Source organism: Eubalaena glacialis, chromosome 16 (assembly GCF_028564815.1).
Source record: "Eubalaena glacialis isolate mEubGla1 chromosome 16, mEubGla1.1.hap2.+ XY, whole genome shotgun sequence".
Taxonomy (NCBI): Eukaryota; Metazoa; Chordata; class Mammalia; order Artiodactyla; family Balaenidae; genus Eubalaena; species Eubalaena glacialis.
In genome coordinates, this window is record NC_083731.1 from 90,026,870 (window position 1) to 90,171,048 (window position 144,179).

The 144,179-nt window shown below is 39.1% G+C and overlaps 2 protein-coding genes and 1 pseudogene across 2 annotated transcripts; 2 read left to right on the top strand and 1 right to left on the bottom strand.

The window, feature by feature from the left end:
- Positions 1 to 24,651: 24,651 nt before the first annotated feature.
- On the top strand, positions 24,652 to 63,813 carry LOC133076402 (zinc finger MYM-type protein 5-like). The gene is made up of 9 exons (XM_061170937.1): positions 24,652 to 24,861; positions 24,958 to 25,217; positions 25,843 to 25,911; positions 32,350 to 32,530; positions 32,769 to 32,862; positions 49,446 to 49,731; positions 50,428 to 50,590; positions 51,896 to 52,108; positions 62,478 to 63,813. Exons 1-9 carry the CDS (start codon positions 24,652 to 24,654, stop codon positions 63,234 to 63,236), a joined length of 2,235 nt encoding a protein of 744 aa, XP_061026920.1. The 3' UTR covers positions 63,237 to 63,813.
- Positions 63,814 to 76,070: 12,257 nt separating this feature from the next.
- PSPC1 (paraspeckle component 1) lies at positions 76,071 to 135,677 on the top strand. Its single transcript, XM_061171121.1, has 9 exons — positions 76,071 to 76,584; positions 82,854 to 83,155; positions 90,283 to 90,378; positions 93,410 to 93,606; positions 102,271 to 102,355; positions 109,556 to 109,661; positions 129,245 to 129,302; positions 132,681 to 132,850; positions 135,011 to 135,677. The coding sequence occupies exons 1-9, from the start codon at positions 76,225 to 76,227 to the stop codon at positions 135,194 to 135,196; spliced, it is 1,560 nt and encodes a 519-aa protein (XP_061027104.1). The 5' UTR covers positions 76,071 to 76,224; the 3' UTR covers positions 135,197 to 135,677.
- Positions 125,160 to 126,554, bottom strand: LOC133076657 (single-stranded DNA-binding protein, mitochondrial-like; annotated as a pseudogene).
- Positions 135,678 to 144,179: the final 8,502 nt, after the last annotated feature.

A 144,179-nucleotide genomic window follows, 5' to 3' on the forward strand; every position in this document is an offset into this window, starting at 1 on the left:
TTTTTTGGGTTTTTGTAATAGATCTTTATTGGAGTATAATTGCTTCACAATACCGTGTTAATTTCTGTTGCACAACAAAGCGAATCAGCCATATGCATACACATGTCCCCATATCCCCTCCCTCTTGAGCCTCCCTCCCATCCTCCCTACCCCACCCCTCTAGGTCATCGCAAAGCACCAAGCCAATCTCCCTGTGCTATGCTGCTGCTTCCCACCAGCCAACTATTTTACATTCAGTAGTGTGTATATGTCGATGCTACTCTCACTTCGCCCCAGCTTCGCCCTCCCACCCCATGTCATCAAGTCCATTCTCTATGTCTACCTCTTTATTCCTGCCCTGCAACTAGGTTCATCAGTTCCTTTTTTTTTTTTTTAGATTCCATATATATGCATTAGCATACAGTATTTGTTTTTCTCTTTCTGACTTACTTCACTCTGTATGACAGACTCTAGGTCCATCCACCTCACTACAAATAACTCAATTTCATTCCTTTTTATGGCTGAGTAATATTCCATTGTGTATATGTGCCACATCTTCTTCATCTATTCATCTGTTGATAGACATCTAGGTTGCTTCCATGTCCTGGCTATTGTAAATAGTGCTGCAATGAACACTGTGGTGCATGTCTCATTTTGAATTATGGTTTTCTCAGGGTATATACCCAGCAGTGGGATTGCTGGGTCATATGGTAGTTCTATTTTTAGTTTTTTTAAGGAACCTCCATACTGTTTCCCATAGTGATTGTATCAGTTTACATTCCTACCAACAGTGCAGGAGGGTTCCCTTTTCACCACACCCTTTCCAGCATTTATTGTTTCTAGCTTTTTTGATAATGGCCATTCCGATCGGCGTGAGGTGATACCTCATTGTAGTTCTGATTTGCATTTCTCTAATAATTAGTGATGTGGAGCATCTTTCCATGTGCCTCTTGGCCATCTGTATGTCTTCCTTGGTGAAATGTCTGTTTAGGTCTTCTGCCCATTTTTTAACTGGATTGTTTGTTTTTTTGATAGTGAGCTCCATGAGCTGTTTGTATATTTTGGAGTTTAATCCTTTGTCTGTTGTTTCATTTGCAAATATTTTCTCCCATTCTGAGGGTTGTCTTTTTGTCTTGTTTATGGTTTCCTTTGCTGTGCAAAAGCTTTTAAGTTTAATTAAGTCCCATTTGTTTAGTTTTGTTTCTATTTCTGTTACTCTAGGAGGTGGGTCAAAAAAGATCTTGCTGTGGTTTATGTCAAAGAGTGTTTTTCCTATGTTTTCATCTAAGAGTTTTATAGTGTCTGGTCTTACATTTAGGTCTTTAATCCATTTGGAGTTTATTTTTGTGTATGGTGTTAGGGAGTGTTCTAATTTCATTCTTTTACATGTAGCTGTCCAGTTTTCCCAGCACCACTTATTGAAGAGGCTGTCTTTTCTCCATTGTATATTCTTGCCTCCTTTATCAAAGATAAGGTGCCCATATGTGCGTGGGTTTATCTCTGGGCATTCTATCCTGTACCATTTATCTATATTTCTGTTTTTGTGCCAGTACCATGCTGTCTTGATTACTGTAGCTTTGTGGTATAGTTTGAAGTCAGGGAGCCTGATTCCTCCAGCTCTGTTTTTCTTTCTCAAGATTGCTTTAGCTATTCAGGGTCTTTTGTGTTTCCATATGAATTGTAAGATTTTTTTGTTCTAATTCTGTGAAGAATGCCATTGGTAGTTTGTTAGGGATTGCTTTGAATCTGTAGATTGCTTTGGGTAGTATAGTCATTTTCACAATATTGATTCTTCCAATCCAAGAGCATGGTATATCTCTCCATCTGTTTATGTCATCTTTGATTTCTTTCATCAGTGTTTTATAGTTTTCTGAGTACAAGTCTTTTGCCTCCTCAGGGAGGTTTATTCCTAGGTATTTTATTCTTTTTGTTGCAATGGTAAATGGGAGTGTTTCCTTAATTTCTCTTTCTGATTTTTTGTTGTTGGTGTATAGGAATGCCAGAGATTTCTGTGCATTAATTTTGTATCCTGCAACCTTACCAAATTCATTGATTAATTCTAGTAGTTTTCTGGTGGCATCTCTAGGATTTTCTATGTATAGTATCATGTCATCTGCAAAAAGTGACAGTTTTACTTCTTCTTTTCCAATTTGTATTCCTTTTATTTCTTTTTCTTCTGATTGCTGTGGCTGGGACTTCCAAAACTATGTTGAATAAGAGTGGCGAGAGTGGACATCCTTGTCTTGGTCCTGATCCTAGTGGAAATGCTTTCAGTTTTTCACCACTGAGTATGATGCTCGCTGTGGGTTTGTCATAATATGGACTTTATTATGTTGAGGTAGGTTCCCTCTATGGCCATTTTCTGGAGAGTTTTTATCATAAATGGGTGTTGAATTTTGTCAAAAGCTTTTTCTGCATCTTTTGAGATGATCATATGTTTTTTATTCCTTAATTTGTTAATGTGGTGTATCACATTGATTGCTTTGCGTATATTGAAGAATCCTTGCCTCCCGGGGATAAACCCCACTTAATCATGGTGTATGATTCTTTTAATGTGCTGTTGGATTCTTTTTGCTAGTATTTTGCTCAGGATTTTTGCGTCTATGTTCATCAGTGATATTGGTCTATAATTTTCTTTTTTTGTGATATCTTTTTCTGGTTTTGGTATCAGGGTGGTGGTGGCTTTGTAGAATGAATCTGGGAGTGTTCCTTCCTCCCTCTGCAATTTTTTGGAAGAGTTTGAGAAGGATCAGTGTTAGCTCTTCCCTAAATGTTTGATAGAATTCTCCCATGAAGCCATCTGGTCCTGGACTTTTGTTTGTTGGAAGATTTTTAATTACGGTTTCAATTTCATTAGTTGTGATAGGTCTGTTTATATTTTATAATTCTTCCTGGTTCAGTCTTGGAAAATTGTACCTTTCCAAGAATTTTTCCATTTCTTCGTGATTGTCCATTTTATTGGCATATAGTTGTTTGTAGTAGTCTCCTATAATCCTTTGTTTTTCTGCAGTATCAGTTGTGATTTCTCCTTTTTCATTTCTAATTTTATTGATTTGTGTCCTCTCCCTTTTTTTCTTGATGAGTCTCACTAAGGGTTTATCAATTTTGTTTATCTTCTCAAAGAAACAGCTTTTAGTTTTATTGATCTTTGCTATTGTTTTCTTCATTTCTATTTCATTTATTTCTGCTCTGATCTTTATGATTTCTTTCCTTCTACTGACTTTGGGTTTTATTTGTTCTTCTTTCTCTAGTTGTTTTAAGTGTAGGGTTAGATTGTTTATTTGAGATTTTTCTTGTTTCTTGAGGTGAGATTGAATTGCTATAAACTTCCCTCTTAGAACTGCTTTTGCTGTGTCCCATAGGTTTTGGGTCTTCCTGTTTTCATTGTCATTTGTTTCTATGTATTTTTTTATTTCTTCTTTGATTTCTTCAGTGATCTCTTGGTTATTTAGTAGCGCACTATTTAGCCTCCATATATTTGTGTTTTTTGCAGTTTTTTGCCTGTAATTGATTTCCAATCTCATAGCATTGTGGTCAGAGAAGATGCTTGATACAATTTCAATTTTCTTAAATTTTCTGAGGTTTGATTTCTGACCCAAGATGTGATCTATCCTGGAGAATGTTCCATGTGCACTTGAGAAGAAAGTATATTCTGCCACTTTTGGGTGGAATGTTCTATAAATATCTATTAGATCTATCTGGTCTATTGTATCATTTAAAGCTTGTGTTTCCTTATTTATTTTCTGTTTGGATGATATGTCCATTGGTGTAAGTGGCATGTTAAAGTCCCCTACTCTTATTGTATTACTGTCGATTTCTCCTTTCATGGTTGTTAGCATTTGCCTCATGTTTTAGGGTGCTCCTATGTTAGGTGCATAAACATTTATAATTGTTATATCGTCTTCTTGGATTGATCCTTTGATCATTATGTAGTGTCCCTCCTTATCTCTTGTAACAGTCTTTATTTTAAAGTCTATTTTATCTGATATGAGTATTGCTACTGAAGCTTTCTTCTGATTTCCATTTGCGTGGAATATCTTTTTCCATCCCTTCACCTTCAGTCTGTATGTGTCCCTAGGTCTGAAGTGGGTCTCTTGTAGACAGCATATAGATGGGTCTTGTTTCTGTATCAATTCAGCCAGTCTGTGTCTTTTGGTTGGAGCATTTAATCCATTCACGTTTAAGGTAATTATCGATATGTATGTTCCTATTACCATTTTCTTAATTGTTTTGGGTTTGTTTTTGTAGGTTCTTTTCTTCTCTTGTGTTTCCTGCTTAGAGAAGTTTCTTTAGCATTTGTTGTAAAGCTGGTTTGGTGGTGCTGAATTCTCTTAGCTCTTGTTTGTCTGAAAAGCTTTTGACTTCTCCATCGAACCTGAATGAGATCCTTGCTGGGTAGAGCAATCTTGGTTGTAGATTTTTCTCTTTCATCACTTTAGGTATATCCTGCCACTCCCTTCTGGCCTGCAGAGTTTCCACTGAGAAATCAGCTGCTAACCTTATGGAGATTACTTTGTATGCTATTTTTTGTTTTTCCCTTGCTGCTTTTAATATTTTTTCTTTGAACTTTATTTTTGTTAGTTTGATTAATATGTGTCTTGGTGTGTTGTTCCTAGGGTTTATCCTGTATGGGACTCTCTTTGCTTCCTGGACTTGGGTGACTATTTCCTTTCTCATGTTAGGGAAGTTTTCAGCTATAATCTCTTCAAATATTTTCTCAGACCATTTCTTTTTCTCTTCTTCTTCTGGGACCCCTATAATTCGAATGTTGGTGCATTTAGTATTGTCCCAGAGGTCTCTGAGATTGTCCTCTATTCTTTTCATTCTTTTTTTCTTTATTCTGCTCCTCGGCAGTTATTTCCACCATTCTGTCTTCCAGCTCACTTATTCATTCTTCTGCCTCAGTTATTCTGATATTGATTCCTTCTAGAGTATTTTTATTTATTTATTTATTTAATTTATTTATTTTTGGCTGCATTTGGTCTTCGTTGCTGTGCACGGGCTTCCTCTAGTTGCAGCGAGTGGGAGTTACTCTTCATTGTGGTGCACGGGCTTCTCATTGAAGTGGCTTCTCTTGTTGCAGAGCATGGACTCTAGGCACAGGGGCTTCAGTATTTGTGGCACACGGGCTCAGTAGTTGTGGCTCGCGGGCTCTAGAGTGCAGGCTCAGTAGTTGTGGTGCATGGGCTTAGTTGCTCCACGGCATGTGGGATCTTCCCAGACCAGGGCTTGAACCATGTCCCCTGCATTGGCAGGCGGATTCTTAACCACTGCGCCACCAGGGAAGCCCTAGAGTAATTTTAATTTCATTTATTGTGTTGTTCATCTCTGTTTGTTTGTTCTTTAGTTCTTCTAGATCTTTGTTAAACATTTCTTGTATTTTCTCAGTCTGTGCTTCCATTCTATTTCCGAGATTCTGAATCGTCTTTTCTATCATTACTCTGAATTCTTTTTCAGGTAGATTGCCTATTTCCTCTTCATTTATTTGGTCTTGTAAGTTTTTATCTTGCTCTTTCATCTGTGACATATTTTTTTGCCGTCTCTTTTTTTTTTTAATGAGTGGGATTGTGTTCCTGTTTTACTGTTTGTTTGGCCTGAGGCTTCCGACACTGGAGTTTGTAGGCTATTGGGTAGAGCTGGGTCTTGGTGCTGAGATGAGGAACTCTGTGAAACCTCACTCTGATGAATATTCCCTGGGGTCTGAGGTTCTCTGTTAGTCCAGTGGTTTGGACTTGGAGCTCCCACCACAGGAGCTTCCCCCCAACCTCGGGCTCGCGAATCAAGATCCCGCAAGCCACGTGGGGTGGCAAAAAAAAAAAAAAAAAGGAGAGAAAAATAACAAAGTAAAAAAACTAAATTAGACTAGGAAACTAACAGATATGTTAGAAAGAATGTAAAAATAAAAATATAGATGAATCGACAACCGGAAGGTACATCAGTACCACAATAGTAAAAAAGAGGAGGAGGGAAAGGAAAAAAAGAAAAAAAAATGGTGGGGGGGAAGGCCTTGGCTGTGGAGGGCGGGGCCTAAGGAAGGGCGAGGTTTGGGCAGTGGACAGGGCCAATGCTCAGGACCCACAGGGCTGGAAAAGGCCCTGGGAGCTATGGGGGCTGGGGCTTAGGCTCAAGGAACAGAAGGGGCCCAGGCGTGCCCCCCACCCTGGTCTCAGAGGGCAGGGACCTCACCTGGGAGCCCAGCAGGCTTCCTGGGCTCAAGTGCTTAGAGCAGATGCCCTCCTCTCCTCTCCTGCTCCTCCGGTCTGGGGTCTGGGAGGGTCCCTCCTGCCTGCCTCTCCTGATCTCCCTGGCCTCAGGGGCGCTGACCTTGTCTGGCTTCCACTTCTCCTCCACCCTCGGTCCCCCTACGTCCTACCAGTTCACTTGGGGGTTCCTCCCATATCCTTGGGGGTCAGAGTCCCCCACCAGCGGCTGGCAGACACCCTAGTTGTGGGGAGACCTAACTCCGCGTCTTCCCACACTGCCATCTTGACTCCACCCCCTAAGTATTTAATTTTGGAGGGTGCTAATGTAAGTGGTATTTTGTTTTTAATTTAAAATTCCACCTGTTCACTGCTGACATATAGAATAGCAAATGACCTTGTATCCTGCAACTTTGCTACAATGGCTTTTTTTTTCTTTCTTTTTTTTGGCCACATGGCATGTGGGATCTTAGTTCCCTGACCAAGGATCAAACCCGTGCCCCCTGCAGTGGAAGCTCAGAGTCTTAACCACTGGACCACCAGGGAATTCCCCAAAATATTTCTTTCTAATCCGTTGAAATGATTGTATGGTTTTTCTTCTTAAATTGATTCAATTTATTGACTGTGTTAGGCACTTTTCTAGGAGCTCGGGATACACTAATCCACAAAATATAAAAATTCCCACCTCCTTGGCCCCTTGAAGGGCAAGGAGGGGACCCTTCCTGTTTCTTCCCAGCTGAGGGACCATGGCCAGACCCTGGCAGGCTACATGGCTCCTGCTGGCCATTCTGGTGACCTGGTACCTCATTTATGGAGCAAGAAAGAAAACGTTTATGAGTGTCCAGTAGTGTCTGCAACAGAAAATAATGTGACAATCACAGTGTCTTTTGTGACCAACGAGGAGAACAGGGAAATGCCAAGTAGCTTCCATGTGGTTCATGTCCTTTTGCTCCAGAAGCAGCAGGTTTCTGATCACACGGAGTCCCCCCATTTGCACCGAGATGTGGGGACCACCTCTCAAAAGCTGGAGATACTAACTGTCTTTCAGGAAGGAGAGCTTTACAGCAAATCTAGTGCTACTTTTCAGTGTTTTTTACTTTGGTTTGGAAAGTACAAAATTCTGAACAAACATTGCAACAGTGACAGCTAGCACTCCTGGAGCACTCCAGTGGTTACTGTGTTTGAGGGTGTCCTGTAATGAGCAGTAATTCCCAGTAGAGTTTATAAATGTTTGTTGACACATACAGAAATAAAAATGCCTGCCGTCCTACTTTGTAGAGACACAAAGTAGAATAGAGGTGACCCGGGCTGGGGTGGAGGAAACGGTCTGTCATCGCTCAGTAGGGACAGAGTTTCTGTTTGGAATGAAGAAAAAGTTGGGGAGGTGGATTGTGATGATGGTCACACAAGAATATGGAGGTACCTAGTACCCGTGAACTGTGCAGTTAAAAATGATTAAAATAGGGGACTTCCCTGGCAGTCCAGTGGTTAGGACTTGGCGCTTTCACTGCTGAAGGCCTGGGTTCCATCCCTGGTCGGGGAACTAAGATCCCGCAAGCCACGTGGCACAGCCAAAAGAGAAACAAACAAACAGAAACATGGATCCCCTTGGTAAAAAAAAAGAAAAATGAAAGAAAACAACAATGAGATACCACTATACACCTGTGAGAACGGCCAAAATCCAGAACACTGATGACCCCAAATGCCACCAAACGCTGGTGAGGATGTGGAGCTACAGGAACCCTCACCCGTGGCCTGTCAGGGTGCCAACGGCACACCTGCTGTGGAAGACAGCCTGGCAGTTGTCTTAGTCTTTTCCTGCTGCTGCAACAGAATAAAGTAGACTTATAAACAACACAAATTTTTTTTCTCCCGGTTCTTGAGGCTGAAAGATCCAAGATCAAGGCACCAGCAGATATGATGTTTGGGGGCGGCCAAAGCCAGAGGTCTTCTCACTGTGTCCTCACAGGGCAGATGGGGTCTCTTCTGTGGGGACAGTGATCCCCTTCACGAGGGCCCCATCCTCATGACCTAATCACCTTCCAAAGCCCCACCTTCTAACACCCTCACTTTGGGGTTTACAGCTTCAACGTATTCAGTTTCTGACTGCAGTTTCTACAGAGCTAACTACACTTTTATCATAGGACCCAACAAATGCTCTCCTTGGCATTTACCCAAATGAGTTGAGAACTTATGTCCACACAGAAACCTGCACAAAAACATTTATAGCAGCTTTATTCATAGTTGCTAAAGCTGAAAACGTGACCTTCAGTAGGTGAGTGGACAAACTGTGGTACATCCATACTGTGGAATGTTCTCAGTGCTGAAAAGAAATGAGCTTTGAAACCATGAAAAGACATGGAGAAAACCTAAGTGCATATTGCTAAGTGAGAGAAGCTGATCTGAAAAACCACACGCAGTGTGATTCCAACCATGTGACCTTCTGGAAAAGACAAAACTATGGAGACAGTGAAAAGATCAGTGGCTGCCAGGTGGAGCACAGAGGACTTCTAGGGCAGTGAAACTCTTCTGCTTTACTCTAATGGTGGATACGTGTCATTATACAGGCAACAAAACCCACAGAACGTGCAACACCAGGAATGACCCCAAGTGTACACTGTAGACTCTGGGGATGAGGATGTGTCAGTGTAGGTTTACTGGTTGTAACAAATGTCCCACTTTGTTTCACGGTGTCCATAGTGCAGAAGGCTTGTGGGCTCAGGGAGCACACGGGAAATGTCTGTATTTTCTGCTCACTTGTGCTGTGAACCTAAAACTGCTCTGAGAAATAAAGTTTATCAACAAACACACACACGGTGGTTCCTCAAAAGCTAAACATAGAATTACCCTGTGGCCCAGTCATTGACCTCCCAGGTATGTATCCAGAAGAATTGAAAACAGGGATTTAAAGAGATAGTTGAACACTAAGTTACAATATTATTCACAGAAGGCAGAAACAACCCTAAGATCCATGAGTAGTCGATGGATAAACAAAATGTGGTCCATCCACACGATGGAATATTTTTCAGCCACAAAAGGGAAGGCAGTTCTGTACATGTTACAACACGAACCTTGAAAATGTGCTCAGTGAAACAAGCCAGACACAAAAGGACAAGTATTTCACGAGTCCAGTCACATGGACCACCTAGAATAGTCACATTCGTCGAGACAGAAAGGAAAATCGTGGTTACCAGGGTCGGGGGAAGAACAAAACTGAGAGTTATTGCTAAGTCGGTGTTGGGTTTCTCTTTGGGATGATGAAGAATTTGGAAATGGATGGTGGTGATGACTGCACAACATTGTGGATGTAATTAATACCACTGCACTGTACACTTCACATGATGAAAGTGGCAAATCTGAAGTTAAATATATTTTACCACAAATTTTTTAAAAGGGCAAAAACACCACCTATTTCTCAAATTAGGGAAGATAAAATTCCCACACAAATAATACTGAGCATCTGTCAAAATTTTACTTGAATCATTAATGTGGATTTATATGAACAGTGATAAAAGGGATGCTGTCATATGACTGCTAGATTATATGTAAAATCAGCGTTAATCTGGTATAGCAAAATAAAACCAGAACCTTCGGGGTTATAGTCTTTACTAGTCAGGAAAAATTTATCACATTGTATTATCCAGCTCAGGCTGCTGAAACCGAAGACCACTGTCTGGGTGGCTAACACAACAGAAATTTGTTCATAGTTTTGGAAGCTGGAAGCCAAAGACCAGGATGCCATCAGGATGGGTGCATGGTGAAGTCTGTCCTCCTGGCTTGCAGTGGCTGCCTTCTCACCGTGTCCACACCAGGCCTCCTTGCTCTCCTGCCCCTTCCTGCTCTTGTGAGGCCACCAGGTCTACCGGACCGAGGCCCCGCCCAGTGACCTCACCTCACCTTCATTCCCTCCTTAGAGGCCCCACCTCCAAACACAGTCACACGGGGGGTCAGGGCTTCAACAGAACTTGGTGGGGGACACAATTCAGTCCATGGCACACATCTTACTAGTTTGTTACAAGTTAACCTTTTTTTTTGGCGCGGGGGGGTGTGGGGAACGCGCCACGTGGCTTGCGGGATCTCAGTTCCCTGACCAGGGATTGAACCCAGGCCTTCGGCAGTAAAAGCCCGGAGTCCTAATCCCTGGACCACCAGGGAATTCCCAGGTTATTTTTTTTTTTTTTGGCTGCTTTGGGTCTTCATTGCTGCACATGGGCTTTCTCTAGTTGTGGCGAGCAGGGGCTGCTCTTCCTTATGGTGCGCGGGCTTCTCATTGCGGTGGCTTCTCTTGTTGTGGAGCACGGGCTCTAGGCGCGCGGGCTTCAGTAGTTGTGGCACGTGGCCCCTCATTTGTAAACAGCAAGTTGTTATATTTCCAGAAGTAGAAGACACTCAGGCTAGCTCGTTAGAAAGTGCTAGAGCCAGATATTAAGTTATGTAATCACCTTTTTTTGTTTCCAAATTTTGGAAGATTTTCCTAAACAAATAGATTATGGACATCTCTCCAGGTTAATTGATAAAGCTCTAATTCATTTTGATAGCTGAACGACTAATCCACAGTGCAAATGTTCTACAAATAATCTATTCCCCAATTATGGACTGACAGGGTTTTTTTCCAACTTTTCAGCACTGCAAGTGATGTGCTTTTATATCTTTGTGTATATATTTCTTGATATTGAAGCTCCAATTCCTATAAGATAGGCCCCAAGCAGGAATATCTAAATCAGGGGAAATAGATATTCTCATTTAAATGCTATGGCCACATCTCTTCATGAAGTTTGACAGTTTTAGGTGTAGTCCTGTGCATATTTCTAACCTCGTTAGGTCAAAACAACCCTAACAAGGGACTTTCCTGGCGGTCCAGTGGTTAAGACTCTGCGCTTCCACTGCCGGGGGCACAGGTTTAATCCCTTGTCGGGGGAACTAAGATCCCATGCCAAATGGCGTGACCTAAAACAAACAAAACCCTAACAAGATTAAAAATACTGATATCCTGTTGACAGCTGTTGACATCCCATGAGAAGATGACAAGTATATTTCATGCTATGAACTTAATGACAAAGACTGCTCGAGCTCCGAAAATATAACCATATCTCTTTTGGTTTAGAGAAAATTTTTAGAGAAAATGTTAGTATTTTTCTGTTTTTTTTTTTTTTTTTTTAAAAAAAAGCTCGGGGCTTCCCTGGTGGCGCAGCGGTTGAGAATCTGCCTGCCAATGCAGGGGACACGGGTTCGAGCCCTGGTCTGGGAAGATCCCACATGCCGCGGAGCAACTAGGCCCGTGAGCCACAACTACTGAGCCTGCGCGTCTGGAGCCTGTGCTCCGCAACAAGATAGGCCGCGACAGTGAGAGGCCCGCGCACCGCGATGAAGAGTGGCCCCCCGCTCGCCGCAACTAGAGAAAGCCCTCGCACAGAAACGAAGACCCAACACAGCCAAAAATAAATATAAATAAATAAAAATTTAAAAAAAAAAAAAAAAAAAAAAAAGCTCACACAGAACAACTAGGATGAAAAAAACAAAAATCCTCAGATGATATCTACAACAAAATTAGATGGTACAGCAATCCCAAGATATCCAAAACATGAGCATACAGCAACAAACCACCTAATGCTGCAAGAGGTAAATGGTATCAGCATCTGTGCCAGAGGAAGCAAAGAGAAGAAACAGCACCAGAGAAAAGTAAAATCCCCAAATGACCAATCGGTATTCCCAGGAAGGCCTGTGAGCCAACTTGAGAGCAGAATCTGAAACACCAGCGTTTTGTACAACGTGTTGTCAGTAAGAGACAAAGGTGCTGAAAGAGACTGCCACCCCAAACTCTCAAAACTAACCAGCCTAGTCTCTCTTCCTAGGAGTGTTAAAGATTTAAGCAGCTCAGGAGCTAAGGAGGAAAATGAAAAAGAGAGTCCAGATAAAACAGGGTGGATTGAGAGGCAGTCCTTTTATTTAGTCTCAGGTCAGCGGCCTTTTATTTTTTAACTTTTCATAAAGGCAACAGAAGATGGAGCCATAGAGCTGTAAAGTCAGGAAAACAAATTACACCTCCCATCTTAAAGTTTGGGAAATTACTATAATGTAAAAATAAATAACTGAAACAGATCCATGCTGAATCTTATATAAGATTAATATTTTTTAAAAACAGAGAGTAAGAAACCAGATAAGTTCCCTAAAGAAAATAAAAGGAAGACATGCTTACAAAGCAGATGGAAACAATGGCCTAGTGTTTCAAAACTAGTTAAAAGACATTAAAAATTATAAAGAATTGAAAAAACAATGTAAATAAGAACCAGAGAAAATCAGGGATGGAGTAACATAATTCAGAAAAGAATCACTTCAGGACCTTCTCTCGTGGCACGGTGGTTAAGAATCCACCTGCCAATGCAGGGGACACAGGTTCGAGCCCTGGTCCAGGAAGATCCCACATGCCATGGAGCAACTAAGCCCATGCGCCACAACTACTGAGCCTGTGCTCTAGAGCCTGGGAGCCACAACTACTGAGCCCATGTGCCACAACTACTGAAGCTCGCGTGCCTAGAGCCCGTGCTCCACAACAAGAGAAGCCACCGCAATAAGAAGCCCGCGCACCGCAATGAAGAGTAGCCCCCACGCACCGCAACTAGAGAAAGCCCGCGTGCAGCAATGAAGACCCAACGCAGCCAAAATAAATAAATAAACTTTAAATAAATTTATTAAAAAATATATATAGGGCTTCCCTGGTGGCACAGTGGTTAAGAATCCGCCTGCCAATGCAGGGCACACGGGTTCGAGCCCTGCTCCGGGAAGATCCCACATGCCGTGGAGCAACTAAGCCCGTGCGCCATAACTACTGAGCCTGTGCTCTAGCGCCCGTGAGCCACAGCTACTGAAGCCCGCGCGCCGAGAGCCCGTGCTCTGCAACAAGAGAAGCCACTGCAATGAGAAGCCCGTGCACCGCCTCGAAGAATAGCCCCCGCTCGCTGCAACTAGAGAAAAGCCCACGTGCAGCAACAAAGACTCAACTCAGCCAAAAATAAATAAATAAATTTATTAAAAAAAAAAATATATATATATATATATAATTCAAGAAAATTTTGTACCAAAATTTAAAACTTGAAAGGACAACACTCTGCATCTGGGAAAACTGACCCTGAATGACATACATGGAAACATATTTTTTAAATTGTTAGACTTTTTAAAAAAGAAATGAAAAAGAAAATATTCTTTGGGGTCCAAAGTACAAGTAATGAAAGAAAACTGATTGTCACCAGAGATTCTTTTTTTTTTAATTTATTTATTTGTTTTTTTTGGCTGCGTTGGGTCTTCGTTGCTGTGCACAGGCTTTCTCTAGTTGTGGTGAGCGGGGGCTACTCTTCGTTGCGGTGCGCGGGCTTCTCATTGCGGTGGCTTCACTTGTTGCGGAGCACGGGCTCTAGGCACGCGAGCTTCAGTAGTTGTGGCACGTGGGCTCAGTAGTTGTGGCTCGCAGGCTCTAGAGCTCAGGCTCAGTAGTTGTGGCTCGCAGGCTCTAGAGCTCAGGCTCAGTAGTTGTGGTACACGGGCTTAGTTGCTCCGCAGCATGTGGGATCTTCCTGGACCAGGGCTCGAACCCGTGTCCCCTGCATTGGCAGGCGGATTCTTAACCACTGCGCACCAGGGAAACCCCAAACACATTTTTGAAAACTGCTATCAGTAATTATGTTGGTGTTAGTGTTGTTATTGTTATTCTAAGTCTGTTTTATGCATATTATGGGCTACAGCATAAGAGGAGTTTCTAATTATATCACTCCTAATGTCCTTGAGAACGAATATTTTCAGTGTGAAAAAAGAAGGCACAGATCTACAATAGAATAGGTTAAGTGAACACCTTTAGTCCTAAATTTGAATTGACAGTATTGGTATGAACTCAAGAAGTGTTTCCTCTTTGCAGGAGAGGGAGTATAGATGGAGACAGATTTCCCGGCTTCGTCTATTGAAGCGCAAGGACTGGATGACTGATTCCAGGGCTTGAGTGGGAAATGTACACCGTGAGCCTGGAGCATCTCTTCACCCGAGGTAGTGAGGACCCTAGTCATGTTATGTTTAAAGTACTTGAAAGCTAAACTGAAGAGGCTCCCACTTGACAAAGATAAGGCAATCTGAGCAGTAAATAAAATAATTTCCATAGACTGAAACACATCAGATATGTTTAAAACCATGAGCTCTTTATGATATTTCTTGTAAAAAAATTGGTCACCTTTGATAGATATGAGGGCCTATTGGTTGTTGAATTGTAAGAGTTCGTCATATATTCTGGATACTAGACCTTATTAGATATATGATTTGCAAATATTTTCTTGCATTCTGTAGGTTGTCTTTTTACTTTCTTGACAATTGCCTTTGATACACAAGTTTTTTTAATTTTGATGAGGTTTAAGTTATTTAATCTTTCATTGCTCAGGTTTTGGTCATGAAGATCTACCAAGGTCATGAAGATTTACCCTGTTTTCTTCTGAAAGTTGTATAGTTTTAGCTCTTTTATTTAGGTCATTAATCCATTTTGAGTTAATGTGTTTTTCGAGTTAATTTTTGTATATAAACCACTTGTAAAAATGTACACATTTCATTGTTTTCCATATAGATATCCAGTAGTCCAAGAATCACTTGTTGAAGAGACTATTCTTTTCCCAAATTGCCAGAGAAATTAGCAAGAAAAAGTAAAAAACAAGGCATGGATGTACCTTGAGGACATTATGCTAGGTGAAGTAAGCCAGTTACAAAAAGTCAAATACTGTATAATTCCACTTATATGTCAAAAATCATAGAGACAGAAAGTAAATGGTGGTTACCAGGAGCTGGGGGAGGGGAGAACAGACAGATGGTGTTTAACAGGGGGGCAGAGTTTCAGTTTTACAAGGTGAAATACGGGGCTGGATGGTGGTGATGGTTTCATAACAATATGAATGTACTTAATACCGTTGACCTGTACACTTAAAAATGGTAAATTATGGGAATTCCCTGGCTGTCAAGTGGTTAGGACTCCACACTTTCACTGCTGAGGGCGAAGCCAAAAAAATAAAAAGGTGAATTTTGTGTCATGTGTATTTTCACAATAAAAACAATTTTTAAGAAAGTTTTTATGTGTCTATATAAGAGATCCAAAAGGAAAAATTAGGGATAAGTAGGGTGAGGCAATATTTTTTAAAATAGTTGAGAATTTTCCAGTATTAAAGAAAGGTATGAATTTCCAGAATGAAAAAGCATACTTAGTTCTGCACAAGATAATTAAAAGAAGTCCTTGGGCTTCCCTGATGGTGCAGTGGTTGAGAGTCTGCCTGCCAATGCAGGGGACACGGGTTCAAGCCCTGGTCTGGGAAGATCCCACATGCCACGGAGCAACTAGGCCCGTGAGCCACAATTGCTGAGCCTGCGCATCTGGAGCCTGTGCTCCGCAACAAGAGAGGCCGCGATAGTGAGAGGCCCGCGCACTGCGATGCAGAGTGGCCCCCGCTCGCCGCAACTAGAGAAAGCCCTCTCACAGAAACGAAGGCCCAACACAGCCATAAATAAATAAATAAATAAAAAATAAATAAAATTAAAAAAAAAAAAATCTGTCCTTCAATTTAAAAAAAAAAAAAAAAAAGAAGTCCTCACAGCAAAAATCATAGTAAAGTGACAGAATATCTAAGACACAAAAAAATTTCCAAAAGAGAAATTAAAGTGTTTATACACAAAAGTCAAATTATAAACTTCTCATTAGGTACAATACATATCTGAATATGATGCAATAGTATTTTTAATGGGCTGAGGAAAAACAATGGTCGACTTAGACCTCTATATCTACTTAAACGACGCTTCAAGAGTGAGAGCAAACACACACTTCCCATGACAGAGGCTGTGCGGTTTCCCCCTCATTGCCCCTCACTGAAAGAAGGAATACATGCGATATTTCAACAAGCAGGAATTTTAAACAAGAACCGAAAAATGGCATTCAGGAAGCATGGTAGAGAAAGAACATGTGCATAGAAAAAAAAAAAAAAAAGGAGAAGAAAAAAGAAAGCATATGTGTATATATGCTGGAAAATATAAATAATCATGCACTGCATTAATTAAAAGTGTGATAAGAATCATGTCTAATTGGAAGAGAGTTAAATTAAGGCAACCCCTGTGGCAAGAGGTGTAGGCCATGGCCTGGCGGTCAGCCTCCGTGGCTGAGGAGGCCACCAGGCAGCGGTGACAGCGGGCGGGCCAGGATGATGTCACCCGGGTGAGGACTGATGGCCTCTCAGCTCCAAATTCACCCTTTTGCCTCCCGGGTGAAATGGATTTGGGTCCTTCGGTGTTTTTTCTCCTCCAGCCGGCACGACGCCGAGGCGGCCGACAGGGGGCGCGGGAGAGCGCACTGCAGGAAGGAAAGGACTCGCACCGGCCGGATGTTTGACCTCCAGACCCCGCCCTGCCCGCGAGGCCGCCTGCAGCCCGGGGCCTCCCCGGGTCCATCCCCACGGGCTCCAGCTTCTGCGGGGCCGAGGCTGCAGGGGACGGAGGCAGCAGCTTCCCAGGCGCCAACCCCAAAGGAGTAGTGACCCGCTGAACCCAAGTGAATCCCAGCGAGCTCCAGGGAGGAGACCTCAGTCAGTTACCTGGACACAGCATCAGGAATTCTAGTTAAGTGCCAGTGAGTAGATTTCCAGAAAGGTCTGCTGGTGCCGCCCTAACGAGCATTCTCCGACACTCTGAGAGTTATGGTCACACCACACCCTACAGACCCTGCGGGTGAGGGGTCTTCCTGGGGGCTCCGCTTAGCCTTGAAGGTGGCAGCCGCTCCTCACGCTGTCACTCTGGTCTCGTCCCTCCTCGCCAGCCAGTTCCTGTCACCCAGCCTCCTGTTCTAGGAGTGAGTCACACCTCGAGGGCAGGAGCTCTGCAGACCCGTCCTCGCTTCCGGCGCTTCCCAGACCCCCTCAGATGTGGTGGCTCCTGACGGACTTACAGGAAGTTATTATAGTCACGGTGTGTTACAGAGAAAGCATACAGGTGAAATCCACCCAGGGCGAAGTGCGGGGGTCCAAAGGCAGATCTCTGGTTGTTCTCCCCATGTGGGAACATGGGGGGCATTGCCTCCCCGCCCGCGGGTGTGATGTGTGCACACAGTATAGCCAACCAGGCAGCTCACCACACTCCTGGTGTCCACGTTTTTATTAGCCATCAATCACACTCTGCCCCTGTAGGCAGAATTAACTTCTAGTCTCCAGCCCTTTCTGGTGGCTGGGCTGATCCTCTGTCTCCACTTCCTCCTGAGCTTGGAACGGATGTGGCACAGCCAAAGCCCCCATCCTAAATCACACTCTCAGACTGTCTGGTGGCCAAAGCTCCAGGCAGACAAAGACTCCCCTTATTTCGTAGACCAAGAGGTCACGTCCCAAGAGCTGAGGGTAAAGGCCAGACCTCCGTTCACTACACACCTGTTACAGTTTATAAATTTTTATAATACTTTATTAGTTGGAATATTTATAGAGAGAATCTTTGTATTAGTAATTTCCTAATTCTGAGATACAGTTTCCACAGCAAAAAAAAAGTCAATTATTTCTCTTTAGTTACCAGTTTTCAAGATGATGAATTATTTTACAATTATCCTTCAAAGGGATTATTTTATTAGGATGAGCACGTGATTAACTCAGGGATTGATACATACATGATGGTTTTAATCCTCTGTAGTTATCATTTATTGATGGTCATAATGTGTCACCCTGGTCATTTCAGCTTTGCTTCTAAGCCCTTTCGCTATGATCTGAGTCATCCTTCATGTTTCCTTGCTCTCTGTTATGACAAGATGTTCCAGGATCATCTGATACATTTCCTGCCCCACACCTGATGCAGTCATTTCTCCAGGGAGCCTGGGGTTTTTAGTGGAAAACGATTTTAGTGTGACTCGAGCCTCACCAGCGGCACATGGCAGAGGTGATGGATATTACCCTCTTAATTAGGCTGCATTATATAAGGACCCCACTTAGCAGACTGCAGAGATATTCTCTTTGCTGGCTCAGTGAAATGAGCGCTTATTTGGGTGGAACCTACATGCCCAGGACTCGTGGGCCACCTGCAGGATTTCCAGCCAGCTTCTAGCTGACAGCCAGCAAAAAGCTGGGGCCCTCAGTCAGACAGTCTTCGGAAAATGAATGCTGTAAATGCCTGAATGACCTTGGAAGTGGGGTCTTCCCCAGTCACGCCTACAGGTGAGAATGCAGCCCCCCCGCCCCCCAATCCCTTAACTGCAGCCTCGTGAGACCCCGAAGCAGAGGACTCAGCTAAGTCCTACCTGGGTTTCCAACCCAAAGACACGGGGGAATAATCATTGCATTTTTTTAAATTAAAAAATATATAATTTCATAGTTTTGGATAACAGAAGTCCAAAATCAGTTTAACCAGGCCAAAAGCGAGGTGTTGGCAGGGCTGCATTCCCTCTACAGGTTCTAGCCCAAATCCATTCCTTACCATTTCCAGCTTCCGGCGGCCACCGCGCACCTTAACTTGGAGCCACAGCATTCCAACGTTTACCTCCATGGTCACGTTGCTTTCTTCTCTCTGTGTGTCAGATCTTACAAGGATCCCTCTTATAAGGATATATGTGACTGCATTTAGGGCCCACACTGATTCTCCCATAATCTGCCTAATTCAAGACCCTTAATTCAATTACATTTGCAAACCTTTGCCATATAAAGAAACATTTACAGATTGCAGGGTTTAGAAACTGATATCTTTGGGAGACATTATTCAGTCTACTACAGTTAGTGAGACCCATTTAAAGTTGGCTCATGTGTACTTTTTAAAAGCTTTTTATTCAAGTTTTTTTTTTTAATTACACAGTATTCAGGTTGTCTGTCTCTCCATGTGTGAGTTTTGGCAGGTTGTGTCTTTCAAGGAATTGGTCTATTTCAAGTAGGCTATGCCCAAATTTAATTGGTTTCTGCTCTAATTCTTATTTCTTGTTTTCTGCTTACTTTTTATTTAATCTGCTTTTCTTTTTCTAGTTTCCTTAGATGGAAACTTAGTTGACTAATTTTAGATCTTTCTTCTTTTCCAGCATATGCATTCAGTGCTATAAATTTCACTCTAAGTACTACGTTCACTGTATCCCACAAATTTTGGTAAGTTGTATTTCCATTTTCATTTAGTTCAAAATACTTTAGTTTCTTTTGGGATTTCTTCTTTGACTCGTGTTATCTAAAAGTGTGTTGTTTAGTCCCCGTTTGTTTTGGGATTTTCCAGTTATCTTTCTGTTATTTAATTCTAGGTTAATTACACTGTGGTCTAAGATCAGACACTGTAGAATTTCTATCCATCCTTTTAAATTTAAGGTGTGTTCAATGACCCAGAAAGTGATCTACCCATATGAGCTTGAGAAGAATGTACACTTTAAGGGCTGTAAGTCTTCTTGGAAAATCGACTCTTTTATTAATTAATGCCCTTCTTTACCCCGTCTTTTTTTTTTCCCCCCCCCAATATTTATTTATTTGGCTGCGCCTGGTCTTAGTTGCGGCCCTCGGGATCTTAGTTGTGGCATGTGGGATCTAGTCCCCTGACCAGGGATTGAACCCGGGCCCCCACTGGGAGCAGTGGGGGTCTTTTTTTTTTTTTTAACATCTTTATTGGAGTATAATTGCTTTACAATGGTGTGTTAGTTTCTGCTTTATAACAAAGTGAATCAGCTATACACACACATATATCCTCATATCTCCTCCCTCTTGCATCTCCCTCCCACCCTCCCTATCCCACCGCTCTAGGTGGTCACAAAGCACCGAGCTGATCTCCCTGTGCTTTGCGGCTTCTTCCCACTAGCTATCTATTTTACATTTGGTAGTATATATAAGTCCATGCCACTCTCTTGCTTCGTCCTAGCTTACCCTTCCCACTCCCCTTGTCCTCAAGTCTGTTCTCTACGTCTGGGAGCACGGAGTCTTAACCACTGGACCACCAGGGAAGTCCCTACCCCTGTCTTTTGGCTTTTGGTATGCCTTACATGTCTGGATTGCCAGACATAATATGCTGGGTGAAAGGAACTGCTGTGATTAGGCCCTTCGTAACGAGGTGGGGAGAGAGGGGAAGCCATCCAAAGCCCTATGACTGGGTCTTGGTCTTAGGGAGCCTGTGAACTTCACAAGCGTTTCTCTGTTGTTTTATTTCTTCACCATTTCCCGGGAGAGGATGGCCAGGGTGGGGGTGAGTTGGATATTTGCCTTCTCTCAGGTGAGAGGCCAGAGGGGGCTGAAGCTGGGTGTTTCCCTTCCCCCAGGTCAGGTTAGGCTCTGGTTACATAGTTTCTCCTGAGGGCAGGTTGTTAAAAAGAACGGTGTGCTCTGGCTTCAAAACGGTTCCCTTTCCCTGCCCACTGCAGGAAGCAAGAAGGAATTTTTCCTGATATTTACTGTAAGAACCTGGTCAAGCTCCTGGATGTAAAACTCACAGAACTGTGCCCGCCCCTCCTCCCCGACTGGGTCCTCTTCAGCTTTTTAACTCTCAAAATTATCCACACTGAGGGACTTCCCTGGTGGTCCAGTGGTTAAGAAGCCGCCTTCCAACACAGGGGACACAGGTTCTTTCGGGGAACTAAGATCCCACATTCCGCCGGGCAACTAAGCCCGCGCGCCACAACTAGAGAGTCCATGCAGCCAAAAATTAAAATAAATATTTAAAAAAAATTATCCACACTGAGCCTCCAGCCACTCTTCAGGTTTTCCGACCATAGCACTGGTTCGCATGGGCAGTTCCACTCCCGGTCTTGCTCTGGTCTGTTCCTCCACTCCTGAGGGATGTGGTTTGCCTTGTGTCCTCAACTCACTTATGGATCCTGGAAGAGTTGTCGATTTTTCAGTCTATTTAGCTTTTCATTTGTTTTTAGGACAAAGTGGCAACTTCCAAGTGCCTTAGATGTGGAATCAGAAATTGAACCCTGACATTCTTCCTTGTAGTTTTGATTTACAGTGCTCTAGTGATTAGTGATATTGAGCATCCTATCATGTGCTATTGGCAACTTGTATATCTTCTTTGGAGAAATGTCTATTTATGTCCTTTGCCCGTTTATAATTGGGTTGTTTTTTGCTACTGAGTTTCAGGAGTTCTTTATATATTCTGGATATTAATCCCTCACAGATACATGATTTGCAAATATTTTCTCTCTTTCTGTGGGTTGCCTTTTTACTCTGTTGATAGTGTCTTGTGATGCCCCCCCAAATTTAATTTTCATGAAGTCCAGTTTGCTTTATCTTTTGTTACCTGTGTCTTTGGTGTCATATCCAAAAAATGATTGCCAAATCAATATTGTGAAGCTTTTACACAATGTTTTTTTCTAAGAGTTTTAGCTCTTACATTTAGGTCTTTGATCCATTTTGAGCTAATTTTCTATGTGTTGTTGGGTAAGGGTCTAGCTTCATTTTTCTGCATGTGAATATCTGGTTTTCCCAGCACCGTTTATTGTAAACACTCTTCTTTTGTCATTGAATGGTCTTGGCACCCTTGTCAAGAATCATTGACAATGTATGCCTGAGTTTATTTCTGGATTCTGGATTCTGTTGCATTGTTCTATATGTCTAACTTTGTGCCAGTGTCACACTGTTTTTTGTTTTTTTAATTGAAGTATGTTGATTTACAATGTTTTGTTAGTTACTCTGTACAGCAAGGTGATTCAGTTATACATATATATATATGTTTTTTTAAAATATTCTTTTCCATTATGGTTTATCACAGGATATTGAATATAGTTCTCTGTGCTATACAGTAGGACCTTGTTGTTTATCCATTCTATATATAAAAGCTTACATCTGTTAACACCAACCTCCCACTCTATCCCTCCCTCAACCCCCTCCCCCTTGGCAACCACCAGTCTGTTCTCTATGTCTGTGATTCTATTTCTGTTTCATAGATAGGTTCATTTGTGTCATTTCTAAAAAATTTTTTATTTATTTTTGGCTGCGTTGGGTCTTAGTTGCGGCACGTGGGATCTTCGTTGAGGCATGCAAGATCTTTCATTGCTGCGTGCGGGCTTTCTCTAGTTGCGGAGAGCGGGGGTTACTCTTCATTGCGGTGAACGGGCTTCTCATTGCGGTGGTTTCTCTTGCTGCAGAGCACGGGCTCTAGGCAAGCAGGCCTCAGTAGTTGTGGCTCTTGGGCTCTAGAGCACAGGCTCAGTAGTTGTGGAGCACGGGCTTAGTTGCTCCGCGGCATGTGGGATCTTCCCGGACCAGGGCTTGAACCCGTGTCCCCTGCATTGGCAGGTGGGTTCTTAACCACTGCACCATGAGGGAAGTCTGATTACTGAACTTTTATAGTAAGTTTTGAAGTCAGGAAGTGTCAGTCATCCAGCTTTCTTCTTTTCCAAGATTGTCTTGACACTTTGGAGTCCCTTGAGACTCCATATGAATTTCAGAATGGATTTTTCTATTTCTGTAAAAATGTCACTGAGATTTTGATAAGGATTGCATTAAATCTACAGATTGCTTTGGGTAATACTGACATCTTAACAATATTAAGTCTTCCAATCCGTGACCATAGGATGTCTACTTATTTATGTCTTTTTAAATTTACTTCAGCAATGTTTTGTAGTTTTTATTGTATAAGTCTTTCATCTACTTGGTTATGTTAGTTAGGTATTTTATTCTTTTTGATGCTACTGTAAACGGAATTATTTTTTTGTTGTTTTTGTTTTGGCTGCACCGTGCTGCTTGCGGAATCTTAGTTCCCTGACCCAGGATTGAACTCGGGCGACCGCAGTGAAAGCGTCAAGTCCTAACCACTGGACCACCAGGGAACTCCCTGGAATTGTTTTCTTAATATCCTTTTCAGGTTGTTCACTGTTAGTGTACAGAAATGCAACTGATTTTTGGGTTTTGAGTTCATATTCTGTTACTCTGCTGAATTCATTTATTAGTTTTTAAAAATTATTTATTTAATTTATTTTTGGCTGCATTGGGTCTTACTTGCGGCACATGGGATCTTCGTTGAGGCATGCGGGATCTTTTGTTGCCACATGCAGGCTCTTCATTGCGGGGCGCAGGCTTCTCTCTAGTTGTGGCCTGCAGGCTCCAAGGTACATGGGCTCTGTAGTTTGTGGCACACAGGCTCTCTAGTTGAGGCGCGCCAGCTCAGTAGTTGTGGCATGCAGGCTTAGTTGCCCCTCGGCATGTGGGATCTTAGTTCCCTGACCAGGGATGGAACCCACGATCCGTGCATTGTAAGGTGGGTCCTTTACCAATGGACCACCAGGCAAGTCCCCATTTGTTAGTTCTAAAAGCTTTCTTGTGGAGTCTTTAGGGTTTTGTGTATGTAAGATTATATGATCTGCAAAGAGAGATCATTTTACTTCTTCCTTTTCAATTTGGATATCTTTCCTTTCTTTTTCTTACCTAATTGCTCTGGTTAGAACTTCCAGTACTATGTTTAATAGTAGTGGTGAAAGTGGCATGCTTGCCTTGTTCCCGTTCCTAGAGGAAAAGCTTTCAGTCTTTTACCATCGAGAATGTTAGCTGAGGCTTTTCATACATGACTTTTATTCTGTGGTGGTAGTTTCCTTCTCTTCCTAGTTAGTTGAGTGGTTTTATCATGAAGGGTGTTTCTGCATTTTCTGAATCAAGATGGTCTTGTGGTACAGTAAGTACCACAGGACTTAGGTTACACGGGACTCTCATCAATCCATTAACAGTGCTTTTGTCTTCGTTGATCTGTGTCTGTCACTCAGTAAACCTGCGCCTTTACCATTCTCCAGAAGAAATAATCAAAGGGGCCTCAATCTGTTTTTAAAAAAGAAGGAAAATCACGTTAGCCGTATTTCCAGATATCATGGTCATACGGTGTTTCACCAACTTCTATTAAAACCAACAGCGTCGGCTGCAGTCCCACCAACGGCCGCCAGGGCGGCCTCCCCGCTCGCCTCCTACGCGAGCCGGGAGCGGCATCCGGGCTGGGTCCGGTCGCGCCGGCCGGGGCCAGGTGCGGAGCCGGCAGAGGGCGCCGTCCCCGCGGCCGGGCGGCGGGGCCCAGCCCGGGCTTCCCGGGACGAGTCGGAGTTGCCCCCAGTTCCCCCCGCGGCCCCGACAAGATGGAGGACGTCGTCTCCTCCCGCAGCCATGACGGGAGCGAGGGACGCCTCCCCACCGGGCTGAAGCGAGGGACAGCGCTTCCAGCCATCGGAGCGCGCGGGCCCCCCCGCCGCCGGCCTCTCAGCCCCCGGTTCCCGCCCCAGTCGCCGTAGCCCCTGCCCGCTCGGCCCTCACGGGGCTCCCAGACACTGGACAGGGAGGGCGTGGGGGACATCAAGGCCGCGGCGATCCTCGGGCGGCGTCGCTCGCAGCCGCTGCGGGGGCAGGCGGCCCGGCTCAGGCCCTCTGGCCGACCGTGGCCAAGCCGAGGGGGGTGCGGCGGGCACGCGAGTCTGCGACCCGACTCTCACGGGTCGGGCCGGGGTGGGGCCGGGGAAGGAGGAGGTGGGGGTGGAATAGAGGTGCGGGGGTGTGGCCTGCGCCTGATGGACAGGGCGTCGGACCACCCCCTCGAGGGGGGTACTGGAGGCAGGTGGGCGCAGCCAATGGGCGGGCCCGAGCCGCCCGGCCCGCCCTCCCCTGCCCCCAGTGAGGGCGTGGGGGGCGGGGCCTGCCGGGCCGCGCCGCGACGCCGCGGCCGCAGCGTCCGCCTCTTCACCCGCGCTGAAGCCGGGACTGGACGGAGCGGAGTTGCGGTTGTTGCCCAAGGGGGGGAGGGCTGGGGGCGGGGAGGTTCGTTCCGCGGAGCCGCAGCCAGAACCGGGTGAGGCTTGTCCCCGCCGAGTCTCCAGCCCAGGACCGCCGACAGTGGGGGTGGCCGGGAGCGGCGCAGCCTCCGGAGGCGGAGGCGGAGGCGGAGGCTCCGGGAGGCGGAGATGGGTGAGGGCGGCCCCCGGAGCCTCCAACTGACGCGGGACAGGCGCCCCGCGGCGCGGCCGCCGTTCTGCTACCGCGTCGGGGCCTCGGGCTGCCGGCGGTTCCGCCGATGTCCCAGGCGCCTTGGCGGGCGGCCCGCGGGCTGCGGGAGTGCGGGCGCGGCCGCGAGGGCCGGGTGAGGCGGCCGCCGGCGGCGGGGGTCGCTCGGGGCCGCCCGGGGCGGGGGCCGGCGGCAGGGGGGAGGGGCGTCTCCGTGGGCGCTCGGGGCCGCGGTCGCACCGTCCCGGCGGCGGCGACGGCGCGAGGTACCCAAGTTTGGCGGTGAGGGCGCGGGCCGCCCGCGCCGGTCCCCTCCTCTGCCGCCGGGGCCGCGGCGCGCCGCGTCTTCTCGTCACAGTTTATCTGGGCGAGTTTCTAATGGCGGACGCGGAGCGGGCAGGTCTCGGGCTTCGGGCCAGTGCGGGGGTTTCCGCCCCGCGGCGACGCGAGCTGCCCGCGAGTGGGTCCCGGCGCGACGGGGACGGCGGAGGGTGGGCAGAATCGGGGGATAGGATTCCCCGCTGGCGTCCAGGCTGCGCTCGCCCTCCGCCTCCCTCCTGTTGTTCGTAGGGACCGTGTAGTCTCGTGTGGTCGTGCCGGGGCCTTGCTGTCTGTACCTGGCGTCTCAGCGGCATTGCGGTGGGGGAGGGGGGAGAGCGCGGAAACGCCTTGACCTCTTGTCCCTTTGCTCCGTCTCGCTGGTGGTTACGAGCTATGTCTAGCTTGGCTAGCACTAAATCATTTGTCGTTCTTCATTCTAGGACCAGGAATCGCCTTCAGGCCAGTCTGGTGGACGTTTGTCCGAAGCTGAGGAGGACCGCGTCGCCACTGTGAGTAGTTGTCCCCGCGTTTCTGTCGAGTACCGTGAGCGCCGCGCCAGGGTGCGCCTCTGTGGCGCTTGCCTTTCTCTTACCTTGCAGGCGAAGAGCGGGTTTCTGGGGCGGGCCGTGTCGCCAGAGCCAGGCCAGGATGATCCCTGGGAACGCGCTGGGAGCGGGCGCTGACATTTTACACCGCTTGTGTTCTCCAGGGTTCTAAAACAAGAGTTAAAGGTAGCTCCGTTTTCAATCTTTCTGGTTAGCTTTTTTTTTTTTTTCGGCTTATGGATAGAAATAATTTTTTTCTTCATCGTTGGATTAAGAAAAATTACTGAATGTACTGTTGTCAGGTCGATGGAGGCGATACTTCTGTGTGCGTTTGTCGTCTCTTTGAGGAAGATTTGTGTTTACGCACCCTGACAGCCCTCTAGCCAGGGTCACGTCAGGAGATAGTCTCTCAAAAAAAAAAAAGAGGAGATAATCTGGTTCTCACCCTAGCCGTGATTCTGAGACTGACCACGGAATTGGTAGTGACAGCCTCCATTATGAAGTTAATGTGTTGTTTCCTTGTTACTAAGAGGTAACCTATGTGCTGTTCACTTTGGTACAATAAAATGCCCAGTGCTCTGTCAGCTGTTCAGTTAATGGCTTTAACACCAATCCTTGCCTGAATCAATAATTTTATAAAGAGTCTGAAAATGATGATTTTTTTTTTTTTTTCCTAAATCTGATTCTCCATGTATTATCTGGGATTCTGTATAGTCTTAGGTCCTGCCTATTTTGTCCTTTCGGATCAGTTTTCCACTGGTCATCAGAAAGAAACCTGTGATTAGTGCATCTCTCATAGTAGTGTTCCTGCCTTCCCTCTGCCCTTGTAAATCCTTGACAAACTTGGCTTTGCACGTAGGCTGTTACGCGTCACAGCACACTTCATTAGTTAGACAGCTTTTAGGAATGGATATTGTTTCAACTGGGTCATGTTCATAGGATATCTGAAGTGGTGATATTTCACGTTACTTGATAGTTTTGTGAGATGAAGGGATGTGGGTAGGATGCTAGAGCCATGAGGGACCTTCATAGGGAAAGGGAGCTAGCGGGGACTAAAGGACTGGCAGGAGATCAAGTCACTGACTCAGGTGTTACCACTTAGAAAAGCCACTTTTCTCAGCAGCGTGTTCCTAGCGTAGTTGAGCGCAGTGTGCAAAGGACTAGGTTTAGTGCCAGCCAAATTGGGGTTCACATCTCTGCTCTCTTATTACTGTGGCAAGTGCAAACTAAATAAGAGTCAATAAATGCACATCTTATTCAATTAAATACATTTTTATTATGCACATTTTATAAGTGAGTAAATTGTGTCTGTCTTCCCGATTGCTATGAAGATTGTAAATCGCCTAGCCCGTAAGTTATGTGGGACACACACACACACACACACGTTGTTAATGGTGGCTGCAATTCTTATCTTTGTTTTGTTTCCTGATACTTCTTCCGCTTTATCTTTCAACCCTTTTACTGAGTTTTCCATTTCTGCTAAACTTTTCATTTCCAAAAGCTCTTTTTTATACTAGAGATACTAGTTTTATATGGTCTTTTGCTTGTCATGTATCTGTCTAGAGTACTGATAGTTTGTGGGTTTTCATTTTATGTTTTCTTTTTCCTGCATTTTTCTCTTTCCTTTGTTTTTCGTTTTTTTTTCTCTTTTAACAACTATTTTTCTTATGAGAAGCTTTTCCCAGATAGTTCATAATTCTTGACAGGTCTACTCATGATTAAGAATTGGGAAATGGAGAATAGATTGGAAGAGTGAATGGAACTTTCAGCTTGGAGCTTCACTGTAGGATGGTTCTTTTTTGGCCAATTGATGGAGAATCTCTAAAGTCATTTTTAGGTCTTTCCTTTTTTCGGGTTCCTAATTCCACAGAAAGGAGTGTTTCGGAGAAAGAGGTTTTCCAGGGAATAGTCTGCTGCTTGGAAGATAGCAGTCTGGATGCCAGCTCTCTGGAAATAAAGGGAGAGAGGGGGCATTTCATATGCATGCTATTGAAGCATTCACCAGTGCCTGGTGAACCTGAGACGAAGACCTTATGTTCTCTCCTTTCCAAAGAATAAAAGTCTAGAACTTGGGCCAGGGTGGGGAAAGACCTGTCATCACCAAAATGGAGGGAGGGAGGGAAGGGATTTGGGATTTCACATCCTCCTGTTTTAGCCACCTGCTCCCTAGTCCCGTGATATCTGGAGCTATAGGCTTTGAGCCTCGTGAAGATTCTGCAGCGTAAGTCAGGATGTTTCTCAGCCTTTTCCATCAGGATTTTAGAGTTTGGCTGTCTCAGGCAGAGTTGGGTAACTGCTTATCCACCTGCTGTTTAGCTTATCAAATTTTGTTCCTTTTGTTTCTTCTCTTTGTTTTTCCTTTCCTTGTCAGTAGGAACTTTACTGTTGTTATGGGGGTTTTAGAAGGGATTGAAGTTAGTTGTGTGTGATCAGTCTACAGTCTTAATTCCTACCAGGCTATTGATTTCTAGATAGTAGTTTTGTACTTAGACACTTAAGTAATTCTCTTGCTGTTTGTCATAACTGTTCATTTGATTTTTCTTTTTTCCTGTTTCATTACATTTGTGAGTAAAACCTCCAGAATCATCATACACCTTTATTTTGTTTCTGATTGTAAATGGGAATGGTTGTAGTATATCTCACTATCATGAAGCTGGCTTTGGAATTGATGTTATTTTTATGTAAATATATAAATATTTTAATATTAAGAAAGATCTGCTCTGTGACAGTGTAAGTCCAGAGGTGCCGTAGAACGTGTCCTAGAACTCATTAGTGTTCAACAAGTTTTTGTAACATACATCCTTTATCTTTTATAGAGTCGCAAAAATATAGGTGTGCTTATAGGTGGCCAAAAAATGAACCTTTGAAGCAATAATTAAATAATTGAAAATACTTTCTTGGTGATTTTAACATTTGAAGACTCATGAGCAGGTTAGTTTACCGTTCTCATCACGTACTAATCTTGTCATATTAATATCTCCCCATTTCTATTTTAACAGCTGTTTTTTTAACTGATTCATTTTAATATGTAAGTTTTACTTAATTGTACACAAACATAATTGAATATTGAATGGCTACTAAATTATTCAATTGGTTTTTTTTTTTTTTTGGTTTTTTTTTAATAGAAGGTGATCTCAGGAAAATTCATGATACTCAGTTATAACTTAAGAATTCAGCAGAAATTTTTGCAACTTTAAAAAACCATATTTAAAAAACTAACACTGAACTGCACACTTAAAAATGATTAAAATGGCATTTTATGTTGTATATATTTTACCATAATTTTTGAAAAAAAAGATAATTGTAGCAACCTTTAGGAAATAAAAGCTGCTATGAGTTATTACTAAAAGTAAACACAGTAGGGCAAACTACCCTTATTTGTGTCTTTGTTTTAGTGTTAACTCTTGTCTTTACCCCTAATTAAATACCTTCTTAACTTTGCAAGGTTGTTACCCACAACCTAGAGATAGTTTGCGTTTCAGAGTCTTGCTCGGGTTTCAGCCTAACTTTCTGTTCTTAGGACAATTTTTTTTTTTTTGGCTGTGCTGCGAGGCTTGTGGGATCTCAGTTTCCCTACCAGGGATTGAACCCTGGGCCACAGCAATGAAAGTCTGGAATCCTAACCACTAGGCCACCAGGGAGCGCCCATTAGATTCTGCACTTCTCTGTGTGGATTTTCCTTTGATTTTATATTAATTTTCATTGCATCAAAATGAAGATCAATTAAACATTAAATAGTTGTAGATGAATAAGATACCACAGGAAGACTAGGTAAATATTTAAGATTAACTAGACTCTTGTTGAAATCCTAAGGTGTAGGCAAAGTATTTGCCTGAATACCCTGTCAATGGAGAGGGATTTAACATTTTTTGCACTCTGTAATATGTCCAGGCAGAGAGAGACTAGGGGCTTGCAAGTTCACTTATCACAGTTAAAACCTCAGAGTCCTTTTTATCCCCATTGGCAGTTTATAGTTTAGAAAAGTAAAACTCAATGAAATGAGGTAATTTGCTCAGTGTCTTAGCTAAACTATAACTTTTTCTCTTTTTAGATAATCTTATAGAAATGGTTAAAACTTTTTTGTAGTCTTATGTTTATGGAATTAAGAAAGTGATGGTTAAATTATATACACAATGACTTTTAATAGTGGTTAGGGTTAGATTTTAATTTTTTTACAATCTGGAATTTGAAAATAGGTGAATACTTAATCTTTTATCAGAAATAGATGACTACAATGAGCTGAGCATAAAGAATGCTCTTTCTGTTATTTTCTTTGGGAAGATTAAGATAGGACCTAACAGCCACCAGAGGGTACTGTGGAGTCAGCTATAGCTCTTTTCCAGAAATTGTTCTTTTCTGTTCTAGGTTTATTCAAATACAGAAAGGACTGAGAGAATTCGTATATAACAGCTCTTATATTTCATAATTCAGTTTAGGCTGAATTATTGCCTCTTTTCTCTGAAAATCAACCACATAATAAGCTTACTGGATGAGTGTTAACCATGATCCTAATTTTTGCATTTCCTTTATAACCCTTTTAAACTGGTTCCTTAGATTTGTTATTTCTTTATCTTTGAACTAGAGTTATTTGTTGATTTTGTTTTAATGAATTCACTCATCTTAATAAAACAAGTAATTTTTTTAAAAATTGTATACAGTAATTGCATATAATGTAGTGGCTATGAAATAGATTATAGAGTCAGATTTCTTGGATTTGAGTCCTGACTCTACCCTTTCCAGCAGTGGAGACTTGGGCGGGCCAGGCGGATTACTTAATCTTCTTATCTTCTGAGTCTTAGTTTCCTGATGGATAAAATGGGAAAAAGAATAGTTCCTGCCTCACCTTTATAAGCATTTACTGAATTGGTATATTTAACGGCATAGCACCTATTAAGAATAAACATTACCGATTGTATGACTGTAAGTACTATCACTTAAAATTAGTTGGGAAAATTTTAGAATAGAATGTTACTTAGCATATTTCAATATGAGATGTTTAAAATTGAATGATGACTGCTGTATGAGTGACTTTTCTTTATTATTCAACACCCATACAGATCCTACCTCCTTCACTGTCTTGAGCTTCTAAGAAAATTGAAGCCAGCATGTGTAAACTTACCTCAGCTTTCCATCTATTATTTCTACATACTTATATACGTTCTAATTACAACTGGACAAAACCTTGAACAGCATGGGTTTGGACTGCACGGATCCACTTATACATAGATTTTTTTCAGTAAATACTATAGTATTGCACGATCCAGGGTTGGTTGCATCTGCAGATATGGAACCTTGGATTCGGAGGGCTAACTGTGGGACTTGAGCATCCATGGATATCCTGGGACCAGTCCCCCCGTGGATACCAAGGGACAGCCATACACTTACCTTTTCCCCTCTCACTTTTGAGATAAAGGTGACTTTTGTTCATGATCAGTTTCACTACCAGCTGTGCACGCATCCTCCTCCTCCTCTTCTCTCATCTGCTTTCAGAGCTGTGCTTCATTGGTCGGTCACTTCTCCAGATTCTTCCAACTATGTCTCTGCTGGATCCTTTCGTTTGTCATTCTCTAGTGCATAGTAGGTACACAGGTGTTTGCTGAATAAAACACAAAGTGGCTAAGAATTTGGAGCCCTGAGTTTTGAGTCCTATTTGGCCTTACCCAGATTCGTTTCCTGATCTGTAAAATGAATTAAATTATATCTACATCATGGGTTTTTCAGAATTTTGTATAAAAAACCTATAGCATAGTGTCTGGTGATTCCTCAACAAGGACAAAAAAATAAAGATTCAGAAACGTTTAATGTTGGAAGCAGAGAATTTGAAAAACAATGACAGAAGACCCTAGGGAAATAGAGTTTGGACAATATCATGGTCATTTTAGTAGATAAAAGTATATTTAGTATAGTGATTGTATTTGGACCCTGAGTTATTGGTAATTGATGGAATTATTTTGAACAATTTTCTGTTTCAAGGAAGGACTTAGATAAAATCACATAAAATAATTTAAAATTTCACTTGTGCTATTTAATTGCAATAAAATGCAATGATCATAGTATACTAGAACTTTTTTTTCTTTTCTCTCTCTGTTATAGGTTCTTTGGCATAGATAAATGTTCAGCGGGAGGATTAGACTTGACTGAACAGACTCCTGTTTTATTAGGGAGTAAAGCCATGGCAGCTAGTTTCATGGATGTAGCATTTGGTGACCCAGCTAGTCCTTTAGTTAATAGATCTAGAAACTCGTCAGCGGAGGATGATGATGATGATGTTGTGTTTATTGAATCTATACAACCTCCTTCAAGTTTTGCTCCAGTAATAGCTGATCAAAGAAATTTTATATTTGCTGCATCAAGAAATGAAAAGCTACAAGGAAATTATTCTGTAATTCTTCCTTCCTCAAGAGATTTGGCTTCTCAGAAGGGAAGTATAAGTGAGACAATTGTCATTGATGATGAAGAGGACATGGAAACAAATGGAAGGGAAAAGACAATTTCTTCTAGTTTTATTGAATGGGCACTTCCTGGAAGTAAAAACAGAACCAAAGATTTGGATTTCTCCACTTCCAGTCTTTCAAGAAGTAAGGTAAATGCTGGAATGGGTAATAGTGTTATCACTACAGAATCGACTCTGAAATTCATATTACTAATGTTACAACCTTAGAAACAGGTATTAAGCTCTGAATGATGGGCGAGATATGAACTTAATGATTACAAATATAACATCACTATAGAATACCAGCTTGGGAGATGTCGCTAACGGACTGCAGTCGAGTAACTTTGGTGTTAATATGCAAACATACACCCCGTCTTTAACTTCACAGACCAAGACTGCAGTAGGACCTTTTAATCCTGGTAGAATGAATGTGGCAGGAGACGTATTTCAGAACGGAGGATTTACAGCTCATCATAGTCCTGGTAAGCAGTAAGTGATACTAAATATTTTCTTTCCACCCTAAGTAAATAATCTTTTGGCTGTTACTTTTAGTACCTATATCTATTTTATTCTATATGTGAAATATTTTTTGTTAACTTTTGTATTAAAATAGAATTTTTTGCTAAATAAAACTGTGCAGTCTACTCTATTTTACCCAATGTGATTTATATGTGAAATTTTTTTTTTTTTAAACTTTGGGTTTATTTATTTATTTATTTATTTATGGCTGTGTTGGGTCTTCGTTTCTGTGTGAGGGCTTTCTCTAGTTGCGGCAAGCGGGGGCCACTCTTCATCGCGGTGCGTGGTCCTCTCACTATCGCGGCCTCTCTTGTTGCGGAGCACAGGCTCCAGACGCGCAGGCTCAGTAATTGTGGCTCACGGGCCTAGTTGCTCCGCGGCATGTGGGATCTTCCCAGACCAGGGCTCGAACCCGTGTCCCCTGCATTGGCAGGCAGATTCTCAACCACTGCGCCACCAGGGAAGCCCTTTGAAGTGTTTTAATTGAAAACTCCCATAACTACTATCTCCATCTTTGTTTACTAGCATCTTTGTAAAAGTCATAGAATAAAAAGATGGATAGTGAACTAAAGGATTAAAGTAATATTACATAACAATTAAATTTTATTTAATTTGTAATTACATAACCTGACCTTTCAATTTTTGCTTTTCAAGTGTTTACCTTTAGACTGCTTGTCTCTGATTTTTGGTTTTAAATCAGCATTTTTTTAGTTGTGTCATTTTAAATCTGGAAAACTTTCTTGCCTTTAAATCAGAGACTTGTTTTTTTCCCCTATTTTTTGGCTGCACCACGCGGCATGCAGAATCTTAGTTCCCTGACCAGGGATTGAACGCCTGCAGTGGAAGCACTGAGTCTTAACCACTGGACTGCCAGGAAAGTCCCAAATCAGAGACCTGTATTTTAAAGACTCTTACGAGGCCAGGTGTGTTCTGGTAAAATATAATGAAAGTTATTTAAAATTTAGCAGATCTTTTTTGTGGATTTTTCATGACTTGGTGTGCTGTTTGTTTTTTCGGGTTTTTTTGTTTTTTGTTTTTGTGTTTGTTTGTTTTGGGTCATTTTAGTGCTTTTAGCTATTGACCAACTTAGAATTTTAGGAAAGGACTGGAAAGTAATTAGAGCTAAGAACCGAATCACTTGTTGTTTTAATGGAATGCTAGTATTTTTTTTTCTTAAAAAATTTTTTTAAATTAATCTTTTTCTCTGGTTATGAGAATAGTACAGAACATTTGAAGGAAATCATAGTTAGAAATAAGAAAATAGTATGTGTCACCTACCTCACTAAGTAGAAGTGACTGACAACGTAAAATTTTGGTTTGTTTGCTTTCAGTCTTTTGCCTCTGTGGTTCTAAAAATAGAATTTAGAGCATATTGTATTTAGTTTTGTGTTCTCTTGATTTATTTAATCTAAATTTTAGTATGTTATATCATTTTAAAAATAGACGTTTCAGTGGCTATAAAATATTCCTTTGTCTGAGATATTTATTCCTCTACTTTTTAAGCGTTTATATGGCTTTTCATTTTTTACTATTGAAACTCCACACACTAAATGTCTTTGTTTATATTGTTTATTATTTCTATAGGACAGTTGTTCTCAAACTTTTTGGTCTCAGTTTCACTCTTGGAAATGATTGAGGATCCCAAAGTTTTTTGTTTTGTTTTTGTTTGTTTTTTTTTTTTTTTTTTTTTTTTGAGGTAAGTTTTTTTTTTTTTTTTTTTTGTACATGGATGACCACAACAAAAGCAACAATGATTGCAATTACCAAACATGAAACACACTCATACTATGTCATAATATTGACATTCAGTCCAGTAATCCTCCACTGCCACAGCTCCTTTACTTTGCAGTGAAAATTGATTTGTATATTCTTTGCCTCTGAGTTCTTGTGGGATTTTTTTCTTTTTTTAAATTCAACCAGAAAGTCACAAAAATTATACTCATCCTCATCAGTTCACTCAGTCCCATGTAATTAATTTTTTTTTTTCATCTTGATCTTTTGTTAGCACTTTTATGAGCTCATCAGTTTTTCATTAGAGTTCTGAAAATGCTTATTCATTCAGTTCAGCAGTACAGTCAGGTACCAGAAACCTGTACTTGTCAGAGTCTTTTCCATGAATTTCCTGAAGATGAAACCCTTTTATAGGAACATATTTACAAAAGCATCAGAGTACACCCAGAACTGTCTGTAAATGACAAAAGACTTAAAAATGACCACGGTTAAAGATTTGATGAAAGTTCATAATAATGCAGTTGACAAGAAAATTAGTTATTTCTGAGATATACATTTTAAAGTAATAACTAGGATTATGACTTATAACATTATACCAGAACATATAAGATTTTTAGAAATTTCATGTAATGTCTGAAACATTTATATTAACATATTTCCATACAAATAACCCAATGAAAGTTTAGTATTAGTTGTTTTGTTTGTTTGTTTATACTGCAGGTTCTTATTAGTCATCAGTTTTATACACATCAGTGTATACATGTCAATCCCAATCGCCCAATTCAGCACACCACTATCCCCACCCCACCGCAGTTTTCCCCCCTTGGTGTCCATATGTCTGTTCTCTACATCTGTGTCTCAACTTCTGCCCTGCAAACCGGCTCATCTGTACCATTTTTCTAGGTTCCACATACATGCGTTAATATACAATATTTGTTTTTCTCTTTCTGACTTACTTCACTCTGTATGACAGTCTCTAGATTCATCCACGTCTCAACAAATGACTCAGTTTCGTTCCTTTTTATGGCTGAGTAATATTCCATTGTATATATGTACCACAACTTCTTTATCCATTCGTCTGTTGATGGGCATTTAGGTTGCTTCCATGACCTGGCTATTGTAAATAGTGCTGCAATGAACATTCGGGTGCATGTGTCTTTTTGAATTACAGTTTTCTCTGGGTATATGCCCAGTAGTGGGATTGCTGGGTCATATGGTAATTCTATTTTTAGTTTTTTAAGGAACCTCCATATTGTTCTCCATAGTGGCTGTATCAATTTACATTCCCACCAACAGTGCAAGAGGGTTCCCTTTTCTCCACACCCTCTCCAGCATTTGTTGTTTGTAGATTTTCTGATGATGCCCATTCTGATTGGTGTGAGGTGATACCTCATTGTAGTTTTGATTTGCATTTCTCTAATAATTAGTGATGTTGAGCATCTTTTCATGTGCTTCTTGGCTGTCTGTATGTCTTCTTTGGAGAAATGTCTATTTAGGTCTTCTGCCCATTTTTGGATTGGGGTGTTTGTTTCTTTAATATTGAGCTGAATGAGCTGTTTATATATTTTGGAGATTAATCCTTTGTCCGTTGATTCGTTTGCAAATATTTTCTCCCATTCTGAGTGTTGTCTTTTCGTCTTGTTTATGGTTTCCTTTGCTGTGCAAAAGCTTTGAAGTTTCATTAGGTCCCATTTGTTTATTTTTGTTTTTATTTCCATTACTCTAGGAGGTGGATCAAAAAAGATCTTGCTGTGATTTATGTCAAAGAGTGTTCTTCCTATGTTTTCCTCTAAGAGTTTTATAGTGTCCAGTCTTACATTTAGGTCTGTAATCCATTTTGAGTTTATTTTTGTGTATGGTGTTAGGGAGTATTCTAATTTCATTCTTTTACATGTAGCTGTCCAGTTTTCCCAGCACCACTTATTGAAGAGATTGTCTTTTCTCCATTGTATATCTTTGCCTCCTTTGTCATAGATTAGTTGACCATAGGTGCGTGGGTTTATCTCTGGGCTTTCTATCTTGTTCCATTGATCTATGTTTCTGTTTTTGTGCCAGTACCATATTGTCTTGATTACTGTAGCTTTGTAGTATAGTCTGAAGTCAGGGAGTCTGATTCCTCCAGCTCCGTTTTTTTCCCTCAAGACTGCTTTGGCTATTCGGGGTCTTTTGTGTCTCCATACAAATTTTAAGATGATTTTTTCTAGCTCCGTAAAAAATGCCATTGGTAATTTGATAGGGATTGCATTGAATCTGTAGATTGCTTTGGGTAGTATAGTCATTTTCACAATGTTGATTCTTCCAATCCAAGAACATGGTATATCTCTCCATCTGTTGGTATCATCTTTAATTTCTTTCATCAGTGTCTTATAGTTTTCTGCATACAGGTCTTTTGTCTCCCTAGGTAGGTTTATTCCTAGGTATTTTATTCTTTTTGTTGCAATGGTAAATGGGAGTGTTTCCATAATTTCTCTTTCAGATTTTTCATCATTAGTGTATAGGAATGCAAGAGATTTCTGTGCATTAATTTTATATCCTGCAACTTTACCATATTCGTTAATTAGCTCTAGCAGTTTTCTGGTGGCAGTTTTAGGATTCTCTATGTATAGTATCATGTCATCTGCAAACAGTGACAGTTTTACTTCTTCTTTTCCAATTTGTATTCCTTTTATTTCTTTTTCTTCTCTGATTGCCGTGGCTAGGACTTCCAGAACTATGTTGAATAATAGTGGTGAGAGTGGACATCCTTGTCTCGTTCCTGATCTTAGAGGAAATGCTTTCAGTTTTTCACCGTTGAGAATGATGTTTGCTGTGGGTTTGTCATATATGGCCTTTATTATGTTGAGGTAGGTTCCCTCTATGCCTACTTTCTGGAGAGTTTTTATCATAAATGGGTGTTGAATTTTGTCAAAAGCTTTTTCTGCATCTATTGAGATGATCATATGGTTTTTATTCTTCAATTTGTTAATATGGTGTATCACATTGATTGATTTGCGTATATTGAAGAATCCCTGCATCCCTGGGATAAATCCCACTTGATCATGATGTATGATCCTTTTAATGTGTTGTTGGATTCTGTTTGCTAGTATTTTGTTGAGGATTTTTGCATCTATATTCATCAGTGATATTGGTCTGTAATTTTCTTTTTTTGTAGTGTCTTTGTCTGGTTTTGGTATCAGGGTGATGGTGGCCTCATAGAATGAGTTTGGGAGTGTTCCTTCCTCTGCAATTTTTTGGAAGAGTTTGAGAAGGATAGGTGTTAGCTCTTCTCTAAATGTTTGATAGAATTCACCTGTGAAGCCATCTGGTCCTGGACTTTTGTTTGTTGGAAGATTTTTAATCACAGTTTCAATTTCATTACTTGTGATTGGTCTGTTCATATTTTCTGCTTCTTCCTGGTTCAGTCTTGGAAGGTTATACCTTTCTAAGAATTTGTCCATTTCTTCCAGGTTGTCCATTTTATTGGCATAAAGTTGCTTGTAGTAGTCTCTTAGGATGCTTTGTATATCTGCGGTGTCTGTTGTAACTTCTCCTTTTTCATTTCTGATTTTATTGATTTGAGTCCTCTCCCTCTTTTTCTTGATGAGTCTGGCTAATGGCTTATCAATTTTGTTTATCTTCTCAAAGAACCAGCTTTTAGTTTTATTGATCTTTGCTATTGTTTTCTTTGTTTCTATTTCATTTATTTCTGCTCTGATCTTTATGATTTCTTTCCTTCTGCTAACTTTGGGTTTTGTTTGTTCTTCTTTCTCTAGTTTCTTTAGCTGTAAGGTTAGATTGTTTACTTGAGATTTTTCTTGTTTCTTTAGGTAGGCTTGTATAGCTATAAACTTCCCTCTTAGAACTGCTTTTGCAGCATCCCATAGGTTTTGGCTTGTCGTGTTTTCATTGTCATTTGTCTCTAGGTATTTTTTGATTTCCTCTTTGATTTCTTCAGTAATCTCTTGGTTATTTAGTAACGTATTGTTTAGCCTCCATGTGTTTGTGTTTTTTATGCTTTTTCCCCTGTAATTCATTTCTAATCTCATAGCGTTGTGGTCAGAAAAGATGCTTGATATGATTTCAATTTTCTTAAATTTACTGAGGCTTGATTTGTGACCCAAGATGTGATCTATCCTGGAGAATGTTCCGTGCGCACTTGAGAAGAACGTGTAATCTGCTGTCCCTGGATGGAATGTCCTATAAATATCAATTAAATCTATCTGGTCTACTGTGTCATTTAAAGCTTGTGTTTCCTTATTAATTTTCTGTCTGGATGATCTGTCCATTGGTGTAAGTGAGGTGTTAAAGCCCCCCATTATTATTGTGTTACTATCAATTTCCTCTTTTATAGCTGTTAGCAATTGCCTTATGTAATGAGGTGCTCCTATGTTGGGTGCATATATATTTATAATTGTTATATCTTCTTCTTGGATTGATCCCTTGATCATTATGTAGTGTCCTTCCTTGTCTCTTGTAACATTCTTTATTTTAAAGTCTATTTTATCTGATATGAGTATAGCTACTCCAGCTTTCTTTTGATTTCCATTTGCATGGAATATCTTTTTCCATCCCCTCACTTTCAGTCTGTATGTGTCCCTAGGTCTAAAGTGGGTCTCTTGTAGACAGCATATATATAGGTCTTGTTTTTGTATCCATTCAGCAAGCCTGTGTCTTTTGGCTGGAGCATTTAATCCATTCACGTTTAAGGTAATTATCGATATGTATGTTCCTATGACCATTTTCTTAATTGTTTTGGGTTTGTTTTTGTAGGTCCTTTTCTTCTCTTGTGTTTCCCACTTAGAGAAGTTCCTTTAACATTTGTTGTAGAGCTGGTTTGGTGGTGCTGAATTCTCTTAGCTTTTGCTTGTCTGTAAAGCTTTTGATTTCTCCATCAAATCTAAATGAGATCCTTGCCGGGTAGAGTAATCTTGGTTGTAGGTTCTTCCCTTTCATCACTTGAAGTATATCATGCCACTCCCTTCTGGCTTGTAGAGTTTCTGCTGACAAATCAGCTGTTAACCTTATGGGAGTTCCCTTGTATGTTATTTGTCGTTTTTCCCTTGCTGCTTTCAATAATTTTTCTTTGTCTTTAATTTTTGCCACTTTGATTACTATGTGTCTCGGCGTGCTTCTCCTTGGGTTTATCCTGTATGGGACTCTCTGCGCTTCTTGGACTTGGGTGGCTATTTCCTTTCCCATGTTAGGGAAGTTTTCGACTATAATCTCTTCAAATATTTTCTCTGGTCCTTTCTCTCTCTCTTCTCCTTCTGGGACCCCTATAATGCGAATGTTGTTGCGTTTAATGTTGTCCCAGAGGTCTCTTAGGCTGTCTTCATTTCTTTTCATTCTTTTTTCTTTAGTCTGTTCCGCAGCAGTGAATTCCACCATTCTGTCTTCCAGGTCACTTATCCGTTCTTCTGCCTCAGTTATTCTACTATTGATTCCTTCTAGTGTAGTTTCCATTTCAGTTATTGTATTGGTCATCTCTGTTTGTTTGTTCTTTAATTCTTCTAGGTCTTTGTTAATCATTTCTTGCATCTTCTCAATCTTTGCCTCCATTCTTATTCCAAGGTCCTGGATCATCTTCACTATCATTATTCTGAATTCTTTTTCTGGAAGGTTCCCTATCTCCACTTCATTTAGTTGTTTTTCTGGGGTTTTTTCTTGTTCCTTCATCTGGTATATAGCCCTCTGCCTTTTCATCTTGTCTATCTTTCTGTAAATGTGGTTTCTGTTCCACAGGCTGCAGGATTGTAGTTTTTCTTGCTTCTGCTGTCTGCCCTCTGGTGGTTGAGGCTATCTAAGAGGCTTGATGGGAGGCTCTGGAGGTGGGTAGAGCTGACTGTTGCTGTGGCGGTCAGAGCTCTGTAAAACTTTAATCCACTTGACTGTTGCTGGGTGGGGCTGGGTTCCCTCCCTGTTGGTTGTTTTGCCTGAGGCAACCCAACACTGGAGCCTACCCGGGCTCTTTGGTGGGGCTAATGGCAGACTCTGGGAGGGCTCACACCAAGGAGTACTTCCCAGAACCTCCGCTGCCAGTGTCCTTGTCCCCACGGTGAAACAGAGCCAGCCCCCGCCTCTGCAGGAGACCCCCCAACACCAGCAGTTATGTCTGGTTCAGTCTCCCCCAGGGTCACTGCTCCTTCCCCTGGGTCCCGATGCACACACTATTTTGTGTACGCCCTCCAAGAGTGGGTTCTCTGTTTCCCCCAGTCCTGTCGAAGTCCTGCAATCAATTCCCACTAGGCTTCAAAGTCTGATTCTCTATGAATTCCTCCTCCCGTTGCCGGACCCCCAGGTTGGGAAGCCTGACGTGGGGCTCAGAACTTTCACTCCAGTGGGTGGACTTCTGTGGTATAAGTGCTCGCCAGTCTGTGAGTCACCCACCCAGCAGTTATGGGATTTGATTTTACTCTGATTGTGCCCCTCCTACCGTCTCACTGTGGCTTCTCCTCTGTCCTTGGACGTGGGGTATCCTCCTTGGTGAAGTCCAGTGTCTTCCTGTCGATGATTGTCCAGCAGCCAGTTGTGATTCTGGTGCTCTCGCAAGAGGGAGTGAGAGCACGTCCTTCTACTCCACCATCTTGGTTAATCCCCCACTCTTGTTTTGTTTTTAATCTGTTATCATATTAGAAATTAAAACTTAAATTTAAAAGGTATTTATTCATTTAACAATAGTTATTATGTGACATATTTTTAATGAAAGGTAGATAACTACTTTCACTAAAGAAATTTAGTGAAAAGTGACGTGTTACAGTTACACAAATCTTTTTGAAGTCTGGCTTAATAGAAGACAGCAAGGTATATCTAGCTCCTCAAATCTATTTCTACATTGAATGTGTTGCAATATCTTCTTCTGTTTGAAGTAGAAGAAGAAAATCTGGCCTCATGTACATATGTGGTTGTAGAATGGAGCAATATTTTAGTAGCCTTTTTAGTTAATTATGGATAGTTTTTTCCTTTTCCTTTTGACACAGCACCAAAACTTGATAAGTGGTAGTTTCTTAAAAGTTCTTACAGTGTGGAATCTGAAACTATATAATGAACTTTTCATACTTTATTACATTAAAATTCATTTATCTTTGAATGAATTTTACCTTTGTATGATTTGGTAACATTGTGCCTTGGTTATTTGGAAAGTGTTGATTCACTGAGTTACCTAGGTCTTCTAAATGTTGACACCTTAGAAAGCTGTCACGCTAGCAGTGGTGGATGCAGGTTTTCAAAGATTCTGATTTTCACTTGAAAGCTCATATTTTCTCATTGGCAACAAATACTGTTATTTTTTTGAAGTGAAAGGCTTATTTTAAGAAAATGTCAATAACCAGTTTGTTTTGTCATTCCTTTAAGGCTAGTTCAGCTTGCAATGCAACAATTTTACAAGTGCTTTTCCACTCGTTCTCATTGTTCTTCGTTATGAAAGAGAAGTGGCTTCTGGATGCTTCCCTGTTCATCATACAGAGTATTAAGATGTAGTCAGAGGCTGAAATTTAGTAAAATTAATACTAATTTTTACCTTTTCATCAAGGACTTCTGTTGCATAATAAATAATTTCACTGGCCTTTGTCCCTGATTCTTGGGAGAGAGAATAAATCCTTGAAATTTACCAGATTCCTAATAACTAATGATTAAGGCTGAGGGTCACCGGAAAGACCAACCGTGTGATTTGAGTGTTGGGCCTTTGAGCCAGCCCAGCCTCCATGGAGGAGAGAGAGGCTGGGATTGAGTCCAGTCACACGCAGTGAATAATCCCACCAGTCACACCCACACGATGAAACCCAGTAAAAACTCATCTGTGCCGGGTGGGTGACGCTACCTGCTTCCTCAGAGAGAGGGCACAGAAGCTCTGGCATTGGGACCCTTCCTCACCCCGTATGTCTCTTCATTTGGCTGGTCCTGATTCGTATCCTTTAAAGAAAACTGATCATAAGTATAGAGCTTTCCTGAGTTCTCTGAATCTTTGTAGCAAATTATCAAATCTGAAGGGGCCTTAGGAACCTCCCAGATTTACAGCCAGTTGGCCAGAAGTCCAGGTGGCGTGGAAAGTGAGGGCAGTCTCGTTGTGGACTGTGCCTTCAGAATGGGGGCTGGTGCTGACTCCAGGTAGTTAGCATCAGAATTGTGTTGACCAGTCGTTGTTGGAAGAACAATAGAAGTACAGGTGCTACTTTTTCTTTCTTTTGTGCAAGTGCCTGATAGTGAAGAAAATTTCACTAGTACAGTTTGGTTCCACTGCCAGCAGTTTTACCCATCATTGCTTCTGCACCATTAGTGCAGATGCCAACACGATGAAAAAGGCAAATAATCTTAGTTTTATTAAGGAAATAGTTTGGCCTGGCAGATCCCCTTTTATTTCTTATATAATGTTGAATAGAAGTGATCAGAGTATAAAGTCTTGTCTTGTTCTTTTTTTCGTTGGCCATGCCTCGCGGCTTGCAAGATCTTAGTTCCCTAACCAGGGATTGAAGCCCAGGCACTCAGCAGTGAAAGCGCCTTCTGTTGTCTTGTTCTTGACCTGGGGTGGAGGGGAAGCATTTGACATTTCATCATTTAGCGTATTTGCTTATGTCAAATACAATAAGCTTTTTATGTTCATAATTTATTTAATAGCTTGTGTCTAGTCTTTGCAGTTATAAACGGGTTTCTCATGAATATCTCTAAGTTTGTCACACATATTTTCTAGTGAAAAGTTTCTGTAGGTGAAATTGCTAAGTCAGATGTCAACATATTTTTAAAGCTTTTCATGGTTAATACAGAATGGTCCTCACCAAAAAATTATGTTTTTTGTTGTTGTTATAATATTGTAAGCTCTCCTCAGGGGTAGGAGTATTATTAATGTTTGCTAAACTGATCATTTAGAGGTGATATTCTCTTAATGTATATACATCATTGAACTTTTAAAAATACTTTTGCAGACTTTTTGTGAATTTGTTCATTCATGTTTGTCATCTACGTATTACTATGTACATCTTTTGTTTATTGATTGAGTGAAACCTGAGAAATAATATTAAAAAATTGTGATTTCTATATTGAATGATGTGTTAAGCTTAAAAGCGGTTGAAGATGATGTTGAAGACTTGAAATAATGTCCATTGAAAATCATTCTTTTGGATCTCTGTTTCTTTCACTCTTCTTTTTAAAATTTTTTATTGCAATGTAATTGATTTGTTTTTTTCACTCTTATTTTTTGTTTTGTAATTATTTCCTAAATTTTACATGTATATTTTTGCAAGCATGAATTACATCTTATGTACGTAAGTGAAGTTAAAACCAGAAGGCTTGCCATGTATTTCTTTTATGTTTCAGCCTTGACCGTTTTTCACCTTCTGGAGTAAATTGGAGTTGTGTATGGAATGGTGAAGTGGATCAGTAACATGCTTTTCAATTTAAAACCATAGCACATAGACTGATACTTAACTGTAAAAAAGCATACTGTAGTTAGATGCTATACTGTTACTCCACTCAAATTGTGGACATAATTGAGACTAGCAAAAGTTGTTTGAAAGTAGTTTTGACTACTCTTGGATGTATTTTTATTCTTGTCATCCCTTTATCTCATTAATTCAAAACTGTGTTTTATATTACAGTGATAATTTTTTCATGCCATGAGGTATCAATGATTTTAAAAAGTAACAGACAAGAAGCATTAAAGGACTCCCCTGACATTCATTCATATATATGAAGACGTTCTTAACTACATTTAGATTATTTTGTTTGTGCTGTGGCAATGAATTTCTGTTATCTATGAAGTATGGATGAATTTACAGTGTTCCTGGGTTCTCTAAAGTTCTGTTTCGGGGGGAAAAAGTTACAGAACTATATCCTTTATTTATTTATTTTATTATTATTATTTTTTAATAAATTTATTTATTTATTTATTTATTTATTTATTTATTTATGGCTGAGTTGGGTCTTCGTTGCTGTGCGCGGGCTTCTCATTGCGGTGGCTTCTCTTGTTGTGGAGCACGGGCTCTAGGCGCGTGGGATTCAGTAGTTGTGGCTTGCAGGCTCTAGAGCTCAGGCTCAGTAGTTGTGGCGCACGGGCTTAGTTGCTCCACGGCATGTGAGATCTTCCTGGACCAGGGCTTGAACCCATGTCCCCTGCATTGGCAGGCGGATTCTTAACCACTGCGCCACCAGGGAAGCCCTATCCTTTAAGTAATACCATTTGGTCCAGAATTCTAAAAAGAGGATCTACAGATTTGTCAGGTAAAGAGTGATGGTGAAGATGTGTCTGAAGCTTTCTGAAAGGTGGAGTCACTTGTCAAAAAGGACTGTCTTCTTGTCGTTGCTCTTTTCACTCTTTGTTTAAGTTGGATGTAGCATAGTGAAAGCTGTCTAATTTTAGTATTAACCCTAAATTTTGTTTTTGCTTGCTGTCAGCTTTTGTAAAATTAACCGATTTTACCAGAAGACTTACAGAGTAAGATGGTGACCATTGTATTCCTATTGTAATTGTTGTTATTATCTAGAGTCAGAGCTCCCCCAGAGTGTCTTACTTTAGTTGCTGTGTGCGTCCCACTTCTATATAATGAAGGTTTTCCAGCACAGAAAAAAGAAAAAAAATAAGAGCAAGATGAGGATTTCTGGAGTTGAGTTATATTTGAATCTAGGGCTTAAGGGTTCAAATTTTATCCTATAAAATTATGGCTCTGCATAAAGTACAAATAAAACTGTGTAATATCTTATGAAAATAAGATCGTGTCCATTAGGATGGACCTTTGAGTCATTTAATCTTTTCATTAACCTTTAGGGTAGACTGCATTTCAGTGAAAGTTCTTCAGCCATCATGTATCTTTATGTAAACAGCAAAATTTCATCAAAGAAAATACTCAGACTTAGAAATTGTTTTTGCATCTGTGTTGTATTTTTGTTGGATTATAAACATTTCTGGCCATGATACTGATTCTAGGAAGTTCTGCTTCTGATAATAATAGACTTTAGACTAATAATCAGTAGATAACTCCTGTCCCTCCTGCAGAGAATAATGGGGGGGAGGGAGACAAAACATATAAAATATCGAAAGCATCACAGAGCTACAAATACACTGAAAAAATTAGGTTTCTTATATCTGAGAAGGAGCCTCAGCGGAGTCATCTCTTACTTGGGGTTGCTTTTCTCTAATGGTTATGTGTTCAGTTCCAGAAAAGGCTGCTAAGAATCTAAGGGGAACTTTCAACAGACAGGGGCCCACAAAGAAGGACACTGATTTAAAAAATATATATATCGACCTTTGGATTGGGGATGCTAACATAATCCAGATTGTCAAATTTTTTTTTTTTTTTCAGTTTTTCATGTAAAACTATTAGGGATATGAGGAGGCAGGCCATATAATGAAATACGAGAAAAAGCAGACAATAGAAGTGAATGCACAAGGGGTGCAGGTACTAGGAGTATCAGACAGTCTACATTTTAACTGCAGGTTTGGCACAGCTGAAGAGAGTGTGAATGAACTGGAATATGTATCAGAGTATTATCTAGACTGAGTCAGAACCAAAAGGGGGGAAATACAGAAAAGAATGTAAGAGACTTAGGACATTTGATGAAAAGGACATGTAATTAATGTCCCAGAAAGAGGAAGAAAGAAATGAGGCAGAAGAGATGTAACTGAGGATTTTCTAAAATGGAGAAAAACATCAACCCTTGAATTCGAGAACCTTTACAAATTCTGAGCAGGATAAATATCCAAGAGACCATTAAGAGACATGTAGAGAAATCATAGTCAAAACTTGGAAGCAATCATCCGCCTGTAGATGGCAGCCTCCTTCTCCCCTGAGTAGCAAAGACTGCTCCCATGTCCTGCCTCCTGTCTGTCGTACACAGTGGGGTGTTGCTCCAGGAACTTTTGCTGTGGGCAATAAACCCAGTAGCCCCTACCCAATAAACCTTTGATGTCCCCCCACCAAAAAAAAATTGGAAGCAATCCAAATGTCCATCAGCAGTAGAGTGATAGATAGTATCAGCCACACAGTGGAATACTCAACAATGGAAACAGATGAACAACTACCTTCAGTGTGAATGAAACAGATGAGATGTTGAGACGAGGGTACATACTACGTGATTTCATATGCGAAGTTCAAAATAAGGCAAAACTTATCTTTGAAGTGAGGATAGGGGTGGTTTGTGGGAAAGGAGGGGAGTGACTGAGTGGAAAAGACATGAGGATCCTGGAAGTTTTCTGTGTGTTTATCTGGGTGGTGGTCATAGAAGTACATATTCATTGTGAAGGCGGTCATTGAGCTGTGCACTTAAGATTATAAACTTCATGTGTATGTGTTACTCTTTAACAACTAAAAACCCCACTGAGACACTGAAGTAACTTCACTAGAGACCAACTCTAAAGAAATACTAAAAGGTTGTTCTTTAGGCAGAAGAGTTTAGATGCAGGAAGAAGTCAAGAATCTCTAAAACTTGGGATTTCCCTGGTGGTCCAGTGGTTGAGAATCCGTCTCGCATTGCAGGAGGCGCCTCTTTGATCCCTGGTCGGGGAACTAAGATCCCACATGCAATGGGGCAACTGAGCCTGCGAGCTCTGGAGCCTGCGCGCTGCAACTAGAGAGCCTGCACACCGCAACTAGGACCTGATGCAGCCAAAAAATAAGTAAATAAATAAATAAAATAAAAAAGAATATCTAAAACTCAAATAGTGGATCTGGTACTTACTGGAATTCTGGGCAAATCACCTCTAGCTTCTAGGCCTTAATTTTCCTTGTATATAAGGAGGGATTTGGATTAAATCCTCCTGGGTCCCTTCTCTTAAAATTTATTCTGGGGATAGAGCATGGAAGAATTTGGTTGAGAGACCTTTGATGTTAGCGGTCCCCAATCTTTTTGGCGCCAGGGACTGGTTTCGTGGAAGACAGTTTTTCCACGGACAGTGGGGGGTGGGGGATGGTCCAGGAGGTGATGCGAGCGATGGGGGGATGGGGGGTGGCAGGTGAAGCTGTGCTCGTTTGGACTGCTACTGGTCCCAGGCCCAGGGGTTGGGGACCCTGTTTTATTTAGCCTGTAGACACTAACATGATAAATAAAATAAGAATTTGATGAAATAAGAAACTTTGAAATTAGGAGAAATTAAATAGTTGCAGTATAAACAAAGAAAACATTTGCTTTATTTATGTATGCATCAGTGCTAAAGTGAAAAAAAAAACTGCAGAATCTATTGAGCAGTATAGTTGATGTCTCACTTTACATAATTATATATAACTCTATCCTCTTTAAGTATGGGTAAGTGTACAAAATTAAAAAGCCCAGAGAATTCCCTGGTGGTCCAGTGGTTAGGACTTCACACTTTCACTGCTGAGGGGCCAGGGTCAATCCCTGGTCAGAGAACTAAGATCCCACAAGCTGCGTGACGCGGCCAAAATAAAAACAAAACTTTATGGAATATACTTCATATTTGCCAGCGTATCTTCCTGCGGAGTGAAAGAATTCCTTTGGTTACTTGTTCTGTTTTGTTTTTGCCTGTTAAGATAAAAATATCTGGAAAAGGACAAAATTAGAAGCAGCAGTGGGTAGGAATTTAGAAGTGAAAACAGAGTTGTTAGTGTTGGTAGTATTATGAGAGGTGTTTAGAGCTATAATAGGTGGAGGGCCCATAGACCTTTACCTAACGACAAAAGCTATTTTTGAAGAGAGATGACAATAATTCAGTACTCTTGGGCCTTGTTTCTCAAAGCTTCACCATTACTCAAGAGGTAGTTAGAAATGCAGAATCTCAGGCCCCTCCCTAGACTTACTGATTTAGAATCTCTGTTTAAACAAGATTCCCAAGTGATCGTGTATGCATGTTAAGGTTTGAGAGGCACTATTACCTGTACATAATATTGTACCATTTTGAAGCTAACAGTAATATACGATGGAGTCCCGTGTGAAGGTAAGAAAGCTGGGTCTCCTGCGTAATCCACCACCTACACTAATGCCTGGGAAATAGTCTAGAAGGCTGGCAGGTAATTGTAGACAGAGTTGCCTTAAAATGCTATGTCTAAATTACATGTACTTGGAAGTATTTTGGAGGGAAGTGCACTAATATCTACAAATTACTTGAAATACATAGAGAAGATAGATTATTTAGCGGGGTGAATAAATAGAAAACATGATAAAGCAAAAAGTAAAATAGTATAGAATCTATATGATGGACATATTTTTCACAGTAAAATTTTTTCAGCTTTATATGCTTTAAATTTTTCATAATAAAATGTTAGGTGGGAAGCTGTTATGAAAATGGGTATCATATACCAGACTATAATCTTTATATTTGTATATTCGCTTTATTTTATAATGTGTTAATACTTTTCTCTTAGAAAAGAAAAAGTACCTTAGGAAGTATCCTGTGTACGGAACATAATGCTTTACTATATGCATTATCTCATGTAGTTTTGTTTTTTTTTTTCCCTGCTGCACGGCTTGTGGGATCTTAGTTCCCTGACCAGGGATTGAACCTGGGCCATGGCAGTGAAAGCGCAGAGTCCTAACCACTGGACCTCCAGGGAAGTCCCTCTCATTTAGTCTTCATAACACTGATAGGTTGGGTATCATTGTGATTTGTAGCTGAGAATACCAATACCTCGTTTAAATTACTTGTACAATCTCTAGCACAGAGGGTCTGACTTGGAGATGCTGGCTACCGCATTGCACAATTCCGGGGCCGCCATTTCCAGTGTTGGCACAATAGAGCATCATTCACTTAGAGTACAAAGGGGAGAGTCCCCCTGGGGTTGTACAGCAAGGCTTCCTCACTCTTCTCTTAGACTTGTGCAAAATGAAAATTTTAAATATTTTTCTGATGGGAGTTTTTAACTGTTCCGTGACTTTTCTTATGTGTTTTATTTTTAAGATTCTTGGATCTCCCAGTCAGCATCCTTTCCCCGTAATCAGAAACAGCCAGGGGTTGATTCTTTATCACCAGTGGACTCGCTTCCTAAACAGATCTTCCAGCCTTCTGCCCAACAGCAACCCACTAAACCAGCTAAAATCACTTGTGCAAACTGCAAAAAACCTTTACAGAAGGGACAGACAGCTTATCAGCGAAAAGGATCAGCTCACCTCTTCTGTTCTACCACCTGCCTCTCTTCCTTCTCTCATAAGCGTACTCCAAAGAAACGCAATGTGACATGTAAAAAGTAAGCTGTACCTTTCAACATGGTTCCATGTGATTGGATACTGGCAGTATGAATTTGTGTCCTGAATGTACTTAGAGAGTTGCAGAAGATTCATGGATAGAATTGATGCACAGGTTTCTTCAAGTTTATGGAGCTTGAGTTATCCTAGCATATGTCAGAGCTGTGGGTCATTTGTATTGTACTTACTCTTGGCAGGAAAATAGAGTTTAGGTATAGAAATAAATCAACCCTATCCCACCACTGCCTTTGCCTCACCCCCTTCCCCATCCTCTACCTTGGTTCTACCCGGTTGCTAACACCCTTTTTGAATGCTTCTAGAAGTCATAACCTGTGGCAAGGTTCTAAAGGTCATAATCTGTGACAACAAAATATTTTTATCTCTGAATATCTTTCCATATTATTTAGGAACTCTTAGCAGTTAAACCAAAATGTGGATTTTTCTAGATCCAAAAATTATAATTGATTCTTAGGATTAAATCATGAGAAAATGAAAAATGTCAATTACTGTTCATATATATTTGACTTTTATTAAAATGCAATGTTCTTAGGGAGTTCCCTGGTGGCCTAGTGATTAAGATTCCAGGCTTTCACTGCCGTGGCCCGGGTTCAGTCCCTGGTGGGGGAACTGAGCCACTCAGCATGGCCAGAAAAAAAGAATGCAGTGTTCTTAAATTGTGTCTATCCCTTGTGTTTCAGAGGTGCACCTGCGAAAAAGGCTACTCTTGTTCCTCAAGGGGAGTCAAGTGAATCCTTCCAAAAATTTTGTAGTTCATCTTCGTCTCCCTATGAAGATAACCAGAATCTTCGAAAAAGAGTTCTGAATAAATCAAGATGTACAATCTGCAGTAAACTAACAGAGGTTTGTGATTTTATATCTTAAGTTATTATCTAGGTTAACAGCGATAATTTTAACTTTTAGGTGCTATTATATGTTCTGCCATCTGCCTAATGGATGAGTCTTGAATCGACTCAGTGAAGTTGAAGGGAAGAATAAGCATATGTTAGAATTGTCTCATAACAAATGTCCCATCCCATAGTATGGGGGGTAATCATCCATTTCTGTGGAACTGAATGTACTCATAAAGAGAGCAATAGTTTTATGGTGGATTTTGTTCTTATTAGCCACACTAAATGAAAATGTAGGTTCAGGACATGAAGGAAACAACCAGTCCTACAAGAACACGTAGAACAGGTGGAGTGAAAGTATGTAGGTCACTTCACATTTCTTAGGCGGTATTGCCATCTTCCCAGGCATCCAGGGAGTCCCCACTTAACATGGTCCTTGGTGACTGAATTTGGTCTGGATTACCCTGAAGCCATGTAAATCCCAGACACAATTTTATCTCAGCTACCATAGAGCTGAGCAAAGCAAGAACTTAGGTATATACAGACTCCATCCTGAATGTGTGTGATACGGGTTCCCTTCGCCCACCCCCTACCCCAGTTTTCTAGGGCAGTGAAGTTTATAATACCTACAAATTCCCAATCCACTTATTTTTAAGCAGGTCATATCAAAACCTGCTAACCAATTCATTTCCTGTAATTTTTTTTTTATAAATTTATTTTTTTAATTTGTTTCTGGCTTTGTTGGGTCTTCGTTGCTGCACGCGGGCTTTCTCTAGTTGTGGCAAGTGGGGGCTACTCTTCGTTGCGGTGCACAGGCTTCTCATTGTGGTGGCTTCTCTTGTTGCAGAGCAGGGGCTCTAGGCACGAGGGCTTCAGTAATTGCAGCACGCGGGCTCAGTAGTTGTGGCCCGCAGGCTCTGGAGTGCAAGCTCAATAGTTGTGGTGCAAGGTCTCAGTTGCTCCACAGCATGTGGGATCTTCCTGGACCAGGGCTCGAACCCATGTCCCCTGCATTGGCAGGCGGATTCTCAACCACTGCACCACCAGGGAAGCCCCTGTAATTCTTAAATGTCTGATTTTGTTGCTTTTTGTTCTATGAATCTTATTTTTCCTTTTATAAGATCAAAGCACAATTTTACAAAGAAATCAAAGATGAAAATGAAAGAATAGTGAAATGTGCTTTTTTTAAGTCTTTTACCTGAATGTTTCTTCCACTGAGAAATTACTAAAGGTTCTTTATTTCTGTTAAAAAAACTAGGTATCTCATTTATGGTGCTAATCCAGTTCATTTATTTAATAAATTGGTTTTTGTTTTTAGATTCGGCATGAAGTCAGCGTTAACAATGTAACACATAAGCTGTGCAGTAACCAGTGCTTTAACAAGTACAGGTTGGCCAATGGTCTAGTGATGAATTGCTGTGAGCAGTGTGGGGAGTACCTGCCCAGCAAAGGTGCTGGAAACAATCTCCTAGTCATTGAAGGTCAGCAGATGAGATTTTGCTGCCAAAGTTGTGCTAACGAATATAAACAGGTAATTCTTTTTTAATGAGTTTTTTTTTTTAAAGATTTATTGATTGATTGATTGATTGCTATGTTGGGTCTTTGTTTCTGTGCTAGGGCTTTCTCTAGTTGCGGCAAGCGGGGGCCACTCTTCATCGCGTTGCGTGGGCCTCTCACTGTCACGGCCTCTCTTGTTGTGGAGCACAGGCTCCAGACGCGCAGGCTCAGTAGTTGTGGCTCACGGGCCTAGTTGCTCCGCGGCATGTGGGATCTTCCCAGACCAGGGCTCGAACCCGTGTCCCCTGCATTAGCAGGCAGATTCTCAACCACTGCGCCACCAGGGAAGCCCCTTAATGAGTTTTAAATGATCAAGTTTGCAGTAACTTCTCCCTTGTTAGCTTACATTAAGCACATTTATCTTAGAATCTCATATGGTTCCATTTCTGTCAATCTCTCATTGAGTATTACTCTCAAATGAGTATTAAAATTAATTGATTGTTGTAAGTAAGCTTGTTTTAAGTTTTTATGTTTTGCAGACGTTACAATGAGTAATTCTTTTCTCTACCATTTTGCACTCCCACTGACAACTTGATAGTTCCAATTACTCTGTAGTCTCAACAAAATTTGGTGTTGTCTGTTTCGATTTAATCTATTCTAGTGGGTATGAAATGATTATCTCATTGTGGTTTTAATTTCCTGATGACTACTGTTCCTTTCTCATCACTCATATATCTTCTTTTGTAAAGTATCTATTCAAGTTTTAGCTCACTTTTTTTATTGGATTGTCTTTCTATTATTGAGTTGTAGGAATTCTTTATATACATTCTGGATACATATCTTTTGTAAAATAAATGTATTTGGAAGATTTTTCTCCTGGACAGTGTTTTGTCTTTTCGTTTTCCTAATGTTGTTTTTGAAAAGCCCAAGTTTTAAATTTTGATAAAGTCCAATTTACTATTTGCCTTTCTGATTAGTACTTTTTGTGTCTTGTTTAGGGACTCTGCCTACCAAGGTTATGAAGATATTTACCTATGTTGTCTTCTATAAGCTTTCTGGTTTTAGATTTTATGTTTACATCTGTGATCCATCTCAAGTTAATTTTGTGTATGGTGTGAGGTAGGGATTAAGGAAGTATCATCTTCCTGATTTCAAGACATTAAAAACCTCAAAACATCGCATCATACACCATAAATTTGTACAGTTTTTCTTTATCAATTATACTTCAGTAAACCTGGGAAAAAAGACATTAAAAAGCCATAGTAATCAAGGTATTATGGTATTGGCATATAAAGATAAACAAATAGATCAATAGAATAGGCAGGCCAGAAATAGAACCACACAAATACAGTCAGTTGATTTTAGAAGAAAGTACAAAATCATTTGGATGGGAAAAGCAAGATTTTTTCAGCAGATGGTGCTGGGACAATTTTTTTTTTGGTATGGACATAAATAAGCCAGACCTCAGATTATCCCACACAAAAATTAATTTTAAAAAAATTAATTTAACATGGATCCTCAGTGTAAAACCAGGAATGTTCTTAACCCCATTTCACTGGACGAGGGTTTAAATGGCTAGCTTTTAGGGAAAAGTAAGTCGGAAGTGCAAGGCTGATTGCACAGTAGGGGAAACAGTGGATACCCATAGTTGATTTTTTAGTTTTTGCAAGGAAGGCTTATTTATGTTATCTTTATTATCTTCTTTATATATATTATGCCTCATATTTAACAAAGCCTTTGGGTGCAGCTTATAGAAGATTGCAGTAACGTTATCTTTTCAAAAGAATACATGTCAAAAATACCTTTTGCTTGAGGGCAGACAGCAGAAGCAAGAAGAACTACAATTCTGCAGCCTGTGGAAGGAAAGCCACATTCACAGAAAGATAAACAAAATGAAAAGGCAGAGGACTTTGTACCAGATGAAGGAACAAGATAAAACCCCAGAAAAACAACTAAATGAAGTGGAGATAGGCAACCTTCCAGAAAAATAATTCAGAATAATGATAGTGAAGATGATCCAGGACCTCAGAAAAAGAATGGAGGCAAAGATTGAGAAGATGCAAGAAATATTTAACAAAGACCTAGAAGCATTAAAGAACAAACACCTAGAAGAATTAAAGAACAACAAACAGAGATGAACAATACAATAACTGAAATGAAAAATACACTAGAAGGAATCAGTAGCAGAATAACTGAGGCAGAAGAATGGGTAAGTGACCTGGAAGACAGAATGGTGGAATTCACTGCTGCGGAACAGAATAAAGAAAAAAGAATGAAAAGAAATGAAGGCAGCCTAAGAGACCTCTGGGTCAACATTAAACGCAACAACATTCACATTATGGGGGGGGTCCCAGAAGGAGAAGAGAGAGAGGAAGGACCCGAGATGATATTTGAAGAGATTATAGTCGAAAACTTCCCTAATATGGGAAAGGAAATAGCCACCCAAGTCCAGGAAGCACAGAGAGTCCCAGGCAGGATAAACCCAAGGAGAAACACGCCGAGACACATAGTAATCAAACTGACAAAAATTAAAGACAAAGAAAAATTATTGAAAGCAACAAGGGAAAAACGACAAATAACATACAAGGGAACTCCCATAAGGTTAACAGCTGATTTCTCAGCAGAAACTCTACAAGCCAGAAGGGAGTGGCATGATACATTTAAAGTGATGAAAGGGAAGAACCTACAACCAAGATTACTCTACCCGGCAAGGATCTCATTCAGATTCAACGGAGAAATCAAAAGCTTTACAGACAAGCAAAAGCTAAGAGAATTCAGCACCACCAAACCAGCTCTACAGCAAATGCCAAAGGAACTTCTCTAAGTGGGAAATATATCAAGAGAAGAAAAGGACCTACAAAAACAAACCCATAACAATTAAGAAAATGGTCATAAGAACATCCATGTTGATAATTACCTTAAATGTGAATGGATTAAACGCTCCAACCAAAAGACACAGGCTCACTGAATGGTTACAAAAACAAGACCCATATATATGCTGTCTACAAGAGACCCACTTCAGACCTAGGGACACATACAGACTGAAAGTGAGGAGATGGAAAAAGATACTCCATGCAAATGGAAATCAAAAAAAGCTGGAGTAGCAATACTCATATCAGATAAAATAGACTTTAAAATAAAGAATGTTACAAGAGACAAGGAAGGACACTACATAATGATCAAGGGATCAATCCAAGAAGAATTTATAACAATTATAAATATATATGCACCCAACATAGGAGCACCTCAATACATAAGGGAACTGCTAACAGCTATAAAAGAGGAAATCGACAGTAACACAATAATAATGGGGGGCTTTAACACCTCACTTACACCAATGGACAGATCATCCAGACAGAAAATTAATAAGGAAACACAAGCTTTAAATGACACAGTAGACCAGATAGATTTAATTGATATTTATAGGACATTCCATCCAAAAACAGCAGATTACACTTTCTTCTCAAGTGCACACAGAATGTTCTCCAGGATAGATCACACCTTGGGTCACAAATCAAGCCTTGCTAAATTTAAGAAAATTGAAATCATATCAAGCATCTTTTCCGACGGCAGCGCTATGAGATTAGAAATCAGTTACAGGGATAAAAACGTAAAAAACACAAACACATTGGAGGCTAAACGATATGTTACTAAATAACCAAGAGATCACTAAAGAAATCAAAGAGGAAGTTAAAAAATACCTAGAGACAAATTACAATGAAAACACGACGATCCAAAGCCTATGGGATGCAGCAAAAGCAGTTCTAAGAGTAAAGTTTATAGCAATACAAGCCTATCTCAAGAAACAAGAAAAATCTCAAATAAACAATGTAACCTTACACCTAAAGGAACTAGAGAAAGAACAAACAAAACCCAAAATTAGTAGAAGGAAAGAAATCATAAAAGATCAGAGCAGAATAATTGAAATAGAAACAAAACAATAGCAAAGATCAATAAAACTAAAAGCTGGCTCTTTGAGAAGATAAACAAAATTGATAAACCTTTAGCCAGACTCATCAAGAAAAAGAGGGAGAGGACTCAAATCAATAAAATTAGAAATGAAAAAGGAGAAGTTACAACAGACACCACAGAAATACAAAGCATCCTAAGAGACTACTACAAGCAACTCTATGCCAATAAAATGGATAACCTGGAAGAAATGGACAAATTCTTAGAAACGTATAACCTTCCAAGACTGAACCAGGAAGAAATAGAAAATATGAACAGACCAATCACAAGTAATGAAATTGAAACTGTGATTAAAAATCTTCCAACAACCAAAAGTCCAGGACCAGATGGCTTCACAGGTGAATTCTTTTTTTTTTTTTTTTTTTAATAATGTTGAGCATCTTTTCATGTCTTTTTTTTTTTTTTAATTAATTAATTTATTTATTTATGGCTGTGTTGGGTCTTCGTTTCTGCGCGAGGGCTTTCTCTAGTTGTGGCAAGTGGGGGCCACTCTTCACTGCGGTGCGCAGGCCTCTCACTATCGCGGCCTCTCTTATTGCGGAGCACAGGCTCCAGACGCGCAGGCTCAGTAATTGTGGCTCATGGGCCTAGTTGCTCCGCGGCATGTGGGATCTTCCCAGACCAGGGCTCGTACCTGTGTCCCCTGCATTGGCAGGCAGATTCTCAACCACTGCGCCACCAGGGAAGCCCATCACAGGTGAATTCTATCAAACATTTAGATAAGAGCTAACACCCATCTTTCTCAAACTCTTCCAAAAAATTGCAGAGGAAGGACCACTCCCAAACTCGTTCTGTGAGGCCACCATCACTCTGATACCAAGATCAGACAAAGATACCACAAAAAAAGAAAATTACAGACCAATATCACTGATGAATATAGATACAGAAATCCTCAACAAAATACTTGCAAACAGAATCCAATAACACACTAAAAGGATCATACACCATGATCAAGTGGGATTTATCCCAGGGATGCAAGGATTCTTCAATATACGCAAATCAATGTGATACAGCATATTAACAAATTGAAGAATAAAAATCATATGATCATCTCAAAAGATGCAGAAAAGCTTTTGACAAAAGTCAACACCCATTTATGATAAAAACTGTCCAGAAAGTGGGCATAGAGGGAACCTACCTCAACATAATAAAGGCCATATACGACAAACCCACAGCAAACATCATTCTCAATGGTGAAAAACTGGAAGCATTTCCTCTAAGATTAGGAAAAGGACAAGGATGTCCGCTCTCGCCACTGTTATTCAACATAGTTTTGGAAGTCCTAGCCATAGCAGTCAGAGAAGAAAAAGAAATAAAAGGAATACAAATCGGAAAAGAAGAACTAGAACTGTCACTGTTTGCAGATGACATGATACTATACATAGAGAATCCTGAGGATGCCACCAGAAAACTACTAGAGCTAATCAATGAATTTGGTAAAGTTGCAGGATACAAATTTAATGCACAGAAATCTCTTGCATTCCTATACACCAACAACAAAAGATCAGAAAGAGAAATTAAGGAAACAATCCCATTCACCAGTGCAACAAAAAGAATAAAATACCTAGAAATAAACCTACCTAAGAAGACAAAAGATCTGTAGGCAGAAGAGTATAAGACTCTGATGAAAGAAATTAAACATGGTACAAACAGATGGAGAGATATACCATGTTCTTGGATTGGAAGAATCAATATTGTGAAAATGACTATACTCCCCAAAGCAATCTACAGATTCAATGCAATCCCTATCAAATTACCAGTGGCATTTTTTACAAAACTGTAACAAAAAATCTTAAAATTTATGTGGAGACACAAAAGACCCCGAATAGCCAAAGCAGTCTTGAGGGGAAAAAGAAAACGGAGCTGGAGGAATCAGGCTCCCTGACTTCAGACTATACTACAAAGCTACAGTAATCAAGACAATATGGTACTGGCACAAAAACAGAAATATAGATCAATGGAACAGGATAGAAAGCCCAGAGATAAATCCACGCACATATGGTCACCTTATCTTTGATAAAGGAGGCAAGAATATACAATGGAGAAAAGACAGCCTCTTTGATAAGTGGTGCCGGGCAAACTGGACAACTACATGTAAAAGAATGAAATTAGAACACTCCCTACACCATACACAAAAATAAACTCAAAATGGATTAAATACCTAAATGTAAGGCCAGACACTATAAAACTCTTAGAGGAAAACATAGGAAGAACACTCTTTGACATAAATCACAGCAAGATCTTTTTTTGACCCACCTCCCAGAGTAATGGAAATAGAAACAAAAATAAACAAATGGGACCTAATGAAACTTAGTTTCTTTTGCTGTGCAGAAGCTTTTATAAACAAGATGAAAAGACAGCCCTCAAAATGGGAGAAAATATTTGTAATATTGTCCACGAATCAATGGACAAAGGATTAATCTCCAGAATGTATGAACAGCTCATGCCGCTCAATATTCAAACAAACAACCCAATCAAAAACTGGGCAAAAAAAAAAAAAAAAAAAAAAAAAAACTGGGCAGAAGACCTAAATGACATTTGTCCAAAGAAGACATACAGATGGCCAAGAGGCACATGAAAAGCTTCTCAGCATCACTGATTATTAGAGAAATGCAAATCAAAACTACAATGAGGTATCACCTCACACCAGTTAGAATGGGCATCATCAGAAAATCTACAAACAACAGATGCTGGAGAGGGTGTGGAGAAAAGGGAACCCTCTTGCACTGTTGGTGGGAATGTAAATTGATACAGCCACTATGGAGAACAGTATGGAGGTTCCTTACAAACTAAAAACAGAACTACCATATGACCCAGCAATCCCACTACTGGGCATAAACCCAGAGAAAACCATAATTCAAAAAGACACATGCACCCCAGTGTTCATTGCAGCACTATGTACAGTAGCCAGATCATGGAAGCAACCTAAATGCCCATCGACAGACGAATGGATAAAGAAGATGTGGTACCTATATGCAATGGAATATTACTCAGCCATAAAAAGGAACGAAATTGGGTCATTTGTAGAGACGTGGATGGATCTAGAGACTGTCATACAGAGTGAAGTAAGTCAGAAAGAGAAAAACAAATATCGTATATTAACGCATATATGTGGAACCTAGAAAAATGGTACAAATGAACCGGTTTGCAGGGCAGAAATAAGAGACACAGATGTAGAGAACAAACGTATGGACACCAAGGGGTGAAAGTGGCAGGGTTGGTGGTGGTGGTGGTGGGATGAATTGGGAGATTGGGATTGACATATATACACTAATATGTATAAAATAGATAACTAATAAGAGCCTGCTGTATAAAAAATAAATAAAATTCAGAGCTTCCCTGGTGGCGCGGTGGTTGAGAATCTGCCTGCCAACGCAGGGGACACGGGTTCGAGCCCTGGTCTGGGAAGATCCCACATGCCGCAGAGCAACTAGGCCCGTGAGCCACAACTACTGAGCCTGCGCATCTGGAGCCTGTGCTCCGCAACAAGAGAGGCCGCGACAGTGAGAGGCCCGCGCACCGCGATGAAGAGTGGCCCCCGCTCACCGCAACTAGAGAAAGCCCTCGCACAGAAACGAAGACCCAACGCAGCCATAAATAAATAAATAAATAAATAAATAAATGTAAAAATAAATAAATAAAATTCAAAGAAATTTTATATTGATTACATGTTGAATGACAATATTTTGGGTATAAAAGGTTAAATAAAAAAATGCTCTCTGGTAATAAATAACTATCTTAGGTCATCATATTTGTACGTGGGTGTGTATGTGTTTGTGGATGATTGACCTGTACCTGCTTAGGCTCTGTGCTTTTGCTCAGTTAAGAACAATGAGTTCATAAACTTCAGACAGATACACTGCTTACCCTCTGAAGAACATAAGGATGGCTTATAGCTTATCAGTCTTTACTTTCTAAACGAACACCAGAGGGGGGTGCAAATGGGAAAATGAACATAGTCACAACAGGCAGCAGCCACATATTCAGAATTGCTGGAATAACTATCCTGCCTGCCACTCTGATCCCCCCCCAAAATTGTCTTTGTCTCTTCTACCATGCATGTGTCAGTCATGCACATAGCTCATAAGCAGTTGGCAAGTACAGGAATGATATTTCTGTATAATACAGAAGTTTTGTAAATGTGCTTTCCCTCTACCACGTTAGTGTTTATAAGTGGTTAGTGGCAGGCCTTCACGATAGAAAGCCTTGGTGATATATGAGGACCTTAAGGAAAAACTGAAATCTTGCAGTTAGTGGCTTATCTCAGAATAGCATGCACAGTCATCAATGTAAAGATGGAATCTGGGTCTTGGCCACTGACCTAATGGGGGGTGATTTTGTCCCCCTGGGGACATTTGTCAAGGTCTTCCAACATTTTTTTTTATCACAACTGGGAGAGTGCTCCTGGCATCACTGAGTGGGGGCCAGACAGGCCTTCACAACAAAGCCAAGTATCAGTCGTGCCAGAGTTGAAAAAGGATGAGTAGGCGGCTGGAGGGTGTGTGTGTGTGATAAGCACAGTGAGAAGGAGAACTAAATTTGTATCTTCCTCATTGAGAAGTCAATAGTGATGCCTAAAACTGGGAGGAGAAATCAGTAAAAGCAATACAAACATGATATTTTGATATTTGGAAGTGAACACGAAAAGAATCAGCTAAAAATGTTGAAAGTAGTTAACTTCTGGAAAAGGGGGTGTTAATTAGTTTAATTATTTGTTTTAATTAGCCAGGTATAATTAGTTGATGTTCTTTATTAAATGTATATTCAATTTCAAATAAATAAAACCTTTGAAATATGTTAAAGATACTGAATTTCAGAGAAGTGTCTTACCCAAAGTCACACAGCTAGATTTGACCTCACACCTGAAACCTTAATTAACATGGAGAACTAAGATCCCGCAAGCCGCGTGGTGTGGCCAAAAAAATGTATATAGTATATATGCTCTAGTGCATCTGATACCAACATTTAATTATACGTAGGCCATGAGTTCCCTGAGGCTAGGATCTACATTGGATTCAATTTAGTGATCTTCAGAATGATGAGTCTTAGATGTGCGGGGAATTATAACAACTTGACTGCCTACTCACTGCCGAGAAGCTCAGGAAGGAAAGAAAGAAGCCCAAGGCTTGGGTTTGGTTATGTTAAAAAAAAAAAATAACACTAACAGTCCTTGGCGTTCTGTTTCTTCTTAAATATGCTCTTCTGGTATAGTCTTATCCAATCCCATAGTTTCAATTAATACATATTTTGATGACTTCCAGAATATATCTATAGATCTTATTTCTTCAGTTTCACACTAGTACATCCATCTAATTTCCATGTGAATGTTCCACAGATATCTCAAACTCTGTGTCTAAAACTGAAACTCCAAACCTGCTTTCCTTCTTTGTTTCCCAAATCAGTAAACAGCCCCATCCGGTCAGAAACTTCCCCCATCCCGGCAGAAACTTCCGGTTATGTTTGCTCCTCTGTCTTCGTCCCCAGAGCCGCTCAGTTACCAGCTAACCCAGATTCTACTCCCTACCCTCTCCCGGTGCTGTCTCCAGCACCACACCCTTGATGTGCCCGCCATCCCCTCTTGCCCAAACTGCCCCCACAGCCTCCTGGCCTCTGTACGCTGGCCTTCCTGAGCACCGGAGACGCTGTGCCATCAGAGCAGTCTTTCTAGAGCACAGACCTGATCGTGTCACTCCTGCTCCTCTTCGCTCAGCGCTGTGTCTGCGTTCGGGAGTGAATCAGAACAATGCTCTTAGTTCCTTGAGCTCCGTTGTATACCGTGGTCAAGTTGTACCCTGTACTAAAATGTTACAGCTAGCAGGATGCCCTTTACAGTGTATGCACCTGTGTTATTTTGACTGTGTTTTTGCATTTTTATTTTACTGACTCCAGAAGAGCTAATGTGTCTTTTCATGGGATGGAGTCATACACTGTGTGACACCTTGTGACGGACTTTCACATGTCATACTGTTTTCAAGGTGCATCCAAGTCATAGCATATATCTGCACTTAACTTTTATTGCCAAATAATATTCCATTGTATGGATAATACCACATTGTTATTTCTCCTTTTTGGCTACTGTGACTAGTGTTGCTGTGAACACTTTGTGCAAGTCTTTGTGTGGACATATGTCTTCATTTTTGCATTGTTGTTAACTTTGAGGAGTTGCCCCTGTGTTCCCCGGCAGCAGCACCATTTTACATTGCCACCAGCGCCTGAGGAGGTTCCGGTGTTTCCACACGTCTGTTAATGCTTGTCATCATCTCTCTTTTCATTGTAGCCATCCTAGTGGGTGTGAACGGGTATGTGGTGGTATTGATTTGTATTTCTTTGATGATTAATGATAAGCATCTTTTTCATGTGCTTATTGGGCATTTGTATATACATTAATTTTTTTCAGTGTTAATAATTTAAAATTGTAATCTATTTTTCCTCAGATGATGGAAACAAACTCAAAAAAAGTGCTAGCATCAGAAAACAGAAAAAGGAATGCTGTTAGAGAAGAAAATGAAAGAGAATTGTATGGGTCATTGAATATACTTTTGGAAAAAATAGAAAGAATACCAGTGAAAAAGGAAAAGACTTCAGAACTACAAGTTTCAGCAGAATGTAGCCAAGATACATCATTGGTCCAACAGGATGTGAATTTACCTCCTTCTGTGTCAACCATAGCTGATAAATTTCAAGAGCAACTGGAAGAGAAACAATCAGAAGACTCCATTATACCAGCTGTGCTTTCTGCAGATCCAGGTACATGGCCCCGAATTTTGAGTATTAAAGAAAGGGACACTCTAGTTGAAAATGATCCACCTCAAGTGAGAAATTTTAATTTTCCAAAGGACAGTACTGGGAGGAAGTTTTCAGAAACTTATTATACAAGAATTCTTCCAAATGGTGAAAAAACCACTAGATCCTGGTTACTTTATTCGATCTCAAAAGATTCTGTGTTTTGTCTGTATTGCAGACTCTTTGGGGAAGGAAAAAATCAACTAAAGAATGAGAATGGGTGCAAAGATTGGCAGCATTTATCACATATTCTTAGCAAACATGAGGAGAGTGAAATGCACATCAACAATAGTGTTAAATATTCAAAATTAAAATCTGATTTGAACAAAAGTAAAACTGTGGAACACAGGTTACAGGAGAAAGTGGGAAAGGAGGGCGTGAAGCTGTTGTACACCTTAGACCTGATCTGACATGATGAGGTCGCACACTTATTCAGACCTGTACCCTGACAGTCGGTGCCTCTGTGCTGAGGCTCCCAGACGGAGTGATTCATCAGCTCATTAGCAATAAGTATCATAGCAAGTAACTAGTAAAGATGGTTTCTACTCCAAATTCTAAAGCTAATTGGATTTGTAGTGATTAATGCCGATTTCAGTGAAGGCAATTGTTGATCTTTTCAGTTTTTCAATTCACACCTTTTAAAATGGGCACTTCAGGACTGACATTTGACTGGTGTGGCTAATACTCTGAAAGAGGGAGGGAAAGACTTGAATTTATCAGTACCAGTCGAACAAGGTACTTATGTGAACAAGCATTGTTACTCAGACACAGAACGGGGATCTGAAACTGCAGCTTTTTGCTATTAAACCAAATACTTATGGTTTATTTCATTTGGGCAAAATGTTATTTTATTATTTGAGCAAAGCAGCATCATTTGTTATGTTAAATAGATTAAAGTGGTGAATTTGTGTTTTATTGGTTTTGTTTTGTTTTAACTTAATTTGTAAATGTTTTAGCTTTTATTGTCATGTAAAAACTATAAGCATAGAGTGTATACCTATTTTTATGTTGGTACAAATATAAGAAATATTAAAATAAAAATATAGTAAGTTAACCTTTTTGTGTTGTGGCATTTTTTTCTTTTCATCTGAAGGAAAAATACACTTATGAAAATTAAGGGTGTCAGTTTTTTCAGGTGGTTAATCAGTGTTCCCTTCACCATGTATTTACTAATTCTCCCTTTGTTTCTGGTTTCTGACAGCAGTTCTGTTGTGTATCCCATCCTTACATACACTTGTCTCAAGGCTTTTCCTGTGAGCGGTGCCTGAGCAGATCGAGATGTGTCCTTGGTAGGGCCAACACGGGAGCGCTTGCAGCCTCTGTAGGGGAGGCCAGCACAGAAGAGTGTCTGGGGATAACCAGGAAGATCATTCTCATTAGTTTATAACCGTTTTGTTTTCTGACAGCTGGACCATTTCAGTCTTTCATATTTGGGCCTGAATGGGGCTCTGGGGTGTTTCCAAAATCCAGCCTCCTCCAGAGGCCTGTGGGGATACTCCGAGCATATCCAGTTCTGAAGTCCCTCTGCAAATGGTTCGTGTGCCCATTATTTCATGAACACTTACCTGTTAATCAAATGACAGATTTGTCATGTGATTGTCTTAGACAGATGCTTGGGTATCTGAGCAAACTAATGAAATCAACCAGCGGCCACTTTATCCATTGAGAAAACAAAATTAGATCCTCAACTTTTAACTTCTTTCATTTCTTCAGTATACTGCAGGCACACCTATGAGGCATGTGGTAATGAGTTAAATGTGAAAAATTCAAAAGATGTAGGTGCTGGGTTTATCCGTGTTCACTGTAAATTTCTTCCAACTTTTTGATGTGTATGAAATTTTTCATAATGAGATGTTGAAGAAAAAGTCAACTGTAAATTCAGAAGATGATAAAAGTAAATCTCTCTAGCCTGGTGAATCATTTAGTTTCTTTTTCCTTATCTAGCTCTTTTTTTCACATTGTAAAATTAGTATGGACTCACCTTAAAGAAGGAAGAAAGAAAACAGTAAATGAAAGTCCTGCTTACCATCCCCCACTCCCCTGCTGCAGGATTTGTCACCTCTGATCTGGACATACCCAGGGTCTGTTTCCATCATTTTAATTTCACTGAGAAAAGGCATTAGAAAAAAATTATCTCCTACTACAAATTTAGTATCAAAAATTAGGAAGGGCAGTTCAGAATAACAGTCCTCAAGAAATGGCAATTATTGGTTTTGTCATCTCACAGAGCACAACTGAATTTTTTTCATAAACCTCAGATTTTCAAAATCGCTGTCTTCAAGACTCTTACATTGGGGCTTCCCTGGTGGCGCAGTGGTTAAGAATCCGCCTGCCAATGCGGGGGACACGGGTTCAACCCCTGGTCCAGGAAGATCCCACATGCTGCGGAGCAACTAAGCCTGTGCACCACAACTACTGAGCCTGCACTCTAGAGCCCGTGAGCCACAACTACTGAAGCCTGCGTGCCTATAGCCTGTGTTCCACAACAAGAGAAGACACCACAATGAGAAGCCCGCACATGGCAACAAAGAGTAGCCCCTGCTCCCCGCAACTAGAGAAAGCCCGCATGCAGCAACGAAGACCCAACGCAGCCAAAAATAAATAAATAATTAATTAAAAAATAAAGACTAAAAGAAAAGACTCTTACCTTGAGCCATTTTCTTCCTGTGATCCCCCATCCCTCCCTTACTCAGTACTGTAGTCAAGTAAGAGTTGCTAATAGCCACTGTGTATGTATAAGTTACAGTTAGCTGTACAGGATGGAGAAGTGAATGAGTAATTGGAGCAAAGAGCTCAGTCAAGTTCGGTGGAGGGAGTGATGCTGTATCATTTTAGGTCGTATCACTTCTGTTTCAAAGCTCTGAGGTTCCCCGTAGCTTTCAGTTTGAAACTCCAGCTCCTTGGCATCAGCGGTAGACCGTGGGGAAAGAGGTGGTGGATAAAGACAATGTGAAGTACAGAATTTGACAAGTGGAGCGTATCTCTTATAATGCTGAACTATAAAGTGTGACCATGTTAGGATGAAATTAAGAATTTGAGAAGTTAACTAGAGTTGAAAGAATAATCTGAGCCACATACCCAAGTCTTTGTTTTTGAGAAAGTGAGAAGTTAGTTTGGGAAAATAGTGCTGTGATATTCTGGACTAGAGAAGGTTTTCAAAAGCTTATGACTGATTTTTTTTTTAAGCAGCTGAGTTGTGGTTTTTTTTTTTTTTTCTGGCCACGTCGCACAGCATGCCGGATCTTAGCTCCCCAACCAGGGATCGAACCCGTGCCCCCTGCAGTGGAAGCGTCGAGTCTTAACCACTGGACCGCCAGGGAAGTCCCAGCAGCTGAGCTTTTAAGCTTGGAGAGTAGATGGTTATGAATCACTGCCCTGGAAGTCACATTTGGAGTGAAGAGCAGTTATTCCAGTTCACGCCTACAGACAGAGCAAGGGAAACCTAAAACCCGGGAAATGCGACTAACAGCTCACTCACACGCGTGTTAAAAAGACTTTCATAAGTCATGTGCTTACAAATTAATAGAACTGTAAACCTCCAGTTTACCAAACCGATCTCGGGTCGCCCGCCCGAGGCACAGCAGTCAATCCACTGACCCGGCTTGTGGGGAAGGAAAGTAGCATTTATTTGCAAGGCACCAGCAAGGAGACCTGGCAGCCAACCCTCGAAGGCCCCGAATTCCCTGGTGGCTTCAGGGCAAGGGTTTTTAAAGACTAAAATTAGGGTAAGGGTCTTAAGTGTGTGATCAGCTCATGGTTCTTCTGATTGGTTGGGTCTTAACACACAGATTTCTGTCAGTCTGGCTCCAGTTTGCCTGGGTCTCTGACTTTGTTAAGCAGTTTCCATGTGGCGGGGCCCTGGTTTCTGTGAAATGACTGAAGGCTCTGCTCAGATTGTTACCTACATCCCTTGAGGAACTGGAGGTCCTGCAACTGATTTATGGCTCAACTGTTGTTCAAGCTACTATTACTTGTTTCTGCATTTTCTCACTTCTCTAATTATTAGCTGCTTGAGTCTGCTCTTTGGAACTCAGGGAAGGCCTAGGAGATCAAAGCTTTTCCTACAAACGAAAGGTGGGGAACATGAAGAGGCTTATACCCAGGAAAGCTGCACAGGGTCCTACTCAGTTTCACTATTGAAACTTATCAAGGGAGCAAAAAAGAGAAAAATAACCAATATGAAGAACCACTGGAGATCCTATGGACACTAAAAAGTAAGAAAGTATTATGACCAACAGGTCAAAGAGTTTGACAAATTTGATGTGATAGACTAATCACTTGAGAAACAACTTACCAAATCTGTCCCAAGAAAAAATAGAAAATCTGAATGGCTTGTCTCTGTTTAAGAAATTGACTCTGAAATTACAAGACTTACCACAAAGAAAACTGCAGGCTCAGATTCCTTCTCTGGTGAAATCTTCCGTAGGGAAGAGAGATAATACCCATCTTGAACATAAACTCCCAGAAAATAGAAAGAAAAGGGCACTTCACAACTTGTTTTACAAGGCCAAAAATATCCTGACAAAGATACTGAACGAATATCAAAGAAATAACAAAACCTGACAAGAATAATACAAGAAAGAAAAGTTACAGGCCATCTTCTTTCATCCATTTACTTTTTTGGGGGGGGGGGGGATATGCCACGTGGCTTGCGGAATCTTAGTTCCCCCACCAGGGATTGAACCCTGGCCCACGGCAGTGAGAGTGCTGAGTCCTAACCACTGGACCACCAGGGAAGTCCCCAAACTCCTATTCGCGAAGGATACCAGTCATATCAGATTGGGACCCACCTAATGAAGGCATTTAAACTTAACTACCTCTTTAAAATATCATCTCCAAGTGCAGTCGCATTCTGCGGTCCTTGCGGTCAGGACTTTAACATGCGGGGGGTTTCGAGAGGACACACCAGCTTTCGCCTTGGCACAAGGACACTTACTATTGGGCCCCAGCAGCCTCGACCAACTTCACCTGTAATTCCTTCCTACCCATCCCTCCAGGGACTTGGCTTTCTAAACTTCCTGTTTCCCTGAGAGGCAGACCCTGTTACGACTGCAGGTTTTGTGTAAGTCGTCTCTTTACCTGGTTTGACCTTCCTCGCCTCCCTTATTTTTGTTTGCATATTTATTTGCGAGCAGAACCCTGCTATGTGTTCATAATTGATAAGTTTCAGGAAACGATTTAGGTATCCTTAAATGCACAAATTCCCCTCAAGAAAGAAGGTAACTGGCAGTGCTGACAGGCTTTGGGGAGGCCCGTAGCTCTCAATCTTGGTTACATCAGGTGAGATCATCTAGGCACCATCGACAGGCAGAAGGCATGACCAAGAACCGCAGGCTTGCAGGCCAAGAGCTTCTTCCCGTATCAGTGCTGGTGTGGCCTGTGCTTTCACTCTCCGCAGATTCGTATTACATCCTTGAACTGAAAAATGACTGCATCTCTTTGTGTTCTTCCGCTAAATAGCTCCGATCACAGTTTAAAAACTCTATGGTCCTGCCTCCTCCTCCTTCTGTGGGTGAAACTCTGCTTATCCATAAGTCGCGGGCTTCCCTGGTAGCCCAGATTGTCACTCCCTTTGCAGAGAAGGACGTTGTCTGGTCAGGGCCTCCGAGTGCCTCCGCAAGGCGGTGCCGCGCCTGCTGTGGGCACGTGGAGGCTTTCACAGGGAAGGGTCCGAGGGGCCAGGCTCCCGCGGGGTTCTCAGGGCGAGGGCGCACCCCACCCTGGAAGCCCCGGCCCTGATCCAGCCTCTGCGCTGCCGCCCATCGCGCAGATGGGGCTCCAGGAGCCGGGCCCAGGTGCATCGCCCCTCTTCCTGGTGCCTCTCCCCCTGGGCCGCAGGGCGCGGGCGCTGGCGCACAGACCGCGGGCCGAGCCCTGCCTGCGGGTGGTGGGGGCGGAGGAGGTGGGGAGGCTTGGGGGGCGCCTGCGGGAGCCGGGAGAGAAGACAGGGCCCGTGCCTGCAGCCTTATCGAACTGCCCTTAAAACAACTCCGGGGCGTCCCTGGCGGCGCAGCTGTTAAGAATCCACCTGCCAGTGCAGGGGACTTGGGTTTGAGCCCTGGTCCGGGAAGATCCCACATGCCGCGGAGCAACTAAGCCCGTGCGCCACAGCTACTGAGCCTGCGCTCTAGAGACCGCGAGCCACAACTACTGAGCCCACGTGCCTAGAGCCCGTGCTCCGCAACAAGAGAAGCCACCGCAGTGAGAAGCCCATGCACCGCAACGAAGACCCAACGGCAGCCATACATAAATAAATAAATAAATAAATAAATAAATAAATAAATAAATAAATAAATAAATAAATAAATAAATAAAAAATAAAAACAAACAACAACAAAAGCAAAACCAAAAGATCCTCCAAAACTGAAAAGCAATGAAACAAGGAGGGAGGTCAGGGGGGAACAGAAGAGAATATCCAAGAACTGTGGAAGTGTAAATGCAAGTCATGGGAACACCAGAGGAAGAAGAAAGAAAGGAACAGGAGAAATATTTGAAACAATAATGACTGAGACTTTCCCAAATTAATGTCAGATACCAAACCACAGATCCATGAAGCTCAGAGAGCTCCAAGCAGGATAAACACAAAAACAAACTACACGTGGGCATGTCGTGTTCAAACGACAGAAAATTAAAGGAAGAAATCCTGAAAGAAGCCAGAGAAAGAAAACACCTTACCAATAGAGGAACAAAGATTATAATTACATTTGACTTCTCCTCAGAAACAAGGCAAACGAGAGAGTGGAGTGAAATATTTAAAGTGTTGAGGAAAAAAAACACCATTGTAGAATTCTGTTCCCTGCAATCTTATCCTTCAAAATTGAAGGAAAAATAAAGACTTTTTCAGACAAAGATAAATTGAGGGAGTTTGTTGCTACTGGATCTGCTTTGTAAGAAATGTTGAAAGATGTGCTTTACAGAGAAAGAAAATAATATATGTCAGATACTCAGATTTATATAAAGAAACTAAGAGCACTGGAGAAGGAATGTGAATATAAAATAAAAACTTTTATTTTTCTCATTCTTAATTGATCTAACAGATAACTTTGTTCAAGATAATAATAGCAACAATATATTAAATTATACATATATATGCTTGTATATGGATGAAATGAATGACTGAAATGATACAAGGGATGGGAGGGAGGAATCAGTATTATTTTACTATTACAAATTGCACTACCTGTGAAGTTATCAGTGTTATTTGAAAGTGGTCTTGGATTAGTTGTAAATAAATGTATATTGCAAACTCTAGGGCAACCACTTAAAAAAGTAGAAAAATAAGTACAACTGATATGCTAAGAAGGAGAGAAAATGAAATTATAAAATGCTTAGTTAAAACCACAAAAGGCAGAAAGTGTGGTCTACAAAAATAGGAACATGATAAACCATAATGGAAAAGAATGAAAATGAATGTATTATATGTATAATTAAGTCACATTGCTGTACAGCAGTAATTAACATTGTGAATTAACATTGTGAATCAACTATACTTCAATTAAAAAATATAAATATAGGGCTTCCCTGGTGGCGCAGTGGTTGAGAATCTGCCTGCCAATGCAGGGGACACGGGTTCGAGCCCTGGTCTGGGAAGATCCCACATGCCGCGGAGCAACTGGGCCCGTGAGCCACAAATACTGAGCCTGTGCGTCTGGAGCCTGTGCTCCGCAACAAGAGAGGCCGCGATAGTGAGAGGCCCACGCACCGCGATGAAGAGTGGCCTCCTCTTGCCGCAACTGGAGAAAGCCCTCGCACAGAAACGAAGACCCAACACAGCCAAAAATAAAAATAAATTAATTTAAAAAAAACTGCTAAAAAAAAAAAATATATATATATATATATATATAAATATAGGAACAAAGAACTAGGGCAACAAATGGAAAATTATAACAAATATGGTATATATTAATCAAACTATATCAGTAATCACTTTGAACATCATTGATCTAAGTGCACCAATTAAAAGACAGAGATTACCAATTAAAAGACAGGGTTGATCAAAAAACAAGACCCAATTCTATGTTGCGTATAAGAAACCCACTTTAAATATAAAGGCATAGGGACTTCCCTGGTGGTCCAGTGGTAGAGAATCTGCCTTACACTGCAGGGGACGCGGGTTTGATCCCTGGTCGGGGAACTAAGATCCCACATACTGTGGGGCAACTAAGCCCGTGCGCCATGACTACTGAGCTCGTGTGCCTCAACTAGAGAGTCTGCGTGGTGCAAACTATAGAGCTCATGTGCTCTGGAACCTGCACACCATAAGTAGAGAGAAGCCCGTGTGCCACAACAAGGAGCCCGTGCACCGCAAGGGAAGATCCCATATGCCTCAGTGAAGATCCCGTGTGCCGCAACTAAGACCAGATGCAGCCAAAAATAAAATAAAATAAATAAATTAAAAATAAATCTTTAAAAAAATGTATAAAGGCATATATAGATTAAAAGTAAATGGAGGGGGGAGATTTCCCTGGCGGTCCAGTGGTTAAGACTCCATGCTGTCAATGCAGAGGGCTCGGGTTCTATCCCTGGTCAGGGAACTAAGACCCCACAAGCCACGTGGTATGGCCAAAAAAAAAAAAAAAAAAAAGTAAATGGATGATTGCAGGATACAAGGTTAATACACAAAAGTCAGTAATGTTTTTACACACCAGCAATGAACATGTGGAATTTGGAATTACAAACATAATACCACTTACATTGCCACCCAAAACAAATGAATACTTAGATATAAATGTAACAAATTATCTACAAGATCTATATGAGGAAAACTACAAATCTCTTATGAATGAAATCAAAGACTAACTAAATAAACGGAGAGATAGTCCATGTTTGTGAATAGGAAGACTCAATATTGTCAAGATGTCAGTTCTCCCTAACTTGATCCATAGATTCAATGGCATCCCAATCAAAATCCTAGCAAGTTATTGTGTCGATATGGACAAACCGATTCTTAAGTTTACGTGGAGAGGGAGAAGATTCAGAATAATCAACACAATACTGAAGAAGAAAATTGGAAGACTGATGCTACCTGACTACCAGACTTACCATAAAGTTACAGTAATCAAGACAGTGTGGCACTGGCAAAAGAAAAAGAGATCCATGGAACAGAATAGAGTCCAGAAATAGACCCTCATGGGTATAGATCAACTGATCTTTGACAGAGGAGCAAATGTAATACAATGGAGCAAAGATTGTCTTTTCAACAAATGGTGCTGGAATGACTGGACATCCATATGTAAAACACTGTATCTAGATACAAACCTTACATCCTTCAAAAAGTTAACTCAAAATGGACCACAGACCTAAATGTAAAATGCAGAACTATAAAATTCCTAGAAGAAAAACTGGAGAAAGTTTAGATGGCTTTTGCTTTGGTGCTGACTTCTTAGATACGCCAAAGGCACAATCCGTGAAAGAAAGAATTGATAAGCTGAACTTCGTTAAAATTAAAAGCTTCCGCTCTGTGAAAGACAATGTCACAAGAATAAAAAGACAAGCCAAGACAAGCCATAGGTTGGGGGAAAATATTTGCCAAAGATACATCTGATAAAGGACTGTTATCTAAAATATACAAAGAACTCTTACAATTCAACAATAAGAAAACACCTGGTTAAGAAATGGGCCAACGACCTTAACAGACACTTCAGCAAAGATATAGATGGCAAATGAGCATATGAAAAGATGCTCCATGTTGTATGTTATCAGGGAAATGCAAACTCAAATAAAAATGATATACCACTGTACCCCTGCTAGAATGGCCAAAATCTGGAACACTGACAACACCAAATGCTGGAGGATATGGAGCAAAAGGAACTCTCACTCATTGCTGATGGGAACGCAAAATGGTGCAGCCACTTAGGAAGACACTTTGGCTGTTTCTCAAAAACCAAACCCTTACCATATGATCCAGCAATCTCGCTGCTAGTATTTACCCAGAGGATGGAAAAATTAAGTCCACACAAAAACCTGCACACAGATGTTGTTGTTGTTTTTAATTGAATTAATTAATTTATTTTTGGCTGCATTGGGTCTTCGTTGCTGCGTGTGGGCTTTCTCTAGGTGCAGCGAGCAGGGGCTACTCTTTGTTGCGGTGCGCGGGCTTCTCATTGCGGTGGCTTCTCTTGTTGCAGAGCACAGGCTCTAGGCGCGTGGGCTTCAGTAACTGTAGCACGCAGGCTCAGCAGTTGTGGCGCACGGGCTTAGTTGCTCCGTGGCATGTGGGATCTTCCCAGACCAGGGCTCGAACCCGTGTCCCCTGCATTGGCAGGCGGATTCTTAACTACTGTGTCACCAGGGAAGCCCCAGACACAGATGTTTATAGCAGCTTTATTCATAATTGCCAAACTTGAAACAACCAAGTTGTCCTTCAGTAGGTGAATGGATAAATAAACTGTTGTACATCCAGACAGTGTAATATTATTTAACATTAGAAAGAAGTGATCTATAAGATCAGGAAAAGACATAGAATACTTTAAATGCATATTATTTAGTGAAAGAAGACAGACTGAAAAGGCTACATAGAAATGTTCTGGAAAGGCAAAACTATGGAGACAGTAAAGAAATCAGGGGTTAGCAGGGGTTGGATGGGGAGAAGGATGAATAAGTGGAGAACAGAGGAGATTTAGGGCAGTGAAAATACTATGTGGGATACTACAACGCTGGATACACATCATTATACATTTTTTCAGACCCACAGAGTCTGTACAACACCAAGAGTGACCCTAATGTAAACTCTTGACTCTGGGCGATGACGACGTGTCAGTGTAGGGTCAATAAGTGTAACAAATGTCCCATGTGGTGGGGATGTTGGTAGTGCGGAGACTGTGCAGGTGTAGGGCAGGGAATGCATGGGAAATCTCTATACCTTCCCCTTAATTTTGCAGCGAACTGAAAACAGCTCCAAAAAATAAAGTCTTAAAAAAAAAGATGATATTAATAGTACATACCTTAAAAGACTGTTGTGATGATTAGTAAGTGTAAAGCAATTAGAATAATTCCCAGCACATTTTGGTTTGTAACCACTGCGAGTGGGGTGTTACTGGCATCTACTGGGTAGTAGCCAGTGATGCTGCTAAACATCTCCTCACAAAAAATGATTATTCAGTCCAAAATATCAACAGTGTTGAGGTTTAAAAAACCTGCTCCAATGCTTCTGAGGAACCCTGGTGTGGACGGTCTGACCTAGGGAATGAGTGTAGCAGAAGAGGAGAGGAGGACTTGGACCTGTGGTTCTCCAACGTTCTCAAGTGAAGATTCCCAGGAAAGACAGAGAGAGTAAGGAGTGGCCAGTGGCTGTGAGAATATCAGGGAACATCGTAGTGCAGAAGGTAGAATAGTGTTTCAAGAAGGTAGGAGGGAAGCGATCGATAATAGTACTTGTATTTATGATGCCAGATTATTTTCCAAAGACTATACTTTAATTCATTTAATAGGCACAATAACTCTGTAAAGAAGGTATTCTTCCCATATTACACATGAAAAAACTCAGGCCCAGATCTACAACATCAAATGCTGCTGGAAGATCTGTGATATGACTGCTGCATCTGGTCAAAGTGGAAGCTGTCTCCCATGGTGACAAGAGAGGTTTCAGAGGGATGGAATGTGGGATAGACATCTGATCAGTGTGGCTGAAGAAGAAATCAAGGATGAGCAAATCGAGACAGAAAACAGACAACTCTTGTTTCCTTTCTTTCTTTCTTGACTAAAGAAATAGTAGCTAAAGGACAACATGTGGTGTAGAGAAGGTTTTTTCCTTTTCTTTCCTTTTTTTTTTTCCCAAGATGAAAGTTTTATCAACAGTTTCTTTTGCTGATGGGAATAGTTCCTTACAGATCAAGTAACTAAGCACTTGGAAGGGGATTAGGTAACTGTAGAAGCAAAGCACTTGAAACCTGCCATCCAGTGGTTTGGCCTAAGAGGGGATTTTTGACCATTCATTCATTGTAACAGGAGGGAAGGCAGCGCATGTGGCTACATATGGAATTAGGTTGGTTGATTTGGTGCTGATAGAATGAGACAATTTTATTTACTGTGCCTTTTTTTTTGGTGAAATTAATAAATTTGACAATATCAGCTGTGAGTGAGGTGGGGAGGATCTCAGTTCCCCAACCAGGGATTGAACCCGGGGCCACGGCAATGAAAGCGTGGAGTCCTAAGCACTGGTCTGCCAGGGAAGTCCCAAGATGTACTTCTATCTTTCCAAAAATTTCTCTGTATCTCTACTTAGTCAACCCCTCCCTACCTCCCAGCTCCTGGCAACCACTGATCTGTGTTCTGTAGCTAGTTTTCCAGAATGTCATATATTCGGTATGTAGCCTTTGAGTCACATTATTGCGTCTATCAGGAGTTTATTCCTTTTTACTGCTGAATATATTCTATTATATGAATGTACCACTGTTAGTCTATTCATCAGTTGGACATTTGGGTTGTTTCCAGTTTTCGTTGATTACAAATAAAGCCCTATGAACATTTTCATGCAGGTTTTTTTGTGAACACAAGTTTTCATTTCAGTTGGATGAATAGGAGAGGGATTGCTGTTCTAAAGTAAGCATTTGTTTAAGTTCGCGAGAAACTGCTGAACGGTTTTGTAAAGTGACTGTGAATTCATTTCTTTTTAATACTCAATGAAGACCTACCACGTGCCAGGAGCGGTACTGGGCAGAACTGAGTAGTTTGGCCGACCCAGATTATGGCTTGAAGGTCTTAAAATATTTGCCATCTGGCGCTTTGCAGAAAACGTTTGATGACCCTGTCCTAGGGTGTGGTCCATAGGTGTTCACGGAGTCCTTCTTTGAGGTGAATAATCAACATCACAATTATGTTATAGAATTGGATTTTTCATTAGGAAATATAATAAAAACTTGCTCTTGAAAAGGGCAGAAATGTGTTTTTACTTGTTTCAATTACTGGGAAATACCTCGTTATTCAATGCTATGTATAAAATCTGCAAGTTTTCACTTTCTGCTGTCATTGAAAATTGAGCTGGGCATCTAAGAGAATGTGGATATTTCCCGAATCACTGCGTTTTCACACACTGCTGCAACTTCCAACATCACCGTTACCTACGGGGTTAGGGATCTGCCTTCCTCTCAGCCGTGGGAAGGCTGCGAACAGGGACGCGCGCAGAGCGGTGCGCATGCGCGCGCCACCAGGGCGCCGTGGGCGCAGCAGTACGCAGGCGCGTTGGCCCCGGCGCGGCTTTGGCGGAGGGGCGGGGCTTGTGCGGCGTCTCTCCTTCCCACCGCGGTTGTGGCGGCGCCATCTTGGGCGAGCGGCCGGGGCGTGAGTGCGGGCGGCGGGCTGGCGGCGTCCTCGAGCGCGTCCTTCCCGACCCCGGTTCTGTGCGCGGACATCGACACGCAGGTCGAGCTCTAGGCCGGGTCCTGGGGGGCACGCGCTGAGATGATGCTGAGAGGAAACCTGAAGCAAGTGCGCATCGAGAAGAACCCGGCGCGCCTCCGCGCTCTGGAGTCGGCGGCCGGCGAGGGCGAGCCGGCGGCCATGGCGCTCGCCCTTCCCGGCGAGCCGCCCGCGCCCGCCGTGCCCGCCGAGGACCGGCCGGCCGAGGAGGGCGGCTTCACCATCGACATCAAGAGCTTCCTCAAGCCGGGTGAGAAGACGTACACGCAGCGCTGCCGCCTCTTCGTGGGGAACCTGCCCACGGACATCACCGAGGACGACTTCAAGCGGCTGTTCGAGCGCTACGGCGAGCCCAGCGAGGTGTTCATCAACCGCGACCGCGGCTTCGGCTTCATCCGCCTGGTGAGGGGCGGCCGGGGGGCCGAGAGGTCGTCCCTCCCCTCCCCTCCCCCTCCCCCCGCCCCCTGCCCCCTCCCCTCTCCTTGCCCCCCCTCCCCTCGCCCCCCCTCTCCTCCCCTCGCTTCCCCTCCCCTCGCTTCCCCTCCCCTCGCTTCCCCTCCCCTCGCTTCCCCTCCCCTCGCTTCCCCTCCCCTCGCTTCCCCTCTCCTCCTTTCCCTTCCCCTCCTCTCCCTTCTCCTCCCTTCCCCTCCCCTCCCCTCCTCTCCCCTCTCCTCCTCTCCCCTCGCCTCCCCTCGTCTCCCCTCGTCTCCCCTCTCCTCCTCTCCCCTCGCCTCCCCTCGTCTCCCCTCTCCTCCTCTCCCCTCGCCTCCCCTCGCCTCCCTTCCCCTCGCCTCCCCTCCCCTCCCCTCGCCTCCCCTCGCCTCCCCTCTCCTCCCCTCGCTTCCCCTCCCCTCGCTTCCCCTCCCCTCGCTTCCCCTCTCCTCCCTTCCCTTCCTCTCCTCTCCCCTCTCCTCCCTTCCCCTCCCCTCGTCTCCCCTCTCCTCCTCTCCCCTCGCCTCCCCTCGTCTCCCCTCTCCTCCTCTCCCCTCGCCTCCCCTCGCCTCCCCTCGTCTCCCCTCGTCTCCCCTCTCCTCCTCTCCCCTCGCCTCCCCTCGTCTCCCCTCTCCTCCTCTCCCCTCGCCTCCCCTCGCCTCCCCTCGTCTCCCCTCGCCTCCCCTCGTCTCCCCTCGCCTCCCCTCGCCTCCCCTCGCCTCCCCTCTCCTCCCCTCTCCTCCCCTCTCCTCCCCTCGTCTCCCCTCTCCTCCTCTCCCCTCGCTTCCCCTCCCCTCCTCTCCCCTCTCCTCCCCTCGTCTCCCCTCTCCTCCTCTCCCCTTGCCTCCCCTCGTCTCCCTTCTCCTCGTCTCCCCTCGCCTCCCCTCGTCTCCCCTCTCCTCCCCTCAGCGCGTGCCTCGTGTGAGGGTGCTTCCCACCAGGACTTACCGCTATTTTATGTCTCGCTTATACATTGTGATACTAGAATAGCACATATTTTACCCCTTTTCAGTCTAAACCTTAATAGGTTTTCCGACATCATGCATAAACTGTGCCTCCCTAATTATCTTTAAAAAAATTTTGAGCAGTGAGTTTACACTTACAGGACAAAAGAGCTACTTTATTAGGTTTTTCTGTGTGCTTTGTGCTCACAGTGTCACTTATACAGCGTTAATGTAATTCGTGTTTAGATGGCTTTTTTTTCCCCCAACAGAATATCTTTCTTAGAGGGAGGCCGTCTTATATAAATAAGTGGGTTTTGTGTCTGTTGTCCTTCTAGTTTGATCCTCAAATTTTATGTTCATTGCAGTTTCCCGAAGCTTTCTTTTTGGAACTTAAACTTTCAAAATCGAGTTCTCTCCGTGAGTAGACAAAGGCAAAATTTTAATATGTAGAGAAAACTGATTATAATTCAGGGACACTAGTATTAGAACATTTGAAGATCTAAATGGCTTCAAAAGAAGGGTTAGACATTTTCTTAAAATTCAAGTTTAATAATTGGCATTTTGAACATAAAATTGTAAGTATGTTTAATTATCCTTTGGACATTAGAGAAACAGCCTTTCACTTGCTAAAATTATTTTTAACGTAAATCCAAAATTTATCTTAAAATAAAGGAAGTTAGGGTTTTAGGCTTCTACAATAACGTATTATAGGCAACTTTTAGTAAACTTTCCAGAAGGGTGTTATTTAACATTTTCACAATCTTTGGCCTCTGGCACCATCTTGTTCTATTTTGAAGTCGACATTCTGGAGGAAGAATGGTAAGGCTGCATTTCCCTGTTTTGGAAGCCTTACACTTAAGCCAATAAACATTTTTTTTTTGATGTGGAAAAATCTTTTTCCTTCCTAATTTTAAAGCTACTAAAAATTCTTCCTCCCTCAGTGTGTCTGCACTGTCCAATAGAATAGCCACTGGCCATATGTGAGTGTTCAACACTTGCAATGTGGCTGTTGCGGCTGAGGAGTTGACTTTTAAATTTTATTTATTCTTAATTAATTAATTTTTTTGGTAATTTTTTTCTCAGTTTCCCCATTTTTATTTTTATTTTTTTCACACTATTTTTATTCTTAATTTAAATAGCCACATGTGGTTTGTGGCTACTCTATTGGAAAATACAGGTCCTCGCTTTTCTTTTCTTTAAAAAAATTATGGGATTATGAAATGGGGAGGTGAGAAGGGCTGCTGTTGTCCGCTCCTTTGAGATATGCTCCTCTAGACTCCATCACCTTAAATTTTTGTGTAGGAATGTTAAAAATTTGTCAGTTGGAAATTAGAATTTAGTTTATGAGATTTACTTCATGGATAATTTTACTGTTTAATCCGAACTCTGTGTTTAACAGGTAGATTTAAGAGCTTTAAATATTTCTGAGTTATTATGTATTTTTTTTCTACTTAGAAAAATCATAGTGCATACTTGATCTGAATATAAGTAATGGTATGGTGGCTATAGTGTGTACTGGTGGTGTAATGGCTCTAAAATAGTGGTATAATTTGATCTGATTTGTGTTTTTAGGAATTCTTTTTACTTGTTCAGTAGTTAATGTTTAATTTATTTCTAGTTAATTGTAGTTTTCCAGTTAATTGATGAGGTGAGGCAACATTTTTGAGATGGTGTAGGGTCAGCATTCCTTGTATGTAATGGTGGGGAAAAGAATTTAAGTGTCAGCTACTTGTGAGGTTCTAACCCGTATTGTGAGTCCATGGTACATGAGCGATGAGAAAGACTGTGTGTATTTTGGACACATTTTGTGGAATTTTAGACCCAGACGCTGCTTTTTAGGTTTTGGATGGTTACTGACAATTTAGATTGGATAAATTAACTGAAAAGTTCTAGTTCATTTTAAAGCAAGTTTACTGTAGTTAAAACTGTCATTAGTTTGACTGGAACTTGGTTTCTGCTTTTATTTTCCCCTACTTTTAGCTTTAGTAAACCAGATTTCTGGAGCAGTGATTCACAAAAGTGTGGTTGGTCCCCATCCAGTAACTTCAGATCTCTTCCTAGTGTAAGCAGAAGTCCACTTAAATTATTTTCCCTGCCATTCATGCTAGCAATGCTGACCCTAAACCATCTCAAAAATTGTTAACTGGGAATTTGTTAGAAAAGCAAATTCTAGGGCCTCACCCTTGATCTACTGAATCAGAAAATTTGGGGTTGGGGCCCAGCAATTTTGAGATTTAACCACCCTTCGATGTTATTCTGATACTTGTTAAAGTTTGAGAACCATTGTTCTAATTAAAGAATTAAAATCAACTGAATTTACTTTTAGTCAGTCATTGGGGACTAAACCCCCACCTCTAGTGCTTTTTCATGTTTAATTATGAAATGATATGTGCATCTTATAGAACGTTCAAATATTAGAGGAGACGTAGCAGAGAATGTAATGGGCCTGCCCAGCATATAGTTTGAAGTCATCTTTTATTTCAGGGACATTCTCTTAATTACAATTCTAACATTAGCAGATCTTCCCTACCTTAGTACATTTACTAAACATGATCACTATGGCACTAGATTCTTTTTAATGACCACATTGTATTTCACAGTATGAATGTACTGCAGGCTACTTAAGCAACTTTACTGAATGACTGCAAGGATTTTTTCATTTTGCGTCAGTGTATTTCCTTATACTTATTAACTTATTAGTACTCTTGCGGTGGGGAATTTTCACCGTTAGTAAACAATGGGAGAAAAGATCATGTGCTTTGGAAAGAGCTGTTGGAAAGTGAAAGTGGAGCCAGTGGAAGTCATTAGACCCTAGTTGAAGCAGTCTCTGTTTGGGGGTAGTCATGTCAGTTTCTTTTTGTTTGTTTTTTGTATTCCTTTCAGTTAAGAACCTGTAGTTTTACGTTTTATGAAGAGTGATGCAGGGATACCAGCTGGAAGGCTGTATTTATGGTGTATTGATGGAGGTTGTGAATTTTGTATAGATTGAAATCAGCATTTGTGTGTGAACTTGGACAAGTTACTTTGAACCTTTATAAGCCTGTTTCCCCATATGCGAAGTGAGGATACTAACAAAACCCACTTTATTAGATTGTTGGTAAGGACAATGAAAGATAGTGCGCACACACGTGTGTGTGTGTATATATATATATATGGGGGGAGGAATGAATGGCTGGCATGTAGTAACCACTTAATAAAAGTTATCTTGTCATCGGGAGCTATGAAGTAAAGAAATCTTTGGTTTATTTCAAATACATAATTTTAATTGACTTTACAGTTACTTTGCTACACATTTAGAGCAGTGGTTCTCACATGGAGTGGTTTTGCTTCCTAGGGGACATTTGGCAATGTCTGGAGACATTTTTGGTGGTCAAACTGGGGGGTGGTTCTACTAGCGTAAACATCCTACAATGCACGGGACAGCCCTCCACAATAAGAATTATCTTGCCCCTAATGTCACTAGTGCTGAGGTTGGGGAACCCTGACGTAGAACCATTTAAAACCATAAAAAGTATAAGCTTTGAAGATGGACTGTGGCATTGAAAATTCCTGACAGCATAAACATTTTATTTGGCCAGAAAGTATTAAAAATTGAATTTGTTGCCAACAGTAAAAAAGTACTTGATTTAACATAAAAATGGAGATTTCTTGCTCATCCTGAAAAAAAGAAGATACGTGACATTGTCGCTATGTCTGATTGAATCTGAACAGGAGATGCCCTCTAGAAACACTTGACAGTTTTACAAAGTCCTCACCAGGCTCTCTCTATTCCCCTGCCCGCAAACATACTATTATGAATAATTTCAGAGTATAGAAATGAACATTCATACACTGAACACCTAGATTCTACAATTAAATTTTGCTGTGTTTTTTTTCACATATCTCTTTATCTCTTATCTCCATCCGTCCATCAGTCCATGAATCTTAAACACTTCAGCATGCTTATCATTAACTAGAGTCCAATATTGTTTTTTAAGGTATTTGAAATCTACATATAATGAAATGCACAAATTTTAAGTGTATGGTTTCATGATTTTAGATCAAGATGTTATCATCACCCCATGAAATTTCCTCACGTTTCTTCCCATTCGCAGTTATGTGTGTGACAGCATTTTAATTCAAGACTCTATTCCTAAAATCTGCCTCTCAGAGTTGCTGGATTACATGACATCTTAGCTGCAAAGGACATATCCCTTGTTAGATATTCGTGAAATGTTTGCTGGTACTACTACTACTGTTACTAAGTTAAGAGTAATAAACAAAATGGCCATTTTGAATATCTATAAAAAGGTTAGGTTCATTTGTCTTTGTAAAATTAGTTCTGTAGGTAGATTTTTGCTTAAGTGCAGTAATTTAAAACTGTTGTGAACATTTTAGGGATTGAATAAAAAGCTATTGTGACCTTAAGATTTCGTAAGAAAGTACATTTGTACTTTTCTCACAAATGCATATAAAGCCTATTTCAGTTTTTGCAGGGAAGTTTTCACAGCACAAAAAGAACATACTTGTAGTAAGTTTACTAGTTTGTTGTTTTAGATGCCTATGTTTTATACCAACTTTGAATTCTTCAAGAAGGAAGTTCTCTTAACTTGTAGTTTCAGCAATGAACATATTTTCTAGTTTATAATAAGTGTATGTGCACTTTTCTGTATAATGGAGAGAACTCTTTTTTTGGGAGAGAACTCTTACAGCCCATGAATGTGTGTTTGCTTCTCTCACTGTAATGGTGAGAAATGTGTGGCCCATTAAAGTATTTCAGAAGAGGTGATTAATAACACCTGATAGTAGTTTTTTACAGATAATATAAAAGAGAAATGGAAATAAAAATGGAAAGGGATTTGTCTGGCATTGGAGAGGTGGTACGCTTTATTAAGATACAAATATCAGAACCATGGAGTGTATAGAGAATTAATATATTTTCAGTAATAGTTTCTAGTAACTGGTAATCGGTCTCAAAAAGTAATTATGTGTTTCTTTTAATACATGTAGGAGATTTATAAAAGATACTACTTTGAATATTTAATAGCTGGTAATTTGTTTATGAGTAGATCATCTTTAAGTGATGACTTTTTACATGACATTGAGGTTGGAACTTTCTACTTAAAATGTTTAAAATTAATTATCTTTAAAATATTAATAAAATGCATGTGATACCATCATTGAAAGACGCAAAAACAAAATGACCTTATCAGTCATTTTCTAAAGCTGCCCAGCTCTCCTCCCTAGAAACAAACCACTATTTAAAATTTTTTGTTACTGTAATTTTTAAAAGGTGATTTTTTTCTTCCTAAAAAGGAGTCCAGAACGCTGGCTGAAATTGCAAAAGCAGAGCTGGATGGCACCATTTTGAAGAGCAGACCTCTCCGAATTCGTTTTGCTACACATGGAGCAGCCTTAACTGTCAAGAACCTCTCTCCGGTTGTCTCCAATGAGCTTCTAGAGCAAGCATTTTCCCAGTTTGGTCCTGTAGAGAAAGCTGTGGTTGTCGTGGATGACCGTGGTAGAGCTACGGGAAAAGGCTTTGTGGAATTCGCAGCAAAACCTCCTGCACGAAAGGCTCTGGAGAGATGTGGTGATGGGGCATTCTTGCTAACAACGTGAGTTTAAACGTCTTGTCATTCTTCTATACGGTTACACATGGGCTTCTCTCTGTTCTCACTTCTTTCTTTGTAGTGCATTCTGTATGTTGCCTTGGCATGTGGTAAGTAGGTGTTGAGTAAATACTCAGTGAATACAAATAGGGTATATTTATGTACCGTCAGGAGTCATACTTTATTCAAACTTCAGTGTGCTGATCCATTCTACATGAATCTCAGGAATGTTTTGTATTACAATTTTTGTTCAACTTACTGAACGTCTACTGTGTGCAAAGCAAAATGTTACGTTTAATGAATGAATGACATTTTAATCAACTTTGAAGTATAATTTACATATGTTAAAATGCACCCAATTTTGCATGTAGAGCTCAGTGAGTTTTTAAAAATGTATGTATGTAGTCATGTAACCTACTACCACAGTCAAGATATAGAACATTTCCAGCATCCAACAAAAGTTCCTTTGTGTCCTTTTGCAGTGACTCCCCACCTCTTACCCCTGCCTAGAGCATCTTATCCCTGCCTAGACCGCTCTTGATCTTTTTGTTATTATAAATTAGTTTTGTCTTTTCTTGTACTTCATAGAAATGAAATTATATAGTGTGTATTCTTTCATGTCTGATTTGTTTTGCTTAGCATGTTTATGAGATTTCATCCATATCACTGTATCAGTATTTTGTTCCTTTTTATGGCCGAGTTACAACTTTGTCCAGTGACCTGTGGGTGGATGTTCAAGTTGCTTTCAACTACTGGCCATTGTGAATAAAGCTGTTGTGAACATTATGCTTTCATGTGGCTTGGGTAATACTTAGGAGGAAATGACCATATGTTCAGCTTTATAGGAAACTGCCAAACTGTTTTCCAAAATGTTTGTACCATTTTACATTCCCACCAGCAATGAATGAGAGAGTTCTAGTTGATGATGTCCTCACCAGCACTTCGTATTTTCAGCCTTTTAGATATTCTAGTGAGTGTAGTGGTGTCTCATTGTGGTTTAAATTTTATTTTCCTAATGACCAATGATGAGCATCTTTTCATGTGCTTTTTGGCTATTTTTGTGTGTTTTGTGAAATGTCTGTTGACATTTTTTGCCTGTTTTTTAATTGACTTGTTTGTCTTACATTATTAACAAATCTGGGTACAGGTCTGTATTAAGACTATTTCTCCCAGTCTGTGGTTTGCTTTTTAATTTTTTAAATAGTGTTTTTCAAAGGCAGAAGTTTTTATATTTTGTGAAGTCCAGTTTATTAATTTATTTTCTTTCATGCTTTGTTCTTTTTGAATCCTTGTATGATATCTTTGCCTTTCCTCAGGTAGCAAAGCTTTCTCATGTTTTCTTGAGAAATTTTGTAGCTTTTTATTTAAACCTGTGATTCGTATTGAGTATGATGGGAGGTAACTATTTATTTACCATAGATATCTGGGTGTTCTGGCACTATTAATTGAAAAGATTATGATTTCCCCTTTGTTACCTTTTACCTTTATCAAAAAACTGGAAAAAAAATCTGTACTCTTTTTTCTGTTTAATTGATCAGTATGTCTATTACACCAGTACTGTACTTTCTTAATTACCTTATCCTAAGCTTTGAAGTCAGATAGTATCATCCAACTTTATTCTTTTTGCAAAATTGTTCTGGTTATTATCATTTCTTTGTATATCCTTAGTGGTTTTAAAATCAGCTTGTCAATTAAAAAAAATTCTGCTGGGCCTTTTTTTTTTTTTTAAACATCTTTATTGGAGTATAATTGCTTTACAATGGTGTGTTAGTTTCTGTTTATAATCTGCTGGGCTTTTGATTGGAATTGCTTTGAGTTTACAGATCATTCTGGGGAACATTAACATCTTCTATCAACCTTTTCCAATCCACGAATGTGATGTATCTCTCCATTTACTTAAAAATATTTTAAAGTAATTATGATGGTCATTAAACCTGTTGCCATATTAACATGTCTTTCCTTTCAGTTTGCCCACAAGAAAGCTCTGGATATGCATTCTTACTTAGTCTTCAGACTGAATTTGGTGTAAAAGTTCCTTAGTTGATTACTGAATTGATTTCTTTTATCTGATACTGTGCCCACCTCTGGCACTTGTGCTGTTGATTGGGATCATTCAAATATTTTAGGATTTGGGGAATTGGATACAAAGACAATGTAAAAAAATTGTTTCCTGGCCCCAAGGAGCTTCGTTTGGTGATTTGTAAAGCATTTTTCAGTTTGTTTTTGACAGTTAAGCATTTGTGCTAAAGCTGTTTTATAGCAGATGTAGCATGAATTACAGCTCTGCCAACTTGTTCTCTCAGAGACTTGGGTCTTGTTCCCTTTCCTTAGAGATGCTCTCTCTCCAGATCATCACAGGCCTTGCTCTTGCATTTTATTCACATTTTGCTAAGATGTTATCTCCTCAGGGAAGCTGACTGTTTTATCTTAAAATAGCCTGATGCTTTACTCTCCAATTTATTTTTCTTCATAGCACTTAGTGTTAACTTGCATGTCTTTCTCTGCGGTAGAATATAAGCTCCACTAGGGCAGGGACTTTGTCTGGCTTAACACTATAATCCTAACATTTGTATTGTAATATTTCTTGGCCACATAGTAAGCTTGTAATAGTTACTTAAAGAGTGAAGGAAGGCAAGGACTAAAGCAGTAGGCAAGGTGTGTGGTTAGTATGTTTTTTCCACTGTAGGCTTTGATTAATTGCTGTTTTTTAAAGTCATAGCCAGGCATTGGTAAATATTTAACTGTTTCTTACAGGTGCTTTTAGAATAATTTATAAACAATTTTGAGGGAATGGGCAAGGTGTTGAACATTTTATGTGTCTTATTTCATAGATTTCCAGAACAACACTGGTTATTATTTGTTCCATTTTTCAGGTGAGAAAATTGGCCCAGAGATGTTAAGTAATTTGCTTAAGATTGCACAGCAAATAAATGGTGGAGTTTAGTCTGATGCCAAATCCCTTGCTTTTTTTTTTTTTTTTAAGTAAATTTATTTATTTATGGCTGCATTGGGTTTTCGTTGCGGTGCACGGGCTTTCTTTAGTTGCGGGGAGCGGGGGCTACTCTTCATTGTGGTGCGCGGGCTTCTCTTTGCTGTGGCTTCTCTTCTTGCAGAGCAGAGGCTCTAGGCGTGTGGGCTCAGTAGTTGTGGCACACAGGCCTAGTTGCTCTGCGGCATGTGGGATCTTATCTTCAGGACCATGGATCAAACCCACGTTCCCTGTGTCGGCAGGCGGATTCGTAACCACTGTGCCACCAGGAAAGTCTCTCCCTTGCTTTTTTTTTTTTTTTTTTAATTTTATTTATTTATTTATTTATTTATGGCTGTGTTGGGTCTTCGTTTCTGTGCGAGGGCTTTCCCTAGTTGCGGCAAGTGGGGGCCACTCTTCATCGCGGTGCGCGGGCCTCTCATTATCGCGGCCTCTCTTGTTGTGGAGCACAAGATGCGCAGACTCAGTAATTGTGGCTCACGGGCCTAGTTGCTCCGCAGCATGTGGGATCCTCCCAGACCAGGGCTCGAACCCGTGTCCCCTGCATTGGCAGGCAGACTCTCAACCACTGCGCCACCAGGGAAGCCCTCCCTTGCTTCTTATACTGTGCTGCAGGTGGAGTGGTTTCTTCTTTCTGTAGACTCTCCTTGCTCAGGTCCTTTGTTGGTAAACATTCTCATGGAGCTCAGGATGCTCTTCTCCCTGCTGTTTGAATAGTTGGTCTCAGCTGAAGTGTCGCTTTATGGAGAGGATTTTCTGGACTGCGTTATCTAAAGTGGCCCCTCTGTTATTCTTTCTGACAGCATCGTTTTTTCTTCTTAGGTCTTAAAATGGTTCTTTTGTTTACTCATTTTTTTGGAGGGGGTGGGTCTCTGAGAAGACTTTCAGGGATTGTTTATCATTGTATCCCTAGCCCCAACTGCAGTCTTGGTACCTGTTAGGTAATCAAATATTTACTGATGGACTGACTGTATCTCAGATATCTGAGGTAATACAAGTGATTTATAGGAGTGGTATCATAGGGATTTAGTTTCTAAATGTAGACATCTTGTGTAATCAAAATTTCTCTTGAAAATACCTTTAAATTGTCATAAAATGTTGTATACTACACATGGCTTTAGGTAAATGGCCTTGTACACAGTATATATAATGATTACCACACAGTATGCAAAAGTATGTGTAAATTATATATCTATGCTGTTTTGAAATTACAAAAGAGGCAGAAAAATAGAAAAAAGGGGAAATTAAAAAGCTTCACCTATGATAATAAAGGTATGTCCACATCTTTAAACATTAGAATCACACCTAGAGCAGCAGAGGTGCTCATGCCTGGAGCTCACAGGAATTGAGGAGGCATAATGATAGGTGCTCACTTTTCAAATTTTTTCCCTTTCCCTTTTTTTTTGTTTGTTTTTTTAAAGATCATTGCAGGTTAACTTAAATGAAGATATAGTGGTCTGTTCTTACTGTTTTCCAACTGATACCCTAAAGATGATGTTGGAGTTGCTTCCTTAGAAGGAGGAAAAAATGTCTTGTTTTTTTAATAAGATATGTGAGGTACATCCTTAACTTTTTTTTTTTTTTAATTTTATTTATTTATTTATTTATGGCTGAGTTGGGTCTTCGTTTCTGTGCGAGGGCTTTCCCTAGTTGCGGCAAGTGGGGGCCACTCTTCATCATGGTGCGCGGGCCTCTCACCATCGCGGCCTCTCTTGTTGCGGAGCACAGGCTCCAGACGCGCAGGCTCAGTAACTGTGGCTCACGGGCCTAGTTGCTCCGCGGCATGTGGGATCCTCCCAGACCAGGGCTCGAACCCGTGTCCCCTGCATTGGCAGGCAGATTCTCAACCACTGCGCCACCAGGGAAGCCCCAAAAGTATCTTGTTTTAATTTCAGTTTAGAGAAAGATATTTTCCCTTTAAAACAATCCTTTAACGTTAATATAAATGTTATCTACATTCACTGATTGTTAGCATTTTGTCATAGTTTTTTCACTATATGTACAAATTTGTTTTTTTCTTTGCTAATTCATTTAAGAGTCAGCAATGGATAACATACTTGACCCCTGATTACAGTACTTGGCATGTATCGTCTATGAATAAAGCCACAATATAATTGTCACACTGAGGAAACAATGTTTATCCAATATTGTTATTTAATATTGAATATTAAAATTTAATTTTAATTGAATACTGTGTTTCCTCATTGCCTAGTAATGTGTTTTATAACTTATTTTTTGCAATCAAAAATCACACATTGAATTTATTTTTTTTACATTGAATTTATTTACATCTATTATTTCCTTTTATCTGTTTTAGCTCCCCAAATGACAAAAATGTCAGTGTTATGACATTGGCATTATTATTATTTTTTAAATTTTATTTATTTATTTTTGGATGCATTGGGTCTTTGTTGCTGCCTGCGGGCTTTCTCTAGTTGCAGCGAGCGGGGGCTACTGTTCGTTGTGGTGCACAGGCTTCTCATTGTGGTGGCTTCTTTTGTTGTGGAGCACAGGTTCTAGGCGTGCGGACTTCAGTAGTTGTGGCACGCGGGCTCAGTAGTTGTGGCACGCGGGCTCAGTAGTTGTGGCTCACAGGCTCAGTAGTTGGGGTGCAAGGGCCTAGTTGCTCCGTGGCACGTGGGATCTTCCCAGACCAGGGCTCGAACCCGTGTCCCCTGCATTGGTAGGTGGATTCTTAACCACTGTGCCACTGGGGAAGCCCCAGTACATTTTCCTCTTGAGGTCTCTTCTGAGTTTTCTCTAGGGTGGTGGTGGCCTTGTGGTGTTTAAGTGGAGGGTGCAGGTTTCTGTCATTGCTGGCCTCGGTTCAGGTGTAGTTCTTACTTGACTCTATTACTCTTGGAATGTTTGTGGCCCTGCCACGGCTTCCACTGGTTAAGTGGTCCATGTAGTGCATCTTCTTCATTTTGTCCCTGGGCCCCTTTGGGTCCTCTTAGAGTACTAGGTCCTCCTGTGGGCTGGGTGGGCTCAGGAATTCTTGACTGCTTTCTCACACCTCACTGGGTTGTGTGTACTCTTGGAGGCTGTGTTTACTTATTCTTTATTTTTCTGTTTTTACATGTTGGACACGAGGTCTCACCCTGGAGAATGAGGCCTGTGAGTCCCTTTTCTTTCGGGTTCCCACGCATTTTATCTGAGGTTTCTAATCTCGTTGTCTTCATCACCCCAAAGTATTCCGCATCTGCTTCTAATTCATTTTCTCTCTAGAATGTCTTCATTAGCCGAGGAATAACTTTATAAATAACTGTTTTATGTCTTTCCTTTCCCTACAGTGGAGGATTTAGTCTCTTAATCTCTGGACCTTTATTTATTTGTAAAAGGAAGCATTCTGAACCCCGAAAGCCCCTTCACCTCTCTAGCTCCTCTGTTAACACCTCAGAAATTAACCGTGACTTTTTTCTCTCTCAAGCATCTCTGTTCAGAAGACAGTATAAATAGATTTTAGTCTGTTTGCATGGTGAGAGACTGATAGCAAGGAAAATTTTAATATCAGTATATCATGTACTCCAGTTACTTCTCTTTCTTGTCTTTCCTCAGTGAGCTTTCCCTTCCTTTGGAAAACAATAAAGGAGGGTTTCCAGGTCAGATTCGTCATCATCCACTCTTCTTGTCCCCCCACCCCATTTCCTCCTTGAATGTGTTGCTTCTGGCCCCCCCCTCTTTCCCTTTTTCTTGGCTGGTAATCTTTTAGGTCTCATTTTAGGTTTTAGAAAGACTTTTCCTTACAAGACTGGTTGGACACAGAGGGAGGCTGGCAGGTGGGCGGTGGTGGGAATTTGAGGCGATGGGATGGGGGGATGAGGACGACACACACAGGATGAGAGTCGGGTACTCGCTCTTCTGCATCGTGCTTTGTAAAAGTTAACTGCGGTGCTCACGCAGGTTCATGGTTGATGTATTTTTCTGTCACCTTGAATAGACTCCATGCTCTAAAAATAAGCACTCATCTTTGACTTGGACATTCACCTGTGTCTGTGCAGCCAATGTCTTTGACCGATTTGAGACATTTTTCTAGGAAAGAAATTTTCCAAGTATGTATCTTGGAGTTACTATAAAAGATTTCTAGGAGGACGTTAATTCTCGATACTGTATTAATTCTTATTAATGCTTTTTACCTGTCCAGGACCCCTCGTCCGGTCATTGTGGAGCCCATGGAGCAGTTTGATGATGAAGATGGCTTGCCAGAGAAGCTAATGCAGAAAACTCAGCAGTATCATAAGTAAGATTTTACTAATAAAGATAATTTAGATATGTGCTCTCAAGGGTATTTATTACTTCACATTTGTAATCGAGTATTGTTGGATTGTAAGGTGTGCTGTTTAGTCATATAGTCTGGTTAATAGAGTGGGCTGGTCTACATGGAATGCTAGTTTTCTTGTGTATATTGGTAAAATGTTAACTTGACTTTGAAGTCTCAACTTTTACAACTGGGGCATGGATGGGGTAGGTAAGAGGATACTGTCAGTAGTATTTATGCCAGAGAAACAATGAATTTTATTTTTTTTATATTTATTATTTATTTGGTTGCACCGGCTCTTAGTTGTGGCAGGTGGGCTCCTTAGTTGCGGCTCATGGGCTCTTTTAGTTGTGGCTCGGCAGCTCCTTAGTTGCAGCATGTGGGATCTTTAGTTGTGGCAGGCGGGCTCCTTAGTTGCGGCTCACCAGCTCCTTAGTTACGTCACGTGGGCTTCTTAGTTGTGGCATGTGAACTCTTAGTTGTGGCATGCATGTGGGATCTAGTTCCCTGACCAGGGATTGAACCCGGGCCCCCTGCATTGGGAGCATGGAGTCTTATCCACTGCACCACTGGGGAAGCCCCAACAAAGAATTTTAGATATGAAAATTTCTGTATTTAGTATGCTTCAGGTGTATTATGAATTAAGAGTTAGGAGACTTTTTGAAGTATTTATTTATTTATTTATTTATGGTTGCTTGGGTCTTAGTAGCGGCACGTGGGGTCTTTCGTTGCGGTGCGCAGGCTTCTTTATAGTTGTGGTGCACGGGCTCCAGAGCCCGTGGTCTCCAGAGTGTGTGGGCTCTGTAGTTGCGGCACACAGGCTCTCTAGTTGTGGCACGTGGGCTTCTTGCTCCGCGGCATGTGGAAGCCTAGTTCCCTGACCACATATCGAACCGGCGTCCCCTGCACTGCAAGGTGGAGTCTTAACCACTGGACCACCAGGGAAGTGCCATGAGTTAGGAGACTTTTTGGCAGGGGTGGAGTGGAGAAGGTTCTAGTTAAATAACTTGGCAAAGAGTAAGAATTTTCTTAAAGATGAAAAAGAAAAATAGCCTGTTTTCAAAATGTTATATGTTATTCTTTTCCAAATACTTTTCACTCAGTGTGATTCAGATATTTTTGCATAAGTTGCCTGTATGAATATGTTGTATTGTTCTTAACCAGTCACTCGTTTATTATAGTAAATAAAACTGTAATGGACTTCCCTGGCGGTCTAGTGGTTAAGACTCCGTGCTTCCAAAGCAGGAGGTGTGGGTTTGGTCATCTCTGGTTGGGGAACTAAGATCGCACATGCTGCATGGAGCGGCCAAAAAGAAAAAAACAAAAAACCTGTAATATTTGCATGCATGAGTTCAACAAATATTGGAATGCCTTTGTGCTAGGCACTGTTCTCGGTGCTGCCAGTGCAACTTAGAACTGTTTTTGCCCTCACAATGCTTACGTTTCTAATGGCGGGGCTATACAATAATTAATGAACCAAAGATTATAAAACATATTAAGTAGTGAGAAATACCATTTAAAACCAAGAAAGTGAGGTATGATGGCTTAGATCAAAGGGTATGCATATTTAACTGTGATTAATACTGCCAGATGGTTCTCCCCAAATATTATACCAATTTATACTTATGGGTGTATGTATAAAAGTATTTTTCTTCATCCTGACAGAAGATGGATGTTATGATTTTAAGATTTGATAGTTGAGGCTCAAAATGACATTTTATGCATGTTTTAATTAGCATTCTTTGATTTTAGTGCAGATGGATGTTTTTCCTTGTAGTTGATTTAAATGACAAATATGGGTGCCTATTATTATTATTTTTTAGATAAATTTATTTACTTACCTTTGGCTGCATTGGTTCTTTGTTGCTGCACACGGGCTTTCTCTAGTTGCGGCGAGCGGGGGCTGCTCTTCGTTGCAGTGTGCAGGCTTCCATGGTGGTGGCTTCTTTTGTTGCAGAGCACGGGCTCTAGGCATGTGGGCTTCAGTAGTTGTGGCTTGCAGGCTCTAGAGCGCAGGCTCAGTAGCTGTGGCGCACGGGTTTAGTTGCTCCACGGCACGTGGGGTCTTCCCGGACCAGGGCTCGATCCCATGTTCCCTGCATTGGCAGGAGGATTCTTCACTGCGCCACCAGGGAAGCCCCACAGCTGTTTCTTGTTACTACATTTTCCCTCTGTGACCACCTCTCCCTTTATCTCCCAACTTTGTCCCATCCACCATCTTCCCCTCCCCACCCCAAAATAAAAGTTAAAATTTGTGATTGCAAGCCATCTGTACTTTTATTGATGAGTGAGAATTGTGTTCTTATCAGTACTTTTGAATAACTGAAGAATTTCTTTGACTGTCAGGTACATTCACAGGTCTTAAATTTTTTTGGTCATTTATTCATTCATTCAAAGAAATAAATACTAAATGTGTACAATGTGCTAGATATGTTCTAGGAACTTAGTTACAGTGGTTAACAGAAATTTCATGTACTCAATGAGTTTATAGTCTAGCAAGGCAAACAAGTATTAAGCCAACTGTAGTAAATTAGGCCTGTAGTTTTTGGCCTAGCCAATGAACCTGGTACATAACACTCAGTTAACTGTATCTGCTTGTATTACTATCCCTAAAAGTTATACTTTTAGAGAGAAAAATCTGACTTCAGCCAATTAACTTAAGGGACATTTGGGTTGTATGTTGCAGGCTGCCTTATATAAAATTGTTGAGTGAAAACCAGGAAGGCCTTATTGGGGGTGATAATTAGGGGAGTGCAGATTGTAGCATCTGATTGCCTAGGTTTGAATCCTGGTGCCCTTACTTACTAATTAGTTGGGCATCTTTGGGCAGTTTCTCAAACTTAGGCTTGTTAAAACCTGCTTGACAATGTTGCCGTGATATATTTCACGGAGGGTACTTGTCAACAGTGCCATGAACTTGTAAGAGCTCAGTGAATGGTAGTGTTTGTTGTTCTTACATGTTATTTTACCTTTGAAACATAACACTTCTGTATGTCTTTCCTTGTAAATTTAGGGAAAGAGAACAGCCACCGCGTTTTGCTCAGCCTGGGACATTTGAATTTGAGTATGCATCTCGATGGAAGGCTCTGGATGAAATGGAGAAGCAGCAGCGTGAGCAGGTTGATAGAAACATCCGAGAAGCCAAAGAGAAACTGGAGGCAGAGATGGAAGCGGCCCGGCACGAGCACCAGCTGATGCTCATGCGGCAAGGTAAGACGCGTTTCCGTGTAGGTGTCCCCGTTGACACCTATCACTAAGTCGCTACTTACGGGTTTAGAGATAGTTGAAACTGAAAATGCTAGAAAGAAACATTTCACTTTTCTGAGAGAACTTCCTTAGGAAAAAAAACTTATTAAAAATAAGTTACCTACATAAGTAGTATTGTTGGAGGTGATTAAGGTTGTTAACTTTTGCCAGAAGCGAGTACATGCTTCTGCTGGCAAAGAGAAGCCCAGTGGGGTGATTCTTGGTATGTAGTTGTGGCATAAAGTCACATATCAAGATTTTGTTTGGTGGAAAGAAGAATTATGGCAAATGCTGGCTATTTAAGATTCTTACTACATGTCAAAAGATTACAGATGGATATTCCTTGGCAGAGATGAAAAAGATTCATGTGTGGTGATGGGTATGGGAATTCAGGAATACTAAATTCTGAGTATTTGGCAAGAACATTTTAAACACTTGAGGCAGAGCTAACTGAATTTTTAAGAGCACGCATAACAGGTGTTATGCATAACATAACATTTACTTGCATTCATTGGTCAGATACCTAACATGACAAGCTGCTTAAATATATCTCAGAAGCTTACTTCTTCCCGTTCCTGTTTCTAGGTTTCTTTTTATCCCTGTCTATATTGTTTATCTCTCCCCTTTCTTCTTTCCTGTTAATTCTCCAAATAACTTTTTATGGTTCTTCCTATCACTCATCTTTTCCATTATCCGTAAAATTTTGTATTTCTTTTTTTAAAAATTTTTTATTTATTTATTTTGGCCATGCTGCGCAGCTTGTGGGATCTTCGTTCCCTGACCAGGGATCCAGCTGGTGCCCCCTGCAGTGGAAGCACGCAGTCCTAACCACTGGACCCCCAGGGAATTCCCAAAATTTTGTATTTCTTAAAATAAAGCATCTGATTGCTTTCTATTTTGCTCTTAAAGTTTTTGCACTTGTTTTTTTAACTTAACACTTCAGTAAAGTTCTATGTACCTTCTCTTGGCTGCCCCCAGAGATCACAGCGCCGTAGACAGCTGCCTGATTTCTGCAGCAGGCTTCTTCTTTTTTTAAATTTATTTATTTATTTATTTATTTATGGCTGCATTGGGTCTTCGTTGCCACACATGGGCTTTCCCTAGTTGTGATGAGTGGGAGCTACTCTTCATTGTGGTGCGCAGGCTTCTCATTGCGGTGGCTTCTCTTGTTGCGGAGCACGGGCTCTAGGCACGCAGGCTTCAGTAGTTGTGGCACGTGGGCTCAGTAGTTGTGGCTCGCGGGCTCTAGAGCACAGGCTCAGTAGTTGTTGCATTGGCAGGTGGATTCTTAACCACTCTGCCACCAGGGAAGTCCCTAAAGTATTCTTTATACTAGAGCCAGTATTTCTTTAAAAGGTGAAAATTTGATCATCATTCATCTCTAAATCTTTTTGGTAGATTCTCATTTTCTTTTGGGTAAAATCCAGGTTAGTTTTGTTTTTTGTGTTTTTTTTAACTGTTCAGTAAATGTTTATTGAGCAATTGGGCAATTACAGTCAAGTCACTGAATAACCGTGTTGATGCCAAATAAGTTAAAACAAACTCAGCAAACGCTAGAAACTAGTCAGACATTTCTGGTTTCATTTGGACCCTAAACCTAGCGTTTCCATAAACTGTATAACACTCTTTTTCTAATAAAATTGAATTCATTCATATCATATACTAATATGTTTAAACTAGTTATGGTTATACTAGGTCTCTTGCAGAAATTTGAAAATTGTTATCTAAGATAAAGTTTTAGAATCATAGGCTGCTTAGACCTGGAAGAGAGAGCTTCAAGTTTACCAGCCTTAGATTTTATGATTCAGAAATTTGGCCAGGGACTTCCCTGGTGGTCCAGTGGTTAAGACTCTGCTCTTCCACTACAGGGGGCCCGGGTTCAATACCTGGTCGGGGAACTAAGATCCCTCATGCCACCCCTCATGGCCAAAAAAAAAATTGGCTGCACACCAGAATCAACTGGGAAATTTAAAAAATTTTAATTTCCCGGGCCTCATGGTTGCTCTAGCACTTCTGTCCAGTATGAATTGTTCTCAGCTCTTAGCCTGCCATGCACTTTGCCACTTTATTTTCCCGCTATCTATGGTCATGCCATAGTTAGGAAATAACATTGATTAGATGTGTAAGCATTTGTGCTGAAAGCTATTTGTTGCTGCTACTAACAGGCAGTAGTAGAACAGTCATTACTTGAACCCATATTGAATGTTGGTTGTAGAAGACACCATGTGAGGTACTGAGGATGTAGTGATGACAAAGAACAACATTTCTTTAGGCCTCGTAGTGCTCTTGTGAGCTCTTAGAAAACTTTGCCTCACCCCTAAGGGAGTTTTGACTTTCGAACCAAAGTAATTTTGTAGTTATTTCCTATGAGCTTTCATTTTATTGCTTTTTGTGTGCTTATTTATAACCCATGTTAAGTTTTTGGTTTATAATATTAGAAAAGCACACTGCGTAGTGTATCTTAGTCCTTGCTTCTAGGTTTACTTCTCCTGAAGTACATCCTGTATTTCAACAAAAGTCTGCAGGTGATAAATTCGTTTCAGTGTTAGTTTGTTTAAAAATTAAAAAAAAAAATTACAATCTTCTCTTTTGTTCTACAATTTTATATTTTATCCAGCACTTCGAAGGGTGTATTCAGGTTGGGGAACAACTTGAAGTAATCTTAGTTCTTTGGCTCTGCAGAGACACAGGGCTCTCTAGTTGACCTATCATGGAAATGGAAAGCTCAGACAGCACAGAAAACTGTCCTTTTCCCTGGCCCCGCCTTCTGCTTTCTTATAGGAGTCACTGTTTCCTCTGTATTTTAAGTTTCTTCTGTATCCTTTAATGAGAAAAAAATCATGCATATGTCAGTAGATGTGTGTGTGTGTATTTATTTATAACCAAGAAGATCCTTTTTATCTTTTTTGCTCCTTGCTATTTTACTTTCTGTATAAGTGTGTACATATAGATCTGCTTCATTTTTTAAATGGCTGAACGATACTCTGTTAAATGGCTATAATTAGTTTTGCTCATCCTCTTTTAATTGATGTCTAGTTCTCTTTCCAGCTTGTTAGTAAAAACAATGCTGCAGTGAATATGTATATATCTTAGCAAAGTTTTGTAAATGTTGATTCTTACTGGACACACCAGTTCCTTTTAACAATTGCTTCATTTCTATTTTACTGCTGTTTATGTAGTCCTTTCTAGATCCAAATCCCATTATACTTAATACAAGTTATTTTTTTGCTTCACTATCTGTTTTTGATCATCAGTATAGGAGGCAGTTCCTGAATTTTCGTTATGGTTGTTTTTGTATTACCTTTGTTACTGTAATTATATAACTCGCAATAGATAATATTAACTGCCATTCATTTTGCTATTACTCTGTCCTCCTCTATCACTGGATTTTATATTTTATGTATCTTTTTGTACTGATAAATAATAGAAGTATAGTTTCTTTAAATATCTTTTTTAAAAAAATTTATTTATTTTATTTATTTATTATTTTTGGCTGTGTTGGGTCTTCGTGGCTGCACGTGGGCTTTCTCCAGTTGCGGCGAGCGAGGGCTACTCTTCATTGTGGTGCGCGGGCTTCTCATTGCAGTGGCTTCTCTTGTTGCAGAGCACGGGCTCTAGGCACCCGGGCTTCAGTAGTTGCGGCTCGCGGGCTCTAGAGCGCAGGCTCAGTATTTGTGGCGCATGGGCTTAGTTGCTCCGTGGCATGTGGGATCTTCCCAGACCAGGGCTCGAACCCGTGTCCCCTGCGTTGGCAGGCAGATTCTTAACCACTGCGCCACCAGGGAAGCCCTAAATGATATCTTTTGATTCTTGATTACCAAAGGCAAAAAGAAAAAGGAAATTGGCATATTTGCTCCTCTTTTCACTTTTCCTCTCAACTTTTATTTATTTTGCTTCTGATTTGTTTGGATTTTTGACATGGACTTAATGTTTAGTTTTTTCTTTTTTTTTTTAAGTGTAAAAACTTTTTATTTATCTTTTTTTTTTTTTTTTTTAAATTAATTTATTCATTTATTTTTTTTTATTTTTGGCTGTGTTGGGTCTTCGTTTCTGTGCGAGGGCTTTCTCTAGTTGCGGCGAGCGGGGGCCACTCTTCATCGCAGTGTGCAGGCCTCTCACTGTCACGGCCTCTCTTGTTGCGGAGCACAGGCTCCAGACACACAGGCTCAGTAGTTGTGGCTCACGGGCCCAGTTGCTCCGCGGCATGTGGGATCTTCCCAGACCAGGGCTCGAACCCGTGTCCCCTGCATTGGCAGGCAGATTCTCAACCACTGCGCCACCAGGGAAGCCCTTTTATTTATCTTTTATCTCCTTCTTTCCTCCTTCCCTCCCCCCCTTTCCTTCCTTCTTTCCTTCTTTCTTTCCTTCCTTCCTTCTCTCTCTCTCTCTCTCTCGCTCTCTCTCTCTCTTTCTTTCAAGAACATTTAAGTTCTACTCTCTTAGCAACTTTGAATTATAGAATACCGTGTTATCAAGTATAGCCACCATGTTATACATTAGACCTCAGGCTTTATTCATCTTATATCTGAAAGTTTGAACCCTTTACCAACCTCTTCCTATTTCTCCCACCTCCCAGCAACAACATTTATACTCTCTTGTTTCTATGAGTTTGACTTTTTTTAGATTCCACATATAACTTACACTGTGCAGTATATTTCTTTCTCTGTGTGGCTTATTTCACTGAGCATAATGTCCTCAAGGTCCATCCATGTTGCTGCAAATGGCAGGATTTCCTTTTCTGATGGCTGAATAATATTCCAATGTGTGTGTCTATATCTCTGTATACCGCATTTTGTGTGTGTGTACGTTATGTATCTGTATGTACACACCACATCTTTATCCATTCATTTGTTGATAGACATTAGTTTGTTTCCATTACCTTGGCTATTGTGAATAGTGCAGCGGACAGTGGAAGTGCAGATGTGTCTTTGAGACCCTGTTTTCCTTTTAATGTTCCTTAACCGTAGTTCTCACATGTTTCTCACATAATTCTCTCAGCCCTATTTTAAATACGTTGAGTCATGACTTTTCTGTTCATCACTCGATTCTCTGATGTTTATCCTTGTGATTTCTGTCAGAAGGTTCACAGAAACAATGTTCCTGCATCTTCTAAAACATCCATGGTCTTGTACTTCTTAAAAAAATTAATTTATTTTTGGCTGCGTAGGGTCTTCGTTCCTGTGCGCCGGCTTTCTCTAGTTGCTGCTAGCGGGGGCTACTCTTCGTTGCGGTGCACGAGCTTCTCGCTGCGGTGGCTTCCCTTGTTGCCGAGCATGGGCTCTAGGCGTGCAGGCTTCAGTAGTTGTGGCTTGTGGGCTCTAGAGTGCAGGCTCAGTAGTTGTGGCGCACGGGCTTAGTTGCTCCGCGGCAGTGGGATCTTCCCGGACCAGGGCTCAAACCCGTGTCCCCTGCATTGGCAGGCGGATTCTTAACCATTGTGCCACCAGAGAAGTCCTCATGATCTTGTACTTTAAACCCTCTCTTGAATGGCGTAAAATTCATGCGTCTTTCTCCCCTTTCTTAAGTACTTGATGATATGTTTCTGTGGGAAAGTCTGAGATAAGCCTGGATTTTTTTCCCTCCTTGTGACTTGATCCTTTTAACAGGCTTCCATATGAATTCTTTTAAGGTTCAGTAACTTATCCAGGATATGTTTTCCGCCCAAACATTTTATGAGAAATTTTAAACATAAAAAAGTTGAAAGAGGGGAAATCCCTGGTGGTCCAGTTGTTAGGACTCTGCACTTCCATTGCAGAGGGCATATGTTCGATCCCTGGTTGGGGAACTAAGATCCCACAAGCCGCATGGTGTGGCCAAAAAAAAAAAAAAAAAGTTCAAAGAATTTTAAGGTATTTAATACTTAGATTTTGTTACTAACATTTTACTATACTTGTTTTATTACATTTTTCCATCTGTCCAGTCTTATATTCCAGATGTATCTTATTGTACACCATCATACTTTTCTTGGGACCAGATGTGCCCTTTCAATCTATAGATTCAGTTCTTATATTTCTAGGAAGGAGCTGTGTTAGATCAGAGAGCATACATTTAGTCTTCATGACTTGAAGGATATTACATTGAGAGAACACTTTCCTACAGTCTAGCAAATGAGACTTAAAATTTGTCCATATTCCCCTCTATTCCCTTTTTGCTGTATACCCGTATTTATGATATATTGAAATTATAGATACAGTTTTATGTCTTTTATGTTTGTTAGGTACGCAGTTTTAAATGTTATTTGGTCTAGTAGTGAGTAGTGCTGCAGCTGATATTTTATGTCTGTGGATGCCTTTGGATTTTTTTTTTTTGGCCGCGTGCGACTTGCAGGATCTTAGTTCCCTGACAGGGTTGAACCTGGGCCCCTGCAGTGAAAGCACCAAGTCCTAACCACTGGACTGCCAGGGAATTCCCTGGATTAATAAGACAAATTCCTATGAGTGTGATTTACTGGGTTAAAGGATAAAAAGCACCTCAGGTTACATGTTTTTTGGGTAATATTTTCCTCCAGAAGAATATTATCATGGCAGTATACACATATATAAGCTTTAGTGAAATCTCAGGAACTCTGGATATTAGCAGCTTAAAGGAAATAATGTGGAAGATGTAAAATGGTAGTTTTGTTTTAAGTTGATAGTGCTCCTCATTACTGTTAGATCATGTGCTTATCTGATAATTCGATTGTCACATCCTTTGAGCTAATTATTATACCCATGTTACTGGTGAGAAAGCATGATCTGAGAGGTTAAAGCACCTGTCTTAACTGGCCCCGCTTAAAAGGAGAAGATCCAGTGGTCAGAAAACATTCATGTTCTTTTCTTATTCCTTTTCATGGAAGAAAATGTAATTTTACATTTATTACTATATGTGTCCCTGATTTAAGAACAGCTAACGTACAAAATCAATAATAAAACTGTTACAGGATGCACTGTATTGACTTTCTTGGGTAATTAATGATAGTAAGATACTTCCCATGCTTTGGCTTATTGAAGCATTTCCCCTTAGGAATATAAGTAGCTTGTATATTTTTGGTCTTTACAAGTCTCGCCAGCTGTAGAAATTATATGATAGTTATGGGGTCTCAATGTTGGTTGCAGAATGGAGTCATCTAGGGAGCTTCAAAAAAAAAAAATACTCATATCTGGTCCACATCCCAAGAGATTTTGATTTAATTGGTCTGTGTTTAAAAGGTACTTAAGTAATTCTAATGAGCAGTCAAGTTGACAGCTAATGGTAAAAATGTTTGAACTTAATTGTAGTCTTGTTTGGGTTTTAAGATAGCTAAATGTTTTCTCAACTGGCATGTTATCAGAATCGCCTGGTTCCTATCCCATATACCAAAGCAGACTTTCCTGAGCAGAGTCCCAAAATCTTTAAAAAAAATTTTTTTTTTTAAGTTTCTCAGTTCAGGCTGAACAGCCAGGTTTGCAATGCTGGCATTTTGGAAAGAGTTTTGGAATAAGGATAGATTTGGCTATACATCCCGGTTGAACCATGTAGTGGCTGGATGGCTAGAGCACATTTATAATCTGTCTGGATCTTTTTTATTTGACATAATTAATACATAATTCAATCTGTAGGGAGGATAATACCTTGTTATAATTATGATGCCTATGTTGTCATGGTTAAGATGTTTAGAGTTATTGGCACATGAAATGTTAACTTTAACTGTTAAGTATTATGTTAAATGAATTCTGAATATAGCAATTTATTAAGAAACATTCAATTAAGATAATTTATGTTCATTTTAGAAATTTCAGGTAACATGATTATAGAAAAAGAAAATAAAAACAACCAATACTTGTGTTATTCAGGGTATTCATATATCTGTATATGTGTATATATATATTTTATGCATGCGTGCACATGTAATTTGGTAAGATAGTACAAAGAGTTTTAATACTTGGGAGGTTTATCCACTGCTTCTCAGATGTGCAAAACAAATGTATCTTTCATTATCTTATTCTGCTGTGGAACCCCTGTTCTTGATGATGTGACACGGGTTGGTGACAGTGGGAATGCTCGTCCTGTTTAAAGTGGTCTTGTTCATATCAGTGTTCAGCCCTTTTCCACTTTCAGGAACTGTCTCCTCATTGCCCTCCTTCATACGACACAGACTTGATGCAGGAGGAAACCTGCTGATTGTGTTGGGAGGGATGTTTTTGAGTTTTATGCCATGTCCTATCTCATTATTCATACTGTTTGGTCTGGTTCTTACATGCCCTCTGCTGATGGTTCCCAAGGCATCTTTTTGGGCTTTGAGCTTGCTGCTGAAAAAAATTCTAATTTGTTTAAAACTATGTAAATGAAAATGTAGCTACTATTCTATTTTTAATATGTTCCAGGCCCTGTGTTAAAACAGTTACTACCCATTTTAATTTCTTAATATAAGGATGGATTTATTATTTTCTTCATACACATGAAGAAATGGGCCCAGAAGTGATACTAATTTATTACACAGCTTATAATCTTTCATTGTAAAATGATGTGATAGACAAAAAGAGAAGCTAGGTGCATGAGTATGAATAAGTTACTACATATATTGCCAGTCATAGAGAATCTATATGCTTATGAATATAAAAATACAGAAGGGGAAGCTAAAAATATTAATCTGTAATCAATATCTTGTAGATTTAATGAGGCGTCAAGAGGAACTCAGACGCTTAGAAGAACTCAGAAACCAAGAGCTGCAAAAACGGAAGCAAATACAACTGAGGTAAAGAACATCATTATAACATATACGTGAATATATGTAGGTTTCATTGTGTATGTTATGAATAAAACTCCCAATGCCTGTTATCAACAAGTTATATAACTTGGAAAATACAGGGGAAAAAACCCAAAAGTGTCCATTTCTGACCACATTTAGGGAATTATTCCAGAAGATAACATAAATCTTTGTTATTCTATGATTTTTATAGCTGATTATGGACACTTTACAGACAGTGTGAACTTACATAAAGGGCTTAGGCATTATTTTGTATAATTTATTGTAAGAATGCACCGTGATTTACTGGGCCATTTTTCCAGAGATGGATATATTTGCATTGATCTTAGTTTTAATTTTTTCATGTGTATAATACTACTCTGAATGCCGTTAAGCATTTTTGTACTTGTGATAATTTGTTTAAAAAAGATATCTGGAATCCATGGTAAAAAGGGTATGGGCATTAAAGATCTCAGTACATAATAGAGAACTGTGATGGGCAACTTAAAATCTTTTAGGTTAAGTAAGGAAGTTTAAGGGAGTAGTTGATCCAAGATGTAGAAACAAAAATTAACAGCTTTTCTTGTACCTGCAATATTCAGTTGTAAAATATGAGATAAGTATTACTCTTACAAGTTTCAAAAGTCATAATTAGGAATTGTTATAAACAAAGCTATGATAGATTAAAGCAAACTTAAAATTTTGTTTTGGAAGTGCTATAGAAGTAGTAAGTGCTTGTGACAGGAAGTTTAGGTGCTCATGGGAAATAAAGAAAGTGAAAAACTGTTAATGAGTTTGAAGTGTCTTCACAGTCAGGTGATAGGTACTAGACCGTATATATTAGTGTATTTTTTCCAACTTTGTACCTGATTATACCAACGTTTGTGTATTTCTGTCTTGGTACTACTCTGATTTTACTCTAACCTACTTATTTTCAATTTATGGTACTTGGCAGGAAGCATCAGCATTCTAACCTAGGAGATTGTTAGAAAGTCTCAAGCCTTCCCTCTGAACTATCGAATCATAAGCTGATTCACCTGTGCTTTGGTAAATCCTCCAGGTGACTCTGGTGCATCCTAAAGTTTGAGAACCACTGGTGTAAATAACTCCCGCCATGAACTTTAACGAGGGACCTTTTTCAGTTTCTTTCTTGTTGCTTCTTTCCACTTCATGTAAATTTGTTAAAGTCTCTTCTACTTGTACAAAGAAAAGGAAACCTCCTTTCCCCTAACATAAACCTACCTGAATCCAGCTTTCTTCTCTTACATTTATCCTTGACAAGTAGGCTTTTAAAATTAGTGCCCTATACTAGTGTGCATAATAAGTAATTAAAACTAAACAATGTGGGGTGCAAACTACTATGTATGGAATGGATAAACAACAAGGTCCTACTGTATAGCACAGGGAACTATATTCAATATCCTGTAATAAGCCATAATGGAAAAGAATATGAAAAAGAATATATATGTATAACTCAATCACATTGTTGTACACCTGAAACTAACATTGTAAATCAACTGTACTTCATTCAACAAAAAGAAAAACAAAAACAAATCAAGAAGAAACAGTCAATGTGGGAGAACCCAAAGTAGGGTATAAAAATATAACAGATGAACTTAACTATATTATATATAGATGGATAGCATTGTCACACTGGAAGGAGATGGGGAAGAAAATAAGGAACCTAAATAACTTTGGAAAACCGTATCTTGATTGAATACTATAGGCTAGTGGCAAGAACAATATATAAATTCTGTAATCTAGTTAGTAAATGTATTTCTCATAGGGATATAGGTTTGCAATTATGAAACTACTTTATGTATATACTTTTTTTCTCTCTTTGATCAAGACTTTATTGAAAATAATGTATATACTTTTTAAAGTGAATATATTAGTACAGATCAATATGAACCAGGTTTTTCATTGTTGGAGAAAGAAAGAAGGGAGAAAGGCTAAAATTAAAATGACTCCTGTGATGTTTAATGGGGAATCTAAGTATCAGTATGAACTGAGTGGCATTTAATCTAGACAGATACAGAAATATAGACGTGTATATATACATTGGTTCGTATGCATATACATATTTCCTAGCCCTGTCCATCCAGAAGCAGTGATGCCTCAGGAACAGTGAGCTCATCTAATGCCCAGATTTTTGTTTCTGAGCACCATTCTCCAATAAAGGGAACGAGGGCTTTTTGGAGAAGTGGTTGATTCCAGGATTGAAAAGTCCAAGATGAGCCTGACAAATCTTGTGTCAGAGAGAAGCAAAGTACTTGAACAAGGCTAGGGCATGTTGAGAGAACACAGGAGCCAAACTGAAGGTGCTCCTAAGGACCAAAGTTGGAACAATTTCAACAACAAAATAAAAAATGATAGTATTAGATTTTACCCTGTTGAATAAAGTAAATATCCATGAGTTTGTGCTGATAGAAGTTATTTAATGAGTAAGTAAATAAATGGGGAGAATGGACAGCTCTTCCTTAGTTGTTAGAAGTAGAATTCCAAATAATAAATGTGAAAGGAGTCTGAGAGAAAAATTACCAATGGGTGAATACTGCAGTAATACAGGCACACCTTGGAGATACTGTGGGTTTGGTTCCAGACCACCACAATATATTGCAATAAAGTGAGGTTTTTTGTTCCGCAGTGCATATAAAAGTTACCTTTATACTATACTGTAGTGTTTTAAGTGTGCAATAACATGATGTCTTAAAAAACAATGTGTGTACCTTAATTAAAAATACTTTCTTGCTAAAAAATGCTAACCATCTGACAACACAGGGTTGGCACAAAACTTCAGTGTGCAAAAGCAATATGCAAGATTTGGGAAGGGCAATAAAATGAGGCACGCCTGTAGTTGTTTCATTCAAGATTTCCCAGTAGGTGCTAAGTTTGTTGCACAAAACTTGGGATACAGGATTTGTAGAGTCTCAAATTTGTATGAGGTACAAATGGAAACATAGTAAATTTAAAGTGGAGAAGCCCAGCAGATACCACCATTACCAAGTGTTTAGGTTCATATCACCCTTAATAAGAAGACATGGACACCAGGAACCCCTTGATATGATGCATCCAGAAGTATACATTGTCATTTCTGTGGTTTTCTTGCCAAAGCTTCATAACCTTACGCTAGTCGTGAGAAAACTTAAGGACACTGTACAAAATAATCAGTTCTCTTTAGAAGTGTCAAGGTCATGAAAGAGCAAGAAACACTGAAGTGTTACAGACTCGAGGAGACTAAAGAGAAATAATAACTAAATGCATTGTGAGATTCTGGATTGGGTCCTGGAACAGAAGAAGGACATAGTGGGGAAACTGGTGAAATTTGAGTAAGACCTAGAATTGAACTGTAGCAGTGTACCAGTGTGAATTCCTGGTTTTCATAATTGTACTGTGGTTATGGAAGATGTTAATATTAGGGGATGCTGCATGAGGGAGATATAGGGACTCTGCTATTTTTGCAACTTTTCTGTAAGTTTAAAATTAGTTGGAAATAAAAAAATGAAAAAGAGGACTCTAGGTACTGGGGATACAGTGGAAAACAAAAGACACAAGCTCTGCTGGTGTGGCACTTAGGTAATCTGGGAGGGAGGCAGACATTAGTTAGAATATGATCAGATTATTAAAAAGAAAGCGAAGCGCACAAAATAGAACGCAGTACTTACTGGAATTTTTAATAGGTTACTTGTCTCATAATAAGTGAAATATTGGTTGCTTGACGTGGTAAGTATTCTATGTACCTGGTAATTTTTCACCGAATGGTCTTTCATTAATCTTATTTAATATTGCAGAGGTATATCAGATTCAATTTGGAATTCAGATAAGTGTGTACTAACAATAAAGATATCTCAACAATTAGGTGATAATTTGATGGGTAACTTTTATGGTTGGCTGTATTCTAGCAGATACAGCCAGTGATAAATCTGTTAATCTTTACCTGTGCCTGTGGAGTTTGTTTTGAAATTAATTGTAAGAATTGTTTCTTGATTTAAGAAATGTAAATAATGTGTTAAAATTGAGTAATTTTGCAGCATGTGTGAAGGAAAGGAAAAAAATAGTGTCTAGGAACTTACTTTACTAATAATTGTCAAATATATCCTGCCCTTGCAGCACAAAGCAAATAAAAGTGTAGCAGTTAGTCTGCAGAGGTTGGTCTGACTCAGGCGGCTACCACGTGAGACAGCCAGAGAGTCTGGACACGGCCTTTTTGTTTACCTTAGTTGGAAGACTGAAAAAACTGCTTAAAAAAATATATTTGAAAGAAATTAAATAATTTGGAGTATACAAAATTTTCTGGTTTTCATTTCAATGCTACAAATAAGTTAGGTTTTCGTGGGTCACTTCTTCAGAGGCTGTGACAGTGACGGCGGACAGGGCTTAGATGGGCTGGTTCAGGCTGTAACTGGCCCATTTAGTACTTGTTCATTTGTTCTCTTCTTTCCTTCCCTTACTCCCTCCTACTCACTCACCTACCCATCCATCCATTCTTTCCCTTTTTATGTCGTTTGGCAAAGTATAAAGCTCATCAGATGGACTGAGGCCTTTGGTGGGTGTGGAGGCCGTAGTGCTGGCCTGGAACGAAGAGCAGGGCAGTTTTATGTCGGTCGCATCATAGCTTAGTGCCTAGAGCCTCGCAGGCTTCAAAGTCCTATTCAAATAGGAGACAGTTAGTGGGCTTCCAGTTAAAATAAATTGTAAAATTGAGGTTTTATCAGTTTCCAATTAAGTATAACATGAAGGGTGTTAAAATTCGTCATGCTTCTTTACTTATTAGTTCCATTTGTGAATATAACCTAGGAAATTATCCTTGATCCAAAAGACATTAAATATAAATATAAAGATAATTGTTAAAACATCTTGTGGAAGGAAAAAAATGAAAAGCAAACATACGTACAGTAGGGAATGTTCCTATATGTTTTCTGTAAATTTATATTATGGAATTGTCAGTGTGGTGTAATCACAAAATAAAGTAGAAACTCTGGAATTTATAGACAATGGAATGGAAGGAAAAAAATAGCAAATGTTTAAAGTGATTTTATACCTTTTTACCATATTTTTTCTCCAGATATAAATGTAGTCTCACATTTTATCAGAAAAAAAATTGCTTTAACAGTGGGGAGAAGTACATTATAAATTTTGTTTAAAATATCTTTTAAATTAAAAATGTTATGGCAATACATGTTTTAAAAAACTCACATGATACATATGTGTACAAAAGAAAAAGGGCAATGCTCTTGTCTCCCCAGATTATCCCCAGTGTGATAGAAACTCTCATACTCTCTTCTCTGCTCTTACAAATGGCTTTTAGTTGCAGCAATAGGAATACTATTGTTTTGCTTGCCTTCTTTCTGACACTGTACCTTAGACATTGTTTCATGTCAGTAAATGCAAATCTGCCTCTTTGTAATGGTTGTATTGTGTTCCTTGTCCCTCATTCGTAATTGAATGTCTTCAACCTTTTGCCTTTAATTAATGTACAGTCTTGTATCTGTGTGTATACCTCCTTGCACACATGTATAGATATTTCTGTTTAGTTTATTGGAAATGGATTTGCACACATCAAATTGTTTGCTACACGTTGGTCCTCAACAAAGTCATTGTTGCAATCTTGAAGACCAAAAAGCTTTGAGTATCATTTAGTGGCAGGATCTGACATGAGCCTGTTTGATGCAAAACCTGACCTGTTTTACGTTGTGGTCATGCCAAACCTTTGTTATATTCGTAGAATGTGAATGTTCATCTTACTACAGAAGTATTAATGGTGTTGATTATTGGGTACTGCTGGGATATCATAATAGGTCCTACTGGGGATATCATAATAGTATATAAACCCTTTTTAAAGTTGGAAAAACACGTGTGACTTTAGAGTTTTTGAATAAGGGAGATTTTGCTGTCACTATGTACATTTTCAGCAGTGTATGAACATGAAAGTATTTTCTTAACCATAAAATTTACGAGTGTGTTAATGTACTAGAAATGGATTAACCGGTTTATTGGAATATTCTGTTTCCTTGAATAGAGTTGTATACTGGGGACTTAGATATCTCAAAATAGTCTAGATTTTGCTTGAAATACCTTAGGAACATTGTCTTGTTACTTGCACATGGTCTGATATGAAGTGCTAACAGCCCGTTTTCTTGCTGGCTGTGGGTGAAACCGCCGTTTCTTTTAGTTCAGGTACTTGTGTTTGGTGTACAAAACAACAACAACGAAGTATCTATACTTGGTGTAGAAGGGTGCTTATAAGAGTAGCCTGGAAAATGAGACCTACTGAGGGGGCATCAACATTATATAGTCTTCACTATTTAAATTACTTTTTTGTTTTTGAGTGGAGAGCATGTATATTTGAGTTTGCATTGATTTAAATGTCAATATAATGTCAGGCTATTACTTTAATATTATTTTGTAGGTTTTCCCTTTTAATCATATTGTAACTAATTATGATTTAATAGTAATCCTGCACATACATATCTTTTTTGTTTGTTTGTTTTGTAGTTGTTGTTCCATGCTTGATATCTCTGGGGCAGAGGTTGGCATACTTTTTCTGGGAAAGGGCTACATGGTAAATATTTTAGGCTTTTCATGTCACATCGTCTGTGTCTCAACTATTCAGCACTGCTCTAGCCCAAAGGTAGCCACAGACAGTGAGGGAATGATTGTCCCATAAAACTTAATTTGCGAAAACAGGTGGTATGCAGACACCTGCTCCAGGTGCATACTTTCCTCAGTGCATTAATGAAATGGGGGAGAGAACGTTTGTTAAGGCTTGCTTTTGCACATAGTAGGATTTTTGTCTAGGCAGTGTGGTCTTTTGCAGTGGCTTGTATTGGAATAGGTTCTGAGTGTCTTTAAGAGCTAACTCTGCTGTGCCAGTGGTGAATCCCAGGCTTTCTCTTTGTACAGTAATAGAGTACTGGTTTGAGCTTTTGGTTTCTGGATTTTTTGACTGTAAGCATATAACTATCCTAGTTATATGCTGTTACTTTACTTTTTTGATTTACTCTAGATAAATTATTTTATTGGTTTGATTTATTAATGGTTTAGAGCAAAATAAAAGGAAGGTAAATCTGGTAAGCCGCTCGTTATCACAGATTTGGCATAATGTATAAATAAATGATATACATAAATGATTTTGTTTTACCTGAAATAAAATACCGTATTATGGCTTATATGTCAACCACCCTGAGTTTTTATTTAAAAATCTCTCAGGCATGAAGAAGAGCACCGTCGTCGTGAAGAGGAAATGATCCGACACAGAGAACAGGAGGAGCTGAGGCGACAGCAGGAGGGCTTTAAGCCAAACTATATGGAAAATGTAAGTAAAATACTGGTTAACTAACATGATTTTACATTGTCAGGTGGATGATATATATTTAGAATTCTTTAGATTCTGCTTTATATAGTAATATATTTTCTAATCTTTCTGAATTTGTCATGTCTATGTTAAACTAACGAATTTCTTAACCTCTTACAGGTAGTAAATTAAAATTAGTTTCTGAAGATAATCATGCTTTATGAAATGAATATTAAATTTTTCTCCATTTTACTTTATCTTTTAATTCCTACTAAATTAGGAATCTTGATAAATTCATCTCCACTTGACTGATTTTCACCGTTAATTGATATTAAAAATTCTTTAGTTTGGTAGACATATAGAAAAGTAGAAGTAGTGTGTGCTCATCACTCAGCCATAACAGTTATCAGTACTTGGCAGATCTTTTTCATCTTTAAGTATACCCACTTTCCCTAATTTTTTTATATGAAACCCCTGACTTCATATGATTTCATTCGTATTTCAGTATGTATCTCTAAAAGATAAGGACTCTCAAAAAATGTCTTTATCATATCTTAAAAATTGCCAGTTATTTAATATTAACTAGTAAAAGCCCCAGTTTGCCCAAGTCTTACTTTTTTTTTTTTTTTTAAAGTAATTGGTTTCTTCAGATCGGTTGATAAAATCCAGTCATTTTAGTCTATAGGTTTTCTCTCCCTCTTTTTCGTTTTCTCCTTATTTTTTTTTTAACGAAACAGCTCCTCGTATAGAGCATCTCACGTCCTGGATTTTGTTGACTATATCCTTGCAGTGATGTTCAACAAGTTTGTTATGCCCGTATTTCTTGTAAACTGGAGTTAGTTCCAAAGACGTTATCTGACTCAGGGTTTTGTTTTGGGGAGGCAAAATGGTAGGGCAAAAAAGGATACTTCAAGTAGGTTATAACCCACAGGGTCTTAATAATAATTAACAGAGTCTCATTGTTCACCTTAGATGAATGCCAGCTTAACAACTCATTCTAAAAAATACTTACCAGTATTTTTTTCCTCTAGCTGTTCAAAAGCCATGATTCTTTAGTAAGTAAGTTTCTGAGGCTAAATGTATTAATTCCAATCATTGGTGTCTTTTTTCTGACTGTCTCTGTCCCTGTTCTTTTGTCCCTGGAAAATTAAAAAAAATTTTAAATTAAAATGAATACAGACAGCAAAATAAATCCTAAGTAGAATAGCAACAAGAACTTTTTATCTTACCTTCCATCAAGTAAATATCCTTTGAATGAAAATTATATGGCATTTAAATTCAGTTAGAAATTTTTTTATTATTTATAAGTCACACTAAAAGTTTAAATTAATAGATTTTTAAAATCCCATTAGAAAATTAGTTTAGTACATTTTTTAAGCATTGTGAATTTTCTTTTTGAATAATTTCTAGCATTATTGCAATTCTCTTTTCCTCTTGGATACATAGCACTTGCATAGTGACATATTTAAACGGTGGTCTTCTCCTTTTTCATGGTTACATTTGAACATAAATCTGTTGGATTTATCAATGTGAGGATATTTTATGATATTACAGAAGAATGTGGAATTAAAAAAATTTTTCAGGCGCATATATTTTGAAAACTAGTAACTAATGTTTTTATTTTAAAATACAGTCAAGATGTAAACCACATGTGATATATTTCTTAGAGAAATTTTATTTCATTCCATTGAGGATTAGGAAATTCTTCCCAGTTCTTTTATGTACCTCAACGTATCTTTTTTTAAAAAGTGCCTGCTTATAGTAAAGTTGGTGGAATTAGCTTTCTTAATATTTTTCTGGCATAAACTTTATATTCTTGGAGCAAATGTGTAGCTGTGTGTAATGATGTAAATCATTTAGGGACCAGAAGGAAATGATTAAATAAAATATATTCTGTTAAACTTAAGTTGGCTAAATCATAAGCTTGATTGCAAACTCTTCATTCTTTGAAATTTCACAGTTTTAAAAAAACTTATACCAGTGTTTTTTAATATGTTCAGTGGTATTTAATATAGGTATAATTAATGAAGGACAACAGATAGTTTCGACTTTACTTTTCTATTGAAAAACTATTTAGAAACGTTGCTACAGTTTAAAATGGAAATACTGCAAATTCTTAAAAACATTCGAATGTTTCAAAATCATTTTAGTGGTGGGTAAAATTTTATAGATAGCCAAGGAACTTTGAGAATAAGCAAACTAGATATTTAAAAATATGACAGATTTATTGGCATTTCAAAAATAGATCATTTATTGTTTCACAAGTTTATGCTCTTAGAAAACTTGGATGATCAAATATTTTAATATTAAGATATTTTTAAGTAGTTACTTAAAGTATGTGTTGCATATTTGAAGCATCATAAGATTAATTGGGTGGAGCAGAGATCTGCAAACTGGAGCCTGGAACCTCCGTCCATTTTCATACCACCCTACCACAGAGCTGAGAATGGTGTTTACATTTTTAAAGGGTTGATGGACAAGAAAAAAAAGACTACTAAACAGAATATTTTTGACCCACAAAACCTAAAATACTCTTTGGCCCTTTATAGAAAAAGTTTGCTGAATCCTGGGCTGGAGTGTTGGTGACTTTTTTTTTAAATTAATACTCATGTTAGGCCACAGAGTCACTATGTTCTTAATTTTCTGGAAAGGAATCATAGTATGTAGTAATGGAATTAAATATCTAGGGGAAAATATAGCCTTTGTTCTATTTTTAGATTTTTTGAGATTAGAAATTATGAATAGACACAAGTTTTTCATCATTTTGGTATCAGTTTTATTTGGTTCCTAACTCCATAATACTTGTTAATATAAACTAATCAATCACTAAAGAAATATTAACAAAAGCTCTGTACTAGTCTTGACTGGTTTGTGTTAATAGAAGAAACATTGAGGCCATTGTTGCATTACTTATTCTTCATTTACTTTGAAAACTGTCTTTGGGAAAAATTGTTAAACAATTTTAATGTTTGTTTTTGTTTTTAAAAGCTTTGAAATTAGGCCCTCTTATGTGCTTCTCTTTTTTCACTGTTCATTATAAAGGGAGGAATCAAATGGTAAGTGTTCAGCTTGCCTGGGTAATAAAAGTCATGTAGGTTTACTTGGTTCGTTTTAAGATGCCACCTCACATTTCTTTCTAATATTCCTGTTAGGAATATTCCAGCACAACTAATAGTATGGGCTTTGAAGTATAAAATAAATATTTATTTTGTCTTGAATAATATATATATTTTTTAATGTAACAAAAGACGCATCTGGGACTTCCCTGGTGGTCCAGGGGTTAAGACTCCTCACTCCCAATGCAAGGGGCACAGGTTTGAACCCTGGTCGGGGAACTAAGATCCCACATGCTGCATAGCGCGGCCCCCGCCGTTCCCAAAAGAAAATATGCGTCATGTCTGGTCATGGTTTTTGGTTTTTGGTTTTTTTTTTTTTTTTTTTTTGGTTAGCTTTCAAATTTATCATAATATTATGACATACATGTGAATATATTTTTAAGAGTTTCAAGGATATGCCAGCTCTTCATCAATTAGAAGCTGTCATTTTAATTTCATACCTTATTCCTCCTAAGAGGAAGTCATGCTCTTTGGTAATAGATCTGGTAATTATAGATTAAACATGTTAGTTTTCACTCCTGTAGCATAACACAGTTTTGACTCCCATAACAATGTATATATTTTTATTCTGTGCCTTAATTACATTTAGGTTTATCTTTACCATAGTGTATTTGAACCATTTTCTAGATAGTATTTATTAGGTTGAAATTTTCTACTTATCGCAATTTTACAGCTTTTGAACACATCACAGAGGTTATTCTGTTACAGTAAGAATTTGTGAGACTGTTTATGATTGTCGTGTGACTTTTTAATATTAGGTTGTTTCACTTACTGTAGATTCAGTAGTTTAAACATTTAAGTACTGCTGTGTACTAGTCTTTATTTGTGGATACAGTTTGGTTTGGCGTAAAGGGGAGATTTTAATTAGAATATTTTTAAAATGCAGTTTCCTGGAGTAAACTTTGCTTTCTTGGAAAAATGAGTATGTCATAAAATATCTAAATGTCATTCTGGCTTTAGTAGTTGCATCATGTAGTTATAAAAATACTTTGATTAGGAAAATTGGGGCAGTGCTCAGATTGGATGCTACTTTGTTTTAAAACTTAAGAAGTTTCTTTATCTGGCATGGTAAATATTAATGTTTGGTTTTTAGTGAAGAAGAGAATAGCCCTTCATATCTGTTTTAAGATATATACATGAATTGATATGGAATAACTTTTATTCCTGTTTAAGTAGGTGAGACTGGCCCTCGAGAAATGAACACGTGCATTAAGACCCGAATGTGTATTATATACCAAGGCAGTAATTTCACCCATGTTCCTTAGAGGTATTCCTTTGTAGCTCCTGGGATTATTGAACAGAGAGGCCACAGCAGATGTAGCCTGGCTAAGAGGGTAACACCTCTTCCATGGTAGTGTTTCAAGTTGTGCATCATAAGCACTCAGGGAGCTTTCAAAAAATGTGGGTTCTCAGGTCTCCGTCCTACTTAATTGATTCATTTGTGATCCCAATAGATTCTGATGGGTTGTCCATTGACAGTTTCGACTAAATACTGTAGTTTTCAATCTTTGCAGCACATCTGTGGAACGTAGAAAAGAAAAATGCCTGAGATCTAATCCAGTGGGTCTGGGTTGGAGCCATGGGATCTGCATTGTAAAAAGCTCTTCAGCTTGCTTATTTTCATTGGCAAAGATCGAAAACCACTGGCCATATGTTGCAGTGAGACATATGTTGAGATGAGAATAGTAGTAGCAGTTGAATTTTTTATGGGACCTGGGGAGTTTTAAGGGAGAGCTCAGGGTCATTGGACATGGCAGACACAATTCACACAGTTAACAGTATAAATGGCACAGCATTCTCTGTGAATCGTGCTCTGTGGGATTTTGGTGTGGCAACTTTTTGTTGGGCTTTCATCCTATATATGGAAGGGAGTATTATCTCAAGTGATACATTAATTTTTAGTTTTTAAAATATTTCATCTGGACTGGAGGTCTACAGACGAGGGTAAGCCAGGCCAAATCTGAACGCTGCCTATTTTTTTCTGAACAGTTTTATTGGAACACAGCTGTATTTATGTTTTGTTTATGGCTGCTTTGCCCCAAAATGGCAGCATTGACTAGTGGTGACATAACTCTGAGGCTGTGTCAAGACTCTACGGCCAGCAGAGCCTGGAATACTATCTGGCCCTTTCCCCAAAAAGTTTGCCGACCTCTGATCTCAGGCCAGTCTGAGAGTTGGGGGGGAATCTATAAAAAGTGGCTCAAAAAAAAAAAAGAAGTGGCTCATGTTAACCAAACTCATAAAGAGTTTGTGACTTAAAATGTAATTATATTAACTTATATGTTCTTTTTCAGTGTTTTTTAGAAGGTTTATTGAGCAGAGTGCCTCATATCCTAGAACCTTGGTTCTTGTATTCAGAAGGTTCATTAGTAGTCATGGTTATAAATCAGAGCAGAAGTTATGGGAAGAGCTGATAAAGGTCACTGCCGCGCCCCCCCCCCCCCTGCCCCCCATATCTTGGAGTGCTCAAGTCTTTTTGTTTCAGGCGTTGAGACAGAAAGCATTACCTCCTTTTGACCAGGACTGCCACAATTGGCCTGTTGTTTAACTTTATGCCAGTCCCTTCTTGCTTCTTGAGTGGGTATTGTTTCTCTTATCATCATTCCTTGATTTAATTATAACCTAACCCCTCCCCCCATGTTCCCTGTACAAAACTCAGAACAGAAACTGTAGCCAGTCATGAACTTTCATGAATAGGTGCTGCCAGAGCCAGCTGGTCCCAGTTGTCACTTACTAACGAGGAGGTACAGATATGTTTTCTGAAATAGTTTGTGAGTTTTTGAGAGAAGCTGCCATTTTGTGGTTTTCACATGGCCATCACTTCTCTTTTTCAGTAAATTATTTAGCTCTAACAAGTAATTTGGTTGTATTGAAGTAGAAGATTGCGTTATTTTGGAAGGCTACATATCTGACACATTTGAACAAAGGACATATTTCACAAGGGGTTTTTATAGCCTCTTCATCATCCTATGGAAATAACTGAAGAATTATTTGCTGTAGTGTTCGGAGTCAGATTTAGATGTGGGAAGGTTATTACCTATTGCTGGTATAATGGCAGCCCGCTTCTGATGGTTTGGACGTGATGGTAAAAATCAGAATGGATAGTAACAGTTATATTGCCGTGGCCTCTCATAGAATGCTCTAGTTGTGCCCAATTTTTGGTTATTAATATGTTTTCATTTATTTATTTACTAAAATAATTTGGTTTCCTACAATGAGTGAAGAACTTTTCTGAATATTTAAGGATGGTACATAATTGGAACTTAGACTTTTATCGTCAAATGAAAACAAAGATACATGTTTATAATGCTAACATATACTCTAGGAAGTGATCCTTAGGATTTTGATGATTTGGGGCATTTGTGTTGAAGATATAATATCAATTTTAACCAGCTGTTGAAATCTTTGATCACTTCTCAAAAGGATTATTTAATAATTTTAATATCTAATTATTTGTAAGGAAAACTTTAAAATTTTCTTTTCTTTTTTAACATCTTTATTGGAGTATAATTGCTTTGCAATGGTGTGTTAGTTTCTGCTTTATAACAAAGTGAATCAGCTATACATATACATATATCCCCATATCTCCTCCCTCTTGGATCTCCCTCCCACCCTCCCTATCCCAGCCCTCTAGGTGGTCACAGAGCACCGAGCTGATCTCCCTGTGCTATGCGGCTGCTTCCCACTAGCTATTTTTCATATTTGGTAGTGCATATATATATCCATGCCACTCTCTCACTTCGTCCCGGCTTACCCTTCCCCCTCCCCGTGTCCTCAGGTCCATTCTCTACGTCTGCATCTTTATTCCTGTCCTGCCTGTAGGTTCTTCAGAACCATTTTCTTTTTTCTTTTTTAGATTCCATATCTATGCGTTAGCATACGGTATTTGTTTTTCTCTTTCTGACTTCCTTCACTCTGCATGACAGACTCTAGGTCCATCCACCTCACTACAAATAACTCTATTTCGTTTCTTTTTATGGCTGAGTAATATTCCATTGTATATATGTGCCATATCTTCTTTATCCATTCATCTGTCGATGGACACTTAGGTTGCTTCCACGTCCTGGCTATTGTAAATAGAGCTGCAATGAACATTGTGGTACATGACTCTTTGAATTATGGTTTTCTCAGGGTATATGCCCAGTAGTGGGATTGCTGGGTCGTATGGTAGTTCTATTTTTAGTTTTTTAAGGAACCTCCATACTGTTTTCCATAGTGGTTGTATCAATTTACATTCCCACCAACAGTGCAAGAGGGTTCCCTGTTCTCCACACCCTCTCCAGCATTTACTGTGTGTAGATTTTTTGATGATGGCCATTCTGACTGGTGTGAGGTCATTGTACTATACCTCATTGTAGTTTTGATTTGCATTTCTCTGATGATTAGTGATGTTGAGCATCCTTTCATGTGTTGGCAATCTGTGTATCTTCTTTGGAGGGATGTCTATTTAGGTCTTCTGCCCATTTTTGGATTGGGTTGTTTGTTTTTTTGATATTGAGCTGCATGAGCCGCTTGTAAATTTTGGAGATTGAATCCTTTGTCAGTTGCTTCGTTTGCAAATGTTTTCTCCCATTCTGAAGGTTGTCTTTTTGTGTTGTTTATGGTTTCCTTTGCTGTGCAAAGCTTTTAAGTTTCATTAGGTCCCATTTGTTTATTTTTATTTCCATTTTTCTAGGAGGTGGGTCAAAAAAGATCTTGCTGTGATTTATGTCATAGAGTGTTCTGCCTATGTTTTCCTCTAAGAGTTTTATAGTGTCTGGCCTTACATTTAGGTCTCGAATCCATTTTGAGTTTATTTTTGTGTATGGTGTTAGGGAGTGTTCTAATTTCATTCTTTTACATGTAGTTGTCCAGTTTTCCCAGCACCACTTGTTGAAGAGGCTGCCTTTTCTCCATTGTATATCCTTCCCTCCTTTATCAAAGATAAGGTGACCATATGTGTGTGGGTTTCTCTCTGGTCTTTCTATCCTGTTCCATTGATCTATATTTCTGTTTTTGTGCCAGTACCATACTGTCTTGATTACTGTAACCTTGTAGTGTAGTCTGAAGTCTGGGAGCCTCATTCCTCCAGCTCTGTTTTTCTTTCTCAAGATTGCTTTGGCTATTTGGGGTCTTTTGTGTTTCCATACAAATTGTGAAATTTTTTGTTCTAGTTCTGTGAAAAATGCCATTGGTAGTTTGATAGGGATTGCATTGAATCCGTAGGTTGCTTTGGGTAATATAGTCATTTTCACAGTGTTGATTCTTCCAATCCAAGAACATGGTATATTTCTCCATCTGTTTATGTCATCTTTAATTTCTTTCATCAGTGTCTTATAGTTTTCTGCATACAGGTCTTTTGTCTCCTTAGGTAGGTTTATTCCTAGGTATTTTATTCTTTTTGTTGCAGTGGTAAATGGGAGTGTTTCCTTAATTTCTCTTTCAGATTTTTCATCATTAGTGTATAGGAATGCAAGAGATTTCTGTGCATTAATTTTGTATCCTGCTACTTTACCAGATTCATTGATTAGCTCTAGTAGTTTTCTGGTAGCATAAAATTTTCATCCAAACTCGGACAAGTGAATGTGAGTACTATGTAAAATTACTTTTTTTTTTTTAACAGCAGGCATAAAATAAGCTGTCTCAGGCAAACCAGGATGTGTGTGTGGTCACCCTAATCATATGTTACGATTATAAGTAGCATTTTCCCCCTCTGTTTTATCATTCATGTTTAGAAGTCTTTTGAATGAATCCAGATTGAAATGGTTACCATGTCCTTTATATTCTTTAACCACTTCATCAGAGGACACTTTGTTGGACTTAATTATTTCTGTGTCATATTAGATGACTCTATTGTCTTCTTCGGCCTTACCTCCCATTAGAGTTACAGAGGAGCTCGTATTCCACAAAAATTCCCATATCCCTTTTTCCCTCCTGGGGAGTGTGTATACTCAGCACATGCATAACTTTCCCTGACTACTCACCCCAGGTGTGATCCTATATCATTTTTAATATGATTCTTTTTTAGTACTTATATTGCCATCTAATTATTTTCTCACAGTTGTCCAATATTTGAGCCCTCTTGAGTTTTTTGAGGTCAGGAATCTTGTATTTGTTATATTGTAGTTACTGAGATGTAAATTGGGAGAGTTAAATAGTTGTTTGATGTCTTCTTTTTCAAATGACAGCGTGCAGCTCAATCATACAGTTTTGAGGGTTCTTTATGAGCCACCAAACCTCAGTATTTTTATTTAATACTAACGTTTCAAATGTTCAGCATCAGTAGTTTTGAAACATAGGTGGCATTGAAACGCACCTATTGATGTATTTTTGTAGAGTTCATAATGGAATCACACAGTAAAGAGTAAATTTTAAATTTATTTATTTATTTATTTTTGGCTGCGTTGGGTCTTTGTTGCTGTGCGTGGGCTTTCTCTAGTTGCGGCAAGCGGGGGCTACTCTTCGTTGCAGTGCACGGGCTTCTCATTGCGGTGGCTTCTCTTGTTGCGGAGCACGGGCTCTAGGCACGCGGGCTTCAGTAGTTGTGGCTCACGGGCTCTAGAACACAGGCTCAGTAGTTGTGGCGCACAGGCTTCGTTGCTCCGTGGCATGTGGGATCTTCCTGAACCAGGGCTCAAACCTGGGACCCCTGCATTGGCAGGCGGATTCTTAACCACTGCGCCACCAGGGAAGCCCAAGAGTACATTTTAAACAGTAAAATAACCATTTTTTGTGCTTGGTTTTCAGCACACGTAACTTTTTAGTATGCAGATTCCACTTGACTATCCCTTCAAGATAGTTAGTCTTACACAAAGACTGGAGATTCCCTTTAGTAGGAAATATTTGTTTCCTGTTTTTCCTGTGTTCAAAACAGTCCTGAGCTTCATAGAGAATACAGAGGGGAATCAAGCCCAGGGTCACATCTTTGAGGATTTTAGAGTATTTTAGGGACCAAGGACCTATGTGGGGTAGGTTAAGAGACGCAGCTAAAAAGTTCTGAGAGTTTAGAGAAAATTGTATGCTGGAGAGTGAGTGTGTAGTCTCTGCACTGTTCTGGGGCTCTTTTGGGTGCATTTTAAAAACTGATGTGATTGGTTTATTATTCCACTGTGTTGTAGGTATACCTCTGTCTTTTCATTTGAAATGGTAAGTTCTTCTAATCTTACTTGGTTCAGAATGGTCAGATCTTTTAGGTAATGTTTACCTTTTTAGAGGGGTTGGAGAAGAGGAGAGTCAAGATTGGCGAATACAAGTGAACTAAAGTGAACACGTTTTTTGAAATGTCCACTACATGCAGTGCAAACAATAGGAATTTTGTTCAGTTATTAAATAGCTTGAAGTAATAACAGAAGGTTCTAGGAAGACATAAAAACTTGTTAGTTCTGCTTTGTGATTTCTTGTTGTAATATTTAGAGCCCCCTACAGGAGTTATCCTACACAGTGATTATGTAAAAAAAAATTTTTTTTAAGCCAGTCAGTATCCCGTATCTTCTGTACTTCATATTGAGGGCATGAAGCTCTGTAGTATCACCTGAAATGTCAGAATTTTTCTATCAAAGCAAACTAGATAAATGTGAATATCGATATCCATGTGTAATTATTAACAAACTGCTAGTGGCAGGGAGCAGAAAACTTGGGTTTGTAAGTGTGCTCTGCTGATGAAATGCATTTACTTCTGTTTAAAATTTCAAGTAATTTAAAGTAAATGGGTGAGTTTGCCTCTTTGTCTTATGATATCCTCCACTACACTGTGCACCACGTTTCAAATCCTGTCTTTTCTGGTTATAAATTTGCCACGATTCTCATGATATATATAACGTCTTAATTTGACGTATTATTGCTTTTTATAAATCCTGCTTTTAAACAATAGAAATGCTTGTATAGTAGTTTATCTTATAACTGTAAATTTTAAATAACTTTTTGAGTTGTATTTAGTTATCATTTAAATATTTTAAATATTACTATATTTTGAATCTGTTGCTTTGAGTTACCTACTTAGAAACAATATATAATTTGTCAGGATTTCAAAGCTTCTGGTAGACTGCTAAGATAACTTGTTTTATGTCTAGTATCACGAATAGAAAAAGATACTCTCCTCTTTTAAATACGTACTTAATTCTTCATACATTGGAACACATGTGCTTTGTTTGCTTTCTTCTGTTGGTGGGACCGATTTGGAATTGCTTCTCGTGCAGCTTATATTTGCTCTTTAATTTAATCTTTCATCCCTTGATCTGGCCAGTCATAATAGTTGTTTTGATTTTGATATGGAAATGTACTGAGTAAGAGGTTATAGGTAAAGAAATGCAAACCAGTCACCAGTATTATATGTGCATTGGTAAGATGTAATTAAAAGTATTATGTCTGTGTTGTAGTTGGTATTCAGATTGCTGATTTCTTTAAGAGTTTGGGATAAAATAACTAAATTTGAAGAATAATTATATATATTCCTAATTAATTTCATTTTTTAAAAATTAATTAATTTATTTTTATATTTATTTTTGTCTGTGTTGGGTCTTCGTTTCTGTGCGAGGGCTTTCTCTAGTTGCGGCGAGCGGGGGCCACTCTTCATCGTGGTGCGCGGGCCTCTCACTGTCGCGGACTCTCTCGTTGCGGAGCACAGGCTCCAGACGCGCAAGCTCAGTAATTGTGGCTCACGGGCTTAGTTGCTCCGCGGCATGTGGGATCTTCCCAGACCAGGGCTCGAACCCGTGTCCCCTGCATTGGCAGGCAGATTCTCAACCACTGCGCCACCAGGGAAGCCCTAATTTCAGTTTTTAAAAGCAGCTTTTCAGAGGGAGTTTGCCATGGCAGTTGAAAAGGCTAAAGTTGAAAATGTCCCTCAGGTATATAGATTAGAAATAAAATTCTAAGCTCAATATAAATTTGTTTAAAAAATTGATTTGTTTAAAATATTTATTCCCTTCTGTGTCTTGATGCATGCTAGATTATGTGTAGTTATATTTAATTCATCTTCAATTAGAAAGCCATCCTGTGTTTTAAAAAGTAGCAATTAATTTTGCTACATGGTCAGTTGAATTTGACAGTGACCTCAGAACAATCTGTTTACAAAGTTACCTGAACCAGGCTTTAAAAATACACTGTTGAGTGAATGTAGTTTAAGAGGCGCATGTGTTTAGGTTAATCAGTACAGTAAGCTAAGAATAAAGCCCCGTACTTGTATTTGTGGTTCCTTCTATTTCTGATTGAATATTTAACAAGTAAGAAATGTTTATTATTTCATGACTAAAACTTGTGATATAAATTAAGATATAATTTATTCAAAAAGAAACATTTTTAAAGTTTTTAAAAAGTAAATTTTATTAGAGTAGTTTTAGGTTCACAGCAAAATTGAGCAGAAGGGACATTTCCCACGCACCCCATTCACCCCACGTACGCACAGATGCCCTCACGCCCAATGCCCACAGCATACAGGGTGCACTTGCGTCTGACACAGCCTCATCACCAGAAGTTCCTAGTTTACATTCGGTGTTGCACATTCTCTGGGTTTTGACAAATGGAAAATGACACGTACCCACCATTCAGTGTCACACGGAGTAGTTTCACTGCCCTAAAAATTCTCTGTGCTCCACCTATTATTCCTCCCTCCCCATAATCCCCGGCAACCACTGATTCTTTTCCTGTCTCCATATTTTTGCCTTTTTCAGAATGTCGTATAGTTGGAATCATACGATATGAAGTCTTTTCATATTGGCTTTTTAGTAATATGCATTTAAGTAAGGTCCCTCCTCTATGTTTTTTCATGGCTTGATAGCTCATTTCTTTTTAACATTGAATAATCCATTATCTGGATGTACCACAGTTTGTTTATCCATTCACCAAATGAAGGACATCTTGGTTGTCAGTTATGAATAAAGTTGTTACAAATACCCGTGTGTAGGTTTTTGTGTGGACATAAGTTTTCAGTGCCTTTGGGTAAATAACGAGAGGCGTGATTGCTGGATCATATGGTAAGAGTATGTTTAGTTTTGTAAGAAACTGTTAAATTGTCTTCCAAAGTGGACATACCATTCTGCATTCCCACCAGCAGTGTGTGAGAATTCCTGTTTCTCCACATCCTCACCAGCATTTCCTGTTGTCACCATTTAGGATTTTGGACATTCTAATAGATGTGTTGTGGTAACTCTTTTGTCTTAATTAGCAGTTCCCTAATGAAATGTGATGTAAAGTTTCACTTAAGCAATCATAAACCTGAGGAACATTTCCTCAATACTCATGGGGGCAGATATTTTGGAATGCAAACTGAAGGGAAAAACCCACTATACAGTGTATATTTTAAAGATTGTCTTGTGTTACTTAAAATATCCCCCCCCCCCAATATAGCAGTGAGTGATATAATGTCTTGGAAAGTGTTGTTTTTTATTACTTGAATTAAAAATGTTAAGTCTTCCACACTTTCTCTGTTGGTTATGTTGGAAAGTTTGCATGCTATTATTTGAGCTCTATTAATAGGAACATTTCTTGTTTCCCTTTTTAGTTTATTAGAAGATTACTTTCTTGATGCACACCTTTCCATAACTTAACACTTTTTAAATGAGTGGATAATTTCTTGGCAAAGTGGCCTACTTTTTTTGTGATTTTACTTTTCTTTATACCTATTTTTACAAAATATTTCACATAATTGATTTTTGTTCCATTCTTTACTTGTAAATATGTTTGTTACCTAGTATTTCCAGATGCTGACAGTTTGTTTGTTTTCTCCAATGAAAGTTTGACTAGCTATCTAACAGTCTTTATTATTCTTGTATGTAAACTTCTCTAGTGAAGGAAAAGCTATATTTCCAAGTGCTAAGAGTACTTTATTTTTAGGAAAAATTCTAGGAATATTTAATGATAAAAAGGTTGAATATTGTTACTTGCCAGAACTTATACGTTTCTCTAGAGTTATATTTCTTTTAGATTTAAAAGTTTTATTTCAACATTTTTATATCATGATTTTTAGCATTTTTTTATTAAGACATGGAACCTAAGTGGCACATTGTGATCCTTAGATAATCCTTAGAAGTTCCTTTAGAGACACACACGAGAGAGGACTTTATGAATTCAAGAAGAGTGATGGTGGCTGTTAGGACTTAGACTGATCAGTGTGTGAGGTGAGCGCATTTTGTCATTGACTGCAGAATGTCGTTCCAGTTGATAATTACATAGAGTCACTATTTGTTTAGATTACCTAAAAAACCCTAAAATATCTTCAAAAATCACAGATTGATATCCTAAGTATTAAAGGAAAAAAATCAATATTATACATAAAATAATGTCAGGTTCTGCACATTGGGGTATACTGGTTTAGTTAATTTACATTAGTGCAAAATTTCTGCCACTTTACATTTTCATGAGTAAATATTGACTGGAATTTAAAAACAGTGGTTATCAAACTTTTTGGTTTCACATCCTTTTTTAAAGCTATTAAAAATTATTGAAGACCCCAAAGAGCTTTATGTTTAGGTTATATCAGTGTTTACCATGTAAGAAATTAAAAGAGAAATTTAAAAGAAAATGTGTTATAGTGGGAAGAGTGGCCTTATTTTTACATTTTTTTTGAAATTTCTTTAATGCTCAACTTTGTGTAGTGGGAAGAATGGTATTTTACTGTTTTTCAGTGTTTGGCTTTATAAGAAAATGGCTGGCTTCCCATATTTGCTTTTGCATTCCACCTATTGCAAAATGCTCTTTTGGTTAAAAAATACGAAGAGAATCTGGTTTCACATGGATAAGTAAATGGAGAGAGGTATATATATTTTAACCTTTTCAGATAATTGTGAATATTGTTGTTTGATACTGCAGTGAAACTTGACAAGCAGTATTTTCTTAAAAGTACTCTTTTGCATTAGAATCCATTGGTCTACGTTTGAGTGGATCTTTTACCTATGCATGAGTTTGTAATTTCATGTACCAAGCTGAAAAATATTGACCCATTGAGTTACACAAATCATACAAATGTTAATGTATTTTGTTATACAAAGTTAAAAACAAATCACATTTCTTAATATCAACCACTCATCAGAAATTACTGCCAGGTACACAAGTCACTAATCGGTTTGTCTGTCAAATGCTGTCTCAAGTAAACATCTTGCTCCAAGAAAATGTGTCTTCTTCAGCTTTCAACCCAATCATAAGAATGGTTTTTTTTGAAATAACCACCGTGTTTCAGAATGCAGCAGAAATGCTTAATGTATATATCTGTTTTGTTGCGTAGAATAATAAAAAGACACGTACCTAAAGTTAGAGATTTAATAAAATTAATCATTTTTACTGCTTCATCCAGGTATTCATAGTTGAAATTATTATTATTATTTTTTTAATATAAAAGAGTGTTTTAATTCTTGTCCTTATAAACTATAAAGACAATCATGATTTGGAAATGAGACTGTACCAAACAGTGGCCAAAGAAGAATTGTCCATTCTATGCCTTCTCTTTCGTCTGGTCACTCGGAAATATAATGTTATCAGCTGTAATTGTTGTTGCTTGTCATCTCACATTATTTTTATCCATATACTCACCATAATCTACCTTCCCGTCCACATAAATTCGAGACCCCTTTTTCACGTACTGATATGCCACATCTCTGAGGCCTGGTCAGAATACTGAAAGTCTGTGCCGTGTTTTTGACTGACCTCACCCATTTGGTGTGCTTCATTTTCCCCTGATCGCCACATCTCATTTGCTGCCAGAGAAAATATTGTGACAGGGTTATTCCTTCCACCTGTCTCATGACAGGGTCCTGACCTACTCGACAAAGTAACTGAACACGAGTCAGAGATCTTTCGAGAACCAAACTGGTAGCTGTTTCAGACCCATGTCTTAGAAACTGATGAACTACCTGTACTACAGTTCTTTGAGGACTTCCCTGGTGGTCTAGTGGTTAAGACCGTGCGCTTGTACTGCATGGGGGCCTGGGTTCGATCCCTGGTCGGAAAACTAAGATCCTGCATGCCGTGGCTCGGCCAAAAATAAAATAAAATAAAATAAAATCCAGCTCTTTGAAACATGGCTTCTGTTTTCTTTTTAAAAATTATTGATTTATTTGTTTAAAAAATTTATTTATTTTTTGGCTGTGTTGGGTCTTCGTTGCTGCGCGCGGGCTTTCTCTAGTTGCGGCGAGCAGGGGCTACTCTTCGTTGGGGTGCACGGGCTTCTCATTGTGGGCTTCTCTTGTGGAGCACGGGCTCTAGGCGCATGGGCTTCAGTAGTTGCAGCACACGGACTCAGTAGTTGCAGCTCGTGGGCTCAGTAGTTGTGGCTCGTGGGCTCTTGAGCGCAGGCTCAGTAGTTGTGGCTCACGGGCTTAGTTGTTCCGCGGCATGTGGGATCTTCCAGGACCAGGACTCGAACCCGTGTCCCCCGCATTGGCAGGCAGATTCTTAACCACTGCGCCAGCAGGGAAGTCCTGTTTTATTTTCTTACAATCTAATCTTCAGTCTTTTCTGGATGCTCTGGCTGGGACAGCCATAATTGAAATCATTTAACTGTAGTTGTATTGTAATGTCCAGAGTACAATGATTACTGGTAAAAGTTGAATGCCAGTGCCTTGGTTTGTGCTGAAACACCAGGATTTTTGCCCATCATTGCTCTTGCACCATCCCTGCGAGTGTCTCAGTGAAAAGCCCAATAAGACCAGTGTTAGAACTGTGTTCTAATGAAGTAGTTTTGAGTTTGTGCACGTCTTGGATGTGTCTTGGGGACTCTCTTCACTCCAGGAACCACACCTTGAGAACCTTTTTGTTGATGGAATGCTGCTTTGATATGTGGCTTTGGAATCAGTTGTACTTTACTTTCTTTTTTGGTAAATTTAGGCATATTTCACTGACCAGCTTTCAAGAATGCATATGCAGAATTCTTTTTTTTTTTTCCGTAAAATACAAATTAACATTTTATTATTCAATTTAAAGGCAGTGAAATATGAGAGAGGTTTCAGCTTCCTGGGAAATGAACTTGCACAAGAGAAGCAAAATGTGTCTAACTAGTAGACATGGGTTTTTTTTGGTTGTTTGTTTTTGTTTTTTTTTTTAACATCTTTATTGGAGTATAATTGCTTTACAGTGCAGAATTCTTTTAATCAAAAGGCACAGCCTCTTATAAACATGGTAAGAATACATTAAAAATCTTGCCTTTTGTTAGTCTTGGAATTCTTGAAGAATGAAGGTGCCCTGTGAAGAAGAAAATTCTGTGAACTCTATTTTGGCAGAAGTTTATAGGTCAGCTCAACCACTTGCTACATGTATGACCCTGAGTAAGTTATTGAACAGGTCTATGACTCAGTTTTATGATCTCTAAAATAGGATAACAGTCAACCTTCATAGGGTTGCTATGAGGATTTATTGAATTAATTAAAATTGAGTGTTCATCATAGCTTTTATCATTTTATATTGCACTGCAGTCTTTTGAGATTTTTACATATAAGTTGTTGCCTATTAAAGCACAATAATTTTTGGTAAAGTAATAAAGCATCATTAAAATTTGTATTATAAAAATATCACACATGTATCAGTTCTAATTTAAAATATATCAGAAGAATTCGTAGGAGAAGTGAGGGCCTTATTTGTGTATTGCTGTTGGGGTGGGCACATAGTTACCGTGCACTTACTCAAGCGATTCTCCTTATGGATATTTGATACATCAGGTTATAATGGGAAGTGCTGTCTTAATTTCTGTTGATAACACTACCCTTAAGTATTACTTCTGCCTCTTGCATTTTACTAGAAGTATGTAGTAGCGGGTTTATAGAAAGTTAGAATAACCTTAAAATATGACTAGGAAGCTAGGGTGTTGGGGTATTTAAGGGGGATTTGAAAATTGAAGTCTCAAAGAGTGAGACTAATTATTACCCTCTGTTAGCGATTAGATATTGCCTTTCTAGTCTTTTATAGTTAAGACAAGTCAAAAAATATGTTAACACCTTTGTCCCCCAAAAATGTTGGGGCCATAAAATCCATGTATTTTACTCTCTGGTGCTGGAGTGCAAGCAGCTCTTTTTGAAGAGTATCTCATATAAATAGTACCTGGAAGATTTTGGATATGCCCAAACAGTCCACACTTTGTCAATAGGCTCTGCTGTTGAGGAAATGGCAGCTTGGTTTAATTTATTGGTAATAGTGCTAAGTGTGATGAGAGAATAGTATTTTCCCTATAATTGCAAAATTATATGACTTCATCAGTAGTCAGTTTTATAAAATAGCTTTTTTGCTGGTCAGTAATAGTATCCATTAATAGTCAAATGTTTTATGATGAAAGAAATTTATTTTTTGGAAAGTTAAAAGTTAGCTTTGGGAAAGCTTTGGTATTTACGTTTTCTAGGCAATGAGAAACGTTTCTTCATGAAGCTATTATGTGAGTGGTTTTTTCCTCGTATCGTAGCTTCATTAAAGGTTAACTTTTGAGGCATCTGTTAGGTTAGATGGGCAGTTGATTTGCTGCTTAGTGGCATTTATCTATCATAGGCTTTTATTTCCTTTATTTCTAGCTTTATAGGTGTTTTTCACTAGTATTTTAAAACCAACCCATTTTAATAAGACTGCTTTTAAAAGTAGAAAAATGATGCTTTCTTTAGCTTTAGACATTGCTACCTTTGCCTCAGAATGTTTTTTATGATTGCTACATTTAACACACTTGTCTGGTATTGCACAAGATCATAAATAATAGTGTAAATTTTAATTATGAGATTTCATTGAAGTTAATTCTATATAACTATTGTTGGTAAATGGGTTTTTAGGAAGTAGTTTCTATACTGAAACTTAAAACGTTTTGTACATTTGTATGGCCTTTTATGTCACAGGTAACCTCAAGAGCATTTTGTTTCAGAACTTTGTCCAACTGTGTAATAACACTTTTATTTCAGTTTCCAAGAAAAATTCTTGTTCAAATAAAGGAAGCAATATTATGTTGAGCTTTCAATAATTGCTTGTGTGTAGTGGAGGCTTTCATGCTGTATCTGTAGGTCCTGGGTGAAATAATGCCTGAGTACTTGAATAAAAATGCAGAGGTGAATTATAATATTTCAAAAATGAAAATTGTCTATAACCTTATTTTTGGTTTAGTACCCCACAGCTGCTTGTGTTGTGTGTTTGAATACATTTGAATACGAAAGTGGTAACGGTCATTTCTGTTTTAAGACTTCAGAGACCTGGGAAGGAAAAATAGTTGGTCCTGGTGGTTATTATTGTTAGATTTTTCTTCTCTTAGAATCTAGGCATGTGTGTGTGATCTCTTGGAAGAATAACATTAAAAATATCCTGTAGTAGGTTTTTTGTATGACTCACTGATAATTTAGCAATATAAATTGGGTGCTCTAAGCACTTGCAGTATATTAATTAAGCCTGGGAGACTGAAGTTTCTTTTCAGTGTTCTTATTAAGTGAATGATGTCGGAAATTTAAAAAAAATTTTAATGGAACATGATGTCGCAATTTATTCTTTTCTTTTTGATTTTAGATGGGAAATGTAAAGTCCTAAGATCGATAGGTTGACTGTGACAACTATGTTTACTTACAGAGAGAACAGGAAATGAGAATGGGTGATATGGGTCCCCGTGGAGCAATAAACATGGGAGGTAGGGATTTGAAGCAAAGCCTTCTGTCACTTACTTGTCATTTTTCAGGGAACTGTACATGCTATTTGTGGTATCTACATATCAGTAACAAACAAAAATTTGGAACCAGCATTTGTAAGTGGTGAAATTTCTTACATTTATTAAATGAGAAAAAAAATACCAGTATATTAAAAGTACATGCCTAGGAAGAACATTTTTATTTTGTTTATTCTTAGGCTAAAAGATGTATTATGTTTTAATAGATATAACAAAAAGAAACCTGTAAACAGGTTTTGGTAAATGACCTGAAACTTGTTGAGTCATCACATGGTGTAATAAAGCTATGTTGTTGCATTTTTAAAAATCAGATTTCATGCCTTGAAATTGGCTTTTTTATCTTGGAATTTTGATAGTTTCTGAGTTGTAGTGTCTATAAACTTTTTGAGAGTATTTTATTTCTATTTTAAGATAATTTTTTGTGTAACTTTGAGGCTATTTTCATTCCTTTTACTGAATGTTTAACTTATTTTGCCCTAACCCACAGTATTGTGCACAGAACTGCACTGTTCGGAGACATCTATGACTTGTCAAGTAAATGAGATGGGTCTTGCATATTTAGGCTAATGTATATCTTTAGAGTTGATGTAAAGTTTTTAAGAAAGTGCCTATATTAGCATCTTTAATATTGATTGCTTGTATAACCAGGTTGTCAGGGCAGCAATATCAAGTAAATAAACTAAGGGAAAAATAAGTATGGGATGTTTTCATATGTCTTATTAAGTTTGAACTGTCATACATTTGAAAATTAGGTAAATAATAAAATTTTATATATTAATTTCACATTGTCCCACAGAAGCTGAGGTTAGAATCTTTATATAAAGTCAAATGTACATATTGTTGTAAAGATTACATTACCTTAACATTCCAGTGTGCATCACATGCACTCCCACTGAGGAAATCCAGATTGTACTTGGAATGTACATGCAGTGTGTGGAATAGACATCTTAAAGCCTCTAATATGTGGATCGAGCATTTTCCGTGACCAAGCACCCCTTGCCCATGCCAGTTCCTTTGCCATTGCCAGTTAGATAATCTAAATCATTTAACACAATTGCTGTTTACTTCATCACTTTTCTTATCTACCAAAAAGTAGTTATTGAGCATCTCTGATATGCAAAGGAAGCACGAGACATAACCCTTAACCAAAAGAGCTTAATTGTGAAGTTAGTACAATGGATACATGAAAAAAGTTAGTGAACCAAGAGTACATGAGAAGTTCTAAATTAGGAAGCACAGTTGAGGGTCTAGTAATGTACAGGTAGTTCAGTATTTATGTCTTTTTCAAAGTAAATTGTGGGGTGGTGTATAATATAATCCAGTTGGATATAAGGATTTTAAGTGTGTCATTAACATCAGAACCAAACTTGAAACATTTGTGATGTTTCAGAGACCATGAAAACATTCTTTCTTACTTGATTAGCAACTTTATTAGAAGAAATGGGAGAATATACTTTTAGATTCCTTATTTAGTGAGGAATTTAAGAGAATTAAACATTTTAATGGCATTTTATTCACCAGAGAACCATGTTTACATTTGAGCACTTAATTAGCTCCCCTAACATCCACTCCATTTAATTTTCTCCTCTTTACATTTTATTCAAAGTGAGACTTTATCCTCATGATAGTTAGGGATCCATGGAGCTACAAGTCCTTATCATGCAGTTGAATGTCACTGTTAAGTTGGTAAATTGTCATATCCTGTCAAGTTGCATGGATTAAACATGACATTTTCTGGTCTGTTACCAGTGTGTACGAAGTGGAACATAGTTTATAAAACTGCTTTTCAGGGGACCAGATAATTCTAACATTCCTTAGATCTTTAAATTTAGTCTAATTACAGCCATAATTACTAAAAATAAGAGTCTACCTCAACTAATGATAGTTTTAAATATTTTTCATTTATTTTATTATACCCATACTTGTATAGTTATATTCGTATCTCATAAGTTAGGTGTGATAATTATGTTCTATTAAAAGAGAGAAAAAAAAAACCCTAATCCTTGATTTGTTCTTTTTGGGGAAAGTTGAGGTAACATTCCTCCTGGATACTGTCTCTACCCTTCCTCATTTCACTTATGGGAGATGTTGTGGAAGGCTAGTAAAAATTTTTATTTATAGCTATCTTAAGGGAATAGAAGTATTCTTGTGTAGTTAAAGTGTAGATTTACTAACAAGAACTGTTGGGCATTAAGGAACTGCTTCCTTCCTTGGGAAGTGGCTGGGGTCCTGGGGATTGGGTTCGGAAGGAGCAGGAGTCTGTCGCTGGGGCCGGAGGGGAGTCCGATTGCTTCCTCTCAGCTCCCTGGACGCGGTCCTGTGCAGGTTGAGCTGCACTGGGTACTGTGTAGAGTTGTGAGTTTGAGTGAAAACTTCCACTCCTATTATAATGTGTTGTTGAGAAATTGAGTTCTGAATGTCATGAAATTAACTAGATAATGAAATACTAGAAGAAAACTCAGAATCAGTCTTTGTCATGAATTTTTAATGATAAACAAGTATGAGTAGTTTAACATTTTTTTAAGTTCAAAGAGGATACCCAAAAATGTTGTATTTGAGGCCATTATAAATGTATTACAGCTTAAACATTATTATTGCAGTTAACATGAAGCAGGTGGTTGGATGTCTTTTGATGAAAAAATTTGAAGTATCCGATTGTTCTCATTTCCAGAATTTCAGCATGTTGAAAAAATTCAAACAGCTGTACTAATATTTTACCTGTATTTGGTTGCAGTTGCTTTTAGAAATAAGTTTTGTCATGATGAATCTTTTCAATTTTTTTATTTCTATTGCATAGTTCTATATAAAGTTAAAAAAGAGTACCTCCTATAGTTTTGGGAGATGTTCAGTAATTAAAGCCAAGAATTTATTTACAGTAAACTTTGTGTGTGTGTGTATGTATGAGGACATGGTTTCTCCCTTCACAATTTAATATAATTTACATGCTAGTATTTTTAGTCATGACTATAAGAAAATTAAGTGGTTTCCTAAGTGCTAATCCTTTGCCATTAAATTAAACTGGTAGAAAGTTGTCACCACTCATAAGGGAGTATTTGGTTAAAAAGCAGACTACAGCAAATAATACTGATTTTTTAAAGAAAACTTTCAAGCTTTTATAGTCTCAAATGTGCTAAAAATAATTGATAGTTTTCTCATTTGTTTTATGTACATTTGTTTAGCAAATATAATGCTCTATCAGAGTAGATAATTGAGTGTCCCATTCTCAAGGAAGTAAAATAATTTTGATAATAGTCTTGTTATATAGATTGCCTAAGTATTGTTAAATTTTAAATGTTTATCAACTAAGATAGGACAGCTCTAAGTATAGATTGTTTTACGTAGATGCGTTTAGCCCAGCACCTGCTGGTAACCAAGGTCCTCCTCCAATGATGGGTATGAATATGAACAACAGAGGAACTATACCTGGCCCGCCAATGGGTCCTGGTCCTGCCATGGGGCCAGAAGGAGCTGCAAATATGGGAACTCCAATGATGCCAGATAATGGAGCAGTGGTAATGTATCATAAACATTATTGTGATTATATTCAATAATATATACTTCTGCCCCAAAGGTAACTTCACACTTAACATAATTTGGCATCATTTGTTTTGTCAGTAAAGATCAATATCCAATGAAGAAAAGGTAATTTTGTGAAGTTAGATGGTGATTTATGAGAGGTAATTTTTTAGTTTCCCAAGAGTTAGGATTATGATCCATGGCATGCTTTTGTACTTAAGTATATAGCAGATATATATGTTAATTCTAGTCATTTTACAGTGATTTTAATTTAATTTGTATACACCTGTTACCAGCATTCAATGTAATGGTCAAGTATTTTGTGATTGTGTTCTTATTCCTGTGTGAACTCCTTACCTTTGGTGGGATACAAAACCTCAATATGTGTGAAAACACAGTTTTCTGTCATTTTTCATAAAAAAATCATTTATGAGTAATTTCAGAGAATTTAACTAAAAAATTTAAAGTTTTAAAATATATTTTAAACTTACATTGTTGTATTCTTACTATAGACTTACAAATTATAATTAAATTGATACTAAATTTAAAGTAGACAATTTCATTTCTTGGTTTGAGAGTGTGAAGATATCTTTGTGTGGGTTAAATATTATAAAACCATTTTTCAGTTGTAATTCGTATTATATTTGAGAATCAGTGGCAAGACTGCTACTGTTTTTCATTTCCCTTAAAGTCTGTCACTATTTGAGATGTTATATTCCTATGACGTTTTCTCATTTGGTTCTTTTTAATGGTTGTCCTAAGTAACATTTAGAAAAGGGAAATTAGTTGATCGTATATTTGGAAAAGACAGTTCAATTTTGGAACTGAAGGGGCGCCATTGCTGCTGAGAAAGAAAAGGTGCTGCTGTTAAACGCAGACCTGCCATCAGCTCTAAACCCTCCTGATCTCAGAGACGTGAGCAGTGAATGTGCGTCTTAGAACTGATGGATGCGGTGTTCTATTATTTTAAAATTTATTTACTTTAAATACAGTCCTTTAAGAATTTGGACAAATTGGACATGCTAACAGGTTTTTTAAATGAGTGTTAACATAGGGAGATAATGAGGCAGTGCCGTAATATCGACTGTGATCGGGTCAGATGTTGCATACTAATCAGTGTGCCTGTTTCCTCCATTGGAGGCTTATTTTGTAGTAAAATGTCTGAGAGCTAGTAAAAATTTGTAAATACTTTGGTTAAATTTTGTGTAGCGTATAATCATCAGCAGAGAGTTAAAAGTAAAAGTAACTGGCCTGCTTTTCCATACCTCCCGCAGAAATGGTAAAGTTTATTTAAATATCCCCGTTAGTGTTTTTCACAGTGATATTTTACTGCTGCATGTAGGGAGTTCTGTTCAACCTTTGAGATTAATATATGTGGTTATTACTGTGAAGTTTTACAAAATACATAATTCAAGTGTTTAATTCTGCTATTAGTAGTACATGCTAATTGTCAGCTTTTAAAAACTAAATCTATTTTCCCAGTGATAGTCTTTCCAGAAAAACACCTCAGAGGTTTTCATACTGAAATTACAACTGTGTGTTTATGCTCATGCTTTCTATGTTAAAAGCACTGCTATTGAAATTTTTATGTTTTCTTTTTCAAACGATGTGATGCTGCTCCCTAGTTTTGTCTCTCTGATTTTAAAAAAACAGTATTTTTATTACACGGCGCTGTTACATGCAGTATAAGCTTTAATGAAAAAGAGAGTGGGAATTCCCTGGCCGTCCAGTGGTTAGAACTTGGCCCTTTCACTGCTGAGGGCCTGGGTTCAATCCCTGGTTGGGGAACTAAGATCCCGCAAGCTGTGCGGCGCTGCCAAAAATAATAATAATAATTAAAAAAAGAGAGATCAGAACAGTATAATAATAACTAAATAGGTTTAAGATGGCATTCACTTCATGAAATCAGTTTTTTTTTCATGAAATTGGGACATAGCATTAGCAAAATGTAACTCTTCATTCAGATGCTTCTTTTATTTTTTAAACATAGTAACTAATTAAATTGCTCCTTTCTTCCTTCTATGTGTGATCCTGATTCTGCTGGACTTTCTGCTGAACTTCATGACACCACCACTTGGGATTTTGCCAATTTTTCTTGTCACTTACATTTGGCGTGTTCCAAATGGACTTCACATGTGTTATGTGGTATTATATAGCACAATGATAGATTTCCGCAAGGACCACCGTCTCAGATGGGCTCACCTATGGGTAGTAGAGCAGGTTCTGAGACCCCGCAAGCACCGATGAGTGGTGTAGGTCCTGGTAGTGGTGGTCCTGGTGGTTTTGGTAGAGGAAGCCAAGGGGGCAACTTTGAAGGCCCTAATAAGCGTCGTAGGTATTAAACATTCTTTCATTCCTGACTACTTAGAGGAAAACAATACACTTTTACCTGTTACCTAGAAGTGGTTTTATTGTTATTGTATGTAGACGTTAAAATTTTTTTTTTTGTAAAACTTGAGGTTTTTGTATTTTTCTTTATTCATAAGCTTTGTAGATTAGAATGGTAATGATGATACTCATCATTGTGAATGTTGAAATGTGTTTGTGACTTTAGCTAAATATAAGTATGCCATAGTACTGTGAATTCTATGTAGTTAATCTCAATAAAGAAATCATCTTGGATAATTTTAAAATGTTATTAGTGGTATTCTCTTATAGTTTTACTAAACTTTGCTGTAACAGTAATACTTTGGTTGCTTTAACTAATCCCAGCCATTTAAAAATGCAAATGATTTTCTGTTTTTTAGTTTGTGCAAGTTGCCCTGAAGATAGAAGCTTAGTGAAAACTGATGTCACTAAGGGGCAGACAGAGTAGTACACTGGGGAGGGCGGGTATGGGGATTACATCTGTATGCACCATTGATGATGTCCTGTGAAATCAGAGTTGCTGTCTACATTTCATGTAGATTCTGAATATTCAAATATTCTGAGGAGGAATATTAAGGATATCTTGTCCTGTGCTGATTTTTCCAAATAAATCTTTTGAATCTTGGAAAAAAAAAAACCTGTTTGAAGGCAAATCTCTTTTGCTTATAAAATAATGTCTTATTTTTAATCTTATCTGCTATTATTTATTTGGTGTCAATATCTAGATCTTACCCTTTAAATTTTCTTTAAAATCAAACAATACTGTTAGGTTGGATGTTAGGTGAGGATTTGCTGTGTGATCTAGAAGAAATTGGGCATTTCTTGAGCATGTTGGTTTCTAGAAGTGTTCAAGGTGGCCTGACTCTATAGGGTTGTGAATGTTCTTCTGTCGCTCAGGAGTCTCTCCAGCAAAACTTGTCTGACAGGCTAGGTGTGCTTGTCTCCCAGGAATACAGTTCAAGTGGTGATTTTAAAAAACAGAATTAACTTGAGTATGGCTAGTGTTATTGGAATCAGATCTCTCTACTGTCAAATATGTGTTTTGAAGATTGATTTTCAATAGTATGGAGAAACATCTTATCACATTGGGATTTTTATTCCAAAACAGAGTCCTCATTATATTTAAAATTCTGTATGTTAGACATGTTTAATTTAGAATTACATTTGAGGAATTATGTATTTAATGTAAATCACAAATCTGAGGCATCAGGCATTGGTCATAGCATAGTTGTTTCTCACATAACATTTCAGTGTGTTAGTATATCATGCTTTTAGCATTTTTCTGAAGAAGAATGTGCTTTTTTAAAGTGAACAGTATGTAAATATTACATCATCTTTGCATGGTTTCTGTTTTTGCTGGAAGGCATACTTCGGAAAGAAAGAAATTTGGTTACTTATTTAAATTCTTGCGTAAAAGCAGTTGAGTGTAAAGCATGATTGAGATGCATGCTTTTGTATCAAACTTTTCTTCTGTACTATTTTATGTTCTAATTTTTAGACACAACAGTATGGATGGAATTGTTTTCTAAAATTTGCAGTATTCTTTTGTTTTTGGCAGATCTTTGAAAACATGATATGGAGATTGTAAAATAATAATCAAAGACTATTCTCATCACGTTTTCCGTGAGTGTGAGTTGGCAGGGAGTGGGATTTGTTCTGATTTGTGACATTAATTGCAGTGTGGGGAGTTTTAACATCAGTTATGATTTTTAAGTGATGTCTCTTGCACCTAAATATATACCTTTCCCATCATCTGTTATTTTTACTCATATAATCCTTAGGTAATGTTTAGCATTGTATTTTGCTTCAAAGCTGAATTAAGATTGGGAGAAACTTTATCCTTGATGTTAATTCCAGGCTATCTTTGGCCAAGGCTGTGAAATTCTATACGATTCATTCAAGAACATTTGAAAGCATTGCACAAAGAGATGCCCTAATCTCCTGAACTTTCTAGTGTCCGGCTCACTCTGGCTCCAAGAACAGAGCTCTACACAGCTTTGTCCCTGCATCGAGAAAGTCCTTGTTCCAGTTCTTACCAAGTTTACCCTGGGAACAGTCAGCTTCTGAGTGACAGTCAAGTGGAGCATCTGTGAATTGCTAGTTATTCAGTTTTTAGTGTTTTTGTCCAGTTAAACAACTCTGTGGCTCGCTCAGTCATTGTTTTTTCTTGTGAAAAAGTATACCAAGGAAGACATTTGAATGTCATTTGCTTAAAACCAGTAAATATAAAAATAAAGAATAGTACTAGCTTTTCTAAATAAGTGTGAATTTGTCATATATGCTCCCATAATTCTTTCCATAAAAAGATAATATGAAACAATTTTAGTATTATAACATCGCAATATTATGTTTCTTTTTGTGTAATGATTTGAAACACTGAATTTAAAGTCTGCAGGATTTAGGTTTCATATGCCATTATTAACATGCACAAAATAAAGGAATATCCATTTTCCAGTTGTTTTATTTTAGCAATGTATTTTGTTAATTTCCCCATTTTTGTTTATTTTGAGAATAAATGTATTCATTTTCTTCTTGACAGATCCAGTTTTTAAAGAACTGTTGGTTCACTTGTATTTCATAAAGCCTAATTTGTTATTCTTCATTGAGTTTTTGGATTTTTCTGCTTAAAATCAGTGCTGAGAGTTCATTGGAAGAGATTAAATATTTGTTTTTTATCCTACAGTATCAATAATGGAGAAAAATATCTGTTTTACTTGGAATTGCCGTTTAATAGAAATAGAGATTATCAGCAATGACAGTAACTGAATTGGATCTTGTTTCCCAAATACTAATTGAAATCATACCATCACATTTTATTCAGAAACGTACTTGTGGAGTATTTCAGAAACTTGGTGTTATATGTAAACTCTATAGTAATTGCTAAATGTCACGATGAATGGTTAATAGTCACTTATTAATAATTTGGGGTTGGGTTTATAATTACAGCTTAGATTCTGGATGAGAGAAAACATAAATATGTGATTGAAGGGAAATGTTTTGTGAAAGAATATGATCAAATGTATGTTTAACCTTTAAAAAATTTGATATTTGGTGTCAAGTGGCACTAATGAAAGGGACACTTTACTTGGAAAAACAGAGGAGATTTCCTGGGGAGTAGTGCGGTATTTAAATGTGGTTTTTTTGTTTTGTTTTTTTTTTGATAAGAGTTTTGTTACAATGTCTAATAATATGTTAAAATATATTCCTGAGATTTGAGAGGGTAGTAGTGATTTTAAAGTCAGACTTATTTTCAAGAATAAGGGAGTGAACACCCACATACCTGACTCTAGATTCCACAGTTGTAAATGTTTTCCTGTCTTTACTTCCTAGTTGGTTAGATACTCCTAGACAGGGGCTCATGGAGTTGGGGCAGGAGTGCTACTTCAAAGTAAGCAGCCAGGCCATCTCTTAAGTGGTGTAGCCCAGCGTGGGTTATTTCATCATAAATAAATCAGGATTAAATGAATTGACAGTAGTTTCATATTTTCCAAAAACGTTATTTCCTTTCCAGCGCCCTTCACTATTAAATTTTTAAAAATGGGAAGCAGTTGTAATGTGAGTAAAGTACGGTTTCTCAGCTGTGTAAGATGAAGAATGCGCAGTGTCCCAGTTGGACGTGGTTAAGTAACTTATGGAATGTCACTCTGGGAAAACGGTGAAGAATTTCACTGTTTTTAACAGTATCTGATCATAACTTTTAAAAATAGTTCACTAGTCTTTGAAATCAGGATTTATGCATTATATATTGTATTAGTTCTTTTTTTTAATCAATAGCACTATCTTCTGAGTGTAGGAAAAATGTTTTGAAAGTTTCTTTTGTTTCCTTGATTACTGAATAACATTATTACTGGTTGACGTTTGAATCTTACATGACTGAATATTTAAAGGTCCAGAGTGCTGTGTTCCCTTGGGAATATTATTTGACTTTTTATCTTTTTGTATAAAACCATGTTTAGATTATAAATATCTTTAAGTATTCCTTTTGGTTGAAACTTATTATTAGGTTATATTTTTATTTACCTGGTGGAATTAGCAGTGTGTACTTTTTTTTAAATGATATTTTCAGTAAGAGAAACTTTTTTTTGATGAAGGATACTGCATTTCTTAGAGTAATATAGCCAGAGTTCATAATACACATTTTAAAAAATTCTTTTTCAAGTATATTGTATTATGGCTCAAATCACTTGTTATAGTTACCAACTCCTCCCTCTGTAACAGATACTCTTATTTTGTTGACTCTGTTTATTTAAAAATCTTCAGTTAGAATTACTGTTTAAATTTGTCATTCTGAATTAAAGTAATGAATTTCGAAAGAAATGGTATTCTGCTTGTAAGTAAAATGTCAGTTCTGTTTCATAGAATATAATCACCCAAATTTCATGCAAGGCACTTCTGTCTAAAAATTAAGACTTGAATTATTAGGATTAGGTAGAATTAAGATGTGTGTTTAGTTTGAATACATGATTTTTTCTTTTTAATATTCCCTTATTTTTTAAAAGGTATAAAAAATAAATAGTTTTTAGTTACTCATTAAATACAAGAGCCCTGCATTGATTGCTTCAGTTATCATGTAAGTGGATCTCGTATGTCTTAAATGGTCCATGTAAGTGTGGTGGTGGTGTTGAAGGTTTTGGAATTGATGTTTATACCTGGAATTTGTTTCCAGCTCTGAAATTGTCATTACAAAATCAAATTCAGTTTTATTATGTGTTATACATCTTGGTTTAAGGTAGAAAATTTATATATACGAGGTAGTATAAAAAACTTAAATGAATAGCCGCAGAAATCCGTAAAGTTTCATGTCATATTTTTGTGACTGGATCTCTAAGACACTTTCTTCCTGGAGTTCTGACTTCTTTTATGCAAAATGTCAGCCAACCAGACTTCTGTGAATGAGATTTTGCATATGTTTATCTTTGCCATGTTTGGCCCAAGTTACATACATTTTTATTTTTGTATGTTTGTTTAAAAAATTTATTTTCTGCAAATTATTCATATTATGTAATACATGAAAATAGAGAAACCATCTTATTTTATTGTACATTTTGCCAGAATAATTTTAGTTAATTTCTCCTCAGGGTATATTTAAATTATTAGATAATGTAAATTCATATCAAATGTGATACAAGTGTGGCCTTGCGTTTTTATATATTAAGAAAAAGCAAACAACTTGACGTGATTCTCTTTTAATAATTTCTGATCTTTTTAGTGTTGGGGGCAGTAGTAACTTGCTCAGTGGCTGTTTATTCTATAATGTTCACTCTTTGAGTTGGTTAGAACATTTACATCTTCATGGATGTGGTTAGAATATGTTAAACAGAATAACTATGGAGCCAACAGTTTAGCAAACTGAGCGTAATAGTTGGAGTAATTGTCTACAAAATGGTACTTTCTCAGTCATAAAGAATTTATGGGGAGCCATGTCATTCAGAATTTCACTGTATTCATTTATTTGTTGTATTGATTTTGTATTGAGAGGTCCTAGTGCAATCTGGACCCTTTCCACGGCCGAGATACAACAGTGGGGAAAAAAATCCCTGCTTTAAATTAAAATACAGGAGCCATGGATGTCCCTCTAAATTGATGGTTCTCCCACATAAGTGTGCATTAGAATCACCTGGAGGGCTCATTAAAACACAGATTTCTGGGCTGCACCTCAGAGTTTCTGATTCAGCCCGTCTCAGGTGGGGCTAAATAATGGGCATTTCTAACAAGTTCCCAGGTGATACCGATATGTTGGGTCTGGGGACCTCACTTTGAGAACCTCTGCTTTTAAAGTGTTACTCTAAAGAGGCACAGTAACATTTTTGGTTGGTTGATTTTTGTTGGTGGTGGCATACATGATTGTCCTGGTACGTTGCGTATTCTGTAGGACACCTGGCCAATTGTTGAGACAAACCAAAATGCTCTCAAGCTTTCCCAGCTACTGCCAACTGGCAAGAACTGCAAAAAGTCCATTATTCTTGACCAGGCTATGTCATGGCTATTGAGTGCTGAGTCTTAGACATAATGTGTTTATTATATAAGGCTCTTTTTGAACTGGGATTTTATTGTTGTGTTCACAAATCTAGTTAATTCAAGTGAAGAGAGAATACAGAGAAATATAAATACATTTTGAAAATTTTGTAAAGTTTTTCACTTAACTGATTTTCAACTCTCCTTACCAGTATGAGAATGAAACGGTGTAATAATTTGTTTTTGTGTTAGTGTATTTGAACATGCGTGTGCCAGATGACAGGTGAAGGTGCTAGAAAACTCCTGATCTTGGCTTACCATCCTGATAAATATGACACTATTTTGATGGATTAAAATGACGGCCTTTGTGTGAGCTCGTCTTTTGCTTTTCTAGATTGAGGATAAAGATTTGATAAATGTATTTTCTAAGTCCATGAGTATATTTATCAAATGTAATTTGCTTTGCAGCCTCGATTTTCGTTACTCACTTTAGAAAGTAATGCCCACTGAGGAGTTCAGTAAATGGGAATTGTTAAGTAATTTTAAGCTGTAAAGAGCTATAACCTGCCTTGTGAGACTTCACAAAGATTTATGCTAACGTATATATGTGATTGAAAGTCTGTTCAAAATCATACAGTGCGTTGAAACAATGAAATTGGTCCATAATGAGAGCACATAGTTAATATATTGACAGTAGTTTCTTCCGAAAAAATTGTGACTGTGGTAGTGCAAAGAAATAATCGCCTGGTTTGCAGCCTTCTAAGTATCTCGGAAGATAGTTTCTAGAACATTGTGGTGTGTGTTAGCTAAGAATATCTGTGCATAGAAAACAAGTGTGGAGACTTGTTTCTTATTGTAACCCAGCTGTCTCCTGGGCGCCTCTCTGTCCTGCTTCCCACAGACTAACCCTAACACCAGGAAATCCACTTTGACCAAGCATTTTCCTGTTTTTGTGAGACAGAAATGGGTGTGGCTCTGGGAAGGCATGTTTTCTGTGATCAAGGAAGTCCTGTCGTCCACAGACCCTGCCCTCATTTTTATTAAGGATTCAGATTCCTTGCTCCTTGGGAGTCCAGGACTTAGGAGGCTCAGCTTCTACCCCAAGGTGACTCATTAACCTATTTTCCAGCAGGAATTCTCATGCAGGATAATGAGAGTAAAGCTTTGTTTCATCCATCGTCTAAAGCAAATTTATGTGGATAGATTTCTAGATGCATTTGTTTTTCTTGTTTAACTGTTGATTACTAGTTTTCTTCAACCAAAATATGATTTGAAGTCCTGTGGCAGTACTTGGACACTCCAGTGAATTTTATCTCTGCAGAAGTCGGTGCTTAACTATGTTTGGGCACATGAGTGCAGAAAAATGTTAAATTTTGAAGAAGGAAACTGTCTTGCATTTCTGTTTCCAGTCTATACATTAGTGAATTTTTCTAACTCAGATTGTGATTCCCCTGTACTTCTTGCTGCCTCCACCCTCCCGTATTCAGCACCCCACCATTATCCTTCTAGGGAGTCATAAAAGGGTTATGATCTGTTGCTGCTATTTAGATTTATGCATGATGATTTATTAGGAAAATTTAAAAGACCTTGTTTTTTTTGCTTCTTAGCTGTGTATTATGCTTAACGGACCTTTGTCTGGAGCCATTAAATCTTGTAAAATATTTGTAAGAGGGTGATCAGAAGTTCTTGCTCCAGATTTGGGGGGTGGGAAGTACAGTATAGAAAATACATATTCACATTCTTAATTTCTGCCTTGCAGTGTAATGTGCTTATATTTGAAGAATAGTAAATTTAATCCATATCCTAATGTTTGTGCCTCTAGTGTTAGAGGTAAGGTAAGCTAAGGTATTCACATTACGATCTTTTAGACCAATGACTGGATGAATTCCCTGGGTTAAAAATACAGATCTGATAATTTGAATTATCTTGCAATTACTTGAACAATACGGAAGAAGACTGCCTGTCACAACCAGTTTCTAGTCATTCTTTTTTTTACAGGTCATATAATACACATATTAAATAATTTAAGCAACATGTAAAACAGTACTGCTTTCAACAGTTGCCATGTTGGCAGTGGTACCTTGCGGTCTGGGCACTGCAGCTGCAGCTGTGCACAAAGCACACCAGCCCTCAGCTCCCTGGCACTTGCATTCTAGATCTGGAGAAACAAAGTGACAGATGATTGAGGTAACTTATCACCTGGTCATCTGGGTAGAGAAAATGACAGCTGCTTTAGATAAGGAGACTGGAAAATGACTATCTCAGGAGGTAAGGGACAGCATCCTCTTTGACGTAGTCCGTGTTGATGGAACGGAGTTGTCGCGGGCTGGGTGGTGCAGTCCGTCGGCTGTAGGAGCCCCACTCTCGTGTGGCGGCCACAGGTCGCTGCTGGGCCTTCGCCACGGGATGGGTGAGGCTGGGGCTGGGTTTTAATTGTATTATAATTACCTTAAATTCCATTATCAATACAGTGTTAAGCATGTTTGGAACAACTTGGGTATGTGAATTTACTTTTGCATCTTTAATGAAATCTAAATACACATAAGTATTGAAGAAAATTTACCATTTGAATTAGATGTGTAAAATATACACAGAATTGCAGACTTAGTATGAAGAAAAGAATAAAATATCTCAATAATTTTTCATATGGCTACTTGTTAAAATAATATTTTGGGTATATTTGGTTAAATAAAGTATACTATTAAGCTAATTTCATCTGTTGCTTTTTTCCCCCTTCAATGTAGCTTCTAAGAAACTTAAATTTTCTTTTGTTTCCATTATTTTTCTTCTGGGAAATGCTGGTCTAGGATAGTAACTGCCAGATTTTATTCTTTTCCTTACATGATTTTAATCCCCGAATCTTGTTACCTGGTCTGTAATTACGAATCTGTTTATCTTTTAAAATGAATAACTTGAGGTTGAACTTCAGGGTTTGCTAAGTATATGCTCACCAAGAGGTGTCAGGGTGAGGTTGCTTTCCTGTAGGGTGATTAGCTGGTGTTT

Excerpts from the sequence above, each read along its gene's own strand:
- LOC133076402 (XM_061170937.1), top strand. The coding sequence starts at position 24,652 with ATGGACAGGGCGTCGGACCACCCCCTCGAGGGGGGTACTGGAGGCAGG. Across the intron at positions 25,218-25,842 it reads GGCGCGGCCGCGAGGGCCGG|GACCAGGAATCGCCTTCAGG; the intron begins GTGAGGCGGCCG and ends TCTTCATTCTAG. Across the intron at positions 52,109-62,477 it reads GTGCTAACGAATATAAACAG|ATGATGGAAACAAACTCAAA; the intron begins GTAATTCTTTTT and ends ATTTTTCCTCAG.
- PSPC1 (XM_061171121.1), top strand. The coding sequence starts at position 76,225 with ATGATGCTGAGAGGAAACCTGAAGCAAGTGCGCATCGAGAAGAACCCG. Across the intron at positions 102,356-109,555 it reads CGGAAGCAAATACAACTGAG|GCATGAAGAAGAGCACCGTC; the intron begins GTAAAGAACATC and ends AAAATCTCTCAG. Across the intron at positions 129,303-132,680 it reads TGGAGCAATAAACATGGGAG|ATGCGTTTAGCCCAGCACCT; the intron begins GTAGGGATTTGA and ends TGTTTTACGTAG.